This window comes from Lampetra planeri, chromosome 12 (genome assembly GCF_965212315.1).
Source record: "Lampetra planeri chromosome 12, kcLamPlan1.2.h2, whole genome shotgun sequence".
In the NCBI taxonomy this organism is placed as follows: Eukaryota; Metazoa; Chordata; class Hyperoartia; order Petromyzontiformes; family Petromyzontidae; genus Lampetra; species Lampetra planeri.
In genome coordinates this window covers 8,599,615-8,743,793 of record NC_136118.1, presented here as the reverse complement: position 1 = coordinate 8,743,793, position 144,179 = coordinate 8,599,615, and the positions used below count along the sequence as shown (strand labels likewise).

Here is a 144,179-nt window from a genome sequence, read left to right as displayed (position 1 = left end):
AAATTGCTGATTTTGCGCCACAACAAGACGCGATCCCTCTGCTAATAAGAGCGAGAGGGCGAGGCGCGCGCATCCTCGGCGAGCGACCGGGAAGATTTTTCATCGCGGAGGCGTAAAAATACCCCCGCACTTAGGCCACGCTAATGAGGAAGCTGACAATAATTAAGCACCATATTTCAAAACATTTTTTTTGTTACCCAACGCTTTCCACCGCCCCCTACCCACCCCCCTTTCTTTATTCCACCACCCCCTACCCCCGTCTCTCCCCTCCTTTCCGTTCGTCCCCCTCTTCTCATCCGCGCAAGCATCCCTCCTACCTCTGCACCGCACCCACTCTTATTTGCGTGAGTGTGGGTGGGTGAAGGTGTGTGTCTGTGTGTATGTGTGTGTGTGTCTGTGTGTTTGTCTGTGTCTGTGTGTGTCTGTCTGTGTGTGTCTGTGTGTGTATTTGTATGTGTCTAGGTGTCTGTCTATCTGTGTGTGTCTGTGTGTGCGCAGCAGTGTAGCGGTTAGCGCGCTGCGCTACGAACCAGGTGACACGAGTTTGATTCCCGCTCACGACCACCAACACCGGTGACGATTATCTGAACCGGTTCTGCGCCTCCCCTATGTTAACTCAGCCTCAAATTAGTACCTGGTGCGGTGTGTAAAACATCACCACTGGGGAGACAAAGGCGGCCGGGCGTGGTGCTTGTACGCCGTTCCGGCCTTCATAGGTGGTCGCTAACAGCACTTGTCCCAACAGTCGCTTAATGCTATTCGGGGGATATTTGTCTTTATCTTTGTGAGTGAGTGAGGGAGAGAGAGAAAGAGAGTGTGTGTGTTCAATACATAACAATCGAACGTAAATTTATGGCCAATAATGTGGCCCATATATACTGCATATTCATCCCACGTTATAATTAAGACGTCGTATAATGATAAAACAAAACTTCAAATAAATCTACATTGAGTCAACAATGTGTGTGTGCGTAATTGTGTGTGTGGGGAGCGGTAGTGTAGCGGTTAGCGCGCCACGCAACGACCCCGGCCAACCGAGTTCCATTCCCACTCACGGCCAACTCCAGTGACGATTATTTTAACCGGCCTCCCCTAAGTCGACTCAGCATCAAATGAGTACCTGGTGCGGTGTGTAAGCATCGCCACATGGGAGACAAAGGCGGCCGAGCGTGGTGCTGGCCACCCACCCCATCGTGTACCGTCCCGGCCTTTATAGGTGTTCGCTAACAGCACTTGCCCCAACAGTCTGTTAAGGCTACACGAGGACCTTTGTCTTTCAGTTTACTATGTACGCTTTCGCGACCAACATCAAATCTGGCTGTCGCCTGATGAAGCTGGTTGTAATTACTGGCGAAACGTCGTAACTCAGATTGTAAATGTTGTGGCTTTGCTCTCCAACACACCGGTGTGTTGTACTTGTAACGAATTGGCATGTTGTGTTTAATTGACAACCTTACTAATTGGCTGTGTCGGGTGGTGGCGGGTTTAACGGCACATTTATATATTTATGAGAGTGCGTGCGCGTTTGAGTATGTGTGCGTGGTCCTTGTTGCGTGAGTTGGACTGTGTGAATGTGGGGAGCGGTAGTGCCGCGTTCACTTTGATTCGATTTTCGCTCACGGTCACCTGTGGCGATTATGTCGGCTGGGCGTGGTGCTGGCCACCCAACATCCGCGTGTGCCGTTCCACATTTCATAGTTGTTCGCTCACGATGCTGTTGAACTTTCGGAAATGGGATGCATCAGTGCAATGCATTCAAAATAAAATAAAATAAATCTACGCTGTACATTACTTACGCTTGTTTTGTTTTGTTGCTGTGTGTGAATAATTAATGTAAAATGCAATACATAATTTTTTTTTAAAAAAATAATGTGTTATCCATTATGATATATGAGTAGAGGACTTGAATATAATTCCGTCAGATGAAATGCATTCCACCTAACACTTACTCAGTCTGTTTAACATGCGGCCTATTGTGAGCATCCTTCCACGGACACTTAATAACAGCACTGGCTCTGTTACGTATTTATGAAAACGTGAGTAGTTTCTATTAATTCACCGTGTTGGTCTCCGCGCGTGCACATCAACTCAAGCCTCGTGCGTGTGCCTCGTGTGAGTGGTGTGAGCAGCGGGGTAGCTACGCTGCGCTAGGAAACCCCTGGCCACCCGAGTTCGATTCCCGCTAACGGCCAAAGCCAGTGACCATTATTATTGATACCGATCCTGGGCCTCGTCGAAGGTCAAGTAAGTATCTGGTGCGATGTGTAAACATCGCCACTGGAGAGACAAAGGCGGCCCGGCGTTGTGCTGGCCAAGCACTCCCTCGTGTGCAGCGCCGACCTTCATAGGTGCTCGCTAACAGTACTTACCACACAAGTCGTCTTCGTGAGATGCCACGGGATACGACAATTGCATACACCATACATATAACAAATATATACTTGTGCTGGATTATTTGTCCATCTAAATGTATAGTATACTGTGTATGTATTTATGCGATAGGGTACAAGGGCAAAACTCATTTGGGGATATGTATACCTCGTGTTTCATTTCCATTGTGGGCACACGGACAGGTACACGTGTGGTTGTGTATTTTGCATGGGTGGTTATTTACACATCATATATAGTAATGCTTAAACCGAATTTAAATAACCACACAGCGGTGTCAATCGGCATATTAATCGGCCTGACGTAACAATGTTAACCGGCAGATGTTAAGGAAATTCTGATCAACCGGTTCAATCTTCTGGTTCTCATCATTAAGTGATGAGAACCAGGCATGTTAAACCAATGCTGCTGCTGTTGCCAAATATTCGTGGAAAGGGTATCCCCTCTAAGCTTCGGGACCCGTTCAGTCGCAACACAGCAGAATTGTCAACAATAAATAATTACGATCCGGAGAAATATATAACGTACACATAACTGTTAAATTACATGCTACTCCAATGCATATTTCATGGTACAAGAATACGAAATAGACTGTATGGCGACAGTATACATTCTATGAACATCTGAAATGCGTGGACACGCGGACGTGTGCGCACTTTGTACTATACAAAGACAAAGATCCCCCGTATAGTATTATCAGCTTTTTGGGGCAAGTTAGCGAGCACTTATGAAGGCCGGCACGGTACACGAGGGGGTGTGTGGCCAGCACCACGCCCGACCGCCTTGGTTTCCCCACTGGCAATAGTTTACACACCGCACCAGACACTCATTTGAGGCTGAGTCGACCTAGGGGAGGCCTGAGGCAGGTTCCAATAATCGTCACCGGTGTTGGCCGCGAGCGGGAATCGAACTCGGGTGGCCGAGTTCGTAGCGTGGCGTGCTAACCACTACACTACCGCTCCCCACAACAAACATGCACACATGCACGCACATAAGTGGCACATGACACCCATGGCAATGTTTTTAAATATATATACTGTATACAGGCCATTGTCAATCCACTGCAAGATGAAGCCCTTTGTATCCATGCCCTACCGGCAATGGGTGGTTGTTTGACCATACTTTGGTGAAGTATGGTCAAACAACACTGTGAAGTGGGGAGGACGTGGGAGTTTCGTCCAGGAAGTGGTCCACGTCACTCGCCGCTGATGTTATCCGTGGCCGGGATTCGAACTGGTGATTACATAGCGCAGTCAAATTGCGCTCCCATTGGTCTGACGTGACACAGCCCTAACACAGCAGGCCTTGTGCGTGCACATTATCCTGAAGTCAACTGATAGGTACACACACACACACATCCGTGCCATTAAAGAATGAATTTATATTGCATTTTATATGCGGCCGCAACTCAAGACGCTCCACGGAACCTGTGGGCGTATTTATTGTTCGGATATTGGCAGTCAGTCATTGGCAGAGGGCGGGATACAGGAAGGATGTATCTAGGGCCTTGAACATGGACAGGGACTCCACAGCACGGATGACTGGATGAAGGGGGGGGGGGGTACAGCAGATGGCAATGAAGTGACCCCCACGCTGAATGAACCTTGACACAGGGGCTCCCAGGCGAGAAAGTCAGGCAGAGTAAACAACAACAATAACAACAACAACAATAACAACAACATGAATGGAAATATTTGGGCCTTGACTGGAAGATGGTCAGCGAGTCGACAGCATTGACGGCTGTGGGGGAACAGACACCCAGACGACGAGACCAAGCAATGGCTATTGAGCGACTCCATACTGGAGCCAAGATTGACTGATCGTGGCGGGGGGTAGTGGCGGGGGTGGTGGTGGGGGGGTAATGGGGGGGGGGGGGGGTTGTATTGGGATACACGTGCACTTGCTTGCGGAATCGCTGCACGTATATGGAGGCAGGACGCGGCCGCTAGGCATCGGGGTGAAATGGGCCCGTATTAGAAGCTTAATTACTACAGCCAGAGCGAGCTCCCCTTTATATCACCCACGCTGTCCATTAGCTGCGGCGGAAACGGCAGTGGAAGGCTCATAGATTAGCCACAAGGGCGAGTTGCCAGCGGTTTCAAAAAAATGTATACTGTATAGCCAATTGTCTATCTCTCTCTCTCCTGCTCGGATATACAAAGACAAAGGCCCCCCGTATAGACTTAACAGACATTTTTGGGGCAAGTGCTGTTCGCGAGCGCCTACTAAGGCCGGCACGGCACACGAGGGGGTGGGTGGTTCAGCACCACGCCCGGCCGCCTTTGTCTCCCCAGTGGCGATGCTTACACGTCGACCCAGGTACTCATTTAAGGCTGATTCGACATCGGGGAGGCCCAGGACCGGTTCAAATATTCGTCACCGGTGTTGCTGGCCGTGAGCGGGAATCGAACGCGGGTCGCAGGGTTCGTAGCCCAGCGCGCTAACCACTGCACCACCGCCCCCCACACACGCGCGCGCACGCACGCGCACGCACGCGCACATCGCTAGCTGCGCGCCGAGTCGCTTTGCGTGAGGATTCCGTTGCGGTGCACCGATACATCACGACGCAACTTATTAAGTGTTTGGAATTTGCTTATTAGCAAAATCAATATCTATAATTTATTCCATTTAATCAACTCGCGAGCTCTCTGTTGACCAGAGCGGTGGCGGCGATGTGTGTGTGTATGTGTGCATAATAACCATAACAAATTAGTTTTGCGCCGTATTTATTTGCGCAGTAACGCGTCCTAATTATTAATGGGTTTTGTTTATCGCTGCGCGCTACCAATAACACATCCGAGACCCCCTAACCCACACTATAGATGTCCCTCCCGAACCCAAATGACAAATTACGCGAATGTATATATATATTTTTATTGTTGGTGTGTGCTTCGGTTTTGAACGCACGCACGGCACGCATTAAATAAAGCATGCTCACGTAATCACGGTTAACATTGTGCGCGCGTTGTACACAACCGTGGTGCATCGCCATGCGTACGCACGGCGCTGAGATAGCGAATTGCCTACCACGCAGAGCGGGGGGGGAGGGGGAACAGGATTTTGATCTACAATTAACGCAAACTCGCCTGTACGTACGTACGTTACAAGCACACAGACACGCACACCTATTGAAGCCCACGCACGTGCATGTGTACAGTCCGTTGTTGATCGTGTCGCCGAGATCGTGAGGGGTCGTAGGATTGCGGCTCGGGGAGGCCTTCATCCAGCAGTGGACTGATCACGGCTGATGACGATGATATTCTGTGCTATATTTACATATATGTGCATACACACCGTGGCGACCCATGTAAGCGCGCACACAAAGCTCCGATTTGAATTGCACAGCAAACCCCGCTGTGGACGTACACGGACACGTATGTTTTACACTCAAGCGCGCGCATACAGCAAATGCGTGCGCGCGCGAGTGTATACAGACCACAACATGCGTGTAACATACGTGTACGCACGTAACCGTGCACAGCGCATTACGTACGCGCGCGAAGACCACCAAATGTATAATTCACGTAAATAAACCCGTCAATGCGTAAACTATAACGCATTTTCCATGAATATGCTAAATTCCTCTTCATATGCACATTCTTTTTTGTTAAGGCGCTCTTCCACCTCCAACCCAGTTTATGTATAAGCTCCTAGCTTGGTAGTGTCTCATTCTTCACCTGAAGACGGCTGCTTGCGTTGCAGCCGAAACGTCGTGAGAATTATTTCATTTTATTATGTTTTATTTTTATTATTGTATTACTTCCCTTCTACGTGACTTTACCGAAAGAAGCAAGAAGATGTAAAGCAGTCGGTTCGTTCGCGGCACGCGTCGTCCCATCCGCCGTGAAGTATTCATAAACATGTGCCGCTCGAAGACAGCGGTAAGTGAAATAAATTCCATCCGCGGACTCGCGGAATACAAATCTAACGTACCAGCGACGTCCTCCTCGCCTCCCGCTCCTAGAGATATGTGTAATGGACACCAGAGACTCTTAAAGCCGAGGGGGGGCGGGAGAGAGAGGGGGGGGGGGCTGAGGCATGAGATGGACGGAGCGGGAGAGAAACAGAGAACGAGAGATAAATGTATTCCTGGATGATATTATTAATAATGGGCATGGCGTGTGTTTTTTTTTCTTGCTGTGTTACGAGATCACGGGATTTGTCTCCTCTGTGGACCATCGCACGCGTGTTCGTCCGCAGGATGGAGGAGGAGGGATGTTCTTGCGTGGCATCGCCTGAATTCTGAAATATTGAACGATTTTCTCTACCCTGCCGTTTCTATTCGCATGTCATTGTGTACGTATGTGTGTGTGTCCGCTCAGTCTCAAATGAGTACCTGGTGCGGTGTGTAAACATCGCCACCGGCGAGACAAAGGCTGTCGGCCGTGGTGCTAGCCACCCATTCCTTCGTGTACCGCCCCGGCCTTAATAGGTACCACTCGTTTCGAGCACTTGCCCCAACAGTCTGTTAAGGCTATACGGGATATCTTTATCTTTCTATGTCTGCGTATGGGGGACGATATCGTAGCGACCGGAGTTAGATTCCCCGCTCATGATAAAAACGTATATCTGAACAGGTGTAGGGTCTCCCCTAGGTCGACTCAGCCGTGGTGCAGTGTGTGGTGCAGGTTGTGTAAATATAAGTACCGCGAAGACAAAGGCGACCGGGCGCGGTGCTGGCCACTCATCCCATAATTTACTGTGTAAATATGCGGAGAGCGGTGGCGCAGTGGTTAGCGCACTGCGTTAAGCACCGAGCTACCTGGGTTAAAATCCCGGTCACGGCTATGATAAGTGGGCAGTCATATCTGAAACCCCGCCTGGGCCTCCCCAAGGTCAATTCAGCTCTAAATTAGTATCTGGTACCTAATGCAAAAATCAGCACTTGGGTGACAAAGGCCGTGGTGCTGGCCACATCATTATCCCGTCCCCGCCTTCATAGGTGCTCGCTTAACAGCACTTGCCCCAACAGCTTGAAAAGGCTGTAGTGGAGGGCCTGTCCGTGCGTCGACGTATCTATGCGCTTCAATGATTGTGTGCGCACGTGTGTATACATGCACGTGTGTGTGTACATGCACGTGTGTGTATACATGCACGTGTGCGCGTGGGTGTGCGACTCGATTCCCGCTCGCGGCCAACACCAGTGACGATTATTTAAACTGGTCCTGGGCCTCCCCTAGTTCGACTCAGCCTCAAATGAGTACCTGGTACGGTGTGTAAACGTAGCCACTTGGGGAAACAAAGGCGGTCGGGCGTGGCGATGGCTATCGACCCCCCCCCCCCTCAATGTGTACCGTTCCGGCCTGCATAGGTTCTCGCTAACAGCACTTTCACCAACTACACGGGGGGTAGGAGGGGAGGGAGTCTTTGTCTTTGTTTGTGGGACTGGCTAACAGTACTTGCCCGGACAGACTGTGGAGGCCTCGACGGGGAATTATTTGTCTTCGTGGGCCTCGTGGTCTCGAACCCCGTGGTCCCTGACAGGCGAGACGCCGCCCTCTTTAGCCCGATGTTCTGCAAGAGCATGGGAGCTCGCCAGCGGGGCGGATAATTTAGAAAAAATGATTTTGGCGAATTGCTACAACGTGGGGCGGCAGCAATGTGGAGGAGGAGGCGGTGGAGGAGAGGGGGGGGGGCGATGGTGGAGATGATGTTTGTTGGGAGTGGGAGGAGAGAAATGCTCGTTTGAGAATGAACCACGAGTGACGCGTTCGGCATCCACACCTGCACCACGTTGTGTACGTACACGCGCAGACTGTGTGTGTATATACACATATATATATAGACTGTGTATATACTAGATCACATTGGAATATCGGCAGGAATATTTGTACTTATGCGTTTTGTATTTATATACTTTTTTTTGGTATTTATGTTTAGTGACTTGCTTACCTTTTCTATATTTTGCACGACTATAGTTTTGTTGGTGCATTGTTGTTGTTGGAACTCGCTGACCCGCCCCTACTGAACGTATGTAACAAACATAGCGCCATGGCTTATCGGGATATATACAATTTCAGATTGTTATATACGGAGTGACGGGGATGGCTGAGGAGTGTTGGGCTATCTCGCAGCACGAGTTCGATTCCAGACCACGGGCTAACGACCAGTGGTGAGTAATATCTGAACGGGTTCTGGAACTCCACATTCACAAAGCCCGCATTGACCAGCTGTGGGTGAAGTGTGGTCAAACAACCTCAATGACTGACACGGCGTGGGGAGAGATGTCTTCATCCAGCAGTGGAGTGACAACCACAATCTGTTAATTATTATGGTTTGGATTATTATAATAACACCATATGTATGCGTGCGCATGTGTGCATCGCGTCGTCCGCGTATATAAGGTGGTACATATCGCAAATTAAACAATAAGCGTTGAACCGCGCTGTAGATTAACAGTGAAACTGATCGCCAAAACAAACCGCTACATTGCAGGCATCCAATGTGGTTCTCGCTGTAATCGACGCACCGATGCGCTCGGGAGCTTCCTTGCCGGGTTAGATGCGCGCTCCCCTCGATATAGTCCAGTGCTCTTAAATATAGCGCACTAATCACGTGATCGCGTTTCATCAACGCAATCGACGACAGAGAAATTTCAACATCACCGCATCAACTGCATTGGACCGTCTCTGACGCACAGGTGCATTACACTCAGGCGCTAATATTAAACACATATACAATACAGTACATACGCACACACTAATACGCATGCACGCGTACGCACGTGACGTGACATCACGATCATTGTCATCACCGTCACCGCCACCATCACGATCACGTGAGTTGGCGAATGGGGATTTCCAGGATCCGTTCAGATGATGATCATGATGATGATAATGATCATCATCATTACCGGCAACATCATCATCATGGTGATCACGTGGGTTGGTGAATGAGGATCCGATGATAATGATGATGATCACGCTGATGATGACGCTCATGATGGCCATAATGATGACGATGCTGCCGAGAATGACTATGATGATAATCATGATGATCATCATCACCGGCACCATCGTCATCATCACAACAACAACAACAACAACAACGACGACACACACGAACGACACAAACAATCAATGGCTTACATTTGAGCACTCACCACCGCGCGCGAGTCTCGTCTGCTCCGAGCCACGCAAAGCGAATCGCGCGTTCGTCGCAGCGCCCCTCGCTTCCGATCGGCCGGAGGCCTCCGCCGGACTGCTCGCAACGACAGCCACGATATGGCTGCGTTGCGGGGTGGGTTGTTTTTTTTCCTACTGTACGTGTCTGTGCGTGCGTACGTGCGTGCGTGCATCCTACTGCCGCATCCTATAATGCATCGAGCAGATGTTACAGCGCGACCAAAGGGTTCTTTCGCTCAGCGTCTGGTTACAGTCGAACCGCCGCTCGCTCTTGAATTTTCTGTGGTCACGCTTTCGTGATTTCTATTTTTTTTGGGGGGGGGTGGGAGTGGTGGTGGGTGGTGGTGGTGGTGGTGGGGGGAGATCCACTATTTTATTGCCGTTATTTATTTATTTTGTGTTGGTCTTCAGGTTAACAATCAGGTTGACTCGCCCAGGTAGAATGATTCGGCGCGGGTAAGCCGTATCAATGTCGCGCCCACAATCATCAAAGGCGCGGACGCCGCCGATTGCTTCCTTGCGTGCGTCCGTGCGTGCGGACAGAGCGCAGCGTTCCGGGTTTTATGATCAGGATGAACGCGATCAAAGACAACGACAAATATCCTCCTTGTAAACCTTACGCAGACTGTTAGGGGCAAGTGCTGCTAGCGAGCACCTATGAAGGCCACCACGGCACACGAGGGGGTGGGTGGCCAGCACCACGCGCGGCCGCCTTTGTCTCGCCAGTGGCGATGTTTACACATCACACCGAGGTACTCATTTGATGCTAAGTCGACCCAACGGGGGGCCCAGGACTGGTTCAGTTAATCGTGACTGATGTTGGCCCTGAGCGGGAATCGAACTCGTGTCGCCAGTTTTATAGCGCTGCACACACAAGCGCTTAAGTGCAGCTTGCATACAGAGACAAAGATCCCCCGTATAACCTTTAATAGACTGTTGGGGAAAGTGTTGTTATCGACCATCTATAATTTTAGGTCGGCACGACACGAAGTGTTGTGTGGGCAGTGCACACTGCACGCGCGCAAACAATGGTTTGGAGCTGTTCGCTACGTTGAAGTGTATATATATGTTTGTTAAAATGTATTTTGTTGTTGTTTTGCTATTTTGTTGTGCTGCTGAGATATTGTATTGTAATTGTGTTCGCGTGGCGTCGAAATGTCCCCGGCTGCTTGTGTATTCCACGGTGCGCCTCTTCACGCATAAATAACGCGAATCATCAAACATGAATTATGCCCGGACCCTCGCTCGCTGTGGAGGCTGGGTTGAACGAGGAGGGAAATAGGCTCATGCAAGACAGCGGTTGTATGGTATGGGTGCGTTATTATTAGTCATTTTAGCGTTGTACTTGTATAATTCATAATATGCATTTTAAAACCCAATGCATATTTTACTATATTATTATAATTAGCGTGATTGTTCGAAATAGATACTTACACTAGTATTATTATTATTATTATTAATTTTGTTCTTGAATTATTTAAGTGACTGCAGCCGATGATTTCAAATCTCCATATCGCCAAGATGGCTGTGCCCTCGGGGCACAGTTGGATGTCGCATGATTTCTTTATTTGTAGTTTATTTGTTATTTATGAGAACCTCTCTCTCTGCCTCCCATTGCAGTTAATTTGCCCGCTTCACAAATGTCCTGGAACCGGCGCCTTTCACGTGCGTGTGTCTGCGTCTTTGTGTGTGTGTGCTAACCACCGTCTCGTGTGCCTTGCCGGCCTTAATAGGTGCTCGCTAACAGCACTTGCCCAATAGTCTGTTAAAGGCCATACGGGGGGCGGGGACGGTGGGGGTCTCTGTCTTTGTGTCTCTTCGTCTTTGTAATTCACGCACGCGACGATTATCTAAACCGGTCCTGTGCCTCTCCTAGGTCGACTCAACCTCAAATGAGTACCTGGTGCGGTGTGTGAACAACGCCAGTGGGGGAGACAAAGACGGCCGGGCGTGGTGCTGGCCACCCGCACCCTCGTGTACCATCCGACCTTCATAGGTGCTCGCTAACAGCACTTGCCCCAATAGTCTGTTAAGGCTACACGGGGCATCTGTGTGCGTGTATGCCTCTCTATCTCCGTCTGGTAGCGTCAGTGCGCGTTATTGGTGAAGCGCTCCGAACATTGGCCCCTGAGTTCGCAACCCGACCACGGCTATCATCAGTGGCGAGTGACGTTTGACCCTGTCCTGGGCTGTCTGCGAGTCGAATGAGTGCCTGGTGCGGTGTATAAACAACGGCACTGGGGAGACAAAGGTGGCCGGACATGGTTCTGGCCCTACCACCCCCTCGTGCGCAGTTGCTGCCTTAATATATACTCGCTAACAGCGCGTATCCCCAAGTGTCCATGATGACTATGGAGTCGATAATTGTGTTTACTGTGTGTCTCTGTATATGTCTCCGCGTGTCTCCCTCTATAGTGACATCTTCACGTGCATATCCGAGTGCATCTTCGCGTGTGTGCATACCCGTGTGTGGTGGTGGTGGTGGGTGACGGCTGTGTTGTGTGTATGTCTAGGGTACATTATATCAAGTGGGGAGCGGTAGTGTGGCGGTTAGCGTAGCTTGTGCTACGAAGCAGTGTGACCCGAGTTCGATTCCGCTCACGACAAACACAAGCGACGGACTACCTGAGCCGTCCCCGTGCCTCGCCTAGGTCGACTCAGCATCGAATGAGTACCTGTTGTGGTGCGTAAAAAACATCGGCACTGGGGGAGACAAAGACGACCGGGCGTGGTGCTGACCACCCAACACCCCTCGTGCGCCGTGCCGTCCTTCGCCGGGTGCTTGCTACACGCTGACAGCACTTGGCTCAACGGATCGGCGAAGGCTTACTACGTGGGGTGATGTTTGTCTCTGTGGCGAGTGGCGGCTTGCGTTGTGGTGTATCCCACCTCGGGTGCGTTCAGGTGAAAGGAGGCGTGAAGTGACGCGGCGCACGAGGCACGAGGCCCCGCTAACGCGCTCCCGGAGACCGCTTTGACGCCGGGAAAAACGATTTCCTCGTTCACTGTGCGGGTTGTTTATCGCGCTGCTACTTTCGCTCGACTCGCTTCGAGAAGGCCGCCCGAGTCCTCGTGTTCTCACGTGCATGTGTGGCGCATGTGTGGCGCATGTGTGGTGCATGTGTGGTGCATGTGTAGTGCATGTACGCGTGTGCGTGCGGGGTGATATTGTAGATTGAAATGCGTGATTTCAGCCGCGACGGTCCGCTGTGAACGCTCTCCCGGGAACGATGCCAGCACGTCACATCTACCTCGCCTTGTTTTGCCTGTATTATCGGCGTAAGGCACTGCCACTACCACTAGAGTGGTAGTGCCTTGCGCCGATAATGCCCCAAGTCCACACCAGCAGAGCGTGCAGCTTTTCCGGAAAATATCGGATTGATAACGCAAGGCAAGTCTTGATTTTTCCATTACGTCGTGAGCATTAAGATAACATCTGGAGCACCCAATTGATGTGCCGCTACGAGTTCATTATTTAAAATGTAACGCGACCTTGCCGAGTGAAATGGACGCATGAGCGCCTGTCTTCGACGAACGTGCATGCACTGCGCACAGGTCGTTATTTCAGTTTAACACGTGGAAGGCTTTCGCGACCAATATTATTCATAATCAACGTTTTTGGGTTTAGATCGCGTTATTTATAAATGTGTCGTAACCCTCCACCACCCGACACGACCAATCAGTAAAAAAGTGTCACGTTGACAAAAGACAAATAGTTCACTGCTTTAGCCCACTGGTGTGTTGAAGTGTGAAACCACAACATAACAACTTTTGAGTAGTACGACGTTTCGCTGGTAATTGTATCCAGCAGAGCCTCACCATTCTGGCGAATTGCCCGATGATGCTGGATGCAATTACCAGCGAAACGTCGTACTCAAACATTGTAAATGTTGTGGTTTCACGATTCAACACACCGGTGGGCTAAAACAGTGAACTATTTGTCTTTTGTCAACGTGACACTTTTTTACTGATTGGCCGTGTCGGGTGGTGGAGGGTTACGACACATTTATAAATAACGCGATCTAAACGCAAAATCGTTGATTATGAAGGTCGTTATTTGTCGTCCAAGATTACATCACGGTGGTCTCTCCACGCCGTGTCAGTCACGACGCCCGTTTGACCATACTTCACCACGCTGGTCATTGCGGATTAGTGAAGCAAGCGATCCCAAATGTCACGCCCCCGTTGGAAACCGAACTCAGGTTCGCCGGGCTCATAGCGCGGTGCGCTAACCACAACGCCATCGCTCCAACCAATGCATGTTGAACTTCTTTCGCACCGTACGAAACCAACCATGCTAATCGGAGGTGCGGGGGAAGGGCAACAAACTAAACACACAAAAACAACTGTTCTAAAAAAATGTCAATGTAGATGAATTAAAAGTAAAATAGGAAGAGCGTTCCAGATTGCCGCATGAAGCGCATCTGAAAGCGCGCGATGCAGTGGCCGTCTTTGTTCGATGACCAGCCAAAAAGTCAATAATGAACTCAATTATAGACACACAAGTGAATGTGTAAATGTACGTATTAAATATGCAGACTATAAATGTTGATTCAATTACGGGCTGTCATCTGCTCCAAAAAAATATTCGCAATTATACAACGTATATAAATAAATGTTTGAAACGCAACGTGCTTCTTTGTTGACCAAAGTATTTGCATTCAACGTCACCCACGCGGTGTAAGACTGTCATGTGGGGAGACTGGCGGATTTTGCCGGCTGTTTAGTCCGTGTCGGCTCACACGCGCACGTGGTGAATGGCCCCTTGAGTGACGCCAATTAATGCTCGATGTTTCTAATTATCACCGCGTTAGTAAATAACACACACGCACACACACGTGCAGAAATTAATCAGATGGGCGGGACCGTGATGTGTGCATGTGTGTGCGTTGCTGGCTAACAGCACTTGCTCAAAAAAGTGCGTTAAGGCTATAGGGGGTATCATTGTGGGGAGCGGTTGTGCAGGGGTTAGCGCGCTGCGCTACGAACCCGGCAACACGAGTTCGATTCCCACTCACGAACAACACCAGTGACGATGATCTGACCCGGTCCTTGGCCTCCCCTAGGTCTACTCAGCCTCAAATGATGTGTAAACATCGTGGGTGGTGGCTGGCCACCCACCCCTTCGTGTGTCGTGCCGGCCTTCATAGGTGCTCGCTAACAGCACTTGCCCCAACAGTCTGTTAAGGCTATACGGGGGAACTTTGAATGCATATGTTTGTATGTATGAATGAGTGTTTTTATTTACCGTATATGTAGGTGTGCGTGTGTGTTTGCGTGTAAGTGCATGCATATATATATTTGGGTGTGTGTATTTGATTTTGTTTGAGTGTATGCATTTGTGTATGTATGCATGCGTAAATACGTATGTGTGTGTATATATATATGTACTTGTGTGAGCATATGCCCATGCTTGTTGGTGGTGTACTTGTGTGTAAGTGCATGTGTGTATGCACTTGCACATATGTGCGTGGATATCAGCACTTTCCCCAAAATGGTGTTGCGGCTACACGGGGGATCTTTGTCTTTTTAAGTGTGCGTGTGTGTGTGATTGTGTGGTCAGTGTATGTATTTGCGGGTGTGAGCACGGGTGGACGATTGTGTAATTAGTCGTAAAGAGTATATGCGCGTGATGGGGTGTGTTTGTGTGTGCGATCTTCAACGTGTGTGCGTGCAATAGTCTATGAAAACCATAAAGGAGACATCTTTGCCTTGCATTTTTTTAATGCCAGTTCGTGTATGTATTATGTATGTACGTGTACGTGCACGACGGTGCACGTGTGTGTCTGAAATTTACCGCAATTACCTTACGAATAAGTACCCTATGTATTGTATAAAATTATTATCCGAACATAACTTCAGATTTATTTCAGAACCCTGCTTAATAATTAATGCGGCGCAATTAGGAATCAGCGTGTGGGCGTGTGTGCGCGTGTGCGTGCATGTATGTGTGCATGTGTGTGCGCGCGCGTGTGTGTGTGCATGTGTGTGCACACCTGTGTATGTACATGTGTGTGCGTGTGTGCACACCTGTGTGTGTGTGTGTGCGCGCGTGTGTGTACATGTGTGCGTTCGTGTGTGCACACCTGTGTGTGTGCATGTGTGTGCGCGCGCGTGTGTGTGCATGTGTGTGCGTGTGTGCACACCTGTGTGTGTGCATGTGTGTGCGCACGTGTGTGCATGTGTCGAGTGTGTGTGTACATATGTGTTCGTGTGTGTACATATGTGCGTTCGTGTGCTCACACACAGGTGTGTGCGCACGTCACAACTATTTTACACCAAATTAATCGCGATTGCGTGTATGCATTTTTGGCTCGGTGCCGAATGTACAAATCTCTGCATCATAATAGCAATAATAATAATACAAACAATATGAATATTATTTTAACCAGACACGACATAGTCACGCGATATATATATAGATGGACCGACTGTGCAAACTACTATTTTGACATGGAATTTTGCAAGCGTGGTGTCCATTACTCCCAACGTACAAAATATAACTTGCAATGCGACGAAACGATGCAAACGAAAAGGATGCCATTAAATACCACGAACTCACGCGCGTGATCGGACGTCGACAAACCCACGAGAGATAATCTAACACTGTCGTGTGCGCGCGCGCGCGTGTCACGTGACGTGACTCACGTAGGTTCCCTCTCCTCGTCGTCATCGTCGTCGTCGTTGTGAACTCGGCCCAGAGAGCGAACGCAGCGCCAGAGGTTGGGGAGCCGTCCCGATTAAGACGCTGATGGAAACTCTCGTTCGCGACGCCTTCGGCCCCCCCCCCTTCTTCCTCCTCCTCCTTCTCTCTCTCTCTGCACTGCTTCCTCACATCAACACGGCATTTCATCAAGCGGACAAGACGAAATTAAAGCCACATTAACCCGCGGCGAGGAATGCGGTGCCCGGGAATTCTTTATAAATTTCATATCTTTGAGAAACTCATTTTTTGTGAAGTAAGCTTTAATTATCCCCCCTCCCCTCCTCCACCCCCCCCCCCCCTGTTCAACCACTTCTTACTTCTTAACATCCCATCCCCAAGTACACACCTCCCTTCTAACACCACACTTAACACCCCCCCCTCCTTCCTACACCGCCTCCCACCCCACCTCCTACCACGAACATCTTTTGCCACCATGTCGCTCCTAAACCTCGCAATGCCCCAAACAGACTGCCCCATCTCCACCCACATAACCCCCCCCCCTCCGCCACACACACACACACACCGCCACCACCACGCACTCCACAACTACTCCCAGACTCCACCCACACCCACCCACCCCACCGCTCCCCTCCCCTGTACCCCACCCTCCCCCTCGCCTCAATTAATTAATCTTCGCGCTGACTGGGGCCCCTCAGCATTGGAGGAAGGGCTGGCCGCGCATATGTGGCGGTCCCGATAATTGATTACCGACCAACCGACGGAAAACTTTTTTTTTTAGCAACGCGGGCGTCAACACGGCCGCTGCCTCGGCTCTTTTTAACTCCTCCACGGTCACTGCGCCTCCTTCATCTCTCCCGTCGGCATCCTTGGCCTGACACAGGCTGCTTTTGACCGCTCGCCTCCTCGCGTTGCTCACGCGTGCCGGAGCCCGGGCGTCTGCTTAGCGAGAAGAGACAGCTGAGGAGGGAGAGCGAGAGGGGCCGCGGCGGCGGAGCAGGAGAAGGAGGCAAGATCGTTCGGCTCACGGAACGCGACGCGGGTTGCCGACCCTGCTGCCACACTTCGACTGCCAGACGCAGCTTTTATTTTTTGTTTGCTGTTGACCGGACGCTGTGGCCGGGGAGTTTCTTAACGCCGTTGCTTCGCCTCCGGGGAGTACGGGGGGAGCGGCAGGGAGGAGGAGGTAGTAGAGGTGGTGGGGGGACGGCTGTGGTGGGGAGAGAGAGAGAGCGCGAAAGTGCTTCGGCTCCTTTTTACGCAGCTGAGTGTTTTTTGACGGCGCTCGGCTTGACTCGAAGGCGGCGTCGCGAGTGGCGGAAGACGCGGCGAGACCTCATCCCGAGCCGCCGTCTCGTGCCGCCGCCGCTGCTGCTGCTATCGCCGCCACAGCGAGCACGACCGTAGAGAAGCCGCGACGGAGGAGCGTCACGCGCCAAGCAAATGAGAGATTCGCGTCTGGATAAAAATAATGAAATAAGGCGGCGATCGTAAATAAAGACGAATCACAATAACAAGAAGCAGGAGAAGTAACCTCACCGAGGCACGAAGGTCGCTGCCGCACGTCGCGCTCCTGACATCGTCCCGCTTGCGTCGTGCGGAATTCGAAGTTTTTTTTTGTCGCGTCGCCACCAAGCGCGGCGGTAGATTTCGCGTCCATTATTTGATCTACTTCTATTCTGGCCGGGGCCCCGGGTGGAGGAGGAGGTGGGGGGGGTCATTCATTTTTGTTTTGCTTTGGAGAGACTCTCGCTGCGCGGCGCCCGCAGAACCGCGGCGACGATCACCGCGGTCACAGCCACCGCCGCCACCACCTCGACTACAGCCACGACCGCTACCATCACGGACCATCGATGACGACCGCCTTCCAGAAGCCGAAACCCAACCAGGGTCTCCCGCGCGCCATGGAGGAACGGGAGCGGGGCCGCTCACCGCTCGACCACCTCCCGCCGCCGGCCAACTCCAACAAGCCCCTGACTCCCTTCAGCATCGAGGACATCCTCAGCAAGCCATCTGTGCGGCGTCGCGGATTCGCCGTGTGCGCTGCCAGAGCTTCCGCTGCGGCTGCGGCGGCGGCGGCAGCGGCGGCGGCGCTGGGAGCCGAGAAGGGAGCGGGGCCTATGGTTGGGCACGGCGGTGGTGGTGGAGGAGGCGGTGGTGGTGGAGGAGGAGGAGGCGGTGGTGGTGGTGGAGGAGGAGGCGGTGGTGGTGGAGGCGGCGGAGGACACCACGCCGGTGGTCACGGAGCGACCCTAGTTCGACCGTGCACGGTGCAGGCCACGCAGTCGTCCCCGCTGTGCGCGCTGGAGGAGTTGGCGAGCAAAACGTTTAAGGGTCTCGAAGTGAGCGTCTTGCAGGCTGCTGAAGGTGCGCTGGGCTTGCCACGTGTGTATTTCATTACAAACCCCCCTCTCATCAATCTATTTGCTCATCGCTCTCGTTGATTGCTGCTGGTGGTGGTTGTTGTTGTTGTTGTTTTGTCGCTGCTGTCCGTTGGCATGGTTCGGTTTTTCCATGAGTCGCAGCTCGGCTCCGTGCTTTGTACCCTTGCAAGTGGTCGGAGTGTTGCCTGCGTTCGTTTGACGCACGTGGCCCCGTTGCGCCGCTCAAGGTGGCGGATTTAGCGAAACTTTGATAGCGAGGGGTGAGTAAGCAGACTTAATGGTCAGAGTGGCGGTGGCGTAGTGGTTAGCGCACCGCGCTATGAAACCGGCCGCAATAGTTCGGTTTCCCGGACGTATTAGCTCACAATCAGTGGCGAGTCAGATCTGAACTGGTCCTTGGCCCGTAACCACCACCCCCCCCCTATTCATCCACGCGCATTGCAAGAGTGTTGAAGTATGATCAAACAATCCCCATCCCCCTTATTGTAATTTAACGCCACTAAATAGCGTGACGATCGCTCACTTCAATGGTTGTTGCGCAATATCCTAGACAACTGTTATACGAGAGTCAATTTACTAATTAATATAAGCCGGTGATGTTTAAATGTTCGGAAAGGCCCATAACCCGTTGGATGAAATGTATGAATGTTCTCGTTTTGTGATGTTATATAACGTGATGTTGTTGTTGTAATTGTTGTGGGTAGCCTAGCATGTGAACAACTCGGTTAACGCACGTGCGTGTGCGTGTGTGTATGTGTGTGTGTTATGTAACTTCATTGGTGCTCGCTAACAGCACTTGCCCCAACAGTCTGTTGAGGCTATACGGGGGGGGGGGGTCTTTGTATTTGTCTGTGTGTGGTATGTAACTTCATAGGTGCTCGCTAACAGCACTTACCCCGACAGTATGTTAAGTCTACACGGTGGATCTTTGTCTTTTGTATGTAACTTCGATTCGTATTGAAGAAACAGCTATCCGACTGCGTTGTGTTTAAAAGACACAATGTCACGGGCATGTACTGTACACAGACGAGCGTTCTCTCGTTCTCTCCCCGCTTTGATTGAAGGGCGGGTTTTGTATTCATTGTATAGGACGGAGCGGTGGCGCAGTGGTTAGCGCTGATGTGCTTGTGAACCTGGCTGCCGAACCTGAGTTCGATTCCCCCCCAAGGAGACACATCAGTGGCGTCTCCCGCCCACAACTCTACTCCGTCTCAACAACCCGCAAATTGACGATCGCGGGGAAGTATGGTCAAACAAGCCACGTGAGTAAGGCGGCAGTGGGAGGCCTTCATCCAGCAGTGGATTGACAAAGCACTGCGAATTAAAATTGTAGGACTTTAGAAGCTTCCATTCACGTTCCCCAACGCATGCGTTGTGAAGGGTGGTAGAGAGTATTGGATTTAGCTACCCCCGCATGAATGTATATGTTGCCATGTGCAATATGTGTATCATATACTAACGTGAATATTTGTTTGGTATCTACCTTTTACCTGCCTATGTATACAGTTATATAACTCTTTCATTGTTTGTCAGTGACTATGTCAGAATATGCGTGTGTATGCATCCCATTGTAGATGTGTTTAATTATGTAAACTGTACACGTATGTATACGTTTATGTAAGCATGGATTTACATGTAACACATATGTGTATATATCACGTTGCGCACGTGATTGTGTATTGTTGTACAACGTTGCGATAGTATATATTCGTGTACATGCCAACGGTTGTGAATGCCCGTGTATGGATGATGCCGTATGTATCAAGCGTGCACGCACACACGACCGCATTCGAACGCAGCACGACACATCTTGCATTCCTTCACGCACCACCTCTTTCTCAATTCTTCTCGGATGCGTCTTCACGTATCAATCAACAAAGCACCCGCTCACTGTTTGTGCGTCCGTGCGTGTGTGTGTGCGTGTGCGCGTGCGTGTGTGTGTGTGCGTGTGTGTGCGTGCGCGTGCATGTGTGTGTGTGTGTGTGCGCGTGCGTGCGTGCGTGTGTGTGTGTGTGCGCGTGCGTGTGTGTGCGCGTGCGTGTGTGTGTGTGTGTGCGCGTGCGTGTGTGTGCGCGTGCGTGTGTGTGTGTGTGTGTGTGCGCGTGCGTGCGTGTGTGTGTGTGCGCGTGCATGTGTGTGTGTGTGTGTGCGCGTGCGTGCGTGTGCGCTTCCTTACGCGCACGCACCGCGGGCCCCGTCCACAGGTCGAGATGGACTCGCCATTTTCGGGCCTCGAACTGCGCCCAAGAAGCGCCGCAAGTCGCGCACGGCCTTCACGAACGCGCAGATCTACGAACTCGAGAAGCGCTTCCTCTACCAGAAGTACCTCTCGCCGGCCGATCGCGACCAGATCGCCCAGCAGCTGGGCCTCACCAACGCGCAGGTGATCACCTGGTTCCAGAACAGGCGCGCCAAGCTCAAGCGGGATCTGGAGGAGATGAAGGCCGACGTGGAGTCGACCAAGAAGATCGACTCGGTCGTCTCGGTGGCGGAGGGCGTGCTGCCGACGTCCCTAGTCGAGGCGATGTCGCCCGGCATGCGTGCCCTCGACAGGAACGACTCGCGCGGGGAGACGTGCACCTCGCCCTCCCCGCGCTCCGAGCATAGCCGGGACGACTTCAGCGGGGACGACGACGACGATGACGACGACGACGATATCGAGATCGACGTGGACGATTAGCGCTCCACCGCTTGTCCGTCCACCCTCGTCGCCCGCCAAGCCCTGCACATCCACCACCCCTACCGTGCCCGTGCCCTGACGACCGCATGCACGCGGCCCAGTCGCGCTGCGCGGACAGTCGGACAGACGACCCACGAAGACAACAAAGACAAAGATACTCCCAGAGCCTGAACGGACTGTTGGGGCGAGTGCTGTTAGCGAGCACCTCTGAGCGACACACAGACACAGACACACACACAGACACACACAGACACACAACCCACACGCTTACAGGCGGATGCGGAGAAAAAAAGAGAGACGTTCAGTATATTTTTTATTTTATTTGTATTACTATAAATATATGCTATATAAATAAAACCACACAAACTATTATTATTTCTTTGCTACTGGTAGCCCCCCCCCCCCCCGCGCCAACCTCCCTCCAGCCCTTTTTGCTATGATGAAGCCGAGGAGTGTGTGGTGGGGTGGGGGGGTGATAGAACGATGTCTGAGTCGGGAACGTTGCACGAAGACTCGGACCAGCGTCGAAGTACAAACAGAAAAAAGCGCACGAGCGATGTCAGCGGACCCGGGTGGCGACAAAACGAAGGGATGAAGGGGCAGGAGGGAGGTGATTGGGATGCCCCCCCCCCCTACACAAGCCCACCCGTGATGTGATTGCTGAGAGCAGCAGCAGCAGGAGGAGGAATTCGCGGATGATCTGGTGGCACGGAGTGGCTGAGCGAGGGGACAGCATGTCGCCGTGCTGGGATAGTTTCGGTCACCACCACCACCACCCACCACTCCTACCAGCAGCAGCTCACAATGAATGGGGGGAGAGGCGGTGAATTCGCTTTGGATGTTCCTTCACGTGGCATCGGCAAAGGGGAGATGAGACGCGTCTACCGTGTGTGTGTGTGAGGGAGAATGGTGTGTGTGTGTGTGAAGGAGTGTGAGTGAGAGTGTGTGTGAGAGAGAGTGTGTGTGTGAGAAAGGGAGTGTGTGTGTGTGTGTGTGGGAGAATGTGTGTGTGAGAAAGGGAGTGTATGTGTGAGAGGGAGAGTGTGAGAGGGAGGATATGCGTGTGTGTATGTGAAAGGGAGCGAGTTTGTAAGTGTGAGAGAAAGGGAGCATGTGTGAGAGGGAGTGTGTGTGAGCGAGAGAGTGTGTGTGAGCGAGAGAGTGTGTGAGTAAGGGAGTGTGGGAGAGAATGTGTCAGACAGTGAGTGTGTGAGAGAGAGAGTGTGTGTGAGAGTGTGTGTTAGTGTGTGATAGAGTCTGTGTGTGAGAGAGTGAGTGTGTGTGTGTGTGAGAGAGTGTGTGTGTGAGTGAGAGTGTGTGAGAGAGGGAGTGTGAGAGAGAGAGTGTGTGTGTGAGAGTGTGTGTTTGTGTGTGAGAGAGTATGTGTGAGTGTGTGTGTGAGAGAGAGTGTGTGTGAGTGAGTGTGTGAGAGAGGGAGTGTGAGAGAGAGTGTGTGTGTGAGTGAACCTGGCCTGGCACAAGCGCCGTGGTGACGTCGCCGCCACTGAGTGGCGACTGTTGTGTGTGTGAGAGGGAGTATGTGTGTGAAACAGGGACAGAGTATGTGTGAGGGTAGGGGTATGTGTGTGTGTGTGAGACAGTGTGTTTGTGTGTGAATGGGGAGCGGTAGTCCAGCAGTGAGCGCGCTGCGCTATGAACCCGGCGACCTGGGTTCGATTCCCGCTCACGGCCAACACCAGTGACGATTATCTGAACCGGTACTGGGCTTCCTCTAGGTTGACTCAGACTCAAATGAGTACCCGGTGCGATGTGTAAACATCGCCACTGGGGAGACAAAGGCGGTCGGGCGTGGTGCTGGCCACCCACCCCCTCGTGTACCGTTGCGGCCTTCTTTAGGTGCTCGCTAACAGCACTTGCCCCAAAGGTCTGTTAAGGCTATACGGGGGAACTTTGTGTTTGAAAGGGAGTATGTATGTGTGACAGAGGGATGGAGTATGTGTGTGTGTGAGTAGAGGGGTGTGTGTGTGTGTCTAAGTGAGGGAATGATGTGTTTGTGAGTGTGCGTGAGATAGGCAGTATGTCTGCGTGAGTGGGGCAGTGTGCGTGTAAGAGATAATGTATGTGTCTGTGTGGTTGTGTTAGGACTAGAGTACGTGTGTGATCTTGTGTGTGTGGCCTTTTGTTTTTCTGTGAAAGTGAAAGAGAGGGTGTACGTTTTGTGTGCGTTCGCGTGCGTGTGCGTGTGTCCAATAGCATTTGCGCATTCATCTGCGTGCGTGTGTGCGCGTGTAGGTGCGTGTGTGTCAGCGTGAGAGAGATTGCGTGTTGCCTCTTCGTATACTGCACGCGCACACTCCCCCTTCTCAAGACATTCAGAAACGCAACGAGGGCGAAAGCCATCGGTTGCCTTGCGCGCAATCCAATTCCTACAACGCTGCAATGGCTTTACATGCGTCACCGCTACGTGTATATATCTATTTGCCTTTTGCGCCGCGTGTTGCCTCGCGGCAGTTTGACCCGGAGAATACACTTCGATGTGTACTACACCAGGGTATGAGAAGCTCGTTAAAAATAAGACAAGGGACGGTGCAAATTGTTGTCAGTGGAACGCGACAAACCGCGTTGCAATAGCTGGCGTCGAGTTGTGTACGCGCATTACACGTGGTTTGGTGGTGGCAGTGGGTTGACTCGTGATTTCACACGGAGTTAGCCTCGGACGAGTGTGATCGTAGAGTGTGTTTGCCAGCGGTGTGTGTGTGTGTGAGAGCAACAAGAGTGTGTGGATGTGAGCGTGTGCACGTGAGTGGGGAGCGGTGGCGTCGCGGTTTTGCGCGCTGTGCTACGCAACGAACCCGGCGACTCGGAATTCGCTTCCCGCTCACAACCGATGACAGTGAATCATATCTGAACCGGTCCTGGGCATCCCGTGGGTCGCCTCGGCTTTAAATGAGTACCTGGGGCGGTACTTGTCAGAACTGGAGAGACAAAGGCGGCCGGGAGTGGTATTGAGCATCCACCCTTTGCTGTCTAACGGCGCCTCGCCTCAACAGTCTGTTAAAAGGCTGTGTGTGAGTGTGTGTGAGTGTGTGCGTGAGTGTGTGTGTGAGTGTGTGTGTGAGTGTGTGTGTGAGTGTGTGTGTGTGATTAGTGACTTTGAGCGTGTGTGTGTGTTTGGCGTGTGAGTGTGTGTATGGGTCTAAGTGTGAGTAAGTGTGAGTGGGGGGTGGAGGGGGGGGGAGAAGCAACGTGGACTCTTCTTCGTCTTCTTACTGCGCATTCTTCGCTTGACTGAACTCTTTTTGAAAAGGAGAGCGAGAGAGGGGAGAGGGGGAATCTCTCCTCCCGTCAAAGCTCCATTAGCGAAGCACGCAAGCATGTGTGTATAACTGTATATACATTTATTAAACATTGTATTTACCCTTTGCGAGTGTACGACGGCGTTTATTGGAAGTCGGTCCGTTTCATCAGCGGGTGCGGTCAAAGCGGCTCATTCGGGTCAAACGGAGCGGGGAAAGAAACTTGGAGGGGTTTGTCACGCAGATGTCTTCTTGTGATGTTCAGTGATGCTTTTGCTGCTCACACGCGTATTACACACAACACACACATGTGTGTGTGCGCGTTACACAACACACACACGTGTGTGTGTGTGCATTACACAACACACACGCATTACACAACACACACGCATACCCTACACACGTAAAAAAGCGTGTCCACGTACACACACATACATACACACACGTACACACGTGTTCGGGTAAACTACACACAAACACACACGCATATATACAGGCACACACGTGTCCACATACACACACGAGAACACACATATGCATTACATTAATGGACATGAAGGTACATGCGCATATGATAGATACACAGACAAATATACCCAGTATAGCCTTAATAGACTGTTGGGGCAAGTGCTGCCAGCAAGCACCTATAAAGGTGCCGAAACGGTACACGAGGGGGCGGGTGACAAGCACCACGCCCGACCGCCTTTGTCTCCCCATTAGCGATCTTTACATACCACACCAGGCACTCGTTTGAGGCCGAGTCGACCTACGTGAGGGCCAGGACCGGTTCACATAATCCTAACTTGTGTGTCCCCGTGTGCGGGAATCGAAGTCGTGTCGGTGGGTTCGTAGCGCAGCGCGCTAACCCCTACACTACCGCTCCCCGAGGACACCCGTACAAAGACGTACGTACGTACATACACGCATAAACACTCACATACACACGCACACGCGTGCATATACAAAGGACAAACCATCCCCCCACCATAGCCTGAACAGACTGTTGGGGCCAATGCTCATGAGCGGGCACCTATGAAGGCAAGCACGTGCATACACACACACACATTCGCGCACTGACGCACACACGCACTTACATAGACCCTCAATTGACGCTCTCGAGTCTAAACCGAGTTACAGACCCATTCACACGAGTGCTTTGATTCTATTGCCCGCACTGACCGTCTGGCTGAAAACACTGCTGCTCTATTGACTTACATTGGATAAAAGAGGAACAAGCCCCCTATCCCCCCCCCCCCCGGCCGCCCCCTCCAAGATTTTTTTTTTTGCCAAGAGACGTTGTTACATATTCAAATGCTTAATGAGCCACTTACTTCAGTGAAGAATGACCCATCCTTGTATTGAACGCGGACCCATGTCGAATAGGGAAGGTCCTTCCCTTGCCTTGCAAACATCTGGCAGTTCAGCGGCATTGGGACAGTTAAAGAGTCTGACTGCTGACGAGTAGCTGAACGTCGAAACCGGAACACGGCCTCGCTTGTACGACGACCAATGGTGCTGCAAACAGAACTAAGTCACACATAAGCTGTGCACGTGATGCGTGTGTGTATGTTGAACTTCTTGCGCACTGTACGTAGCCAACCGCGCTGATCGGGGGTGCGGGTGAAAGGATGGACAAACTAGACACGCACAGAAATAAATTAAATAATAGTAGTAATAGAATACGACGTTTCGATTGCGACACAAGCAACCAACATCAGGTACAAATGCATGAGAAAACAAACCGAGTAAACTTGGAAATATAATGCAACACAACACAGAGAGTCGGCCAACAAAACAGTCAACACCCCAACCTGGTTGATGACGTTCTTCCAAAGATTGCTACATTTTAGAGAGAGACGAAACAGAGACACGGAGACACACAGACAGACACACACACGCAGAGAGAGAGAGACTCACACAGAGACAAACACACGAAAGCTTCGATTCTAGCTTAGACACACACACACACACAAAGCAGCAAGTTGCGTGGCTGATGAGATGTGTGTAAAACTCAAAACAAAACGGTGCTTGTAGTTTTCTTGAGAAGGGACGGACGGATGTGAGAAAGGGGGCGAAGCGGCTGTCGACTGACCCACTGAGAACGGGGACATGTCCGTGTAACACCGAGTCAGCAGTCGGTGCATACGTACGAATAGCAACGCACCGCACGTTCAACAGAGCATTTGACAACAACACGCTGCCCTCAGAGGGACAAGAAATGCCCAACGACAGTCGACGTTTTGGGCAACGGTCCTTTTTATGCGTGTAATACTTGCAGCGCTGCGCTTGTGTGCGTCCGCGTGCGACGGAGTGAACGTGACGGGCGCCGTTCCCGTTTGGCGATGTCCCGCTTGGGTCAACTTTGGGTCCGGATTGACAGCTTCGATGGTCGTAACTTAAGATGGGGATGGGGATTCACTTCTCAAATCGAGTGTCACGCGCGCGGTGAGTGCCTCTACGAACAGTTTGGGGTGCTGATACGACGTGTCGGAGGTGGGCGTTCGTGTGCCTATATTTGATCGAGCGCGGTGGAGGAACCAAAGCTGGGAGGGTTTGGAACAACGCTACGGTGCGCGAAACGTGAAGAAGACGCGCGTTTTCACACACGCGCACTTGTGTGTGTGTGTGTTTTTAAATGGCCACGTTATTTTTCGATTTAAAGCTTTCGTGGCTGCAGGGATTCATCTTCTTGGTTCTTATTCTCTATTCTCTATTTCTCGATGTGTAGATAATGGGCCGGGATAGTTGATTACATTTTTGAAGGGAAAAAACATCTTTAGAACTGGTTTTTTTTTCGTGTTTAGATTGTCGTCCATTCACCCGCACCTCTGATTAGCTGGCTCGGCTACGTACGGTGCGAAAGAAGTTCAACATACATTTGTGGACGCGAATGTTAGTTCGCATCGTCTACGACGTCATTCCGTCCGTCTGTTCGCCGTTATTTGCACCAGAATAGGAACTACACGTGTGAGTGTATGTGTGTGTATGTATATTTATATGGGGAGCGGTAGTGTAGTGGATAGCGCGCTGCGCTACGAACCTGGCAACCCGGGTTCGATTTCCGCTTACGGCCATCACCAGTGACGATTATCTGAACCGGTCCTGGGCCTCCCCTAGGTCAACTCAGCCTCAAATGATTACATGGTGACATGTGTAAGCATCTCCACTGGGGAGACAAAGGCGGCCGGGCGTGGTGTTGGCCACCCACCCCCTCGTGTGCCGTGCCGGCCTTCATAGGTGCTCGCTAACAGCACTTGCCCCTACAGTCGGTTAAGCCTACACGGGGGATCTTTGTCTTTATATGTATTTATACCCACATACGTATTTTCATCTCTTTACCAATCCACCGCTGGATGAAAGCCACGCGGTGTCGGTGAAGGAGGTTGTTTAGCCATACTTCACCACGCCGGTTCGTGCGGGTTGGCGGAGACGAGGAGTGGCCCAGAATCGGTTCAGATACCAATCGCCACTGATGTTATCCGCGGCCCAAAATCAAACTCAGTTTGACTGGTTTATATCGCACCATGTGCTAGCCACTGCACCTCCCCTCCACCCTTGTATATAGGCACATGTATTTGTATACACGTGCAAAATCGGTACGTGACCACGCGTTGGTTACACAAGACAACAGCTAGAAGTTAACAACTCTCTCTTTCTGACCGTTATAAGTAACTGTAAACCACCCAGCACGAGGCTCACACCGCCTTCCTACTACACAAGGAACCTCTCTCTGTGAGATGTTAACTACCTCGCCTGGTATACAGGAGGTGGTGGGTTCGATCCCGACTCTGACGACGCCTCCATACGTGAGGTTTGCGTGTCTCTCTCTCCCCGTGGCCACGTGGATTTTAATCCGGGTTCAACATCACGCGTTCTGAGTATTTTGGCTGCGATACATTTCCACGTGATAAGCCACTTCGTCGGGCTATCATTTGTGGCCAGGTCGCTTCTAAAAAAAAGTGCTAAGTAGATCAGTGGGCCTTACCTCGTAGAAATAAAAATAAATATTTCAAATTTGAAAGTTGTTTAGTTTCATAAGGAGCCTCTCTGTGTGAGATGTTCGCACCATAAAACAAATGATCGGGCAATGACACTGCTGATACGTGTACATTGGTGCACAGGCGCGCGTAACAAACAACTTCACACATTCGTCAATAATACTATCGTCTTGAAAGATTAAACATATATATAACAAGCGACGTTTCGGGCAAGGGTCCTATTGTGCTATGAAGAAGGGCTATTGCCCGAAACGTCACCTATTATGTTTTTTTTTATTTTCTCTGTAAGGCCACAGCGTTGGTTTGTTTACATCGTTTGCTCCGTAACCTCGCAATGTGCGTTTCTGGGCACTCTTGGAATGATCGGGCGTCTGTTAAGCCACGTGCGTGTCTACATCATAAGTAAGAGGTCAAGTAAAACAAATGTTATCGTTGTTTATAGCTTTCAAATTCTTCTATTCAACGTTTAATGGTGCAACATCGCCGATGCTTCGACGAGTTGGTTGTAAATCTGTGTACCAACGTGTATGCGTGCGCACATATCACGCAAAGTGTACACACGTATCGGACAGCAATACCATTTTCAATCCACTGCTGGATGAGTGCCTTCCCACGCCGCGTAGGCCATGGGTGTTGTTTGACCATACTTTATACTTCACCACGCCGGTGAGTGTGGAGTTGCTTAAGGGGTTGCGGGGCAGGACTGGTTTAGATAGCTCTCGCCACTGATATTAGCCGTGGCCGGGAATCGTGTTGTGTCCGGAACCCGTGGAGCCGCGCGCTAACCACTACGCCACCGCTCCACCCAACAAAAAGCATACGGAGTGTGCACGTACGAGTTCACATGCGTCTACAAGTACACGCGTGAACAGAAGCTGTTGCCGTTTCACACACACACACAATCACTGCATGCTATTTATAGCATGAGAATGATCAGTCATTAGCTCTCCGCTGCTGGATGAAGGCCCCTTCCCGCAAGCTGCCACCACTTCTCACGACCCTGCGATGCAGTAATCCGCCTAGCACCTACGCGCGAACTCATTTCATTGCTCCATCTCCGCCGCGTTGGGTTCATCTCGGAAGAGCTTCCGCTCCTCCTGCTTTCGCGTTGAGCGTTTTAGAGAAACCTATTGGCCTAACGACAGAAACTGTTGAGACCACCACCACCACCAAGCACCACTACAACTACCACCATAACCACCACCACCACCACCACCACAATGCCACCGCCTTCGTGAACACCACAACCGGTGGCGACTTTGGCGCGTCCGCCTTGTCGCCTCCTTTCGGGGTAGCCGCGTCGCGAGTCGCGAGTCGCGTTCGGGGAGCGCTCGTTGCGGGGAAAAAGCCTCTGGTGAGGTGTTAAACTGAGGCCAAACTGAGGACAAATGATGCTTCTGAGCGGCAATGACTGCGCACAATGGGCGCTCCGTCTCCCGCTGCTTCGACGCAACAACTGCGCCGGGCTCCCGTTTGGAGGCCATATGGTTTGTGCATTTTCCCAACACTTTCCCGTCACTTTGATGGATTGGCGATCCCGCCCTCCGTACTTAAACAGCCTTTCGCTCCCCCTTCCTTCTCCATCCTCCTCCACCCCCACCACCACCGCCTCCTCCCCCCCCCCTCCCCAAAAAAAGAGGCCCATGCATACATGCGTTTTTTTTTTTAGAGGAGCATCTGTGCTTATTGCGTGGCGCTCAATGCGGGCGCTATGAATTTCAATGACGGGTCGCTCTGTTGAGGCGCAATGAATAAATCTAGGGGGCCGTGTTTATCGCGGCTGTTGTTGATTGCCGTGGCCAATCGGCGCCTTTGTGTTTGGCCAAAGGAGCGTGCGGGCGTGCTCCCTAGCCTCGAGGAGTTAACGAGCCTTCTTCCTCCTCCTCCTCCGCGCGTGCGTGAGTGTGTGTGTGTCTCTCTCTCTCATCGGCACCGATATTAAATAAGCCACACTCTTGAATACCAAGCGTCGGGTGGGTGGGGAGGGGTGAGAGATGGATGAAGGGAGAGAGAGAGAGGGAGGGTGTGGTATGGTGTAGTACTCTCTCCAGGCACACACGGAGATCTGTGCCCAGCGTCTAATGATCACGCGTTATCACTCTACCCGTTCCGCCCGCTTCTCCTTAACTCTCCCATCATCATCATCACCACCACCAACATCCTCATACCCACCCACAGCTATCCCACTCATCCTCCATTCTGCTCCCCCCCCCCCCCACCTCGCCCCTCTCTTCCCCATGCATTTACATAACTTGTTGGGTGGAAGTTTTAGCTGCCACAATGGACGCGAGCCGCTGTCTCGTTATGTGTGTGTGTCTCTCTCTCTCTGCTAGCCCTCTCGTGCACGCGTTATCGTCAGTCAGTGCTTGTCACACACAATCGTACACGTGCTTGCGTACGTGTGCGTCTCTGTGTTTGTCTGTATTGGAGCGGTAGTGACCATTATCTGAACCAGCCTTGGGCCTCCCCGAGGTCGAATCAGTCTCAGATGAGTACATGGTGCGGTGTGTAAAACATTGCCACTTGGGAGACAAAGGCGGCCGGGCGCGATTCTGGCAACACGCCCCCCTCCCCCCCACTTGTGTGCCGTGCCGGCCTTCGTAAGTGCTCGCTAACAGCACTTGACCCTACGGTCTGTTACAGACTATCTGGGGGATCTTTGTGTACGAGGCTGCATGCCAATGCGGGTGCCCAAGAGATAATCTGTCTGTGTGTGTGTCCCTTGTGTCTCTATACACATATGCACGGACATACATAGGGTGACCCGCGTACAAGACATGCACGTGTGCACATAACCCCCCCCCCACCATGTAAGTCCCCCACCCCTACTCCCACCACAACTCCTAACCAAGTTGTCTCCGCTTTCTCGAGGGGGCCCATTGAGAGTTTGAAATGTGCGTGGGGAGCGCACCGCGCTACGAACTCGTCGACCCGAGTTCGATTCCCGCTCACGGCCAACACCTCCGATCAGCACGGTTGGCTGCCTACGGTGCGAAATAAGTTCAACATACCGTATATACATAATCGGTTACCGGTCCTGGGACTCCCCTAGGTTGACTCCGCCTCAAATGAGTACTTTGTGCGGTGTGTAAACATCGCCACTGGGGAGACGCAGGCGATCGAGCGTTGGATTGGCCACCCCCCCCCCCCTCGTCTGCCGTGCCAGCGCTCGCGAACCGCACTTGCTCCAAGAGTTGGTTAAGGAGGTTACACGGGGAATCTTTGTCTTTGTATGTATACTCGCTCACAAAGCCGTGTCCCTCTTGCGGCCTGTACGGCGTTTTTGCGTGCGTTCGTATCAAGCGATTGAACCAAATCATACACGATATGATTGTATACTATATATTAAACTACATATTAACCGTTATATGTAGTTTAATAATCGTTTGCAGATTCACGCGAGGATTTGCTGATCCACGCGTCTACCACATTGGCTTCCATCAACATCACTGATGATGATGATGATGACATCATCATCATCATTAATATTGAAACTGGAACATGCTTGGATTACTACTGCCTCTATACACCAGATCGATACAGTCACTGGCTGCTTTAGAGACATTTAGATACAAAGTCATCGAAATGGCTTAAGCAGCACTTTATTCTCGGTAAAGGTGTTGATTTGTGGGCGTCGTGGTGGTGAGATGTTAACTATCTCGTCTGTTAGGCAGGATGTCGTGGGTTTGATCCCGTGCCTGACGAATGTATATTTGGAGTCTCCGTGTCCTCCGGTCTTATCCTTCACATTTAGAATCAGCACGCGTTTAGAGTATCTGGCTGCGTTACATTTCCACGTGATAAGCCACTTGGTTGAGCTATCATTTGTGTCCAGGTCACTTCTGAAAAAGAGCTACAGAGCTCAGATGGTCTTACCTCGTAAAATAAAAAGTTCAGTTTCGATTTAAAGCTTTCGTGACTGCAGGGATTAATCTTCTTGGTTCTTTCGGTAAAGTCACGTAGAAGGGAAGTAATAAAATAATAAAAATAAAACATAATAAATTAATTCTCACGACGTTTCGGCCACAACACAGACCTGTTCTTCACCTGAGGACGGCTGCTTGCGTTGTGGCCGAAACGTCGTGAGAATCATTTTATTATGTTTTATTTGTATTATTGTATTACTTCCCCTCTACGTGATTTTACCGAAAGAACCAAGAAGATAAAAAGTTCAGTTCAGTTGATTTACATTTGTCGCTCGCTCTCTCCGCGTGGCACGATGTCTTGTTCTGTCTCGTCCGTTCCATCGGAACGAGGTTCCCCTAGCATCTAGGGTGCATATCACCTGTGTACATCGTGAACAAAATCGTGAATAAGTATAACCAGTAAAAACACAGTTTGTCACTATAAATCCTTTATATGCGTGGCGGCTAGAGTCCTCTCGTCCTCTGGCTTGAGATGGCTGCCACCTATGGGTCAGATGATTGCATTGCACCATTAAGCAATTGGTAATTAAATATAATATTTTTGTCCTAAAAAGTGTAAAATTTTGGACAAAAATTTTCACGAACATTAATTGTCACGCACAACGAGTCTGTATGGAAAATGTCAGCTCGATTGGATCACGGGAAGTGGGTTAAAAAACGACCGAAAGATTTGCACGGTCCTAAGCAAGCAAGTGAACTTAATATAAAGGATTTTAAAAAATCCATTCTTGGGCTCACCATTCCATCGTAAGCATCGATTTTAATTCTACGAGTCGGTTAATCCTTCCGTGCCTAAAACGTACTATGCTGGTCACTGTCGCGTGCAGCACACGCAAGATCTGGATGAATGAAACCTCTCCGCGTTTGGTAGGTTGGTCAACAAAAAACACTCAAACAATACGATCAGAATGAAGGAAACAACTTCGTAATTTCATGCCAATTGTAAAAGCCCGTTCACTGTGTTGTAGACGTGTAATAGGAGTCTATATCTGTGCGTTATTGCAATCGCTCTCATTACGTTATTCAAGCTCCCCGTGTGTGTGTATATATGTGTATATTTATATCTGTTTCCTTCGCAGATCAGTGTGTTTGTAGCCTATATATAAACAATAAAAACTAATGTTTATGTTTCAAGAATTTACTGAAACAGAGCAGTTTGGGTGAAATAAAACAAAATAGTGTAATTCTCAAAGACCAAAATTTTTTATTCAGAAATGATTTAGCGTCAAATCGTCCCGCGCAAGTAAATAGGTGTATGATGTGTCGTACACCCTCCTCCACCCAAGCACATTCAGTTGATAAAGTTGCCACGTGAAAAAAAAACGTGGCAATGTTTTACTGCCCATTACTGGCACGTTTATTCACGTGCCAACTTTATTAAGAAGGTGGATGGCGTACGACACACATTTTACTTAAAATTATCTAACCCAAAAACATTTTATGAACCATACTATTGAAAACCTGCGAATTATTTGGTTCTTTAGGTAAAGTCACGTAGATAAAACAAAAGTTAATAAGAAAACTATATTTAAAAAAAATTATATAGACTGTAGCCTGGTTCTTAATCAGAGTGAGTGTACTGGCAGTCTATAATGTAAACTGTAGCCTGGTTATTAAGTTTGGTGAATGTACTGGCAGTCTATAATGTAGACTGTAGCCTAGTTCTTAACTTTGGTGAGCGTACTGGCAGTCTATAATGTAGACTTATTCTGGTTCTTTCAGTAATTAAAATAAAAACAAAAACCACGACATTTCGATCACAACACAAGCGGTCGCCATCAGGAAAAGGGGGGTTAGCCTCTAAAGACAAACTGTTTATAAAGGTTTAGAGATGGGTGTAGCCCAAGTGTGTCAGCAGCATGGGTGGGGCAGCTAATGTTAATGTAGGAGAAAACAACGACACCAGCAGTGGGTCTACACCAATCAAAGCATTGCACCTCGCTACACACCCCCACACTGTTGACGGTGGAGGTTGATAAGAAAACACAAATCAAGTCATGACCCAAAGTGGTTGATGACATCTTGCCAATGATTTCTGAGCTTATAACCATCCTCTAGGTTTAAGTTGTGTCTGTGTCTGTATATATGGATGGCTTCATGAACGAATCTTTGTTGATAGCCAGTAGGCTTGCAAAGTAACATCGTCTTAGAGAAATCAATTTCTTGTGAGCCAGCCGCATTAAAATAATGATCAGCCACGGCAGAAGTCTTGGTCCTACCGTGTTTAAAATCTGCCTTATGTTCACGAACACGGTCCGAGACATGTCGCTTAGTTTCCCCACTGTAACTACTGCCGCAGATACAACTTAGTTTGTACATATTGCATGTCATTCACAGATGGGATAAGATCACGGATTTTATGTACTGTGTTAAATCGGACATGGATATTGTGTTTGTTCATGACTTTGGAAATCTTTTTGGTTACCCCTGCTATGTATGGCAAGGTGATGGTTTTGATTGGATCCTCAGATGGCTCCTTCCTCACGGTTCGGGTGATGGCTTTGCGGATTGTGTAGTCAGAGTATCCATTCGCCTTGAGAGCTTGGTGTACGTGTTTGAGTTCACTGGTTATGTGTTCATGGTCGGAGATACATTGAGCTCTATGGTGTAGCGTTTTGATGAGGGCATTCTTCTGGGATGGATGGTGGTGGGAATCAGGTTTTAGGTAGGCGTCAGTATGGGTTACTTTCCTGTAGACAGAATGGCTCATTGAGCTTGGTCTCTACTGACACACTTGGGCTACGCCCATCTCTAAACCTTTATAATCAGTTTGCCTTTACAGGCGAGCCCCTCTTTTCCTGATGACGACCACTTGTGTTGCGATCGAAACGTCATGGTTTTTGTTTTTATATTACATTTTAATGACTGAAAGAACCAGAATAAGTCTACATTATAGACTGCCAGTACGCTCACTCAGGTTAAAAACCAGGTTACAGTCTACATTATATACTGCCAGAACGCCCACCGAGGTTAAGAACCAGGCTACAGTCTACATTATAGACTGCCAGTACACTCACCCAGGTTAATAACCATTGCTAGTCTACATTATAAACTGCCAGTACACTCACCAAACTTAATAACCAGGGTACAGTCTATATTCGTTTTTCGTCTTTTTTTTTATTCACTTTTTGTATTATTACCTTTCTATCTACGTGACTTTACCGAAAGAACCAATGAATATGAATTCCTGCAGTCACGAAAGTTTTAAGTCAGAAAACCTGTGTGTTAAGAAAATCACGTATGTATTCATGGTTATGTAGTGTATACAATTTTTATTATACTGGAGTAGTGACAGATTAAGATGCACGGACACGAAGTCAGAATGTGAGAGTAGTGTATAGTGTTTACTTGCGTGTAGTGACTTCTAAATGCGCATAAAGGACGCTCTGCGAAAGAGCAGATATGCTAATGCACACGCACTAATGTTACATGAGTGTGTGCAAAGACAAAGATCCCCAGTAAAGCCTTAACAGTCTATTGGGGTAAGCGCTGTTAGCGAGCACCTATGAAGGCCGACACGGCACACGAGGGGGTGGGTGGCCAGCACCACGACAGGCCGCCTTTGTCTCTCTAGTGGTGATGTTTACACACTGCATTAGGTACTCGTTTTAGGCTGAGTTTATGTAAGGGAGGCCCAGGACCGGTATACATCGTCATCGGTGTTGGCCGTGAGCAGGACTCGAACTCGTGTCGCCAGGTCCGTAGCGCAGCTACACTACCGATTGCCACACTACAAAGACAAAGAACCCCCGTATAGCCTTACCAGCCTATAGGGGCAAGTGCTGTTAGCGAGCACACACACACACATGCACACACACACGCGCGCGCGCGCGAACGCGTAATTGGATGATTACCGCTGAAGGTTTTGTGAATTGTGAATGGCCCCACGCGAGCCAGGCCCACACTCCGCGGTCGTTCTTCCGCTTTACCCACGTGCCTCGCTTTGTTCACGCGCCCATTTTTTAGTTTTTGCCCACGTGACCCGATTTACCCACGTGCCCATTTTGTTTTGCCCACGTGTCTTCATTTACCCACGTGCCCCGATTTACCCACGTGCCCATTTTGTTTTGCCCACGTGTCTCCATTAACCCACGTGCCCCGTTATGCCCACGTGCTCCTTTATTGCCATACGTGCCCCGATGTGCCCACGTGCAGTCGTAAAGCGTTGGGCAAATCGTGGTTCTGCGCCCCGCGCGCGCGCCATATGCTTTATGGGCGCAATCGAAAATTTCAATCTTCGTCTCGGGAAGAGAGAAAGAGACTTTGCGTGCGCGCGCGCGCGCGAGAGAGAAAGAGAGAGCGAGATCGAGGGAGAAGCAGAGGGAGAGAGATAGCGACACACGTACGTTTACGGGCAACAGATATTTCGGCAAAGTTAGAGCGCAATAAAATTAAGGGGGGGTTCCGCGTGTCACGAGAGGAGCGTTACGGGAGAGTGCCTCGTGGGAGACGGGGCAGGTATGGGGGGTCGGGTCCAGTGTGTGAGCGTGTGTCAGTATGTAGCCTGTGTTGGGGAGCGGTAATGTATAGTTGAGTGTACTGCGCTACGAACCCGGCGACCCGAGTTCGATTTCCGCTCACCAGCAATAACGGTGACGAATATTTGAACTGGTCCTGGGCCTTACCGAGGTCAACTTCAAATGAGTACCTCGTGCAGTTGTGCAAGCAGCAGCAGCGGGGGAGCCAAAGGCGGCCCGGTGTGGTGCTAAGACACCCACGCCCTCGTGTGCTGTGTTGGCCTAAATAGGTGCTCGCTAACAGTATTTGCTCCAAAAGTACTCGGTCCCTCTTGCAAAGAGATGACCCCGCTCTGTGGAGTGCTCACCTTGTTATACAAATAAACGTGGATGGTGTATATTGTTGACAACAGGTGATCTTTGTACGTGTCCTTATATAAGCAGTGTTTTGCTACTGTGATCATTATTGCATAAGGCCATATTCTCCACAAATCATCATCATCATCGTCGGCCATGTTCAACTCACCTCTGGATGAAGGTATATACCCTAGCCTGCCGCTACATGCGATGGTACAACAATCCACCCAGCACCCTGGCACATTGATCTGATCCCATCGCTCCATCTCCCTCGGAGCAACGAAATCAGTTCACGTGCGGGGGCAGTGTGCATTTGGTGCGCATAGGACACAGAACCACAAATGTGAGAAAAAGACCCCAAAAACCATACTAAAGCTTTACACATATAGAGGTGGGAATCTATAGAGCAGCGGTTCTTTTTAACCTTGGATGCACGCACCCCCTGTGGGTGCGAGATGCCCTTTCTGAGAACCAAAGTGATGCAGGCTGCAGTGAAGAACCACGGCTATCGAGAGTAAAAATTGCCCTCTAGATGGAGGCCTCGCAGCGTCTCCGGTATCGCAAAGCAGCACGCACGAATTGCGCTTAGAGCGCCACCTACTACAACAAATATATCCCAGCAGCAACGGCGGCAGTGTCCGTCGCATCTCCACCGATAACAATTCCCTTGATAGCGGAGTGTCCCCCCCCTTCTCCTCCTGATGTAATTAATCACCGATAGCCACGTGAAGTCGCCGGTGAAGCAGGGCTCTCATTTATTGGCTCCATAATATGATCATGGTGCGTCGTCGTCGCAGATATCAGCACCACCACCACCACCACCATCCCACAGACACAAAACAAATAATGTCACTGAAGCTCCTGTGGCGTTGGCAGTGGTTGCAAGTGCAGCATTAACAACGAAAACTCAACACACTCGTCAACGGGCACTGCCTTAGAAGGGACACAAGAACGCATTCCTCATGGTACATCATGTGCTCTGAAAGAAGGGACATTGCTACTCTTAGGTTTTTTCGGTAAAGTCACGAAGGTAAAAATATATTATAATAAAATAATAATAAATGAAAATAACTCAATTTATTATTCTTTTACTTTATTATTGTTCCGATTTAAAGCTTCCGTGACTGCAGGGATTCATACTCTTGGTTCTTTCGGTAAAGTTTTATTATTGTTATTTTTACCTACGTGACTTTACCGAAAAAACCCTAAGAGTATGAATCCTTGCAGTCACGAAAGCTTCAAATCTAGAAGGGACATTGCCCCAAAACGCCGCCTATTATATATATAGTACAGCATTTCCTTTAAAGGCGGTGCTATTGACGAATGTGTTGACAGTGCCGGCCCGAGCCTCTTGGGGGCCCTAAGCAGAATTTGATTTGGGGGCCCCCCTCCCACCATCATTTATTCATTCATTCATTAATTCATTAATTCATTTATATCACTTGGTGGCCAGGGGGCCCCAAGCAGCCGCTTAGTTCGCTTATGCCTCGGGCCGGCCCTGTGTGTTGAGGTGCTTTCTGAAACGCTTCAGGCCGTTTGCGGATAAATAAACGGCGGCGCGATGTTTAACGACCGCTCCTGGTATGGAGGAGGTCGCGAGTTCGATCCCGATCCTGATCCCGACCCCGGAGCCTGCTGTATATTTGGAGTTTGCGTGTCTCTCTCTTACCGTGGGCTCGTGGATTTTTCTCCGGGTCCCTCCGGCTTTTCCCCTTCAAATGTATAAACGCGCGTTTCGAGTATTTGGCTGCTGTACATTTCCACGCGATAAGCCGCTTCGTTGAGCTATCATTTGTGGGCACGTCGCTGCTTAAAAAAGTATAGCTCAGTCGGCCTTACCTGATAAAATACACGTTTAGTTTTATTTTGATTTAAAGCTTTTGTGACTGCAGGGATTCATATTCTTGGTTCTTTCGGTAAAGTCACGTAGAAGGGAAATAATAATGAAATAATATAAATATAAAACAATAAAAAGTCTCACGACGTTTCGACTGCAATATAAGCAATCATCATCAGGTGTGAAATCCATAGCAAACCGGACAAACCGCCACTTTTTTCAAATCTTCTTGCTGTGGATTTCACACCTGATGATGATTGCTTGTGTTGCAGTCGAAACGTCGTGAGAATTTTTATTGTTTCATATTTATATTATTTCATTATTATTTCCCTTCTACGTGACTTTACCGAAAGAACCAAGAATAAGTTTAGTTTACGTTTTAAATATTTCTACAATTGGGCCGGTAGGCCCATGAGGTAATGTCCTGAGTCTTTATATTTAAATTTCCGTTCTTTCATTTCCATGATCCGAGACAAACTCTTGGACATGTATTTATGGCTGTCAAATAAAGTCGGTGCGCGACCGCGATTTGATGCCTCGCTGATGAGCCGCTGAATATCGAATCGGGTCCACAGTTTGCTGATGATGGAAAAAAACCCCAATGCTGCTGAAATTACGCGCTCCCAGAATTCCGTGTGGCTGATGGAATGTGTAAAAAATTAAGCATTTTTTTAAATTGACGGACAGATATGGGAAGGAGCCGTATTGTATTTATTGTGTTATATTCTCTACTACAACGACGCGAATGATTATATTAACTTACACGTGGCCTCCAGTGAGTTCTGTGACATCGCAGTGTACACAACCCTGCATATATATATATACCATGACATGGAACATTTATTAATATCATTTATATTGATTACAAAACCATCTTACAACAGATGCATTGAATAGCGTGTGTACAATAATCGATGTTTGTTTTAATTGTATGTTGCCAGGCAGTGGCGACTATACCGCATGCCCGCCTGTAACCCAGCACTGTGAGGGCAGTGAGAGTGGGTGGATCATCGCACGAATATTGTGATTGTCGCTTCTCGTGAGCGGTGAGGAGGCGCCATGCCCTGGCTCGCCAGGAGAGGGCGGTACAACACATCGTGGACTAATCCCCATCTGTTCAATCTGCTTGGGGATCGAGTGTTGCTCCCTCGCGCGCGTGGGTTTTCACTGGGTGCTCCGTGCAGTTTCCTCCCACGCGTATAATTAACGCTCAGGAACTAATTGGCTGAAAATATATTTAAATATATAAACACTCTAAGCACCCACTTGTGTTGCGGATTGTGCAGCTCTGTGAGATTGCATGAATGACGCTGATCTATAAAAAAAAAGATTATGTAATACATACACCCCCCCCGCCACCAGCCCGTAGGGGCCGCTATCTTCATCACGGTGAACTTACACAATGAATAGTAGCCAGGCCCCACCACCAAACCTGCACTGACCAGCGTGGTGAAGTATGTTAAAGCAACCCTGATGATAAACACCGTGGCGTGAGACGGCCTTTGATCCATCAGCGGTTTGACACAAGTGCGCTACGAAGCCGGCGAACGGGGTTCGACTCCCGCTCACGGCCAACACCGGTGACGATTATCTGAGCCGGTCTTGGGCCTCCCCTAGGTCGACTCAGCCTCAAATAATAATAATAGTTCAATTTATAACGCGCGCAAATTTGCAGACGTAGTGGCCGCAACTCAGAGGCGCGGAGCCAAGCTCAGAGTCGCTCGAAAGCATGATTGTAGAGGTGAGTTTTTAAGTCTCTCTTGAAGGAGGCGATTGAGGTGATGCTGCGAATGTGCGGTGTGTAGTAAACATCGCCACTCGGGAGACAAAGGCGGCCGGGCGTGGTGTTGGCCACCCACCGCCTCGTGCGACGTGCCGACCTGCATTGGTAAGGCTATACGGGGGATCTTTGTCTTTGTGGCGACATGAGTTCGATTCCCGACCACGACTAACACCAGTGTCGAGTGATATCTCGACATGTCCTAGCCCTCGTTTACGTCGACTCAACATCAACTGAGTGCCGGGTGCGATGTGTGTGTGTACTCTATGTATATTCTTAGTTTTTTTCGGTAAAGTCACGTAGGTGAAAAATTAAAATTAATAAAAGTAAAATAAAAAATAAAATAAAATAAAAATCACGACGTTTCGGAGGCAACACAAGCCTCCGTCTTCAGGTGGAACCGTCACAGCACGATAGCTGTATCAAGTGATGTGACGGTTCCACCTGAAGACGGAGGCTTGTGTTGCCTCCGAAACGTCGTGATTTTTATTTTATTTTTTATTTTACTTTTATTAATTTTAATTTTTCACCTACGTGACTTTACCGAAAAAACCTAAGAATATGAATCCTTGCAGTCACGAAAGCTTTAAATCTACTCTATGTATATATGGCAGCACTGGGGAGACAAAGGCGGCCGCGCGTGGTGCTGGCTAATCTAACAATCCCCGGTGCGTCGTGCCGACCTTCTAAGCTGCGCTATAACAGGACTCCGCCCCCCATTGTCGATAAGACCACGCAGGGGAATCGTAGAGTCTTTGTGTGCACACCTGCGTGCACGTGGGTAAACGCGTGTGCGCATTTCATTCGCTGTTCATTCGTTGTGGTTTTTTGGGGCACTTTATGGGATGTTCTACGAAAAAATTATTACGACACGATTACCGATGAAGATAACGCAATCGTGCATGTTCTATATCTGTTGATCGTATACGCTCATCGTCACGACGAAGACAACTCAACACATCCGTTCATAATACTGCCATAAGAAAGAGCACAAACATAGAATCAGCGACGCTTCGAGCAATGGCCCTCCTTCACAGCGCATTGAGCCAAATCTACCTCTAGAGTTGCCTCTGTAGAGGTGACTTCAACGGAATAATAATACATTTAGCTCCGTTTCGTTCACGCGTGACACTTTTATTAATTGACGGTGTCGAGCGGAGGAGAGTTTATGGCGCATATTTTGTACACGATCCAACGCAAAGGAAACCGACGATGACGCATAATATTTGGTCTTGAAGCCTACATGTAATGCATTTTTTTTAGGTGTGTATGTTGAACTTCTTTCGCACCGTACATAACCAACCGTGTTCATGTAAAACGCATGCGTGGCTGAGATTGTAGCAAGCTCCTACTTGATTGTGCACATTTTGTATGGATTATATATATATAACTAGCAGGCTGAAAGTTATATATGACTGGACGTCCTTTGGACGTGACCGTTCGTCCGTCCCTCCCTCCCTCCAGCCAGCTAGCCAGCCAGCCAAACTTTGTATGTGATAAAATACGTATAGTGTGGCTATAGCTATGGTAATACGAAAACTCTACATTTACGCAATCTAACCCAGAAAAAAAACCTCTATATTATGGATAGTATTTGTCGGGAAAGCCTAAACGAATAGTCTCTTACAGAATCTCTCTATCTCGAGTCGACGCTCTGTCCGCCAGCAGTGACGTGAGCCACGATTGCACGGCTCTCGTCGTCCGAGTTTCAGGCCGACTGCACATCCGTGAAAAAAAACGACTGGACGTCTGTGCGAAAGAGCTTTACAGCTCATCAGATTCCTTGCAGCGTGAATAGATATTCCAATTCGTCGGTCCGAGAGGTAAGTGTATGTGTGTTGAGACGTGGCCGCGAGAAGGACTTTCCAACGTCACGGCGAGCAACACCTTTACCATTCCCCCATATATGTATAAATGTGTATATATATATGAACTGTAATGCTGTGCGGTTTCCACTTAGTTTCTCTTCGGCGTCCGAATATATCATTCTCCTCCCGGTGCCCGTCTATTCGCTCGCTCGCTCGCTCGCTCGGGACTGTCAATATTTCATCGCCTGCACGGCGTACGTTATTGGATTGGTGCTTAATTGGAGTCATTACCCGGCTAGGCGTTTCAATTGTGTCGGAAGTGGTTTGTCAAAGCGAGGTGACATCTGCCTCGCTTTATCCCTAACAGAGTCAGCGTGCGACTGGACGCACGCACACGCGGCCACTCTGGCCGTCCCAATGCGCGCGTTTGCGTTGACATGAATTCGCGATGGACTGCGTGGTTTGCATGTGACGATATATTACCACTCGGCTCAATGCCGAGGAATTACGATCCGGGGGTCAACGCATTCGTGGCTGGGATTGTAGCAAGCGCCTTATTTGACTGTGCATACTATGTATGGGTTATTTATTTGTTTTATAGATGGGAAATTATTTGACTCACCGCTGTGTGTGCGGAGGGTGTGTGTGTGTGTTTCTGTGCTTGTGCGCGTCAATGTGCGTGTGGTACAGCGTGTGTCTGCCGTGTGTGTGTGTTCCTTGTGTTTGTGTGTTCCAGCGTGTGTCTGTGTATAGGTCTTTGTGCGTGTAAAACGTGTGGGGAGCGGTGGCGCAGTGATTAACGCGCTGCGCTACGAACCTGGCGACCCGAGTTCGATTCCCGCTCATGGCCAACAACAGTGACGATTATCTCAACCGGTCCTGGGCCTCCTCTAGGTCGAATCAGCCTCAAATGAGTAGCTGGTGCGGTGTGTAAACATCGTAACTCGGGAGACAAAGGCGGCCGGGAGTGGTGTTGGCCACCCACCCCCTCGTGTACCGTGTAGCTTCTCGCTAACAGCACAACAGTCTATTGAGCCAAGACGGGGAATTTTTGTATTTGTTTTCGTGTCAAAATGTACCTAGCCTGGCACAAGCGCCGTGGTGACATTATTTGTCTGTCTGGGGAACGTTGGCGTACTTGTTAGCGCACTGCGTTACCAATCCAACGGCCCGAGCTAGATTAATTAATATCAGTGACGATTTGACGTTGGGCCTCCGTTAGGTCGATTCAGCCATAAATGGGTATAATACCTGGTACGGTGCGCAAACATCAGTATTGGTGGAATAAAGGCGGCCAGGTGTCGTTCTGGTCAAATCTCTCATTGCGCGTGCCGTGCCGGCCTTCATAGGCGCTCGCGAACAGCACTTGACCCAACAGCCGGTCTACGGCTATAGGGCGGTATTTGTTACATGTATACTGTATGTATACTGTATGTATGTGTGCACGCGTGTACTAATAGCGGGAATCGTCCAATTTATATCGACGTCAGTGTCACACTCTACGGGAGGCGAATTACTTGGTTCACTGATTATGGAGATCGTATATTGTGAGTGTGTGCTTAGCACGTGAGTCGGGATATTAGGCTGACCCTATTTTGCGAAGCAAGCGAATCAATCATCGGGCCCTCACATTTGAGGGCGCATTATCGAAATTACTGTCTTCCGATTTGGGGAGTGGCAGTGAAGTGAGTTTAACACGTATCAGGCTTTCGCGACCAATACCATCCATAATTTTTTTTTTGGGTTAGATCGCGTAAATATAAATGCGTCGTTAAACCCGCCACCACCCGACACAGCCAAATAGTAAAGTTTCTCACGCAAACAGAACAGAGCAAACCTTCTTGGTTCTTTCGGTAAAGTCACGTAGAAGGGAAGTAATAAAATAATAAAAATAAAACATAATAAAATAATTCTCACGACGTTTCGGCCACAACGCAAGAACAGAGCAAAGTCACAACATTTACAATCTGAGTACGACGTTTCGTTAGCAATTACTCAGATTGTAAACGTTGTGGCTTTGCTCTCCAACACACCGGTGTTGCTGTACTAGTGTAGTGTCCTAGGCCTCTTCTCCCTCTCTCTCCCTTCTCGATGCGTGTGTGTGCGTGCGGGTGGCGTGCGGCGCGCACACACTCAGTCGGAGACGAGGTAGTCGCAGGAGGCACCGTCTCCTTCGCTACGTTCACGCCACCAACTCCGGCCCACTCTCTCACGACCACGCTGCCCTACGGCCCGGACCGGACACGACCCTGCCCGCGTTGCTCCGACGGCGTCGACCGGGACAGCCGACAACTGTCCGGTCGCGTGATGATCGGGCGCGGGCAGCAGCGGCGACAGCGACGACGAGACGAGTTCACTCTCAGAACCGGCAGCCCGGAGCTCGCGCTCTCCGCTGCTTTTATTCTCTTCGGCGTGGCCAGGCTCCGCCCTAGCCGCGCCTCCCTTCTCGAACCCTCCAGAGGTCTACCGTGACCCTTGACCCAGTTCCTCCGCCCTGCCGGGCACACACAGCCGTGTACATGCTCAACGGCGTGTGCGCTAAGTGCCCACCTGCAGTTGCCGCTGCTGTACAGCATCAGCGCTGCGTCACTACGCTAGTGACGAATTGGCGTGTTCTGTTTACGTGACAACCCTTACTATTTGGCTGTGTCGGGTGGTGGTGAGTTGAACGACACATTTATATATTTACGCGATCTAACCCAAAAAAATAACCTGGATTATGGTCGCTGAAGTTATTGGCGCGTTGCTCTGATGAAAGTGGCGTTCGATTCCCGACCACGAATAACATCCACGGCGAGGACTGGCTCCCCTAGGTCGATTCAGCCTTAAAGGAGTACAATAGTCGTCGGGCATGCTTGTGGCTTTAATACGTGGTCGGTAACAGCACGTGTCCTAAGAGTCTGGCGAAGGCGATACGGGGGATCTTTGCACGTGGGCGTGTGATAGTGGCAGTAAAAGGTAGAAGGGGACATCCTGAGAGAGGACTACGTGGCGGTAGACATGAGTAAGCATCTATTCATGTAGACACCATCTATATATAGACATACACACAGCATCTAAGATACACATTCAGTGCATAACCTTACATAGGCTGTTGGGGCAAATGCTGTGAGCGAGCTGGTGGAGTGGTTAACACCAAGCCCGGACGCCTTTGTCTCTCCTGTGAAGATGTTTAAACAAAAAAAAAACAACAACCACAACACCAGGTACTAATTTAAGGATGAGTCAACGTAAGGGAAAGCTCAGGATCGGTTCGGATATTTCTTTGCTGATGTTGGCCGTGGACGGAAACGCGAACTCAGGTTGGCGAAGTTCATCGGCTTTGTGCACCATAAAAAGAAGACAAAGATCCCCTGTATAGCCTGAACATAATGTTGGGGCAAGTGCTGTTAGCGAGCACCTATGAAGGCCGGCACGGCACACAGCACCACGCCCGGTCGCCTTTGTCTCCCCCAGTGGCGATGTTTACACATCGCACCAGGTACTCATTTGAGGCTGAGTCGACCTAGGGGAGGCCCAGGACCGGTTCAGATAATCGTCACCGGTGTTGGCCGTGAGCGTGAATCGAACCCGGGTCGCCGGGTTCGTGGCGCAGCGTAGCGCTAACCGCTACACTACCTTCAAACACACACACACACATACACACTCCTGTACACACACACACACGCGCACACACACACATACACACTCACTCACACACTGCTCGCCTCTCCCCTGTTACCCCCCCCCCCTCTCCCCGCACGATGAATTAGAGACCAAAACCCGACAATGCATTAATATATTTAAACAAATAATAACAAATAATAAATAAAGACGGGAGAGGAAAATGATCATCCCTCCTCCTCCTCCTCCTGTGCGCGTGTGTGCGAGGGGAGTGGGGGGGGGGCGCTGCTTCTGCTGTTGTTGTTGTTGTGTGTAATCCGTGGCAGTGATTTGGAGCGCATTTTGCAAGATGTCATGAGAATGTCACTTGTGTTAGAGATAACGAATAAGGCAGCGGCCGCGGGTTTAGGGGCTATTCATTCGCCGCGCCGCGGACGCGTATAGATCGGAAGAAAAATTGCGCGTGCAATAGCCCGGAAAATAGAAGTTTGATGAATGGCTTCCCACTGCAAAGCAAAGGTCTTCCCTCATAATCAGGCGCATTAACTTGTGTTGGTCTATCTGTCTGCTCTAAATCATTCTGCTGCTGCTGATGTTGAGTGTGGTTGGGGAGGAGGGGGGATGGAGGGGAGGGGGGTGGTGGGTTGGGCGGGAGGGGGGTAGAAAGTGGGAGTGAGCGTGGGTGATTGCAGATGGGTGGAGCAAAGAGACAGCGCACGTGGATGTCGGAGGTGAGCACGTGTGTGCGTGTACACACACACGTGTATGTAGGAGGTGTGTGGGTGTGTGCGTGTACACACACGTGTATGTAGGAGGTGTGTGCGTGTACACACACGTGTATGTAGGAGGTGTGTGGGTGTGTGCGTGTACACACACACACGTGTATGTAGGAGGTGTGTGGGTGTGTGCCGAACTAATACGAGTCGATCTAACCCTAGGTCGACTCAGCCTTAAGTGAGTACCTGGTGCATATATAAAGACAAAGGCGGCCGGGCGTGGTGCTGGTTATCCACCCCCTCGTGTGCCGTACCGGTCTTCAAAGGTGTTCGCTAACAGCACTTGCCCCAACAGTCTGGTCAAGGCTATCGGGAGATCTTTGCCGTGGTATGCTTTGTATGTATGCACAGGTGTGTGGGTGTGTGTACCACGCGACACATAGATAGGCCAGCGATGTCGAGTGTCACGTAGAGGTAGAGTGACACATCGACACGTCAGAGAGGGAGAGTGACGCACACCTCCCTGGCCTATCTCATGTGCTGGGGTGGCACATAGACCCATGCACTCGTGCACACACGCACCTCTGTGGCCCGATCGATGTGACACTCTGCCGATATACATGCCGTGTGGCACGTGAACCAGCGCACGCACCATGTCGAGGGGCCTCTATCCATCCCGTGTGACACTTTACCTGGCTGGCCTCTTTCTCTCTCTGTGTGCCGTGAACAACAAAGGCCCGTTGCCTGAAACGTCGCCCTACAATAACACCTTCCGCGAACAAATTAAAAGCCGCACCCCGTCATTGCCGAATGTGTGGAATAACAAATTTAAGAAAAAAATATCACAGCCCACGCTGTACGGCTGGGGGGAAAAAGGCTGCCGCGTTTGATCTCCTCGCTCCCTTTCTCGCATCTCCTCCCGTCGCCGCGCGGCACGAGCTTGGTCGCTGGACGGAGAGCAATTGTGACGGCGGCGGTGGAACACTCCGTGAAAGCCATTAAACCGCGAGGACATGAGAATTTAAAGTCTGTCACATTCGCCGCGGCGCTTGCCGGCCGAAACGATACTTTGACACGCACCGAATAGAGGGTTGGAAGGTCAGGGGCGCGCGTGTGTGTGTTTGTGCGTGTCTGTGTGTGTGTGTGTGTGGGAGCGGTTAGCGCGCTGCGCTACGAACCCGGCGACCCGAGTTCGATTCCCGCTCACGGCCAACACCGGTGACGATTATCTGAACCGGTCCCGGGCTTCCCCTAGGTCGACTCAGCCTAAAATGAGTACCTGGTGCGGTGTGTAAACAGCGACACTGGGGAGACAAAGGCGGCCGGGCGTGGTGCTGGCCACCCACCCCATCGTGACTTTCATAGGTGCTCGCTAACATCACTTGCCCCTACATTCTGTTAAGGATATACGGGGGATCTTTGTCTTTTTATTTTGTGGAGCACAGTGGGTAGCGCACGGCGTGAAAAACCCGGCCACCCGAGTTCGATTCCCGCACACGGCTAAGAACAGTGGCGAATATTTGAACCAGTCCAGGGTTTCCCCCTGGTCGACTCGACCTCAAATGAGTACCTGGGCCGTACCGGCCATGGATATAGGTGCACCCTTGCCCCACCAACCTGTGACAGGCTATACGGGTGGGGTGGGGATCTTTGTCTTTTGTGTGTACAGCTCTGAGATTGTGACGTCAACACAAGCTGCTGCCTACCGAATTCAAAAGACGAAGTATCAAACCCAACACACGAACGATCGCCTCTGATCTCGTGCATGAGAGCCATGTATCTCAGCGTCGCGGCGACGGGCCACGGCTGTGGATGACCTGGCAAGGATTTGTAAAAGTCATTATCGAGGGCACAGTGGGTAGAACAAATACAAACGCGCAATTAACGAATCATAAGATTTTTCACTTGCAGACGAGAACTTCGCCCAAACGAACAACGACTCACAAGGGAGGAGGATTCCACGAGGAATACGAACATTAAATCAACAGACAGAAATAATCACCGATCCAGTCAGCTCATGTGCAGGAGACCAGCGGTTTGTTGCGTCGCAGAAGCATCGCGAGAGATGGAGATGGACCGTAGAGTTTTTCGACCAATCGTGGGTTTGCCATGACTAACGGTGATTCGTATTTTATTTTTTTATACCCAGAAAAGCCTCGCCGAGTCTCAATAAATATTCGTAGGACGGTCCTCATTCGGTAAGTTTGGCCATTTCTTGTTTTAAACCACGAGTCTCGCGACTTTTTTTTTTAGGGCAGTGCATTGAAATGTTTGGTCAATTAATTTTATTTACACAGGAGAGGGTTGTCTGAGCTAATCGTAGTTTAGGAGGGCCCCGTTATTGAAGCAATGTTTCTTGTGCGAATAAAAGGAAACTGGCCAAGGCAGAAGCAAAAAAAACCCAACCACGAAAACTCGGAGATAGAATTCAGACGAGTTCACAAACCCTCGATTTGCTGTCCTGCCATCTCGTGGTCACCACGCAGCACAGCGGAATTGTGAGTTCTACAAACATGGATATAATCCACCAACTCTCTACTCGGAAGGACTGCAATCTCAGGTGTGCTCCATCGAAATAAAATGTGGCATTTTTTTTATTTTTAAATCCGGATATCCGTCAATTAAATGTATACCATCACCACGGCTCTTAATCAGTATTGATATCTCACCGTCATCGTTCATTAGCTGCTGCGAGTTATTCACATCATGCACTGGGACGAATGTTTCCAACGCATTCCAATGGAATTCTTCTCAGTGGACGGACGGCATGGTGCTGCCCCCTACTGTGCGGGCCAAATATCACGTGACGAGAAATCAGAGGGAGCTCCGTGGTGTCCACTTCCGCGGACTGTTCGGCATCACGAAGCGTTGCAATGTTCTGCAAGCACCAACGGAATAGAATTGGGGAAAAGAGACAAAACAATAAACAGTCAAACTGTCTTGATGAACCTATGCTATTGTTTCAATCCCTCCAGGCGGTCAACATCGGACTGACAAACACCCACAGCCATCTGCCGCACAGGCTTGATACACATTGTAACAAAACAACTCACCACTGTGGCCTTAACAGAAAACAATGTATAATAGGCGACGTTCTGAGAAATGGCTCTCATTCATAGCACACAATTCGGACAATTGCCCTTGTGGATAGCACATGCTATAAAGAAGGGCCATTGCACGAAACGTCGGGCATTGCATATCCTAATAAAGGTTACGAGTAAAGGGCTGGCAGAAGGGCTCTACCCTCTGATGAGCACGGTTGGCTACGTACGGTGCGAAAGAAGTTCCACATACGTAGATTGCCTCTCCAGAATGTGCTGGCCTTCCCTTCCACGTTTGCCGGACGTCTTGAATGAGACGCTCCCGCACTTTGCCTCGCCACACGCGACCTGCCGATCGAATAAAACCATGGTGGTGCCAATGCTTCATAACACGTGCGAGCGAACAGAAGCGGCGGGCTTTATTCTACACACACACATATAGAACACCTTCACCGTTGCTTTCAACTGCCGCACGTGCCAGGGACTCGAATGGATTAGAACCGGCGACCATCCTCTGGATTGCGATCCCATCATGGGGCAGTGGTCGCAATGATAAACACCCGTTTGGCATCCCACGCGTTGAAGGAGCGTTCCTCCGGAATGCGTCAGGAAATAAATAACTAGCGCGCGATTAATGTGGCTTCGTTACAAACAACCCAGCCGCAGAGCGCGACCGCGCAGTAAAACAATAATGAGGGCGATTGCAGAGATGATTGTAATTGATGATATACGGCCCTGGCGGCGATCGAGTGGCGGCGATGATGCCGCTACTGATGATGATGATGGCGAAAGAAATCGCGGCTGTGAGTGAGCGAGTGCGCGCCGATAGGAAAAAATTAGCACGCGGCGGTGATGAATGGAGAGAGATGGATGGGTGAGTGAATGGGTGTGGACGGGTGAGTGAGCGTGTGCGCGTGCGTGCGTGTGCATTCGTGGGGAGGGGGTGTGAGTATTTACGTGTTTATATGTGTGTGTGTCTGTTTGTGTCTGTGCGTAGTGTACACGTAAATGTGTGTGTGTCTGTTTGTGTCTGTGTTTGTGCGTAGTGTACACGTAAATGTGTGTGTCTGGGGATGTGGGGAGCGGCATACCGCAGCAGTCAATGCTTTGCGCGACGAACCCGCCCACCAGAGTTCGACTCCCGCCCACGGCCAACGGTGACGATTATCTAGACCGGACCTGAGCCTGCCCTACGTCGACTCTGGTGCGGTGTGTTAACATCGCCACTGGGAAGACAAAGGCGGCCGGGCGTGGTTGCTGGCCACCCACACCCACTCGTGTGCCGCTCTGGCCGTCATAGGTACTCGCTAACAACACTTGCCCCAACAGTCTGTTCAGGCTATATGAGGATAGGGGTCTTCGTCGTTTTGAATGTACGTGTGGGAGCGGTGGCGTAGTGGTCAGCGCATTGCGATGTTGAACCTGGCCGGGCATGGTGAAGTATGGTTACACAACCCCCACGATAGACTCGGCACGGTGGGTGGGGAGGGTGGGGAGGATGGGGGGGGGCGGGATATTCATCCAGCAATAGATTGACATCGTCACAACCATCAGCCATGGTCAATCCACTGTTTGGATGAAGACCTGTAGAGGATGAATATCGGATGGTGATGACGATTTAGTGGATGACAATAATCGCATGCCCCCCCTCCCCAACACGAACTCCGACTTGACAACCGCGCATTTGTCGCCATCGCGTCGGCGTCATTCAAATCTCAGCCACGCGCTTGCTCGCCTTCGCCCCGTCTCTCAAATCCACGCAGGCCAATGTCCTGGGCGATAAACTACGGCGGCAGACGGTGACCCAACCATCCACCCATCCACCCATCCACCTCCTCCCGAACGCGCGCATCGATCGATCGAGCGGCGACCACGGATAAAAGAGTGCGGGGAGAAAGCGCTACCCTTTCAATCCGCAATTAATGCTCGACAAAAAAAAATCGAAGCGGTAACTTTAGTAGGGGGGGGGAGGGGGGGGAAAGGCATTTTAAGAAGGAGATTTATCGTGGCCCCGGTGTCTCTCTCGCTCGCACACCCTCTCTCTCTCTGAGAAGCTCGCAATTGCTCGAGAGGAGGTATAGACGGCTCAATCGTCTGGGGAGGGAATGATTGATTACTAAATAGCACTGATGTGGGGCTGTGTGGACGCGAGCCGTAGTACCCGCCCGTAATTCCTCAAACTTCAATTTTACGGGCGATTGAGCTAAGCATGTTCCTGACAAAGTTGATATATGTATTAATTTGCTTTATAAGGTGAGTAATTACCTCCCTGGAAACTGTTAGACATAGTATTGAGCGAATTTGCATATTAATCAAATTCTAGTTGGAAACGAAGGAGGTCGGTGGGCGCTCTCTCTCTCTGTGCTCGGTAAATCGTGGCCGCCCTCGATCTCGCCCCGGTAAAAGGGGTGGCGGTCCGGAGGGCCACGGCTCAGAGATGGCGAGACCCACGAATTGTTTTCTTTCTTCTACTTCTCGTGCGCACATCCCCCCCCCCCACCTTCGGTTTTATTTATCAACACCCCAAGATCAAATATGGCAGAGAAACATCGATAACCACGCTGCCGTGGTTATCATGCAGGTGATGAGCAACGCTGCTGCATGGACTTGTAATCCAGATGTCGCCGGCTCGATTCGATCTCCCGGCGCGGGAGTTGATCGGGCGCCACGGTGGCGAGATGTTAACTTCCTCGCCTGGTATACAGGAGGGTCGCGGGTTAGATTCCGACCCTGATGCATGCTGTATATTTGGAGGTCGCGTGTCTCTCTCCTCGTGGTGGCGTGGATTTTTCTCCGGGTCCTCCGGTTTTTTCCGCTCCGCGTTTTGAAACGTGCGCTGAGAGTATTTGGCTGCTATAAACGTCCACGTGAAAAGCAACTTCGTTGAGCTATCCTTTGTGTTCAGGTCGCTTCTTAAAAAGAGCTATATAGCTCAGTGGGCCTTACCTCGTAAAATAACAAATAGTTTAGTTTGATAAATATATATTTCACCCGCTCCTCACCCGCCCCTCACTCCACAACCACACAACGAGGAAGTTTATTAAATCTCACCCCGCCTCTATCCACCCAGCATCATATAAACGGTTCATCACGGTTAGCCGATAAGTGGTGGGGTACAGTGTGGGTACTTCCAAATCTTCCAAAACGCCTTTGCCAGCGTGGAAGCGTGACTCTTGAGAGCTCCCTCTGGTGAAAGCTCCTCCACCAGCAGTGGCACGAGCACGCAATTGCAAGGCTGCGTCTTTACCTTAAGAAAAATACACGTGGAATTTTACGGTTCATACTTGCCAGGCCATGGGCCTTTCTGAATGGTTTGCAACACGGCATTGCTTGAAGCAGGAAAAGCCTGCACTGTACTTGCCTCGTCTGAGTCTCATCAGTCGGCGGTGTTCTGTTAATGAGAATCAGTATTTATACAGGAGGAATCCGATGAGCCATGAAGCTTTTTTTATGGGCGGGGCAAACAAATGCCACGGGGCGCCACCGGTGCTTTACAGGCAATAAAGAACTCTCCACCAACAGTGCAGTCGAAAAACAATAGGCACTACGTGGGGGATTATGCGTAATCAATTAAGAGACAATTAACGACACAGGCCTATCCTGCCACCAAAAAAGGTAACATTACATACAATTAAATCAGGTTTATTTAGGTTAACCAACCTTTATAAGCCCCCCCCCTCCCCCCACTAGAATATTGTTTAAATTTGCTGATGCGACTCTGCAAGTCAAAACCGAAGCAGCGTGGTTGTTGCTTCTACCAATACCGCAGAGCAGCATTGTTCCAGGAGGTCGGGAAATGCGTCATTCACTACAGAACATTACAGAGTCATACCCCGCTCCCCGTCGGGGATGCGTTCCTGAAATGTGCGACGACGAATATCGAAGCGACGTTAAATCAAATAGATCTACAGGGCCAGTGGTGGGTGGCTGGCGGTGAAGAAGGTCGAGCGGCAACGGACACGAGAAAGAACGGACGATACCGTCGACGACGTAAGTGCGGGGTCGAGGCGACGCAAATCGGGTCGCGGTAATTCATAAAGCGACGGCGTATTAGCGAAACGACGTCAAAGGGTGAGACGTCAAAAATATACCGTATTCATCTTCTTGGTTCTTTCGGTAAAGTCACGTAGAAGGGAAATAATAAAATAACAAAAATAAAACATAATAAAATACAATTCTCACGACGTTTCGGCCACAACGCAAGCAGCCGTCCTCGGGTGAAGAACAGGTCTGTCGGAAAGACAGCGTCTGAATGTTTTTCCGACAGACCTGTGCTTCACCTGAGGACGGCTGCTTGCGTTGTGGCCGAAACGTCGTGAGAATTGTATTTTATTATGTTTTATTTTCATTATTTCCCTTCTACGTGACTTTACCGAAAGAACCAAGAAGATGAATCCCTGCAGTCACGAAAGCTTTAAAGCGAAAAATACCGTATTGTATTTCCTGATGGTAAACAGGCAACTGTGTGTTCGTTTCGATATCCATAATCTACCTCGACCGGACATAATACCATGTGTTTGATAATGTAGCTAACTTGGAATCAGCTGTGAAACCATACACACGGAGTCTAACGTATAAGAGTCTAACTCGATGGTGAAACCGCGTTCGTAGTGGCCACTCTACCCCTTTGGCCTCTCTGTAACGCTGTGAAGCAGGACCATTGCTCGAAACGTCGCCTATTTAATATTGTTTTCCTTTTTAATGCCACAATGTTATTGACGAATGTGTTGATGTGTGTGTGTATATACTATATGTGCACGTGCATGAATCGATATTTAATCGATTGTTATACATCAGAGATTGCCATAATACACATGCGCAGACTACGTGTGCGTGGTTATGCGAGTGTTTGTGCACTTGCACGTGCGTCTGCCTATGTGCACGCGTGTGCATTTATTGAGTGTGCGCATATAGTTGGGGGGGGGGTGGGCGGTCGTGTGGTGGTTAGCGCACTTCGCTGCGAACCCCGCCCACCCGAGTTCGATTCCGCGCTCACGGCCGATATCAGTGACGAATATTTGAACCGGTCCTGAGCCTCTCCTACTTGGTGTTGACCACCTCTCCCACCCCCCCTCCCCCCTCGTGTGCCGTGCCGGCCTTCATAGGCGCTCGCTATAATGGGGGGGGGGGACTTGCGTATTTTGTCTACGCGTGTGCGCGTGCACACATGATGTTGACATATATAACGTGCGAGTGTTAGGGTGTGTGCGAGTGTTAATGTGTTAATGTGTGTGTGTGCAAGTGTTAATGTGTGTGTGCGAGTGTTAATGTGTGTGCGAGTGTTAATGTGTGTGTGCGAGTGTTAATGTGTGTGTGCGAGTGTTAATGTGTGTGTGTGTGCGAGTGTTGATGTGTGTGCGAGTGTTAATGTGTGTGTATGTGCGAGTGTTAATGTGTTAATGTGTGTGTGTGCGTGTGTTAATGTGTGTGTGCGAGTGTTAATGTGTGTGTGCGAGTGTTAATGTGTGTGTGCGAGTGTTGATGTGTGCGAGTGTTAATGTGTGTGTGCGAGTGTTAATGTGTGTGTGCGAGTGTTAATGTGTGTGTGCGAGTGTTAATGTGTGTGTGTGCGAGTGTTAATGTGTGTGTGCGAGTGTTAATGTGTGTGTGCGAGTGTTGATGTGTGCGAGTGTTAATGTGTGTGTGCGAGTGTTAATGTGTGTGTGCGAGTGTTAATGTGTGTGTGCGAGTGTTGATGTGTGCGAGTGTTAATGTGTGTGTGCGAGTGTTAATGTGTGTGTGCGAGTGTTAATGTGTGTGTGCGAGTGTTAATGTGTGTGTGCGCGAGTGTTAATGTGTGTGTGTGCGAGTGTTAATGTGTGTGTGCGAGTGTTAATGTGTGTGTGCGAGTGTTGATGTGTGCGAGTGTTAATGTGTGTGTGCGAGTGTTAATGTGTGTGTGCGAGTGTTAATGTGTGTGTGCGAGTGTTAATGTGCTAATGTGTGTGTGTGCGTGTGTTAATGTGTGTGTGCGAGTGTTAATGTGTGTGTGTGCGAGTGTTAATGTGTGTGTGCGCGAGTGTTAATGTGTGTGTGTGCGAGTGTTAATGTGTGTGTGTGCGAGTGTTAATGTGTGTGTGTGCGAGTGTTAATGTGTGTGTGTGCGAGTGTTAATGTGAGCGCACATTTGCTGCCGCCGTAACCGCCCTAATAGGTACTCGTCAACATAATTTGCCCCTCTAACAGTCTTTATACTCTATGGGGGACCTTTGAATTTGCTTTTGTTCGTATGTGTGTATGTCCATATGCACGTCAGTGTATACCTGACGTGCAAATGTACGTGTGTGTGTGTGTTCATATGTATGAGGGTCTATGCGCACGTGTTTTAATGGGTTTATACGTGCACGTATTATGCACCCATAACAACCCACGCGTCCCTGCCCCACGCCGCTCTGAGTTAACTCGCTTAATCTTAACTGCAGCACTACACACGCACCACACACACACCACACACACACACACACCGCGCGCGTGCATGAAATCATCCAAATAGCAGAGAAGAGCCGTAATTGTGCAACCCTTCAAAGCGATTGGGTCCCATTCCCCCTGCGGAGCGCTCCCCAATCATTGGGATAATTGCACCCAAGCCGCGTTCACGAACCATCGCACGCAGCAACTACCCCGAGGCCCCCCTGCCTTGCAAAAGGGGGGGCCCGGGCAAAACAGCGGGGCCTGCTTCGCCACGTAAATAGAGATCCTTGTAATAGATAACAGGTGGGGGGGGGGGGGGGGTGGGAGCGGTGGCGCAGTCGTTAGCGCACCGCGCTGCTATAATCGGGGTCAACGTAAGTTCGTTCGATTCCCGAACGCGGCTCACGTCATCTGAGGCGAGCGGTGCAGTGAGCCAGCACCTCCTCCTCCTCACCAATCCGCACCACTGTCCGGCGTGGGAGGGGGGGGAAGCGATCATCCAGCAGTGGATTGACATAAAAGGGGCTTGTACCACGTACACTGCACGCAAGTTGTCATCACTCACAATTCACAAAATCCCACAGTGCGATAACGCCGCTCTTCTCCCCCCTCCTCCTTCTCCACTCCTGTGCACGCCCGAGATGCTCGTCTCAGTCAGGCGCGTTCATCCCTTATGTCGCCTCAATTCATAAGCACATGTTCGCCATCTGATCTCACGAGGGCTTTGTCTCCCCCCCCCCTCCCACCTCCGCGCCTCCTCCACCCACCGAGTTTTAATCATAAGCAAGAGCTGAAATCAAGTGGCCTGAATTACTGCACGACGCTGCAAGGTAATGGCTAATGCTATGTAATTGGCCGCGACCAGGAAAAAAAGGGACACAAATCCGCGTGCGGTGCGATGCGAGATTTGCAAACAATCTGAATTCACGTAGCGCCCAAAATAAGGAAAATTCACGGAAGGTTTTTACAGTGGCCCAAAAGTCAGGACGCATAGGGTTATTTAATTTATTTTAACAAATGCTCAAAAAAACTGCGGTTAACATAAATGTAGTGTCTTTGAGCTGTACGCCTTTTGGCGTCCTCTGGTCGAGCACCAATTGGGTCGAGGCTCAAAAGAAAGCCGTCCCTGGTGTGGACCAATCAGTTTCAAGGACAATGCCAATATATTATCAGTGTGTTTTGTTTGAATTTTTACTGCAAGTATTGCGGTTAATGCAGACATTAATCCTTGTAAAAAGGTTTCAGTTTTGTTGCCAGAAAAAAGGGGAAAACCCCTATTATTATGAATTTAGGGCTTTATATAAAAAACATAGATTACAGGTGTAATCAATTATGTTTTGTTTTCTCAATTTATTAGCAGGCTCCCTTTGGTCGAGTTTTATAAACGACGGATTTGAGGTGACCCACACGGAAAGTAAAATATTCATTGTGATAACAATTGATAAAAAAAAATGAACTTGTATGTATGTTGAACTTATTTAGGAACCTACGTAGCCAACCATGCAAATCGAATAAACAACTAAAATGTTTCATTGCCAGTGTTACAGTAAATTAAAATAACTCAAATGTTCCCTGCCTTTTGGGCCACCCTATATACACACGTCAACATATACAAACATATCCATACACTCATCTATACGAGTAATCGAGGGAATTCTACCGTGGTGTAATGCTTGCCTAGCCCACTGGACTTGCAATCCAGAGACTGGCCGGCACGATCCGATCTCCCGGTGTGGCAGTTGAAACTCTTGACAATTTCCGTAAATCTCGCAAGCACCACCACCACCACCACTCCCCGTCTCTGTCCACCCAACAACATGAATTGGTGCACCGCAGTTCGACGACGTGGAGTGGGGTAAAGTGGGGGTGATTTCCACCACTTCCAACGCGTTTGACCCGTGTGGGTAGAAGAGTAGGCCAAAATACCCCCCCCCCTCCCAGAGGCGTTTTCAAGAGGTACCTCGAATTATGGGAAGCCCTTTTCTGTCGGCAGTGGCGCGAGAGAGAAGAAAAGACATTGCAGGTCTGCGCCTTTTGCCTTCTGCTCGTTACCGGCAACAGGAGTAGTCCGCTTTTTATCGGCTTCAACGTCGCACTCCGCGGGAGGCCAATTACTTACATAGTGTATAGGTTCACTTTTCACGCATGATATTACACTTGTAAGTGTTCGACGCGACACTTGAAGCAATTCCGAATCGTACGCTGATTCTGGCCTATATGAGCGAAACTAATAAACCTACATGCCGTAAGTTTGGGAGTCCACAATAAGTAATTGTATATGTTGTAAGCATAGTCATGGATATGTGTACGTCAAATGTCATTTCTTTATCTTCTTAGGTTTTTTCCGGTAAAGTCACGTAGAAAGTAAAATAAAATAAAAACAAAAATCACGACGTTTCGGAGGCAACACAAGTCTCCGTCATCAGGTGGGACCGTCACAGCCAGATTAGCTGTATCGGAGACTTGTGTTGCCTCCGAAACGTCGTGATTTTTGTTTTTATTTTATTTTACTTTCTACGTGACTTTACCTAAAAAACCTAAGAAGATGATTCCTTGCAGTCACGAAAGCTTCAAATCTAGAGTCATTTCTTTAGTACTCCACTAGGACATCATGAGAATGTTAATCAACCGCTCGCTAACGATGTTCTACGTGAAAGATATGTGCAGTTATCGCGGTGCATATGCGTATTATGGTTGTTTTAATGTTTCCCCCACATATACACGAGGTTTCTCCAGGTACGCCAATCTCTTCCCTCACCATCAAAGTATATTTTTAAATGTGTTCCGCATTCATTACAGGCAAGACTCTGCCGATTAGAAGCCTTGAGACTGAGTTTAAATATATTTTTTTAAATCAATTATTTCCTGATTATTAGAACGAACATCACATTCATTTAAAACCAAGTACATGCATGTTTTTTCTTATCACTGCCAGAAAGAAGATAAACACTCAACACTTCGGCCGAGTGGCCTCATTGAGTAAATATTGATGACGACAGCAATATAGAGTCCTGAAAAATACAGGTTGTCCACGTTGCGGCGACAAATCACGCAACTAATACTACACCCAACGTGAACTAAACTTCTTAATAACACCGCGTTGACTAGAGGGGTAGACAGATGATTGAGATTTATTGTGGCCGAGGTAACATATTTATCAGTGGGGGGGGGGGCAGTGGTCTTTATTTCGGGGGAAGGGGGGCAGTGGGCCTTAGCAAAAGAAAAAACGCTGCCATAAAATCGGCAACGTGATTCATGCGAACGCCGACTGAGACCGCCCCGGCGCTCGAAGGGCTCACGTGGGCCAGCACACTCTGCTGTGCACATGCTGCGTTCCCGTGTGAGAACGTGACATGATGTGGACATGGCACGTTCACGATGGACACTCAAGAAAAGATGGACTTTGCGGCGTGCCAAAGTGGCTCACGGCTGCTCCGCGTTCCGGTCTGTCCCGGCTGGAGATTTGAACGAAACGAAACTTTTATTATAGCAGGTAAGGCCCACTGAGCTATATTAGCTCTTTTTCAGAAGCGACCTGGCCACAAATGATAGCTCAACGAAGTGGCTTATCGCGTGGAGATGTAAAGCGGTCAAATTATTCAAAACGCGCGTTCATTCTAAACGTGGAGGGGGGAAAAAAACCGGAGGACCCGGAGAAAAATGCACGTGGCCACGGCGAAGAACACGCAGAACGAACTCCGAATATACAACATGCGTCAGGGTCGCGATCGAACGACATTTACAGTTGGAGTACGACGTTTCGCTGCTGATTACACCCAGCTTAATCGGGCGATAGCCTCTCCCACGTGTACGTGTGCGGATATAACTGTGCCGTCCCGCGTGATTTAGAACGGACTGGCTCTTCTCTAGAGAGCTCCCTCCAGTCGAGACCCTTCCGCCCAGCAGCCGCGCGAGCAAGCGAGTGCAGGGCCTGCACCTTTACTTTACACCGCTGTAGGTACGGGGGGGGAGGGGGGCTGCTACGTCGTTCGGGATCGCGCACGCGTCTTAGTTACGCGAGGCAGTTGTCACATCCACGAATCGCCCACCCGCTCCGTCCTTGTTGTCATGGACTTTTAAAAAAAATCAAACGCGTTTTTATTTATACAAGCTCGCAGTACTTGTGTCTGCGGGATATTTATGGGACGCTGGGTGGGTGTGCGCGTGTGTGTGGGCGGGTGCTATGGAGGAGGCTCGTGAAGGACGCTCCTGGTCAGTTGGAGGCAGTCACCCTCCAACACCAACGGAGGGCAGAGGAGCGACGCCCACAACAACGAGCGGAGCGCCGGGCGACTAAAATGCAGCAAGTTGGCACAGTAGGGGGCACAGCTGGTGCATCTGCTAGTCATCTCAGTCAGTCAACCCATGGCACATGGGTCTGTCCCGTGACCTGTCAGCAAGCCTGCGAAACTTCACGTGGCCTCAAAGTGCACCTGGACTGGCACAGGCGCCCTGGTGACGTCACCGTCACTTAGTGGCGAATGGCGGGTATTGTCTTGTGTGGGGAGCGGTGGTGCAGCGGTTAGCGCGGTGCGTTACGAACCTGGCGCCTCGAGTTCGATTCCCGCTCAAGGCCAACACCAGTGACAATTATTTGAACCGGTTCTGGGCATCCCCTAGGTCGACTCAGCTTCAAATGAGTACCGGGTGCGGTGTGTAAACATCGCCACTCGGGAGACAAAGGCGGTCGGTCGTGGTACTGGCCACCCACCCCCTCGTGTACCGTTCCGGTCTTCATTGGTGCTCGCTAACAGCACTTGCCCCAACAGCCTGTTAAAGGCTATACGGGAGATCTTTGTCTGTGTGCGTGTGCGAGCGCCGTAATAGAATGACCGTGCGATGATGATATCAAGTCGCCCGCATGCCCCGCGAGTCTCATAAAGAATGATGACCTCTTCACTCGATGGGGCCTCCGTTTCCACTTACACGACTCTGTTTATTAAGGCGTCGTTGCACGCGTACTCATCGTTCGGTTTTGGCAGGTCAAACTCAAATTGCGGATGATATACTACACTCGTTAATGATTATTTTTTTTACGGGCACAATTTAATAGTTACTCAAATCAGTTCCACGTATTCCCGGCAAGCGAGCGAATTGGTTGGCGCCCAAGTGTTAATCTCGTCTTGCGGGCCAATCTGCGTCTTACCTGGTGCTTACCCAGGGGCATCGCGGTGGCAACGTCGGCTATTAGATATGTTTCGATTTGAGCCCACAATGTTATTGACGAATGGGTTAGTTTTTGTTTGTGTGTAGTTACACGTCCGTCAACATACATATACATCTTCTTGGTTCTTTCGGTAAAGTCACGTAGAAGGGAAGTAATAAAATGATAAAAATAAAACATAATAAAATTATTCTCACGACGTTTCGGCCACAACGCAAGCAGCCGTCGAGGCGACAGACTCTGTCGCTTCGACGGACCTGGTTTTCACCTGAGGACGGCTGCTTGCGTTGTGGCCGAAACGTCGTGAGAATAATTTTATTATGTTTTATTTTTATTATTTTTTTACTTCCCTTCTACGTGACTTTACCGAAAGAACCAAGAAGATGAATCCCTGCAGTCACGAAAGCTTTAAATCAAAATACATATACATCGTTACGCTCCGCACACGCCCGATGATTGCTAAACACGTCCTACGTGCGTGACGTAGATAGCGCGGATTCAAATGAAGATTTAAATGGTGTGCGCGTGTGTGCATAGGTGTAAGTGTGCTCGCTAACAGCACTTGGCCCAACAGTATGTTAAGGCTATAGGGGGGATCTTTGTCTTTTCTACGCGTGCGTTCACGTGACGCGGCCGTCACCAATTCAGTGTTGTACCACGTGATGTTTGGCTTCTGTTTGGAGGGATAGAGGGGTGCGGTACGGACTGGAGAGGAGATGGACTGATGCGGTACAGGAGGATGTGGAGCTGATTGGAATTCATCTTGATTTGAAGCTTTGGTGACTGAAGGAATCCATACTCTTTGGCTCTTTCGGTAAAGTCACGTAGGTAGAAAAATAAATACTATTTTTATTTGGTTTAATTTTTCTACCTACGTGACTTTACTGATTGGAATTGCAGTTGACCGGCACCAACGGTATCAAGATCGGCCTCTGTGGAGGAAACTCGCGATGGACGCTACTGGGCAGTTGGAGGCAAATAAGCGGACACTCACAACAACGAGCGGATCGCCGGGTGTCTAAAATTGGTCGAGCTGGCACAGCGTCTGCAAGTCATCCCAGTCAACAAACTCACAACATCTGCATTTATCCCGCGACCTCCAGCTAGCGAGCCCTTTCGACACTTCACGTGACCTCAACGTGCACCTAGTCTGGCACAAGCGCCGTGGTGACGTCACCGCCACTTCGCGGAGAACAGAGGCGACTATTGTTGTTGTTGTTGTTCTACGTGACGTGAATCGCAGGGTCACCTCTGGGACGCGTGGCAACTCAACCAGGCCGCGTTCGTGCAACGCGTGAATATTGTGCCACGTGTAGGAGGTGGCAGAGCCTTTGCCATTGCAGCACCAACGTTTTGGTACAACCGTGTTTCCTCCATTAAAATCATACATCTTCTGCTTCAAAAAATGTTTCGTGAAGCAGAACGTTCGTGCTGGATACAGCCACATTTCCATATGTGATTTGTAAATTTAATTCGGAACAATATATTGAGATAATAGGTTTTTCCCCTTTCATCTGGCAACAAAACAGGTGTTAAGTTAAATTTCGATTTAAAGCTTTCGTGACTGCAGGGATTCATCTTCTTGGTTCTTTCGGTAAAGTCACGTAGAATGGAAATAATAAAATAATAAAGATAAAACATAATAAAATAATAGAAGAGGTCTTAAGTTGTTAAAACACCAAACTGAAACCTTTTACAAGGAATCGTGTCCGCATTAACCACAATATTTGTAGTCAAAGTGCAAACAATATATTGAGAGTTACATTTTTTTTATTGAGGGACTGTGTGTTGTCATGGTGTGGTCGGGGACTGTTTTTGCTGTCGTTTTACTGCCCTTCCAAAGATTGGGAATTGATTATGCAATTGAAAGGCATATGCTTTATTTATTCATTTAAGGGGTGCCACGGTGGCGAGATGTTATCTATCTCGCCTGGTATGCAGGAGGTCGAGGGTTCGACCCTGACGCCCGCATATTTTGAGTTTGTGTGTTCTGCCCGTGATCGCGTGGATTTTTTTTTTCTCCGTGTCCTCCGGGTTTTCCCCTCCACATTTTGAAAGATGCATTGAGATTATTTAGAAAATTTTGGTGCTATAAATGTCCAAATGATGGCCCACTTTGTTGAGCTATCATTTGTGTGCCAGGTCGCTTCTGAAAAATAAATGAATACCTCATTGGGCTTTGCCTGGTAGGATGGGGATGGTTGAGTGTTTTATTTGTGTGTGTTTTGGTGATTTGTTTACCTATTCTTGTATTTTGCACTACTGCCTTGTTTTTGTACTGTTGTCGTAACGTTCTTACCCTCCCCTACTGGACATCTGTGAAAAAGCGCTTTATAGCTCATCGGATTCCTCCAGTATCAATAAATGTTCTAATTGAGTGAGATTATGTACTGTTCCACAGTTTTTCCGACTCCACCACGTGTGCGCGAATGTATAACCGTAGTCCCCAGATGATATGCATAATACGAACATGTATATATAGGCGACGTTTCGGGGAACGACCCTTCTTCACATACTTTACTTGTTCGGGCCTCTGTGCGTGCTGTGAAGAAGGGTCATTCCCCAAAACGTCGCCTATTATACATTGTTTTCGTTTGAAGGCAGTTTTTTTTTTACCAATGTGAGTTTTTGCTGTTGCATGCTTGCGCACCGCTCCCAACTCAATATCACCAAATACATCGTTTAATTCCGGATTATAAGACGCTCCTGAAAGTAAGACGCACCCTATACGTCTGCCTGGTGTCAAAATTATACAAAACTGGTAACACACACGCCTAACGGAGGCGGGGGGGGGGGGTGGAGAAGTGCGTCTTATAATCCAGATGAAATGATAACTTGACAGAGCGGTGGGGGGGGGTGGTGGTTTTTTTTGGCCTCAGACACGAGGGAGGAGTGCCACCACGTGGTCTCTCACGCGCATTGCCAAGTTCACTGGACACGTACGGCACGCGTGTGCCGATCCACTGCTGGGTGAGTGGCTCCCCCCCCCCACCTCATGGTGGTTGTTTTGACCAAACTTCACCACGTTGGTCAGTGTGGGTTGGTGTAAGTGGGGTCCATAACCGGTTCAGATATCACTCGCCACTGATGTGAGCCGTGGCCGGGAATCGAACTCGACTTGCCTGGGTTGGTAGTGCAGTACGCAAAGCACTGCAGCACCGCACCACGTCCAAAGTGCTGCATCACAAATAATAATAATAATAAAACATACACCCCCTCGATTCTTACACAACAAAGTGCAATTTAATGTGCGTGTCTTAAATTCAGGAGTGGACTTTACTCAGTAAATCAATGCATCATTATAATTGCAACATAAGCGCCTGATTTCATTGATATGAATTGCCATTGCAGTCAGGTTGGTTTGTGGACCGCCCGACTCAGTTCTCAATGTTTGTGCACGGATCACCGTCTTCTTTCGCACGGCGGGAAGTTGCTCAGTCACGTGCTTCACGTGTTCATACGGAGGTTGTTCGGTAAGCTAATTGGGAGCGGTCTTCAGGGGTAGCCTCCCTGGTGAATGAATCTCTGAAACGCTGCTGGAGAACGATGGAAGTGCGCAGTGGCGTTCCCACGTGATCTCGTGGAGGTCACCGTGAATGGAACAGTGTTTCCATCTAAAGTTTGTTCAGAACGGTCAGATAATCTGAGACTTATCCTGAAAGCAAACACGCGCAAAAATGAGATTTGCAATTTTAGTCAATGTGACCTTGACCGTGACCCTGGTCAAATGAGCATCGGTGGCGCGTGGCACAAATATTTGACCAATAAAGTAAATACGCATGCACACAAACAGCACTGTTATCAATCCACCATTGAATGAAGGCCTCCCCATGCCATGCAGGTCCTGCCGATGAGCAGACCTCTCCATGCTGGTCAGCGTGGTTTGGAAAAGATGAGGAACCACAGACGCGGGGGGTCATAGAAAGTACAATCCAACGATGGTTATTGCCACACTGTCCACAACGTCGCACTGCCCACAGCAGCAGACAACACTTGCTATATGCATCCAGTTCAGCGTTTCATGGGTGATAAGTGTCAAAACATAATGAAATTAATAACTGTTAGTACACTACCAAAACATGTTTGATGTTCAGATTTGAAGTTTTCGTGACTGCAGGGATCCATCCTCTTTGGTTAACAGACTGCGAGACAAGAAGGTTCAACTGATCGAGTCGCTAACCTTTCTCAAGAGATGCCGCGATAACAAGGTAATACCGATCGCATTTACACTCACATCTGCTGCTGTCACTTCTCCTAACGCTAAACGGATCTTGTTTAAGGCCAGCCTATCGCTAATCTCAGAGAGAACAAGATTGCTCCGATTTTGAACTTGATAATTTAGACAAGACTCTCTTACAATCACACTTAAAATTAACAGATAAAATATCCACCTCTGATTGGGACCATGTAGATAACATGACACCATCAGAATATGAGAGCTCGGGGTAAGCATTTACACCAACACCATGTGAGACTAGGCTCTAAAGAAAGCTGTCTCGGGTGTGGACCAATCAATTTCAAGGACAGTGCATACATTATCAGAGTTGTGTTTTTTTGTTTGCATTCTGACTGCAGGTATTGTGGTCAATGCAAACATGACTCCTTGTAAAAAAGGTGTCAGTTTTGTTGCCAGATAAAAGGGTAAAAAAACAATTATCAAACCGTGATAAAATTGGGGCAAATGACCAAATATATTTAAAAGATTTTGATAAAGGAAAATAGTGTTTACATCTGGAGCAGGTAATTTATATATTGCCAGTGGAGATACAACAACGATTGGACCAGTTTCAGGAATGAATTATTATATACACGTAGAAAATATATGGGGCATTAATGTCAGGCAAAGCGTTGTTAGATTATGAATACTCAAAATGTTATTGAATAAATAATGCGGTATTAAGTTTGATTTATGCCAGCATCTGATTATCACATTAGAGTAAAATTACATGGTTACGTGTTTGGCCGCAGTCGCATCGTTACTCACTCGTTCATTGCTGAAATTGCGATGTTAACCCTTTGATATTTTGACCAACACTTGCCTTAATCGGCACATTTAAAATGTACAGTATTCAAAGTTTTGTTGTATGGTCTCCCTAAAGTCGCGAGGATATAAAAGTGGATATAAATCTGAGGAGGGAGTGGTGGTGTCGTGGTTCGAGCCCAGTGCTATGAATCTGGCGACTTGAGTTTGATTCATGGCCACGACCAACATTAGTGGCTAGTGATATTTAAAGCGGTCCTGGGCCTCTCATTTCACCAACCCACAGTGACCAGCTTGGTGAAGTATGGCCAAACAACCCCCCCATGCATACAAAATGGAAAGGCTTTCATCCAGCAGTGGATTAACAAAGGGCTGAGGTTTACATACTAAATGTATATAATTGGATTTCGACCTGTGGTGAAAGTGTAAACGTTCAATCAAAGTGGGTCTCAGAACAAAGAAAGCACAACTCAAAATTATGCATAAGACATGTAAGGAAAATGACATACGTTATGTGTACAATTATGGGTGACGTATACACATTCTATCTGGATCACAAGGAAACACGGATGACGAAATCACTTCATCAGCTCCCGAATATAAGCAGGCTAAAGCCTCAATTAGGATTCATATGGATGATACTGGTAGGAACCACCTGGTTCCACCAGCCCACAGGGGATTATTGTGTCCGTTCGTCCGTCGTGCATCCAAAAATGGGAGGGGTCGGGCCGGGTGAAGAGGGGAGGGTGGGGAGGGGCTGGGTGGGGAGAGTGGGGCTGGGTGGGCTGGGTGGGAAGGGGCTGGTCACCCCGTGGTGCCCTTATAAAACTCAACGTTTAACCTACTCACGCCGGCTTGTGCCCGCCGTTGACCCTGGCCATTGACCGAGCAACCCAACGTTCCTACCAGCTCCCTCCGCAGGAATGTGTTTTCCATGCATAACATCTTACCATTGTGTTTATAAGCTGCGGGAATACGTTGCAGGCAGCAGGGTACAATCCATTGTTGTAGTATACCTCCATGCTCCCTTGGCTATGCTCCTTGCTCATCAATGACCCGCACGGTGAAGTACTGTGGGCCGCACGGCGTGGGCAGGCCCTCATCCAGCAGTGGATTTTATTTTTAGACGTGACTTAACCGAAAAGAACCAAAGAATAAGGGCTGTACACGCACATCGAGAGATAATTGTGATGATACTTCTAGTCCGTCAATATATTATTTACAGGATTTTATCTGTAAAACATTTTTGGAACTTGGTAGTTTGGACTGTTTTATCTTAACGAGTCAACAGAGTGTGACGTTAAATTATTAACGCCACACATTCTGTTTACCGTGGGCTAGACCGCATTTAAGTGTCAGATGTGTCAGTGATTTAGCGCATTGCCACTCTCTGCCAAAAGTTGTACTGTACTTGTTGTTGTGAAACGATTTAAAAACGCCAACACACGGGACTTTTATAAGTAAACAAAAGATGCTGAAACCAGAAAGAACTTTGCAACTGATTGCCAGCGAGCTGGGTCATACTTGGTAAAACAAACGAGTATGGCCAGTTTTCTGTCTGCGAGCTATGCGTTCTTGATTTGAAGCTTTCGTGACTGCAATGATTCATATACTTTTAGGTTTCTTTCGGTAAAGTGACTTTACCGAAAAAAACCTGAGACTATGTGTTGTTGTTTTTTTTACCAACACTTATGTAAACACGTTTGTAATCATCAGCCATGATCTATCCGCTGCTTCATTAAAGCATCACCTAGCCATAGCACATCTCTTACGGTCTCAAGATGCAACGATCCAGCTTCTCGTTCCATGCACTCTCGGTTGAATTCACAGATTTGGCTGTCATTCCGTCCTTAGTCTCTACCCTTGGCCATCATCCCTTTTGAGTAAAATGTATGCCCAGCTTTCCGTGAGTGACCACACGCCTTACGTCTCAAGACTATTCTGACAGGAAGATGGCTTTGGGAGGGGGCTTTGATTTTAAAAAATGAGCTCTTTTTCCCATCACAAGCTTCGCATGCCATTCTGAAAAGAGCTTTGCCACTGAATCTGTCTGAGAATACCGAAGTTACTTTTCTACGACTATGTATTTATAACCTACTGCTCGATGCTGGATGAACGCCACCCCACGCCTTTCTGTCAAAGGGGTTCCTTGGCCAAACTGCAACCACGCTGGTCCACGCTGGTAAGAGGGAAGGGTTAACACCGGTTTGTATATAACTCGCCACTGATGTGAGCCGTGGCTTGACATCGAACTCAGGTCACCGGGTTCATCACGTAGTGCCAGAGGTCGCAAACGGGTTTTGATTCCTTACCCGTACCCGTACCCGGCCGTACCAGGGTCGCAAACGGGTACCCGTACCCGTACCCGGCCGTACCCGTACCCGGCCGGGTACGGGTAGAGTACGGGTATCGGGTACCTGATTGCGATCTCTGGGGTGAAGCCATGTTGCAGACGCGGGTGGGTTGATTCTAGGAACTTGAAATGTGAGAAGAGACAAGATGTTGGGAAATGAGTGACAACAGTTACTCACCAGTGACTCACGGTCTACCCGTACCCGTTCCCGGCCGCACCAGGGTCGCAAACGGGTACCCGTACCCGGCCGGGAACGGGTAGCCGGGTATCGGATAGGGTACGGGTATCGGGTACCCGGTTGCGACCTCTACGAAGTGGACAAACCACCGTGTAAACTTAGTTTGTAGACTCCAGGATATTGCATGTCAGGAATGACATCCTTCACAGATGGGATTAGATCAGGGATTTTGTGTACTGTATTGAATCAGACCTGGATCTTGTGTTTGTTTAAAATTTTGGAAATCTTTTTCGTAACACCTGCTATGTATGGTAACGTGATGGTTTTGATCGGCATCTCAGGGGGTTGTTTCTCCATGGTTGGAGAAACAGCTTTGCGAATAATGCGGTCCGAGTACCCATTCATCTTGAGGGCCTTGTGTACATGTTCCAGTTCACTGGCTAGGTGGTGTTGGTCAGAAATGCAGTGGGACTTTCATCGACTGATGTTTACACGCGAATTCCTTACTCGCTAGTCTGGTCACCTTACGACAGCCTCGCACATTCTCCAATTACCATTTTAAATTATGCCATAACAGTCAAGTGTATTTAACGTGTGTTTTCCCCTCTTTTCATATTTTATGTGGAACTATGTACGTCCCCAAACTTCACAAATCTGTACTCTCCACTGTCAACCAACCTGCACTGACCAGCACAGTGAAGTATGGTCAAATAACCCCCGCGACCCGCCTAGTGTGGGAAGGCCCTCAAACATTGTTGATTTGACCACATTGTCGTATTGTACATAACACAATCCCCCAAAAAAGCGAATTTGGATCAAATATATTTTATTTTCCAGATAAGGCCTACGAAGCTATTCAGCTATTTTTCAAGCGACCTGGCCAAAAATCATAGCTCAACGAAGTGGCTTATCACGTGGAAATGTAAAACAGCCAAAAACTCTAAACGCACGTTTATGAATGTGGAGGGGGGAAACTGAAGGACAGGGAGAAAAATCCACACAACTGCGGGGAGAACATGCAAACTACAAATATACAGCAGGTGTCAAGGGTCGGGATCGAACCCACGACCTCCTGCGTACCAGGTGAGGCAGTTAAGATCTCGCCACCGTGGGGCCAATTAATCCGAGGTTGGCCTAAGATTGGTTCGCGATGCTAGTGGTAGGTAGGGTCACGCCTTGGTAGTGGATTAAGTTATGAATGAAGTAAAGGAATATGTATTATTTGGTTATTTCGGTAAAGTCACGTAGATAGAAAAAATAATAATGAAAATAAAGTGAATAAAAATATCACGACGTTTCGATCGCAACACAAGCGGTCGTCATCAGGCAAAGGAGTTAGCCTCTTAAGGCAAACTGTTTATAAAGGTTTGGAGATGGGCGTAGCTCAAGTGTATCAGCAGCACCAGGAGCATGGGCGGTGCAGCAATGCCAATGCAGCAACAATGGCAATGCAGCGGCAATGCCAATGCAGCAAAGGGCCGTCAAGAAATCCCTGCACCCCGCTCCACACACCACACTGCTGATGGTGGAGGTTGATTGGCAAGAAAACACAAGTCAAGTCATGACCCAAAGTGGATGATGACATCTTTCCAATGATTGCTGAGTCTATAACCTTCCTCTCGGTTGAAGTTGTGTCTGTGTCTGTATATATGGATGGCTTCATGAACGAATCTTTGTTGATAGCCAGTAGGCTTGCAAAGTACCATCGTCTTCGAGAAATCAATTTCGTGTGAGCCAGCCGCATTAAAATAATGATCAGCCACGGCAGAAGTATTGGTCCTTCCGTGTTTCAAATCTGCCTTATGTTCACGAACACGGTCCGAGACATGTCGCTTAGTTTCCTCAATATAACTGCTGCCGCAGATACAGCTTAGTTTGTAGATGCCGGGATATTGCATATCAGGAATCTTGTCCATCACAGATGGCATCATATCACGAATTTTATGTACTGCGTTAAATCGGACCTGGATCTTGTGTTTGTTCATGATTTTGGAAATCTGTTTTGGTTACCCCTGCTATGTATGGCAGTGTGATGGTTTTGATTGGATCCTCAGATGGCTCCTTCCTCACGGTTGGGGTGATGTCTTTGCGGATTGTGTCGTCAGAATATCCATTCGCCTTGAGAGCTTGGTGTACGTGTTTGAGTTCACTGGTTAGGTGTTCATGGTCGGAGATACATTGAGCTATATGGTGTCGCGTTTTTATGAAGGAATTCTTCTGGGATGGATGGTGGTGGGAATCAGGTTTTAGGTAGGCGTCAGTATGGGTTACTTTCCTGTAGGCAGAATGGCTCATTGAGCCATCTGGTCTCTTTTTGATTAGGACCTTTATGAACAGTTTGCCTTTAGAGGCTAGCTCCTTTGCCTGATGACGACCGCTTGTGTTGCGATAGAAACGTCGTGATATTTGTATTCACTTTATTATTATTATTTATATTTACGTGACTTTACCGGAAGAATCAAAGAATATGAAATCCTGCAGTCACGAAAGTTAAAAGTCAAAATTTAAGGAATATGTTCATTGTGATATACTGTAATCACAATGATCAAACATTGGTTATTTGTCAATGTAGTTAAATGAAGCCAACATGAGTCATATAAACAAAAAAATATTCCTATAAATGTTGGTTATCGGGTTTTGTCAAACCGCCTGCACTTCACTGAATGGGTTCCCGCGTGGTTGACTGAATGGGTGCTCAAGATCCTCCAGCTGACAGTAGATTATTAAGGGAAGGGTCCCTCGGGGGGTCACTAACGTCTTAAGACACATTGCCAAAACCATTGTGCTTACAATTTATCTAAACACTTTACGTCTCAATTTTACATCAGAGGACTTTACTACGCTGCAATACACGTTGAATTTATTTAATAATAAAAAAAATATTGCACCATATCTTGCATATAGAGTGTCCTATCAGTGGGCCACGTCTCTGGCGAAGGTCATCGCGGCCGTCGTGATCCCCCCTCGGGGACCCCCACGACCTTCACGTGGGCGCCCACCCACACTGCGGCCCTTGCGGCCGGTGAAGCCCGCCTTTTAAAATCGTACAACTAAAGCGCAACCCGCGCTCTCCTTATTGGCCAACGTCTCGTTCACGTGACCCCCCGCCCCACCACTCGGGCCCGCCCTTCGCCATTGGCCAATCGTGGCTCGAGGCGACACCCCTATGCGGTGTACGATTTGTAACGGGAGGCGGACCGAGCCTCTCTCTCTGCTCGCCATGGCGCAGCGCGCCTCTGCCACCGCCGCCGCCTCCTCCACGTGCCGCTGACCTCCTCAGCCCTCGCTGCCGCTTCGTCGCTCCCTCCTGCTTAACCCCCTGCAACATCCCGCAACAGGGTGGGGTACCCCATGATGGCGGCGGAAACGGTGGTGGCTGCGGCCACTGTGATGACTAATGGGGGAGGCCTGCACCACGGGCCCACGCTGCTGGCTTCTTCATCGCCGCCTCCTCCTCCGGCGGGGGCCTCGCTGATGAGCTCTCCTCCGACGGGGGTCTCTGTGTCGGGGTCTTCTCTCGCGGGCTCCTCGCTGATGGGCTCTGCTCTGTCGGGGTCCCTCCTGTCGGGACATGCTTTCCCGGGGCCCCCTATCGCCGGCCACTCTTTGTCCGGCTCCGCTCTCACGCCGCCCTCAAAATATGTGCCCACCTCATCAGGAGCTTCTCTGCCGGGCCTCTCCAAATGTGCAACCGCTCTGTCTGGCTCCTCGGCGGTTCCCTCCGGCTCCCACCAGCCCATCGGCCCCAAGTCCGCCGGCGTCGCCGCTGCAGCGCCGCCCTCGTCTCTGCGCGGCCCGCCTCGGCCGCCGGCTCCCGGCTTCTCGGTCCCTCGGCACGGCAAGCAGGCGAGCAACGGGTGGGTGAGCCCGCCAGGACTTGCTGCCCCTCCTCATCCTCCTGCTCATCCTTCTGCTCATCCTCCTGGTGCTGCTCCTCCTGCTGCCGATGCCAACGCGAACCCGGTGGGTGAACCATTTCAGCCACCGCCCAATGCAAAAACAAATTCCGGTCGGCCAGGAAATTAATGAGAAGATGTGGTCTTTTCAGTGATTAATAGATGCATATCCTATGTCGGGGGGAGGGGGGGGTGCTGGTAATTCCTGTGGTTAGTGTAATGTGCTACGAAACCTGTGATCCGAGTTCGATTTCCGACCACTGCCTTCATTCACCAACCCAGCACTCACCGGCGTGGCCAAGAAGAGCTAAAGATGCTCCTGATTCACACTGCGTGGGGAGGCCCTCATCCAGCAGTGGATTGAAAAAGAGACATTCACTTATGAACCTGCAGGGTCCGTCTGTGTCAATTCGCACGTGATACTGATAGCGTATTAGGGTAACCCTAACCAGTGTAGGACTATTATTGGCTCAGCTGGCCCAATTTGCCTTGTTATAACTGATAATTGATCCTCCAGAACAATTGCAGTGATTTAACAATACAATTTTGGAGTTGAGAGAACGTGCAAATGCATCTGCATCTAAAGACGTGCTCGATCGTAGCGGTTAAAGCCCTGCTGATCGAAATGGGAATTGGCACTGTCGCAGCTAAATCAACTTTTGTCAACATTGGACGTCATCAGCGACCTGGTCAATCATTTTCAGAATGAACAGGAATTCAATTTCCAACCTAGAACGGAGTGCAAGGCAAGCGATTCATTTCGCTCGCTGGTGGTTTTAGGAAGCCCTGTGGTGAGCAAGTTTGTACGAGGCCTTGATGTGAACCGTTCCCAACTAAAGGAGGATAAGGGGGGGGGTGTGGACGTTTGCACCAAGTATGTGGCAGACGTGGTGAGCAAGTGACACAGTGGTTCGTGGTTCAATTCCTAGTCAAGACTAACATCAGTGGCGAGTGATATCTGAACTGCTCCTGGGGTTTAACCTCCCGTTCGCCAAACCACACAAAGTGGCATGGTGAAGTATGGTCAACCAGCCCCCATTGATCAACACTGCCTGAGGAGGACTTAGTTCACCCAGCAATGGGTTGACAGAGGGCTGTAAAAGAAGTGATTTTTAAATATGACATTGAAGACGGGGCATGTGTTTGTTGGACTTCGTTCACATCGTACATAGCTAATTGCGCTAATCAGAGGTGGGACTCTAAAAAAGAAAATACTTTCAGAAAATTATGTTTAATTTATATATTTTTCTGGAATTGTTGCAGGTCACCAGCCAGCTGTCTTTCTTCAAGAAATCTCCCTATCACATCGAGACCTTCCTGGGCAGCGTGAGGCCATTTCTTGGAAGGAGCTGTGGTATCTGCACTCCCAGAAGCAGGGTAACTTCGCCCACACGGGATATTTCATTCAGAACACTTCTCTCTTCCACTTGGATTTACACCTCTGTCTCGGACAAAAGGATAATGCACTAATTTTAAGCGACACTGCATGCATGATTTATACATTCAGAAGTACACACACATGGTTTCATAATACTGGCAAGGCTTCCCCTTGCATATATATAAATGAAGATTGAACATGTACACACGGCACATTTCAAACACCGTGTGTTTGTGAGTATGCTGACAAGGAGCGGTGGTACTTCAGGTTAGCACACTGCAGTTTGACCCTGACGACTTGAGTTGTTTGATTCCTCCCTCCTCACCTGCACCGACCAGCGTGCTGTAGTTGTCAAACAGCTGCCATGAACAACACGGCATGGGGAAGGATGCCACAGTTTGTATTTCCGAATATGGGGCATACACGTGCTGGCTTCCATGCACGTATTCCTAAGGGAACCACGTGTGTGCACCTGGCGAATGAGTCAAGAATAGGCTGGTGCGCCTACAGAACCGCCTCAACTGGATCATCATCTCCGACCGATGATGCCATTAGTCCACGGTGGTGCTGTTCAGATTCTGTTTGGCATAGCATCATTGCATTAATTGCTACAATCCCACGCGTGCTCAAAATCCTTTTCTACAACAGTAACAAAAGGCTTTTAGTTCGCCCCCTAAATAAATTAATCTTGGCTCGCTCTCTGGAAAGTTTTATCAGCTTACTGCTGGTGAATGTGAAGTTCATTAATGTGAATGCTCCAGTGAGATTTCCTTCGTGCGCAATTTGTGTGGAGCGGTGGTTGGATTGTTAATGCACTACGCTTTGAACCCAGCCAGCTACCCGGGTTTGATTCCCGGCCCCGGCTAACATCGGTGGCGAGTGGTTTGAACTGGTCCTGGGTCATTCTCCCTTCTCCTCCGGTTCTCTAAGACATACTAAGCAGAGTGGCGTAATATGCTGAAGCAATCGTCCGTGACTCGGAATATTTATTTATCAGAATCTTTATTTAGACTGGAGGAGGAATCCGATGAGCTATGAAGCTCTTTTCCACGGATGTCCAGACTGACTTGGCGTAAAGAGGCCTTCATATCCAGCAGGGGTTTCATGAAGGTCTAAATGTTACTTGCTGAGCGCAATGGTACCTTATACCATGCACTATGTATATAAACTTCCAAGCATGTAACTATTAACTCCTGGATTAAACTTAATTATCATGCTGACAATACAAGCATCACATTTCTGTAAATATGTCACGCTTCATAATTTGTCAGTTACATGCAAATTATTAGACTAACGTTACGTTTAGACTAATAGAACGAATAAAAGTGTACAAACAAGACGTAGCAAACGATACATAAACTCTATACTTCCATTTACGCGTGGCCCCGAATTATGACAATTGAATCGATTAGCCCTGTGGGGGGGGGGGGTCCTTTGAAGGACTGCCTATAGTGGTTGAGTTGCTCGCAGCTGAGTTTGGTGTGGAGTTTGAAACTAACCCGTTGATTTGGCGTCTTGCTGCAGTGTATAAATAGCTTTGATTTCCCTCGCTTTTAATCTGTGAAGTACATGGGCTTAACAGCTGTGATACAGTTTCCCAGATGCTACCTTTCAATTTTAATAATAACCCAGCCGCATGTCACAAGACTGCTGTTAAGTACAGTAGGGCAAGTCCTCGCTTAACGCATTTTCGCTGTAATAACACGGGTTCTTCTACTCGAACATTTTTCGCGCAACGCAGAACGCGCACCGTTATAACGCAGAATGCGCACCGTTATAACGTATTTTCTGAGCGTTTGGCGATGGGCTACTTTCTTGAGCTACGCGACTCAGCGGTATGATACAGTATGCAGCGTACCGTCATCTCAGTTCTGTCCCACCATGGGATAACTGCAGGCTGATTTTTTTCGTGCAAATATGATTCAGTAGCAGTAATTGCCCACTTAATGCATCACTTTTCACGAAAGCATCTACCATGTGAAATGAGGAATGTGTGTAATAGTTTTATGCATTGCGGTAAAATTATTTTTAATAATAATTTACATCCTTTTGTCAAACCATTGCTGGATGAAGACCTACCACATTCAGTCATGACAGTTGTTTGACCATATTTCGCCAGCGTAAGTTGGTGATGGGGGTTCGCAAAGATATCACTCGCCACTGAGCTGAACTCAGCTCGCAGGGTTCATTCGTGCAGTACGCTTGCTATTGCGCCACTGCTCGTCCTGTGCATTGCAATACAGTTGCAGGAAAAATACTTCTCGATTATTTAACACAGCTATTGATTAAGGGCTGAAGGCGGATATTTGTGCTGCCGTCGACAAACCCCCCCCCCCCCCACTTGTTACGATGTATATTTAATGCTTATTGAATTGTAAATATGTTAAATGGTGCAGAGAGTTGAATTTTGTTCTCGGGCTCATACATTTTTCAAAAGCACTGCGTTGCTTTCAAGTCAATGTAACGTGGGCAGCGGGAGCTTTGGCGATAGCAATTTACCATCAGATGGCCTCGCACTGCCAAGTAGAAGGAACAAGTCGTAGAGGCAAGAGGTGGATCGTAGAGAAATAATGTCGCTGTGCAGGAAGCAAATCGCCATGACTGGAGAACCGACGGAGTTGTGGACGTTAGTCCAGCCTCATCGTTCGTTGCCATCTTACGACCGACGAAAGAATGGGGAGAGACGCGAGTGGTAGATAATCTTTGTTGAGTCTGTCTGCCAGGTGTTGGCCATAGGGTTAACAGGAGATGAAAATACTGTTATAGATTATTTCATCTATCTGTGCGGAGCTTTGAGTGTCACCCCCTCTGATGTGTGGTTAGTCCAGTTTCCAGCCACATGTCAAACACTCACTTAGGGAATGGTCCAAACATCCCATTGCAAGAGTCGTGAGACAGGGTGAGGTTTTCCAGGATGAAGGCCATTATTATTATTTTTATTCAAGTATGTCATAACAGAATTAAGGCAACAACTTTGCAAATAAGCTTCTGGCACTTAGCTAATCAGCTTTTGGCATGGAATTTGATACTTGTGCTATTGTACCTTCATGAACATTAATCTACTGGGTCTTAACATTCTTCTGTGAATTATGTTAAGGGCTTGCAATGGAGTTCGAGCCTTTTATTTTTATTAATAAAAGTAACATTCTATTGTGCAAGTTTGTAAGTGGTAAAGCTCCCGTCTAGTAAGTATGCATGTGACAGGAATGGCTCAATGTCGATCAAACTTTGTTTAATTCATTCCTGATGGGATTGATAGTGATGCACACACGTGTATAGGCTTTTTTATTCCCCTATATTCAATGTACAACTCATTTTGTCAATGTGCTGGACAAGGGCCCCTCGATACAGTGCAAGTTGTATGGGCTATTTGACCATGCCTCGTCGGCTGGTCATCGTGGGTCGGTGAACCCGCACACTGGTCGTTGCGCGCTGGTGAAGGCGGAGAGCATACATGTCGGAACATTGTACAATGCAACATTGGTTATCGCAGTATGCACATGAGGCATGTAGTTATTGACCCCACCAAAGGCGATGATTAGTTGTCATGAATCGGTCAAGAATCAATTATTTCTAGATTTGAAGCTTTCGTGACTGCAAGGATTCATATTCTTAGGTTTTTTCGGTAAAGTCACGTAGGTAAAAAATTAAAATTAAGTTCCATTCATTGGCTACCACATTCTGATAAGCTCCCCCCCTCCTCCCCCTTGCCCTCCCCCCTCCTCCCCCTTGTATTTAAGAATTTGCATCTTGGAATCCCTGCCTCACTTGATACAGCAAATCTAGCTGTGACGGTCCCACCTGATGACGGAGACTTGTGTTGCCTCCGAAACGTCGTGATTTTTATTTTATTTGTATTTTACTTTTATTAATTTTAATTTTTTACCTATGTGACTTTACCGAAAAAACCTAAGAAAATCAATTCTTTGTTTAGTTTGCAGTGTCTTGCATGTACTGTCCATTGCATTTGTGTAATCTCTCACGTTATGCCTCACGTGTTTATCCTAAACGTTAAACAAGCATAGTAGCACATCGCTTTGTCAAGCGACTGCTGGATGAAGGTCCTCCCCATGCCATGTGGGTCATGAGCGATATGTGCCCCACCCATCATAAGCTCCTCCTAATTATATCTACATCAGAATTAGAATATTTGATCACAATCCTAAATTAGACTGGAGGAATCTGACGAGCGATGATGCTTCCTTTTACTACATCCAGTAGGAGCAGGTCAGCTGTTTACAACAACAAACCATTTCCTTCTCGAGGCATTCTATTCTGGCCTTTTTGTAATGCGTATAAATTCCAAATTGATTCATAGGTGCATGATTTGATGAATGTCTCTTGAATGTAAGAATTCTTATTGAATCGATGAATCGTGAAATGTCCCGTGAAAATTAGCAGCAAGATAAATGTTTTTTGTTGTATGACTGTCTTCCTCAGTAATTCACCAGGTTGTGTTGGAACCTTGTATTTGATCTGCATAGGATCCACTCGGGATGAAGCTGTTGAAAGGCGGCACTACTGTATTAGTGTTTGGATGATGACGATGATTGTGGCGAAATATGTACATTCTCCCATCAACGGCTATGACCAAATTTACCCGGACTGCACTCGATCTCCACAGATCCTGGGAGCTAAGCAGGCTTGAGCCTGGTTGATGCTTGATTTGGTGCCCACAAAATGCACAAAACGGGTTGTCATAGGGCAGCAGGTGCTATGTCGTGAGCAGTGGAGTGTAGCGCAGAAAAAAAAATCACTGCTGTACTGTACTCCTTGGTCTATTATCCCCACCGTGACCGGCACGTGCCGAATTATGGTCAGATGAAGACCCCCCCCCCCACGCAATGCGGGTTCGTGGGGAGGCCCTCGTCCAGTAGTGGATTGACAAAAGGGCTGTACACGTGTACGGCAGGATTTTGTACTGATAGTCTGCGTGCGTCTGGTTTTATTTGTTCGTTTTAGGAGATGTATTTCACGTCTTCCATCCCTGAGTTGGGTTTAAGAAACGTCATCTTTGTGAATGAGACTCACACCAGGTAAACAAAGCACACACTCCTCATCCCTTGCGAATGAGTCTCTAATGCCTGGCGGAGGAATGCAGCGACCCTAGCTGGGCCGGTGATGACAAACTCTTTCAACCACAGGAATTTATTTAAAAGAAAAACCGTTAAATTACTTTTTTTAATCGAGTGTGGTGTTGTGCTCAGGACAGACCTGCCATCTCTTTATAAGTAACCAATTACTGAATTCACATTATATTTTTACATTCCATATCTGAAAACGATGGTCAGAAATCTATTTTATATGATTATTCAGTGTATAATGTGATTTATTGAGCTTCATCTAAAAAGGCTTTTCAATAAAAAAATTACGCTTTGCAAATTAGTTTGAAAGCGTTCATCCATTGGCTCTTTCTATTTGTCCATATACAGTGGGATTTAGGAGATAACTGCTGGAGGGTTCATGAGATAACGCTCAGAAAAATGGTTCAATATGAACTGTAGTCTCTCCCTAAGCTCTCTCGCGGCTAGCAGACCTCGACTTTGGCATTCAGTTCTTGAGCATATCGCCATACTCGAATAGAATACCAACTAAACATTAGTATAAAGTTGCGTTGCTATTCGAGAGAAAACTGGCGAAATTTATGAAGGGTTTTCCCAAACCTTGGCGATGAAAAAGCCCAACGATTAATTTATTCGCCCAGCGCCAAGGCCCACGACAATCTGACTATGTGTCGTATCATATCGCGGCATCCCGTTGCGAACTCCTTGCAACTTCTTGCTGTTCTTGCTAATTGAACACTTGCGGGCACAAACATGTGTGCGAGAAAGCGTCCTGGAAATCACTCGCGGGCATTGCATGTATTGTTCTTCCCTCGCTTCTTTACAGGCACCGAGGGTGGCTTGCCAGACGCCTGAGCTATTTGCTGTTTGTCACCGAGAGGGACGCTCATAAGGAGCGAGCCCCGAAGAACGTCACGGAGCTCGTCTTGAACCACACAAGGTGCTCTGGGGGAAACCTGCATGCCCAGTGCCGGACTGTGTGGGCGGCAGCCTCAAGTAGATCGTCGGGAGATGTCTCTGGGAGGCTGTCGTGATGCTAGCGGCACCTCTCCAATGTGGCCAAATAAAGGGCAATGCTAATTGCAGGAAAAACCAAAGATGGCCTAAAATATGCAAAGTCAGAAACGTATTTGTGTGTATATTTGCAAATGGTAGTGCATGCTTGTAATTCAGAATTGATAACCGATTACATCAACAAGTATCAATCATTGACCCATGTTTGATGGCTTCTCTTGACATTGGCGTAGATCCCATGGATCTGTAAGGTTAGAAGTTGGCAGGTCATGTGAATTTGTCAAGTTCCCGAACCGGCGGAGCTGTGAGATGGCTGTTCCGACGGTTAATTTCTGAAACTGCCTGTGCGGCCCCTTTGAGTGTTATCCCCTTTTGTCTGCATGATGGATTTTTCCCAGGTACTCCACTTTCCTTTTGCATGCAAAACTCTAGTTAATAATGGAATTGGCCAATCATTCCAATGCAAGACCCTATGCAATCAATATCCCACATTGCAAGCATGCATCTCTGCATGCTTCTTTGCGCACTTTTCAGATTTGTATTATATTCTCCTGTCAATGTCCACGTTTCTGATTAAATGTATAGAATGCATCATTTGCTGTTATTTTCAGTTGTAGGGACGACCGCCGCCACCGTCTGAGTTGCCTCTGTCTCACGTGCGAATGTTTCCTCTTTTGATATCCATGGCCCCAGGGTGCGGCAAGCGATCAGCGAGACGTCGGCATGCTCGGATCCCAAGGCAGAGGCGCAGCAGCGCAAGAAGGCACAGGGTGTCCTGAAGCGAATGACTGCCACCGTGTCCCCCGTCATCCTGAGGTGCGTGCGAGTGAGCAGCGCTGAGAGGGCACGATGGGATCCGGATGACCTACACACTTAGAACTAAACCTAGCTCTAAGTTGAACCTTAAATCTAACCCTCAGCCTTTTTCGAAACTTCATTCTAACCCAAATCTTAAACCTACCCCATATACCTAACCCTAAACCCGAACCAACCCTACACCTATTGCGAAGTTTTATCTTCATCCTAATTCTAAGGCTAGGCGTAACCCTAGGCCTTAACCTAACACTAACCCAAGGTCTAATTTCATACCTAGCCCTAACCCATCACCTTGAGGTGCATTCACTGCCGAGATTGGAATGAGGCACGCGATGAGAAGCCGAGGCACCGACAGGCACTCTGGGCTAGGGCCCATGCCTCCCCCTCCCCCCCTGCTTTTATACAGTGACAGTTTCATGATTTTAGATGTAAATTTGAGACACTCTAACGATGCGGGGCAATCGCTAGCATGACGATGATAAAGTGGTTTGTGGACTATCCAGTTTCTCCAAATTGTATTAACTTTTAGGATTTTTATTTATTTTCCAAATATATTCCAATTGTGCTATTTTTGTCATTAAACAGCTACCAGTGCACGACATTGTGTCAACGAACTGTCCCAGAAGATGATGTCACACAACTATCTCGGAATTTGTTTTAGTAGGCCTTTATCCACACTAGGTGCAGACATTTTAATGCCCTTTAAAGTTTGATTAATTATCCCTATGTTATACAATTTTTGTTCATGGGTAGTAAGTGTTATTTCGTAATTGCTTATGCCTAAAAAGTATAGAAAATGGCTATTATTCCCCACAAACTTTGCTTTGGTGACCAAGGGCTGATGTGTTGGGTTAACCCCTCGACTCTGAAAGCAGTGGTTCACCACCCCTCCCACCAGCATGCATCTCTCCATACTACTTTGCACACTTTTCAGATTTTGTTCCATTTTAATTCCGGAGCCCACATTTAATCTGGTGGTCGTTTTGTGCAGTCGCTGGTGACAGAGGCCGTCAGCTAACTACACTCAACTTAATCATGGGGGGGGCGGCTGTATTTGAACCCAGGATCATAGCATTGCCAGCTCAGTCTTCTGATATCACATTGGCCCTCTGAGCCACCAAAGCACTGCCAGTTTCAAAAAAACATTTACTTACCCTTCTGTTTGTTGGAATGTCAATAGGTCAACTGTTATGGCCTTGCTTAGTTTGAACTTCAGCCTCTCGATTCTTTGTTTAATTACAACCTTGGCATCCAGTTCATGTGGGGCAGGGTCTATCAATACAAGCTCACCATCCTAAACAACAGCCCTTTTGACAAACCACCGTCGTTAGATTTATTATTTTATTTTATTATGGTTTATTTTTATTATTTTATTACTTCCCTTCTACGTGACTTTACCGAAAGAACCAAGAAGATGAACACCGTCGTTAGATGAAGGTCTCTACACCCTGTCGGCCATGAAGGTTGTTTGACACTACTTCAGCTTGCTGTGAACAGCACAGTTTGGTAAAAGGACCGGTCCAGAGCGAACTGATGTTAACACAGCAGACAAGTATCGAACCCAGATCGCCAGTTTCATAGCTTGGTGCACGAACTGCTTCACCCCTACTCTACCCCACGACCCAACGTCAAGAGTACAAACAGGCCATTGTCTGCGCATCTAGAAGAGTGTCTGCAATTACAAAGAACGCATTAAACGAATCTGATAGTCTCAATGATCGTGGGCAGCCGGGGTATTTTATATTCGCTGATGTTGAACTAAGCAGATGGGTGAAGCGTCCCGCCCTGTGGATGGGGTGATGCGATGACTTCTCGCGTGTGAACAACTTGCGCCTGCAGGCTCGCCGGCTGGGTGCTCCTCCGACTCTTCAACAGCTTCTTCCGCAGTGTGCTGGTGCACCGCGGCCAGCTGGAGATGGTGCGCCAGGCGGCTGCCGAGGTAACCGCTCGCTCGTTCTGTCGCCGCGCTCGCTCGCTTTGCCAATGCCTCCTTTCACCCCTCTCAGTTTTGTATCCCGCGGCACAGCGGAGAGAGTAGCCTGGGGGAATGCCAACGTCTCTAACAAACACTTAATCCCCCGACGCCACAAAAGAACCTCCCAGTTTCATTTTACCCCGCAAACAGTGGCCGACATTGAAATGCGTCGGAACGTTGCACGGCAGACGCGGATGACTCTTCCGTGAATGGACAATTAAGAAATGGCCCGCAGAGCAACGCCGTTCACCAATCTCAAACCGTGGACCACCTCGTAAACGCCACTGCCCACTTAGGTTGTTCGTTCGACAGCATTTCAGATATTCACCAGGCTGCTCCGGGCTCCCAAATTTGGCAAATATCGACAACTAAAAATATCACGTTTTTATTTTACCAGCTATGGCCCACTAAGCTGTACAGCGCTCTTTCAGAAACGACCTGGCCACAAATGATAGCCCGGTGAAGTGGCTTATGTGGATATTTATAGCAGCCAAATATTACCTGCAAATTAACCAATTGGGTCTATACATAGCAATAGTCGCTCGCTACTCGCAAACGAATGCCTCATTTCACCCATGTAAATGAAACTATCCTGGGCCATTGAGTTGTCACCTGGTTAAACAAATATAAAGTTGAAACTTTATTCCTGAATCCCTCCTGGTTCACTCTTCAACCTCCGTATGAACACACAAACGTGACTAACTGACTCCCTAGCGCGAGGTGCCAATGAGAGGAAGCCACCCTGGAGTTGTTCCGACTGTTCCTGACTATATATGCACCTGAGGACGGTACGCTCCCACGGACTGTACATGCCTGCTACGGTGGCTGGGAGTTCTTGTTGTGGCCGTATTACGGGCACGTCACGATGACTGGACGAAATGTGAAACTTTGATGGGTGTTTTTTTTCTCCCTCGGAATATAAACAATCGTACAAGCTCCAGCACAAGATAGTGCTGGCTTTGTGTGTTTGTACATTTGTTGATTTAAGCTTGTTATGAAATAATAATGATGATTATGATTAATATTATCATAAGCCATGATTTATTCACTGCGGTCGCCATCCCTCGCGATGCAGAGGTACAACGATGCATCTCGCAGCTGACCATGAGCTGAATTCACCATTGTGGATGGAAATGATGTTCATTTCAGATTTTGCTGATAATGATGGTGTCTTTAGTCGTAACTATAAATGGATATGAACTAAATTAACTCTCCAGAATAGCTTCATGAATAAGGCTGCAAAGCGAGGCTCAGGATAAATATAAGCCAAAGCAAAAGTCACGAAATAATTGATCCAGGAAAGCCTCGCTGACAATACAGATGCTGTTTCAGTATGGTCTCGCAACAGCATGCTGGGATTAGCTCTATTTGAAGGAATGTATTGCTTTGTACAGAAGGAGACTCGATTACTGAGTGAAAACTCTCTACAAAAAACGAGGAGATAATACTCCAGATGTTCCTGAACCCACGTTTTCCGTACTGCTATTTTATTACCACATTGCATCCCCCATGCATGTTTGGTAGTTATAACAGTCCGTGATATCCACCAACTCTTGCCTCTATAGTGCTGAATCACAGTTGTGTGCACCTACAGTTATAAATCGGTGTGGCTCAATTCCCACTGAGGGGGGGAGGGGTAAATAAAGTCGGTACCATTTTGTAGTAAATAAACAGTGGTGTGCCTTGTGGATAGACTGTCCCCCACCATAGTAATGTGGAATTTCCACCACTAGGCTTCCACAGAAGTGTTGGTCGATATTCATTTTGCGCAGGAAACCACTTTTGTTATCTTTCGGAAACAAAACCAAAATGAAGTAAAACCTCTCAAAGCTGGACTCATCGGGTGTTGCCAGAAAGCAAAACGAATGTTTAGGTTAAAACACTTAATCCGGAACACTTTTTACGAGTTAGAGACAATAAAATACCAAAAACGACAGATTTCAAGATGGTTTGCCCAAAACACAAAAAATTGGCTGTAAAGAATAATTCGAAATAATAGGTTATTTGTCTCTTGTGTTTGTTAAACAGGGACGTGTGCCTCTGGTCTTCCTACCCGTGCACAAGTCTCACGTGGACTACCTACTCCTCACCTTCATCCTCTTCTGCCACGACCTGCAGGCGCCCTACATCGTGTCCGGAGACAACCTCAACCTGCCCATCGTCGGGTGGGTGGGGTGGGTGCGGTGGGTTGGTGGGATAGGGTACAGTGGGGTGGATGGGGGTGGGTAGGTCGGGTACGATGGGTGGCGTGGGGTCGGTGGGGTGGGTGAGCTGAAAAATAGCTTCAAAGCTCTTCAGATTCCTCCAGTATAAATAATTATTCTGGGTGGGGTGCAGGCGTACGACAATGTCACTAGAAGGGATGATGGCCGGTGGTCGAGATCAATAACGGGATGGCAGCCACAGGAGGGTACTCTCCCTGAGGAATTTCACCATGGAGATGAAGCAATGACATGAACTCGTGTGTGGCAGCGAGATAGACTGTGGCGTCGAAGCACTGCGAGAGATGGCATTGGGATTAGGGCAGCCTTCATCCAGCAATGGATCCAACCGTGGCTGATGATAGTGATTGTGCTGCGCAAACTTCTGACATTAAAAACAAGACACGCTGGTTTCATTGGGGCTTCCGAAATCCGGTTGCACCACGTGCTCAATCACGTTGTGCGGCGGTCCTTCTGTCTCAGGCGTCTCATCCGAAACCTGGGTGGGTTTTTCATCAAGAGGAGGATGGATGAAGAGGCCGGCCGCAAAGACCTCCTCTACCGTTCCCTCCTGCACACGGTACGTCCTCTCTCCTGAAGGCCACAGGAATCAATCTCACTGCAGAAATCCCTTGTGGCAGTACGGCAACGGATTCTCGAATACGTCGGTGTACAGCTTTGTTTTGCCCGACTTTTTTTCAGTTTTGTTAGTTTTGTTGATTTGTTTATTTGCCTTTTTCCACAATTAAGACATGTTTTTCCAAATTGAAACAAAAAAATATCCATGTACTCGCCTAGAACCACGGAACCCTTCGTGTTAGAGAGCGGCCGCAGAAGCGGATATCGCAGAGCGGCCGCAGAAGCGGATATCGCAGAACTATCTCCGACTCCTTCGTGTGATTTCTTGTACACACAATACGAGGCGGCGCATTTCTGCCTGCCCTAATACGGTGAGTAGTGTGGCTCGTCGCATGAGGTGGAATTTACCTCCATTACGTTAAGAACCCATTCAAATGCGATGATGTAAATGTGTTTATGGTGTGTAATCATTGATGACAAGGCTGATATAATCTGTTCACAAAGCTTGAGAACCCAGCTCAATCACAGGCGACTGCATGAATTCAAACCCCAGGATCTCTACGCCGCTAGCTCAGTGGCCCGACTTCTGCGCCACCTTGACCACCTCTCGTTCATCACAGCTTTAAGCGGCAGCGACCGTGCGGCTAACGTGACCTCACAACGTCACGCTGTTCCGCCCCGTGTGCATTTGTCCGTCCGTTCACCCGGACGTTCGGGTCATAGTTTCGATTATTTAGATGAATTGGCTACGAAAATTTCCACGTGATAAGCCGATTCGTGGAGCTATCATTTGTGCTCAGGTCACTTCTAAAAACGAAGCGAATAGCTCGGTGGACTTAACCTAGTAATTCGTTTTATTTGTATATTTTTGTTAGTGATTTGCTTACCTTTCCTATACTTTTCACTCCATCCAACCGTGTTTGTATGAGTTATACTCTTTGGTTCTTTCGGTAAAGTCACGTAGGTATAAAATAAATTAAATCACGACGTTTCGGGCGCAACACAAGCGTCTGTCATCAGGTGGGACAACCCCAGCAAGAAACAATTGCTGAAGTGGGCAAAAGGGCTGCTGTAACAAGAGGCTATATAGACGAGAGAGATTTGTATAAGTTGTTACATTCTTGCCCACCGATTGGACGTCTGTGAAAAAAGACCTCCACGGTTCATCCGGATTCCTCCAGTCGCCTAAATGTATATTCCCGATTCTGACGATTCTGACGCCGGTCGTGTCCCCAGTACGTGGAGGAGCTGGTGCGGCAGGGCCAGTGGCTGGAGGTGTTTGTGGAGGGCACGAGGTCGCGCAGTGGCCGGGCGGGCACGGCGCGCTCCGGGCTGCTCTCCGTGCTGGTGGACGCGGTGAACGAGGGCGCCGTGCCGGACGCGCTCATCGTCCCGGTCGGCATCGCCTACGACCGCGCCCTCGAGGGCAACTTCAACCGCGAGCAGCTGGTACAAAAGACAAAGTTCCCCCCCCCCCCCCACCACCGTGTAGCCTTTAATGGACTCGGGGCAAGTGCCGTTAGCGAGCACCAAAAAAATGCCGGTGCGGCACACAAGGGGGGTGGGTGGGTGGCCAGCACCACGCCTGGCCGCCTTTGTCTCCCGACTGGCGACGTTTACGCACAGTGCCACATACTCATTTGAGGGTGAGACGACTTAGGGGATGCTCAGGACCGGTTCACGGTGTTGGCCGTGAGCGGGAATCGAACGCTCGCATCCACAGTGCTGGAATGCAGACCACGTGCATAGCCACGGCTTTACACTCAGCTGCACAGAACCAGAGCGCGACAGTGGTGTTTGACGTGTGTTTTGTTGTTGTTTCCGTGCCCTCAGGGCCAGCCCAAGAAGAGCGAGAGTTTGCTGGGCATCTTGGGTGGAGCCCTGCGCATGCTGTGGAAGAACTACGGCTACGTGCGCGTGGACTTTGCGCAGCCCTACTCGCTCAAGGTGTGTGGCTCTTGCGGTGCTCGGCGGTAATCCAACAGTGGCACCGGTGTTGGGGCGAGCGAGTCTCACTAACCACGTCCCAGGATCACTATGCGACGTTTGGAATTGTGTGTGATTCCTTAACGGTACGTGTGCTACTCATGCCACACAAATTTTTTTTTTATATATATAAGGTCACGGGCAACCAATGGAAGCCTCCGTAACACGTAATGGCATTTCATTATGTTTGTCGTTATCGTTATAATCATCGTGACGCGGCACGGCGGTGAAGCGCGGTTGTCGCTTGTTGCAGAGGTTCAGCGTTGGGATCCATCGGCCGCCCGAATTAATATTTGCGAGTGTATTAACCGTACAAATGCTAATCGCCGTATGCTTCGCAGCGGACGTACAAGATCCCTTGATGTCACTCGTAAGAGAGTCGGCCATTGTGTAACAGCGTCAAGGGTCCGAATTTTTGTCAAATTGGAAACTCTTCCCGCAGATTTACTCCGTTGGAATCTCCACAACATTTTTCGCTCCCAACTGAGCATTATTTGGCAGGATCCTTCTGAATGAGAGTCATGAGACTCACTGTGGCTTTCCTGGGTCAACAAACAATACAAAAGGTTTTCTACATCTATAGTATCATTGATAATCTAATTGTACCACGTAATTGATGCATTGTTTTGTGTTTTTCCTCTAGGAGTACATGCAGACGATCAACTCGATTGATATCGCTGCATCTCGGCCTCACAAGCTGCTGCCATCCATCCTCAACAACAGGTGCAGTTTATTTACCTAAGCTGTAGTCATGGAAGTATTGCTCACTGGCCAGGTTACCATGTGGCTCTTACACGAGGCACCACGTTGGACAGTCAACTCTGTTATCAGGGGTAGACCGGAGAAAACAAAAAGCACTGATAATGTGAAACGTACGTAAATTAGACTTCATAACCATACTTCAGTTTTCAAGTTCTTTTAGGTTTAACCAGGTGTGACATCTCAAAAGACCAGGATAGAGTCTCAATTGCCATAGTAACTTGGGGCAATTAGTCTGCCAGCAGAGGGTGATAGTTGCTCTGTATGAACCCAAACAAGTAATTTGCGGGTAGTTTTTGAACGTACATTTCAACCTCCGCTGCGTTTCGTTTTGCTCTCTCTCCTTGTTGGACGCAGTTCCTCGGGCGTGCGCGGTTCACCGTTTTCCACGTCGCCTCCCCGACGCCCCGCTCCGGACGTCAACGCCGTGCACAGAGCAAACGTCGCCAACCTTGCGAGCCACGCCCTCTACAGTGAGTGGGATCCCGCACGCTTGCGAGGAACGCGCACGGACACGCGCGCAAATCCATGTTGTTGTTCATCCAACGCTTACCGCCGCACGAGAGCCGTAATGAGTCGTGTTGCGCATTTCATAAACTGTTGGTGAAAGCGGGGAGCCATCGCGACATTGCCACTCAGGAAAGTACGACAATGGATTCTGCTGCACTGCCCTCTGCTGCGAAGGTTGCCCTGCAGCAGCAGCCTACAGCGCCTGTTTCTGTGTCCTGGTGGTCGTCTGTCAAAGCACTAATCCAGGCTCCCAAACTGGCTTATCTTCCGAGATGTGGCGGAGATCAAGGTGCATTCTGGCCCATGTGGTCACATGGGTTTAAAAAGAAGTGTGAATCCCAAACAACACAAATATGTTTTCTTGTCGAATGGCAACGCGTAAAGAGTTGATGCATGAGCCCAATTCGTCTGCCTGAATTGTAGACGGTGTGACTCGTAACAGCACTGTGAATCGAGTTATGTTGGTGTTCGTGACAGGGTGAAGGCCCCCCTCTCTCGTTTTACCCCCTGTTAATCGTGTCTCGAGGTGCCTCTTCAAAAGCATGAAACAGATTTGGTTGCATGTGGATGCTCTATAAATTCAAAGCGTAATGGAATTGTGTTGGCAAAGGGACTTTATTCTGGTTGCTCGCAAGTCTCTCCGACCATGGAATCACTTTGCGGTACTGTACTTGGGAGGAAAAAAATCAAATGTCGGTTCTCCGGGAGGAAAAACATTGACGGCAGAGCTTGCCCAAGTTTTACCGAGCCCTATTAGCCAACAAACTGCTCTAGTTTTGTGTGTAAGCCCGTCGTGATTGCCTTAAATCTGCTTACCAGCTTGCGAGGTTGGGCAGAAGTTCATCACAGGAATTAACGTTAACCCCGTGTCCTTGCTCGCGTTATATCGCGTGTTCCTTCTCAGCTGCTGTGCGATGCTCCGCCATCATGTCCACGAACATCGTGGCGTGCCTGCTCCTGTACAAGCACAGGCAGGTGAGCGAACATTTGCTGGTCCTGTCAACGTTGCTTGTGTGTGTTTCGCACCAGGCATCTTTTTTGTTGTTGTTATGAACCATTTAAAAAAATTCAAACATGGTCATTAATGGAAAAAAATTGGAACATAGGTTTTACGAAGAAATGTGTGAAGATGCATCCTTGGCATTACATGGAGAGAGGGTGGGAATGCATGGATTACACATGCAGGCGAAAATGACATTATTCCAATGATGTTTTGTTTTAAGCTAGTGGGCTTGGGCAGGACACGTGATATGGCTCTGGCGGCCGAGACTAAGGGCAGAGCGGCAGGCAAACGAGGGTTGGGATGCACCCAAGAGGATGTCCACTGTGAAGACGAAGCAAAGCGAGGTGCATCAGAATCTTTAATTTGACTGAAGGAGGAATCCGATGAGCCATGAAGCTGTCTTTTACAGATGTCCAGTGGGCAGGTCAGCAAGCATGAGAGGCCTTTGTCTAGCAGTGGAATGATCATTGCTGACTATTAATTCATTAATAAATGTTATTTAAATTATATTACAAACACTTAATTTCTTAAACTGAAAATTTGCAGAAGTTTATTTCCCCCCAAAAATAGATGAATAATGCCTAATAAATAGACAATTTATTTATGCATTCAACCGTGGCAGCAGTGCTATAGTGGTTCGTCCAGTGCTTCAGGGCTATTTGCCATCGGCTTCCAAAGACAAACGTACGTTGGAAGAAAGCGTGACATGTTTTTTTTCTTAACACAAACCAATGAAGGCTGGCACGCACACCACGAGGGTGGGTGGCCAACATCCACATCGGCCGCCTTTGTCTCCCGGGATGCCTCTCAGGGCGTGAGCCAGGCCTGCCTGGTGGAGGACTTCTCCTGGCTAAAGGAGCTCGTCCTGTCGCGCCACTACGACATCGGCTTCTCGGGCCGCTCGGAGGACGCGGTGACGCACGCCCTGGGCCTGCTGAGCGACGGCGTCACGAGGGCGAGCGAGCCGGGCGCCGGCGGCGCTGAGCGCGATGACGCCGACAGGGCCGCGCTGCCCGTCCGCCCGCTGACGCACGTGCCCGCCGTCTTCGAGATGTCCTACTACGCCAGCGGGCTGCTGCCCGTCTTCGGCCCGGAGGCCGTCGTAGGTACGGATCCCACACGCACACGGGGGACTAAACTCAACTATAAACGATGTTTTATTTTACCAGATAAGGCCCCGCTGAGCTATATAGCTTTTTTTGTCAGAAACGACCTGGCCACAAATGATAGCCCCACGAAGTGGATTGTTACGTGGTACTTTATAGCAGCCGGATACTCTAAACGCATGTTAATTCTAAACGTGGAGCGTAAAACACGAGGACCCGGAGAACAATCCACGCGACCACGGGGAGAATATGCAAACGCCAAATAAACTGGCGTCGGGGTCAGGATCAAACTCACGACCTCCTGTATACCGGGCGAGGTAGTTAACATCTCGCCACCAGGGCGGGGCACACGATGACAAACGGGGACACCACGTTCGCAAGCTTGGGCTGTGTACGAGCGCTGCACTCGCACGCAAACAGCGTTTGACGTTTATGGGAGGCTAGGTTGTGAGTGGCTTGTGGTGGCGGGGTGTGGCGTGGGGTCGGTGTCAGAGTGAGCTTGCACTGCCGAGTTTCTTGGTTTGATTGCACGAATTCGGGTAGCCAATCGGGGTTAAACCGTTCCCAAATTCCTGCACCGCCAGCTGGTCTGCTACTTAAACTCCACCTTGGCGATGAACGGTGGAACGAACTCATCAGCATGAAGAGACGATCGTCATGTTTTTAGTGAGAATGAACGTTGGCAAATGCATGAACAGCTCCTATACAAGTCCTTTACACGAAGAAAGATGACCAGATAACAATGGAAATGCCCCCTCCCGCCATCCCTTAAATGTGAGAGTAAAGCAACAAAACAGAACAAATCCAATCGGCCTCATTGTCCCGCTACCCTGCCCCACCTTGCACCCCATCCCACCCACCCGGGCTGCTGCTCACTCGGAGCGCAGGTGAGAGAGATGGCCTCAGCGCCCCAATTCATCATCACGCCTGATGGCGAGCCGGAGCCACACACAGACACTGCTCAGCGGGGGACGGGGGCTCCAGAGGCCTTGCTCCTCGACGTAGTGCCACCCAGAAAGGTGCCCCCCCCCACCCACCATATCTTTAAGTTACTTGATCCAGGGCTCCCCCCCCCCCCCCCCGTGCAACAACTGCCCCCTCCCCCCACTTTAAGATGGCAGTGGGGCATGTGCGTGAGTGCACGTGCGGTAGCGTGGGTGGTCGGTGCACTTTGCAACGAACCTGACGTCCCAAGTTCCAATCCTGGCCACAGCTAACATCAATGGTGGTATCTGCACCAGTCCAGAGCCTTCTGTAGGTCAACTCGGCCATAAATTAGTACTTGGTACAGTGTCTCAAACATCAGCACTGGGGGAGACGAAGGTGGTAGGGCGTGGTGCTGACCACACCATCCTCTTGTACTCCGTGCTATCCTTTGACACCGCAGCTGTCTACGTACGATGCAAAAGAAGTTCAACATACATACGTGTGGTTGCGGGGGGGGATTGTTGTGTTTGCGTGCAGCGTGCGCTATGAACGCCGCGGCCCAGCTGAGGCTGGCGGACGTGGCAATGGGCCACACGCCGAGCGAGGTGAGCGTGGACCACGGCGCCCTGCTGCTCAAGACCACGCAGCTCGCCTCGCTGCTGCTGCTCGAGCTCAACCTCTTGCCGGTAGGATGATCGTAGTGGTGGCGGTGGTGTATGGGGAGCGTCGGCGGCGAATCGGGATCGGTGGCATATGGGGGACGGTGTTGGTGGGGAGCGGTAGTGTAGCGGTTAGCGTGCTGCGCTACGAGCCTCACGACCCGAGTTCGACTCCCGCTCACGGCCAACACCAGTGACGATTATCTGAACCGGTCCTGGGCCTCCCCGAGGTCGACTGAGCCTGGTGTGGTGCTTAACAACATCACCACTACGGATACAAAGGCGGCTAGGCATAGTGCTGGCTAACAGCACTTGCCCCAACAGTCTGTTGAGTCTATACGGAGGATCTTTGTCTCTGGTAGAGTTATTAGAGGCGGTGATGAAGGTGGTGAATATTGTTTAAAACGTGGTTTTGCAATTTGTGAAGGTGACGTAGGTCGTAAAAGCATCTGTGGTGGTGAAATGTCGTGGATTTGGTTGTGGCAGTGAACGTAGTGATGGGATTTGTGAAGGTATTGGAGGTTGTACAGGTGGTGGATTTCAGTTGTGAAGATTTGATGGTTGAAAAAGGTGATGGTGGAGGTTTTGAAGGAAGTGGCTGTGTTTGGTGAAGTTAGCGGAAGGTGAACATTTGTATAAATAATTTTAAATGGCATTTCTCATCTTTTACAGCCCTGCCACAGTGTGGAGCAGACTTGCTTCGAGACCGTTCAGAAGTTTATTGACCGCGGGAAGTTCACGTGTACCGAGGTGGGTCCTGCCCAGCTCCTCTTCGCTGGACCCGCGCTCCAACAAACCCCTCCGCTACCCGTGAACCCCATGCGTGGGCTACTGTGCTGCGGGAGGAGCTGCCACAAAGACTATATCATAGCCAACTCAGAACTTTAAAACTCCACCTACAAAGTAAATTTCAAAAGCTTATCGGAAAATAAATCAAAGACAACACCAGTAAGTTTGTTCGGGACAATTAAAGTTCCGTTTAAAACCTTTATTTAAAATACTTCAAGGATACATTTTCGAGATATAATTTCAGTACAATTTTGCAGCCTTCATAGGTGGCCTTCGCTCACAGCACTTGCCCCAAAAGATCTGTTCAAGCCAATGGGGGGATCTTTGTTGTGTGCCAATATGTGCGTGCGCGTGCGTGCCCCGGCGGGATCGGCACCATCGCAGGACGACGAGGACGAGGTGGCAGGCAAGCAGCCGAAGCGGTGCCACCGTGCGTCGGGAGGCATGTCACCCACGCTGGCGCCGTGGAGCAGCGACCAGGGCAGCGACGGCAACGGCGAGGAGGGCTCCGTGTGCGGCCGCCAGCTCAAGGTGCAAGAACGCTGCCAACGCAGCATCCTCCAACAGCAGTGGTTCTAAATTATTGTTTGGCTACTGTACTTAAGTTGAATTTTGTTTCAGCCAAGTTACTCCCGTCTATAATTGAGGGGTTTTTTTTTTTGGGGTTAGATCTCGTAAATATATAAATATGTCGTTAAACCCGCCACCACCCGACACAGCCAATTAGTAAGGTTTGTCACGTGAACAGAACGGAATTATAAATCGTGTTAATTGGCACTGTGCTCAATGCGCTGGTTGACCATTACGCACGTGTCTGTATTGAAGGTTTCCCAGAATTGGGCACAGAACCACACGCTCTGTACACTGTTGTATTGTCGGTCTCCAAGTTGCTCTCCCCTTCCCGTGGCAGCGCAGGATCAGGTTTCGACTCCCGGCCTCGGCTAACATCGCTGCCAAATGTGAACTGGTCCCGAGTCTCCGCTAGATTGACTGCCTTAATTCAGTACCAAATGCAGTGTGTAAATATGGACACTGCGAAGACAAACTGAGGCCGGGCATAGTTCTGGCCACACCACCTCCTCGTACCACCATGGTGGCCTTAATAGGTACTCGTTCAAAGCACTTGCCCCAACAGCCAATGTAGGCTAAACGGGGAATCTTTGTCTTTGCAGCTTCTGGTGCCTTCGGAGACGCTCGACTGGATGATTTTCTTGCAGCGAATCCTTGGCCCTGTCATCGAGGCCTACAGCTCGGTGGCCATTTTCCTGCACGGCCTGACAGAGCCCCTACCCGGTACTGTTGTCTTCATAATCCCTCACTGTGCTGATTTGACCATCGTCATCATCGGCACCAGTCCATTCCATCCGTCATCATCATCATCAACAAATAGAACTTGCTGTCATATAGATTTCTATAACGCCTTAGTCCAAGGCACTTTACAATAAGTATAACATCGTACGTGAAGATAGTGGTTAGAATAAAGAGTGGGGGAATTAAAAGTGGTGTTGTAGTTATGGTAACAGAAGGACAACTGGAAGTGGTTAAGGAGGGGGTAGGCCTGGTCCTAGCTAGCGGGCAGAGAGTCGCAGTAGGATGGGCAAGGGAGAATAGAGGGGTTGGCGTAAGGGGGGGGGACAGAAGCGGATGAGGTGAAGATGATTTGTTTTATGTGCAGTGGGAGTTTGCTCCAGTGAAGGGGGGCACGAAGGGATTGGCACCTCGCTGTGGGGGGGAGCACCAGTCGTGCTTTTGGGAAACGTCTCTCGCCACCACTTGAGGTCTCTTGCGATCCGCATTCTCTGCTGCCGAGGGATCTCCCTGTTCAAAACACTGCATTTGTCGTCCAGCTGTTCATTTGCAACAATTTACCAAGTACCCAGATTTTACGTAGTCGAGCGAGAGATTACCGCATATTTTTCCTCCGCTGACGATATCTCTCACGACGGCTGCCGATGCCGATAATAATTTACACTTCTGTAGCGCCTTTCACCCCGATGTCAGAAAGCACCGTAACAAAACACATGCACACACATGCAGGCCTAAAAGCCCACCAACAAAATATTTTCTTTGTTCGCCAGAGAGCGAGCTCATGAAGAAGGCTCACCGCCACCTCCTGGACCGCACAGAGCGGCACGTGGCCGGGTTCGGTGAGTCTCCATCCCTCGGCACGGTTTTGTTGTCGGCGAGGATTCCCGTTCACCGTGAGTGTGCGTCCCCGACTCGCGTAACGCCCTCTCTCTCTCCCCCCACCCCATGTCGTTGCGTTTCAGATGAGAGCGCAACCATGAGTTTGGCAAGGAATGCCGTGACCACGTTCAAGGAGATCGGAGTAAGTGCTTACTGATTACATTGTGTGCCTACATACACGGGGCACGGGAGGAGTTGGCAACCAAAAATAACAAAAAAAGGAATTTTTTTCGAATTCGGTCAAAAAAACTCTCATTTCAAGAGCCGCAACGCATGTGTGAATATGAGACGGTGATCATTAATAGATAACGTCACGAAGCAGTCCTGAAAAAGCCGCAGGTTGCCGACCCCTGTGCATACATCTACAGCCTTTATGTCAATCCAGTGTTACATCGGGGCCTCCTCACTGTGACGTAAAAACGTTAGAACGCGTTCCCGGAAATCACTGTCGTCGTAAATCGGATCGCCGTTAATCGGCACCCTATTTCCCCCCAGGCAGTACAAACATTGCTGGCCGATGTGCTTTTCCTGTTTATTAGCCACATTTAACGGGATTTGATAGGTACAAAAAAAATCCACGAAAACACTCGAGTAACAAAAAGCTCCGCGCAAAGCCACTTCGAAAACCAGACCGACTCGGTTCAAATGTGTTCGGGGTCGTGTCGAAAGATGCGCGTCGTAAATCGAGTTCCTGCGTCGCAAATCGATCCGTGATGGCATCGTTTAAATGTCGTAAATGTGGATCGGTCTTTCGTAAACCGGAACGCCACCTGTACAGTACAGCAATTGCTTTGTCTGCAGTGCCTTTCACTGACCACCACAGCCCCATGAGCACCTGTATGTCTGTGGTTGTCGTCATCCAAGCACTGTCTAGGCTCTAACCTTGCTTGAGCTGTCGAGATCTGATCACATCAGCACATTCCAGGCGATTTGGTCGTAAGCTCTGATTATACAGTCTACACCCCTCCCCGGTGATTCTTGTAAATTGAACGGCGCCCTAAAAAAAGTTAATAAGCAAGATTTTTACTAATAGCCCATGATGGCTTCCTTGGAACACTCCTCCGCCTCTGATCTCTGCACCTGATTGGGTTCCGTGATGACGTTGTCCTGCTGCACTATTTAAGGCTGGACGCAGGTGGATTGCTTCACTCTTCTGACAAATCGTCCGATGATGCTGGATTTAATTACCAGCGAAACGTTGTACTCAAATTGTAAATTTTGTGGATTTACTCTGCAACACACCGGTGGGCTGAAGTAGTAACTAATTGGCGTTTGTTTACGAGACAAATCCCTTACTAATTGGCTGTGTTGGGTGTTGGAGGGTTACGACACGCAATCTAACCCAAAAACCTTTATTATGAATAATATTGGTCGCGAAAGCCTACGTGTTAAACTTCCTTGGAACATTGCAATCCGCGAGTGTACCGTCTACCTGCAGAGGGCCGCACAAAGAACATTACTAGTTCACTCCAGCTTAGTCCACGTAATTGGTCCGTCAACAAAAGCCCGCTTTCTGAACCATAAGATGTTGATGCTTGTTAAGATCCTTTCCCATAACACCCATTTGTCACAATTCATCTTGAAATACAAGAATCGTATTTTTCCAATTGTTGCGATTTTACTTTCATTTGTTCTACATCTCTTGTTGTGATAGTTTCATGCAGTTAAACACAACATTGGCGTGTAATTTCCGTACAATTTGCATAACCTCTCTCTGACCCACGCATGTGATTTGACGCACGCATTGCGAGCTCAGGAATCGCTCATCATCCAACGCGTCGTTTACATGCAACTGCGACACGCCTATTCATTTTATATTTCGCTCTGCGGCAATCGCGAACCAGGTGCTCACCGAGGTGCAGGAGGAGAGCCGAACCTTGCTGAACGTGGCCGAGGGAGTGCGCGCGGGAGCCGGCATGCAGAGGCTGGCCGAGTTCGTGCTGCAGTTCACGCCATGACAGCGCTCGTCAAAGCCCCCGGCCCCCGTTGAGCCAAGCGCCATCGTCTTCTACGGCGCTCCGTCCTCCGCGTCGCTGGCGCGGACGCTCCGCGGCGATGCAAACGTCCCCCCCCCCCCCCCCACTTGCGACGGAGCGACGGTCGATCGCTCGCTGCCGCTCTGGCGTCGCGAGCTGTGGCCACGGACGCGTACGCCGCCGCTCGTCTGCCTTTAATAACAACAAAATAATAATGATAATTCGAGAGAGAGAGGCCACCTTGAGCAGTGAGAGGGGGGGCGCGGGGGTCGAGGTATATAACACCTTGGTCAAAACAGGCAATCTCTCGATTGTAGTTGCTGCCGGCTGCGGCGGTTTCCGAGCGACGGGTGTCTCGGACCAGGTTCCAAGTTTTCGTCGGCGGTATTTGGGTAAATGCAGAAGTGCTTTAATTAATATGCGTTTGCACATCTTCGGCCGTTTTCTTTTGGTTTTTGATAGTGGCTTCCAGACGTGAATGCAATACGCTGTCGAAGATACAATTTGCACTGCTCAGCCACACACGCACAGTAACCGGCGCACCGACACATCGATCCAGCCCACCCTGGCAATTGTGCCTCTCCTCCAAAAGCCATTCAACCAGTTGCAGACAACTTGCCATTACCAACACTGTGTAGGGTACGACCGGGGCTTAATTTCTCGACGAATATTTTTTTTAAGGTTGTTGGTAAATGGGAGCATAGGCCTAGAGACAGAGACGGGACCATAGTCGAGGTTTGACTGGTTTAGGAAGTCAGCTACACACGCTTCATGTGGTCAATCACAGCAGTGACTTGGCGCCATAAGTATGCGTTGTGTATACTTGACGTGATATGCCGGGCGCAGAATTTTTTGTTCGCATCGCCAACCTGGACCGACCTTGTCTGAAATTAAGCCCAGCGTATGACGTGAGTGGTGGGTTTTTGGTTGTGAGATAGGAAGGCAGGTTGTTGGTCAGATAATGTCTGGGGGGGGCCAGGTTCCTCTGTAATATCACTTGGTTCGGCAGTAGTACATGCGTGCCGAACTTTTCCATCACTGCACAGGGCATCTCATGGGAACTGCCGCTCACTTAATCCATAGAATGCCTTCTATTTGAATCGACAGCTATTAAAACAAATCTGCATAGTATTGCAAAGCAATGCACTTCGTGCTGTATGGTGTGGTCGTGTCGTCTCGTTGGAGACCAACACAAACTTGCTTTGTAGCGTGTGTCAAAAAATGCGATCCAACGGTCACCGACGCGTTTTCAAGACGTCGAGGGATGAAGTTAGTGTGTGTACTGTCTTTTGCGTTTAACAGCACATTCTTATTTAGCGATAATTATAACTTTTAATGTTTACAAGTTTTTATTTCTAAAAACACTAAGTTGTAGGTCTTCCAAAGACTTGTCACCGATTGTGATCAATAACCACTTTTGTGTTGAAGCTGCTGCTAAAACTGCCTGGGTTGTTGGTGCTTGCTCTGTGACACGATGGCCTTGTCATTTCTGTGACGCGACTACAAAAAAAATTGCGTTTGATGCATGCGACAGAATAGCATGCTCTGCGAAAATAATATGTAACACTGAGCCCTAACCATAGCATCATAAGTTACAATTATTAACGATACTAACTAATACAAAAATTATCCTCGTAAACCAATAACCAAGTAGGTGTGAATACGAAGTTAATATTTTTGTTTCCTTGTAGGGGAAACAATTGCAGAATTAAAAAAAAAAATAACGTCACTTACAAACAGTGCTTGATGTGGTGTTTGTATGTATGTATGTTGAACTTCTTTCGCACCGTACGTAGCTAAACATGTTCATCGGAGGTGCGGGCGGAGGACAACAAACTAAACACGAAAAGCAGTTCTCAAGAAAGCAGTTTCCAATCTCGATTTAAAAGAGTGCATGGCCCCAGTGGCTTCCTAATATCGGAAGGAAGAGTTGTTGAGCAGCTCGTGTAAGATCGGAGCAACGCTGCCTTAAAGCAGTGTAAACATGCACGTGGTGCTGAAAGTGAAAGAAGTCTCATTTTCTCCAGGGCTTTTAAGAGAAACCCCGTTCCGAGATCACGTTGATGTCTCAATGTGAATTTTTGTTCTTGGAATTTGGTTTATTTTGATTGATCACACGAGGAAAAGCGAGTGGCCAAGTGTGAAGTTGATCGTTGAGCAATAAAGTCAACTACTTTTTTTTACTTTTTATTTTACCAACTAAGGCCCACTGAGCTGTATAACAATTTTTTTCAGTATCAACCTGGCCACAAATAATAGCTCAACGACGAAGTGGCTTATCGTGTGGTAATTTATAGCGGCAAAATGCTCTAAACGCGTGATGTTGATTCTAAATGTGGGGGGGGGGGAAACCGGAGGGGCCGGAGAAAAATCCACGTGACCACGGGGAGTACATGCAACCCACGAACCTCCTGCATGCCAGGCGAGGTAATTAACATCTCACCACCTTGGCCACAGTGTGAAGCCACGAGAAACATCCTGCCACTGATAAAAGTGTATGCATATAGTGGTCCACATTCTTGCCACTCGTATCCGGGAATGCTCATTAATAATGTCTGCAACGTATGATAAAGGATTATAATTGTCCATGAATGTGAAAAAGTTAAGGTCATGTCTATACCCCTTTTGTGTAAATATAGAACGTACATTTTGTGGCACGTTTTTGAAGTGTATTGTATAAAGTGCACGTTTTTTGTGTTGCAGTGTTTCAAATTTGGACGTTTTATTAAGGGCAGTAATCTGCATAATACTTCCCCGCTTTAGACGTTGTCCTTTTATTTTTAATCGTCTCAAACATGAGCCTGAGCGTGTACGCCACCTTACATGTGCATTTAAAAGAACGGGCCACCAAATTAACTACTTCAGATATGCTACTTGTAAAAGCCACTGGACAGTTACGCTGCAAGTTCCTGTGCATGGATTAACCCAGGTGGAGCTCAGCGGCCGTGACACGAATTCATATCTTTGTCCACTTGGTGTGGCGATGTATTTTTTTTTTTATCGAGTGGGGAATGATATAAAGTAGATTTTTTTTTTGAGAGTCTGTGAAGATGAATCTTTCCAAGTTGGTTTCAGATTCTTTCGCAAGATGTCAATATAAGGGGTCCGTTTGTAGGGGGGGGGGGAAGCAGTGATGTTTTTTTGTTTGTTTATGTACGTTTAACTGAAATGCGTGCATTTTTGCGTAAATGTATCGTCGATGGCGCACAACTGTATGATGTCCGACTTGAATACAACAACGATGGTAGTTACAGCAGGCTCGCCTTGCATCGGCAATTAACTCATTTGGTTTGTTCGACTTGTCACAAACTTGCGTGCGGTGTCATCGGCTGGGTGATGCCCCAAAACCGATTCTCTTGAAGTTTGTCGACATAAATAAGCAATGGCAATTGCAGTACTGAACGCGTTCACATGCCTGCTTTTGCGTTTGATAACATACTATACAACTATCAATACAAATAAAGGGCTTGCAGATTCGTAATAAAAAACACATGTTACTCAAGTCAAGTCTCGTGCGTGGATGTGTGCGAATGCCATCGCTGTCCGAATTGTTGATGTTTAACAGTGACGGACATCCAGCCGCATAGACGTGACAACAATGTCATCATCGTCAGCCGTGATCGATCCACATCTGGATGAAGGGCCTCCCTTTGCCACCCTCGTACGCACGGTCCTGCGATGTGATGATCCAAATAGTACCTGCACAGGGGCTGATTTTATCGCTCGCTCTCTCAGGGGTGGATATCCCTTTGGGCACGATCGCTCTTTTGGCTGCCACTACATCAGTCGTCTTGACCACCAGCCATCCCTTCTACCAACTCAACTTGCCCTGCCCGAACCAATTTTCCTTAACGGTTTAGAATGCCTTGAACCGGAATGTTCTCTCATCCACGTGTTGCTCGCACGCGAACTCTGTTTTATCCTCGCAGCAGCGGCTTTTGGCTGGCCATCGAACAAAGACGGTCACTCCATTGGGCGCTTTCAGATGCGCTTCTGCTGTCGTCTGGAACACTCTTCCGATATTAGGAAGCCACTGGAGCTATGCACGATTAAATCTAGACTTAAAACTCAATTATTTTTAGAACTGCTTTTTGGTGTTTAGTTTGTCCTTCCCCCACACCTCTGATTAGCACGGTGGTTGGCTACGGACGGTGCAAAATAATTTCAACATCTGTGTGAATTTCCAAGCACGCACGTGAAATAATTACGTGAGAAACCCGCACGGAGTCTTGTGATTTCTTTGAGCAAGTTGAAAAATTAGCTGAGCTTGGTGGCAATCTGCCGTGATCCAGCATACTGGAGGTCAGGTTTGGTGGATTACATGCAGATTTGAGTAACTCCCAAACCGGCTTGGCAGAAAGGTGGTTACCGTTGCATCATGTGGGTTCGTGAGACCATCTGATATACCCCCCCCCCCCCCACCGTGGGTACTGTAAATAACTCGTTAAGAATACATGGGGGGAAATATTTCAATGCAATGAGCAGGATATGGTAGTGCAGCAATATTCTTGAACAAGGTTAAATGAAACCGTGAGCATAGACCAGATTTTCACTTTCTCCCGAGATGGCATTACTTGAGCGTTTTCAATGTTCGTATGTGGCCGATAACGGTGAATTACGTAAACACCGTTTGAAATGAGTGGGATTCTTAATCGCTCATTCGCCGTATAAAGCGGTACTACTAAAGTTTAATCCGCCTTAGTTGCTACCATTGTCTGCTCTGGCCCATGGGCAAAATGTACTCGCGCATGGAAAAGGAGCACACTGAGAAATGTCTGGCTGAGGCAGTGGGTGGCGGTCGTGCTTCGTGCCTTACGGTAAGTACACAGCAGCCGGGAAGCGGCAGATCTCGGAAGCCAAGCAGGCGTTGAGCCTGCATAACGCTCGAATGGGGGCGGGCAGTGCTGCATTGGGGCAGTGCAACATCCACCGCTGAATAGTCACCGCTTCCCTGCCGCGTCTGTGCTCCCCGCTATTACCACGCACAGAACCGCCCTGGTGAAGGACGACTTAGGGGCCGTCCATAAATGACGTCACGCACCTAGGGGGGGGGGGGTGGTTGAGAAATGTGAAGTCACAAAAATGCGCAACTTTAAATAAATATAGACAACACGTTCTACTTAATTAAATATACTTTTTAATGTTTTCTCCTACAACATCAGAGTGCAGCGCCACATTAAATACGCACTACAATGACAATAGTTTAAAGCGATTTTAAGCATGTTTTATTTATTGTGAGGGGGGGGGGGCAGAGCTTTGTGACGTCATATTTGAAGGGGGGGGGGTCTGACTTTTTGTGACGCCGTGTGACGAAGGGGGGGGGGGGAATAAAAAATCGTCCAAAATCGCGTGACGTCATTTATGGACGGCCCCTTACAACACCGCCGCCGTTCTCCACGTACGGTGGCGTCACCACGGCGCACAGTCCTCACGATGAACCCACGTGTCGGGACCAGGGGTCGTCAACCTGCGGCTCTTTAACGACTGCCCCCTGACGTCATTTGTGAAGGAGCCGCCATCTTGTATTCGCACGGCACTGCGGCTCTTGAGATATTGAGCGTTGACCGAATTCGAAATAAAAAAAGTTTCGTTATTTTGTTTTTTTTCTTCTTGGTTCTTTCGGTAAAGTCACGTAGAATGGAAATAATAAAATAATAAAAATAAAACAATGAAATAATTCTCACGACGTTTCGGCCACAACGCAAGCAGCCGTCCTCAGGTGGAGAACAGGTTATTTTGGTTGCCGACCCCTGCTCTAAACTTGCATAGCCATATTTGTCAGAAGCAATACTGACGGTGGGGGCGGGCTACGTGGATATACATCGAGGATATGCCTGAACGTTCAAACGCGACTGTGCCTTGTGGTGGGAGAGTCACCGTGAGCAGCGGCTGCGCGTTGGCGTAATTGCCACGTGTTCGGTTCACAACGGAGCGCTCGTTCACAGTATGTGCTCGTGCCGATGCTAATTGACGTAGCGACGCACCCGTCAGCATCATCCCGAGCCTGCCTGACATCTCACAAAGACGGGAGCTGTTCAATAAAACCTCGTGGGTGGTGGTGGGGGAGGGCGTGCCCAGAATACTTGCTCCCACGTGACGAGTTAATGTTATTGATGTCACTGTTGTTATCACCGCTGCTGCGGCGCAATAATAATAATAACAATGGAACGAATGAGTGGCGAGAATGAATGTGGGATGAGAAAAATGCGAGTCCCGGCGGGGAGAATCCGTGCCGACGACTATTTATACCGCGGGCATTCCGCCTGCCGCGCACGTGAGCTGTGACCTTCATAGCTGGCACAAAGGCACGGGTTGTGTTGTTTGGGGGGCGGGGGGGGGGGTCTGGTGTGGGGGGGGCACGGATATTGCGTGCGGGGCGTTGTATTCTTTGGGTCTTTCGGTAAAGTCGCGTAGATAGTTCCTGGGAGTTGGGGTGTTTGGTGCAGTGTGTTGGATGTTGGTACCGCGTGCTGGGAGCTTGCACACTGGGGTATTGTGTCAATTGCTGGGTAGTTGAGTATTCGGTTTTTGAGTGTGTTTTATGTGCTGGGTACTAGGAGTTGAAGCTGAGTGACCTGGGTGGTTGTGTGCAGGGTGCTATCGGTATGTACATGTGTGTGTGTGTGTGCGTTAGACGCCACATGGTTTTTGTACCATGTGCTGGACACTGCGTACCGCGTACTTGATGATGGAGGCTCGGTGCTGTACGTGTGCTGGGTGGCTGTGTGCTGGACGTTATACTTGCGCGTGGTGCTACGTGTGTGTTCGAATCCACTGGGTATTTGTACAATGTCCTGGGCACTGCTACCACATGCTGGGTGTCTGTGTGTGTGTGTTCCATATATGCAGGGTGCTGTGGACGTACGTAATGGGTTAAGAACGGCACTGTGTGTGTGTGTGTTGGAGTGAATGCAGCAGCAGCAGCAGCTGTTGGCGAGTCGCCCCAACTGCTCCCAGGGAACAATGCGGCTCTGTCCAGCAGCGGGCCAGGTGCGCGTGCGTCGGGGGCGGGCGAGCGCTGCGTCGATTGCGAGTCGCGATCGCCACTGCGTCGCTGTCGACTGCGCGAAAATTGTCGTCATCGCACCCCGACATTGCGATGACCGAGCTCGTGTTAATCGCATTTTTTTTAAACACCACGATTTTGGTGTCGCGATGGAAACCGCCAGAGTATTGTCCATAATAAGTGATTTTTTTTTGCACGTATCTCCATCACTTTTAAGAATACTAACTTTAATATTCTTGGTTCTTTCGGTAAAGTCACGTAGAAGGGAAATCGAAACATCGTGAGAATTTAATTGTTTATTTTTTATTATTTTATTATTTCCCTTCTACGTGACTTTACCGAAAGAACCAAGAATATGAATCCCTGCAATCACGAAAGCTTTACATCGAAACTAACTTTAATGCTTGTAATAACAAAATAACTACTTAAAGGTTAGCTTCTTCATTGGAATTGTTTTACGGTTATCGTTATTACTATTGGATACGATAGCATTATATACTCAAGTATGCTGGATAAAAAAAACGGTCCGTGGGTTTACTTTCAAAAGACACGCCATGTATTGTTACACGTGACACAAGCATATCTGCAATTGCTGAATAATTCAGAGTTCCCTTATCAATTCATACCCTTTTACCCAAGAAAGATGAGTCTCAAGACACATTTTCAGGAGGGCCCTCTGCTATTGCGATGTTTTGGCCAGATTTGTCATGCATTTGGTAAATTGGCTTCGTGTTGGAGGAAATCTCAAAAAGTCCCGGAAGAAAAACCCAGCCCTGCCTTTCTCTCCTGGTCACACCTCACAGACCTGTGCCGGTTTACCTCGAACACCTGAAGCCGACCTCACCCGACATTGACTCTGAACAAAGCATTTACATGCGTCTCGTCTTCAGCCGTCCTCGATCCGAGGGTTGGCCGCACCATGGGCACATCCTTCGCCACTGACTTCTGTCTTCGCCATCCTCACTGTCTGTTCCAGCGTGAGTCTCGCCCACGCTTTGCTGTTATCCATCCGTGTCGAACCCTGGTCTTCCTCGCGCACGTGAACCGGGCATTGTGCCTTTTCACAATCTGCTTTTACAAATAACTTCAATCTTTCGCATGGCATGTCCAATGCGGGCGAGCTTTCTTGATTGCATCGCCTCTAACAGTTGACCTGCCTTGGATCAATTTCTTCACCATCGTAAGTGCTGCGATAACAATGCAATTACGAGTCATTGACCTTGCGTGCAAAACGCTATGCTCAGTTGTGCCGCCAGGGGTCGCCGCAGACGGACAGATGGAGACGAGCAGTAGCCGAGTTGATCTACAGTGATCGACTCCCCAAGCAGTGATTGACAATAGACTCCGCAGTGATCATCGACTCCCCAGTGAGCATTGAATCCACGTTAGTCTTTGAGAACAATTGTAATCGTTCACCATTCGTCGTCCTCGTGATTATTGGGCCTCACAATCGTGAGTGCAGCAAACACAAAAAGAAAGATCTCCCGTTATTACCTTAACAGACTGTTGGGGCAAGTGCGGTTAGCGAGTAGAACACAACAGCCGCAATGACGCACGTGGGATTGTGATAAACTGGCGCGGTTGTTCACGCACACCGCGCTATAAACCTGCCCCGTGCTAGGTTCGATTCCTGGCAAAAGGCTAATTTTAGGTGATTTCCGAAGTGGTCTTGGGTCTCCCTTCAATATCCCGCATTGACCCAGGCTGGTGAAGTATGGACCAACCGATTCCCGTGATCGACACAGTACGCGGGAGGCTGCAATACAGCATTGTATTGACACCGGGTTAAAATGTCTGATTTTATACAACTAAATGAAATATATTTCAGGCCCTGTTTTTTTTGTATATAAATGAGTATTACCATGTCGACGAATCTCGACGATTGAGTAGGTCTCACTTGACGTCTCCGTTTTGAACAATTTGGGCCAAATCGCGTCTACTTTGTTCCTCGATTCCGATTGGCTTTCAATCGGCAGCAGCCCCCGACCGATCCACTGCTGGATGAATGCCTCGGCCACAAGCCGTCGCCACGTCACACGATCCTGTGATGAAGATACATTCGCTCTCGGTTGCCTTTTAAAAAGCAAGCGACGCAGCTTAAAGTATGAGAATACCGGAAGAGATCGATACGCTGTTATACAATCCGTTCCTTTTCAGTAACTTAAAACGGGGCTGGCTGTACGTATGCTGAACTTCTTTCGCACCGTACGTAGCCAATCGTGTTGATCGTAAATTGCGGAAGAATGACGACACAACAAACACACAGCAAGGCTGCTGTGCTGGCGGGGTTGTCCGAGATGTCCCGTGGTGAGTGGCGTCCAACCCGGCGCTTGGGCCCCACCGGACCGTGAGGCCCGCCGCTACGCAGTTGCACCGCCTGCACACTGGCTAGCTACTACCCCCCACCACCCACCCCACCGCGCACTGCATTGCGGCTTGCGCACAACTCAACAGACCCAAACACCGAGGAGCGGTCGTCGGTGATAGCGATGGGCTTGCACTTTGCACGTGGCGCGCTGTGTGGAATTGCGTTAAACCATTAATGACTGAGCCATCGCTGTGGTGAGTAACGCCACACCTGTGCTGTGGGGGCTATGCCGAAGCCGGTGGGGGGGGGGGATGGAATTTGTCGGGGTGGGGCGGAGTGGGGGTTCAATTTAATGTGGGTCTCGTACCAAGGGACCGTCTCCTTTGTGTCGTTTACAGCCTCATAAGGAATTCAAATGCCAGGCACACTGAGTGCTAAATTAAGTCTAAATGCAAACGCAGTCTTGTGCGCTTTTTTGTGCATGTGTGTCTGTGCGTGCGTGTCTTGTGTGTGCGTGCGATGCGGGTAAATTAATATGCGAGGGCTTAAACGCGTGCTAATTTGCAAAGCGAGCACCGTTATTACTACATGTCTGGATTTAGTTCGCTGTGAAGTGACGGCACGTGCTGTACGGCGGCTATCCGTTTATAGATACCCCGCTCAAATAACCATGCGCGGGCATAGATCATTAATTCGAGAGAAAACGGCATTTTTTATTTCAAAGCCTCTCCACGCGTCTCCCCGCCAATCTCGGTGCACGGTAATACACCTATTTGAAACACGCTCCTCTTGTAAGATGCGGGCCTTCTCGCTAACCATGCCGGCCTTCAGAGGCGCTTCTCGCTCACAGTCACAGCGCTCGCACCAACCGCCTGTTGGTGGCTATACGGGGAGGCGGGCGGGGGGGGTCTTTGTCTTTGTGGTTGCACAAAAGTGAAGGTGAATGGAGTGTCACGCAGACAACTGTCAATGACCGCTCCCCCCCACCCCACTCTACACCGCGTGGTTATTTTAAATGCCCGCTGCCTGGACGGTTTAACGGGTATCCGGTCACGAGCGCTCCCCTAGGTGCCAAAAACAAAGGCAAAGATACTCCCCCCCCCCCCGTATAGCCTGTAACAGATTGTTGGGGCAAGTGCTGTTAGCGAGCACCTATGAAGGCCGGAACGGCACACGAGGGGAGTAGGTGGCCAACACCACGTCCGGCCGCCGCCTTTCTGTGCTCAGTGGCGATGATGTTTACACACCGACATCGGGGAGGCCCAGGACCGGTTCAGATAATCGTCACTGGTGTTGGTGGCTGTGAGCGAGAATCGAACTTCGGGTCGCTGGGTTCGTAGCGCAGCGCGCTAACCGCTACGTGCTAACCGCTACACCACCGATCCCCACTCCCCTAGGTACAAAGATCAAAGATCCCCCATATATCCTGAACAGACTGTAGGGGCAAGTGCTGTTAGCGAGCACCTATGAAGGCCGGAACGGTACACGAGGGGGTGGGTGGGCCAGCACCACGCCCGACCGCCTTTGTCTCCCTAGTGGCAATGTTTACACACCTCACCAGGTACTCATTTGAGGCTGAGTCGACCTAGGGGAGGCCCGGGACCGGTTCAGATAATCGTCACCGGTGTTGGCCGTGAGCGAGAATCGAACTCGTGTCGCCGGGTTCATAGCGCAGCGCGCTAACCGCTACACCACCGATCCCCACTCGCCTAGGTGCATACACTCACACACACACACCGCCTTGCGACAGGCACAATCGCATCTGTGTCTCGCGTTTGGAAGGCAGGGTTCGGGGATTAGCCATTGATGCAGTCATCACGTTCGCGAGACACAAGATTACAAGTTTTTTTTTTATCTGCCTGCAAAAAAACAAAACCCTCAACATTATTTGGCCAATTGAGGTCGAATGGGATCAGTGGTCAGAGCACTGATCCTGGGTCCATATCTGGACGTTCGTCACTTGGTTAAGAAGCCCCTAACAATGCCATGGGACTTGGGTATTGGTGGTGGTGCATGGCGGGGCTGTCCTGGTTGCCTCGGTTGTTATTTGTGTTGCCATTCTTGTTGGTGTTGGGCCCCAGTGGCTCTGTCCTGGGCTGTGCCGCGGTGTTGCTCCCTCAACTCTGCCCGCGTTTCTCCGCCGGACTTCTTCTCTACGAACGTACCTTTTAATTTGTATTGTCTCGAGATGCGATTGCATTTCGATGCGAGAAAAAATAATTTGTTGTGCTTTGTCTTGGATACGATGCAAATGACATAATTGGAATAATACGGTTTTTATGTCTAAATAATAATAAAAAACAAACATATCACCATTATTTTTTTTCCTGGGTTTACAGCAACATTTTCCTCTTGCGAGGAAAATTACTCAAAAAGGATTGTGCTAAAAATCCTAAGCAGGTGACCCCTCTTAAAAACGGGTCTTGAAACTCATTCGAGGCTTTCCTGGGTAAATAACGAATTAAATATGTTTTGTCTTAATACAAATCCACGTTCACCGCCGGGACTTGCCGTCGAGCTAATGCCGGACATCTCAATTTCATCGCTTGCCCCGGCCTTCCTGACCCCGGTTCGTGCAATTGTTTTTTTTTCTAATTTTATTCCGCTAACCGTAATTGGAAAATGATTGCGCGGCTTACATCTCTAACCTGATAATCCTCATCCTCCCTCGAATGGCAGCGAGGGGCAATGAAGTTCACCCATTTTTTTTCTTTCTCGAGTTCCCCCACTCCCCCCCCCCCCCCTTCGAGCAGACCGCCAGCCCCCCCACCATCTCCATCTCCTTTGCTCCCGTCCTGCACCGACCGTATGTGTATCGTGCCGGACACGCAGCGTCCTGGATTATGAGCTTAACCATTCCTCTCTGCCCTTTCTGCCGGCGAAACCGCGGCGAGCAATCCCAACCACCGTCCCACCACCACCACCATCAACCACCAACCACCATCAACCACCAACCACCACCACCAACACAAGAACCCCCCCCCCACCCCCGCCCTCCACCCACAGCAACCACCGACAGACCTCCTCTGCGTCGCGTTAGCGGCAGGAGACGATCGCAAAGCAGCTGCGCGCGAGCGGAGTGCATAGGCGCAAGATGCTGCATTAGCAGCACGCGCGCTTTACACACACATACACATATATACACACACACACACACGTGATAACGTTAAGCTCTTTGGCAAATCCACTGCTAGCTTGAATGCCTCCCCATGCGATATTGGTCTTGGGAGTTGTTTTATGATACTTCGCTGGTTATTGCCCGTTGTGTAATGACTGTGCTCATGGTGGTAATGCAATTTATATATCGTTGTGTACTTTTTTTAAAAACGTCTTTATCATGTTTCGTATTATTATTATTCTTTTGCATGCGCACACGTGTTTCGTGCAATGTCCCATCACGTGTAGGCGCATTGCGATGCCGCATTACACCTCCACGTGGCTATGCGCGCATGATATTTGCATGGATATTGCTCTTTGCGTGGGGTCCGTGTTTGCCCTAGATTAGGCGATGCCCCAAGTCAAGTCCAATGCAATGGCAATAAGACCCTGCAGACTCGCGTTTGGTTACGCTGGGTCAGGAGACCTAACCTCTCTGTGCCTCATGCGCTCCGTCATTTATTTAGAGTTTAACGAAATTTCTCCTTCTCACGCCAGCATCGCGTCGCGCGTACGTGTTGCGTTATATATATATATGTGGGGCGCAGCGGTTTGGCGCACTGCGCTATGAACCCAGTGACCCGAGCGAAATTCCCGAACTTGGGTGTCCTCTGAGTGAGCTGGGTCCCACCCTTCCACAGATCCACCCGGCGTTTGTGCGCCGTGCAGGTCTCGATAGGACCTCGCTAACAGCAGCGGTCAGCACGCTGCGCCGTGAACCCCGGCCACCTGAGCTCGCTTCCCAGCCACGGCTAACATCAACAGCGACAACCAACCGTGGCCGCCGTCCAACTGCACCGAGCTGCACTGACCAGAGTGGTGAAGTATGGTCAAACAACCCTCCCCATGACCAACATATCGTGGCAGAAGGTCTTCAGCAATATTACACTGACGAAGGGCGCACCTCCGATTCGCACGGTTGGCTACGTACGGCGCGAAAGAAGTTCAACAAAAAGTGCCAATTGCAGGCGACGGTGAAACGCGTGAAACGGGATTTTTCAAAACTATCCGTACCGCGTCGAGACTCCCTCCACGGTCGAGACCCCCTTATACTCTTAGGTGTTTTCGGTAAAGTCACGTAGGTAAAATAATAATAATAATAAAATAAAATAATAATAAATGAAAATAACTCAATTAAATCACGACGTTTCGGAGGCAACACAAGTCTCCGTCTTCAGGTGGGACCGTCACAGCTAAATTTACTGATACAGTAAATCAGAAAAATTGGGCTGTGACGAACCCACCTGAAGACGGAGACTTGTGTTGCCTCCGAAACGTCGTGATTTAATTGAGTTATTTTCATTTATTATCATTTTATTTTATTATTATTTTTTTTGCTACGTGACTTTACCGAAGCAACCTAAGAGTATGAATCCTTGCAGTCACGAAAGCTTCAAATCTAGAACGAGACCCCCCCTTCTTCGCCGTCTTACTGAGCGCCTTCGCCGTTGCGCTCATCATCGCGCTCGTTGCCACGTCTAATCTCCTGACCCCCCCCCCCCCTCAATGTGTGTGTGGTGGGGGGCCTGGTGGGGGCGGGGGGGGGGGGCGGGGGGGGGCTATGGGGTGGGTAGGGGAGTCCTCATTGTCGGAGCCGCAGACACAATGGGCCGTGCATGTCTTTGCAAGCCACGCTGGGAATTTGTCCGGCTGCTTTGGTGTGCGCGGGGCCGCATTGTGGGGCGATCTTTTCCACGTCTCCACTAATTCCCTGCAGCCGTCGTCCGCGGGTGAAAGCGCGCCGATTTTAAGCCGGGTCGCCGTTAAATGGGGCTGCCTCCCCTCCACTGGAGGGACAAACATTCGGTAAACAGACAAATGGGCGTAAGAATTAGCCATTTAACTCGAATGTTTGAGATGGAATGATTTTGAACTGCAGTGCTCAATGGGGGAGAGCACTGAGGACTTAGAAAATTGAATAAATACGATCCGGGGGTATAATTGAAGCGAGTGGTGCTTTTGACCAAAACGCAACCCCCCCCACCCACCCCCGCTAGCACGGTTGGCTACGTACGGTGCGAAAGAAGTTCAACGTACACCACATACCCCGGGGCCCCGTGTCGCCCAATCCAGTCTCGTCTGCGAGGCGAAGCGTGGCTGAGCCTGGTTAGTTACACGGTAGGGACACCACACCAGGGAATGGCAGGTGTTACTGTCGGTTTTGTCTGTGAGACGGACACAATATTTCAGTACTGTGATGGATTATTATCGAGAGGGAACCTGGGGTCAATGAAAACAAAATGTTGTCATCGTCGTTCGTGACGAATTGCAATCGTCGTGTAATTGAATTGGTCATTTCAGCTGAAACAATACCGCTGCGACGCTAATTATATTCAGATGACCCTTGACCTGATGTGCACACGCGACCTTTGAGTGACACCTTCTCACAATGCCCGATGGGCTCTCTCTGGAGGTTCTTCAGAGTTTCCTCCCACAAAGTGGTGTTCAAAGGCACGAGTTGGGGCCCCCCATGAGAACAACCATGAGATATGTTTTAAACATACGTATAAAAAAAACCGTATTTAAAACTCGGTTTAAATTTATTTTTACGAAAATAATTTCATTCACGTTTCACGTTTAATTTTAATTTAATCAGAGCAATAACGTAATATCATAAAGAGGCACCACGGATCTGTCGTGGCTGCATTTTGCGAAGATAGAGCGCCTCTACAGCGTTCAATGTTCGAGACCGTGAGCATAGCGATTTGACTAGGCAACAGCAGCCGCGATATATAGCCGAGGTGCGACTGTGCAAAACCAATTAAATATTGGTGCCCCACCTGACCGATTGCCGCACCCCCTGAGCTGATAATGTAGTTACTACGCCACTGATAATGTAGTTACTACGCCACTGATAATGTAGTTACTACACCACTGATAATGTAGTTACTACGCCACTGATAATGTAGTCACTACGCCACTGATAATGTAGTCACTACGCCACTGATAATGTAGTTACTACGCCACTGATAATGTAGTTACTACGCCACTGATAATGTAGTCACTACGCCACTGATAATGTAGTTACTACGCCACTGATAATGTAGTTACTACCCCACTGATAATGTAGTTACTACGCCACTGATCTTGTAGTTACTACACCACTGATAATGTAGTTACTACGCCACTGATAATGTAGTTACTACGCCACTGATAATGTAGTTACTACGCCACTGATAATGTAGTCACTACGCCACTGATAATGTAGTTACTACCCCACTGATAATGTAGTTACTACGCCACTGATAATGTAGTTACTACGCCACTGATCATGTAGTTACTACGCCACTGATAATGTAGTTACTACGCCACTGATAATGTAGTTACTACGCCACTGATAATGTAGTTACTACGCCACTGATCATGTAGTTACTACACCACTGATAATGTAGTTACTACGCCACTGATAATGTAGTTACTACCCCACTGATAATGTAGTTACTACGCCACTGATCTTGTAGTTACTACACCACTGATAATGTAGTTACTACGCCACTGATAATGTAGTTACTACGCCACTGATAATGTAGTCACTACGCCACTGCTCCCACGTGAAGCTAAACACTCATTACAGAAATTGTCCAAGCATCCAAGTAATGTGGAAGCCTCCTAAAAACAAGTATTGAGACTCAGTAAAGTTTCCTGGATAAAGTGGCATTATTAGTAGTATTAGAGACAGGCAGTGGAACGCATTGAGTAGAGATCATTACGCAAGTTACAGGCATCATATTGACTGATGAGAAAAGTCAGCAGGCTTGAGCAGAACGTGTGATGAAGAGTGGTCGAGACCAACGACGGAGCGGCAGCAGAAGGAGGGAAACACCTCCGAGAGGACGTCCACGACGGAGACGGAGCGAGGACATGAGCTCGTCGGCACGAACCGTGTGGATGGATGCACTGCAAGACCACGAGGAAATGGCGACAGCTTGCATGCTGCAGTTGATATATAAGCACAGTATAGTTTCTTTTGTATTTCAGTAGACAGCCCAGCTCAATGTAATTACGGTAATAGACTTATAATTTTCGTGTAATTTTGATAAATGGATAAGATATCGGACTTTGGTGGCACTGGTCCAACGCTGCCTCTGATTTCTGATGCCTGTGGTCATCTCTGTGCCATGTTGTGCGCTGGTGGGAGGAGACCCACGAACAAGGCAAATGTCCCCCGTACAGCCTCAACAGAACTTTGGGGCAAGTGCTATTAACAAGCTCCTATGAAGGCCGGCACAGCACACGGATAGGTGGGTGGCCAGCACCACGGCCGGCCGCCTTTATCTCTCAAGGGTTAGGGTTACTCATCGCACCAGGAACTTATTTGAGACTGAGTCGACCTCGGGGAGGCCCAGGACCGGTTGAGATAATCGTCAGCGCAGCGCTCTAACCGCTGCGCCACCGCTCACGGCAAACATACACACACACGCACAGACACACACACGGGCACGGACGCACGCACGCCCCACGCACAGACAGAGAGGGCTTTTCATAGCCACATCGTGCACCGTAGCTTGGTCGAAACTCGTCATGCGCAGTGAGGAATCACGGGAGCACGTGGCGACATGGGTACGTCTTGTTTTGCTTTAGGATTTTTTTTGTTAAACTTTTTTGTGTCGTTTTCTCCCCCCCACCCCCCAACCACCCCACCGGCCCCGTTCTCTACGGTCAGGCAGTCGTATTAAGGCTATAATTACTTAAAAGCATTTTTGCAGGTTGCGCCAGATATTTTCCGTGAAGGGCTGAGTAATGTATTTTAATCGCTCGTTTAAGGAGCGCATTATAAACAGTTCCGCGACCCGCAGCGTTGCATTACCGTCCCATTAGCTGCCCGCCGAGCGAGCGAGCGTGCGTGCGGGCGCGCGCCCCGTTGCGCGCGCGCGGACCCGCGCACGACAACAGTTGTTTCACTTACATCGTTCCCTTTATAGATCCTCTTCCATTGTCCTGCACACCCACCCACCCCCGCGCCCCACGCGACCCGAGCTCTAGAGAATCGTTTCTGTCGCGCGGCAAAGGGGTTGGAGGGGGGGGCAAGCGCAGTTGGTAATGCTTGTGTCTAGCAGCAAGGAGGGGTTCCTGGGTTCGATTCCCGAGTCTGGCGGCTGTGTGTGTGTGTTTGTATGTTCTCCCCTCTGTTCTGCATGGGGGTTGTTTTGGCTTTTTTCTTCGCATAGCTACACAAACACACACATAGGTACACACAAGTATTGGCCACGCTGTAAAAATGACCTGCAAATCATACTCAAATTTGAGATTGCACGTGGTAATGTGGCCCCATGCGTGTGAAGACTGGGCACGACAATCTTGAAAAGGGTCTTGAGACTCGGTAGGGCTTTCATCATAATAATAAAGATTACCATTAGTTTTCTATGTGTGCGTGTGAGCGAGCTTGGGTCTAACTTTTGTACCCCTCCCCCCCACCCCTTTTGAAAAAAACACATCCTGATTCAATTGTGCCACCAGTATCGTGGAAATGAAGGAGCTCGAGTATGAATAGCTTGTTTTACTTTCACCGAAAGAGGGCACATTCCCGAGAGGGTGTGCCCACGGCGGAGATGGAGCCATGAAATCGGAACTTGTGCAGGAGCAAGTTGGATCTTTGTATCGTGGGACCACGAGTAATGGTGAAGGCATGGGAATGACTTCATCTGGCACGGGATTGATCTTGGCCGATGATCACAGTACTTGCACATAATCAAATGTTACCCACTATCCAGCAGTCCTGAGTATGTATATTAGTACAATGTTAGGGCACTTCCAACAGGTGCCGAATAATAATAGCAATAGCCCAAACCTGGACAATGTTATCTCAACTGCGACACGTGGGAATCCTGTATGGCTACTTCCAAACACGTCACAGGCAGAGGTCACGTGACAACCCGAGGTCACGTGCTGTGTGGACCAAGCAATGATCGTTCATCAAACACCGATTTCAAACGAATTCTGTTTTCGATTTGCAAATCACAACTCCGTCTCTCTGTAGCATTCGCGTACCAAGTCGCCACGGTTTCGCTGGTCGCGAGTACGTTGGTGGTGACAGTTTCCGTCAACATTCACCCGAAAATGATCCCCATTCATCCTCGTGCACTTGAGCTCAAAATTGCCCACGAACAATGCACGCGCACGGACGAGCAAAAAGAGTTGACGGAGCGTCGTGGAAAGTTGTATTACTCGGTGGGAGTCAGGCGTGGTTTTGGATAACGATTTTGGTTTAATTTTTTATTATTATTATTTTTATCATAACGCATCGCGAAAGCAAAGAAAAAAAATATTTGCACGCGCCTAGAAAAATTGACACCGGCGGATAAAGTTCACAATGATGGTGACGGCTGCTGAAATGAATAAATAGCCAGCTCCAGTAGCGCCGATAATTAAGCCCACGGAAAATTCCATCCTATTATTGTTGGTGGGCCAAGCCCCCTAAATATTCGGCGGCTCATTAGTGAGGGGGCCCTCGGATGCATGGGGGGGGGGGGGGCGTGCGGTGGAGACAATTTACATCGCGGCACCGCCACTCTCAGCTGCCAGCCGGGGGCCCGCGCTGAGTGACGCTTTTGTTGGAGCTGTCGGGAGAAAATTGTATAAATATATGTGTGTGTGTGTGCGTGCGTGCGTGTATTGTGTGTGTGTGTGTCTGTTGTGGCCAGGTCACTTCTGAAAAAAGAGCTACATAGCTCAGTGGGCCTTACCTGGTAAAATAATTAACAAAAAATTGGTTCGTTTTAGTGTTGTAGTGGTAAACGCACTTTGCTACAAACCCCTAAGTTGTATTCCTGACCGGGGCTTACAGCAGTGGCATGCATAGACGACGACGTTGTCCAACAACCACCGCGACCGGCACAGCGTCATCATCCTTCGACTCGAGAATCGGTTTTGTTTTCATCCATAGCGGTGCATGTAGCGGCCTCTTGTGTCTGATGATGCTGGCGTCACAACAACCAAATTATATGCAACATATACGAATCGAAACTAATCGATACGCTTTCCATAAATGTATACCTTTATGACCACGTGTATTATTGACGGGGGGGGGGTCACACTAAACACTGCCATCACCAGTATCGCAGCCCCACACCCACAACACCTGGCAAGCCCTGGTGGTCACCTCTCCAAGCACGAACCAGCCTCAGATCGCCTTGGACTTTGAGATCTGTCAAGACTAGGACACACATTGACCGTGATTAGGTCCTAGACACACACCGGAAATTCATCGTGAACCGCCACCACGGTTCCCATTGAAACAAAAAAACATCCCCCTAATGTGTGAGCACAGATTGTCAAAAATGTGAAGGTGCGGCCCTGCGATTTGCCGGCTAACGCCACACGCAAACTCCAAATATGCAGGTGTCCGAGTTGGGATCGAACCCACGACCTCCTGCGTACCGGTAGAGGGAGTCAACATCACGCTAACGCGGCGATTCGATTCAATCCAAAGATTCCGTCCAGTGCGCTAACCGTTAAGCCACGATGAGCGGGAGTAATTCAATTAAAATCTCTCCGCAATGACAAATTTTGCCACACCTATCTGCGGTCTGGGCAATAAATTAATAGGGGGATTTAAGTAAATTGCCATGGCCTTGAAAAAAAAAAATTTTGTTGCGAAAAAAAACACAGTCACATACGTACGCAGCAACAGCAGCAGCAAATCACTTACGGAGGCGAGGGGGCATTTAAAAACAATGGGAGTCCAAATGTCTCTGTACTCTTTTGTGTGTTCGGCTGCGCTATTCGTAGCGCTCGTCGTGGGACGTCAACGCCGGCGTCCATCAGCAGCCATTGTCTGGGCGCGCTCGAGAGAATGCGGCCAAGCAGCTGTGGTGGCAGTGGAAAAGTTAATTAAACGATGAGGGACGTATTGGGCTTCCTAATGAAGCGCGTGAACACCCTCGCTTCCTCCACCTCCTCCTGCTCAGCCACCGCCGCCGCCGTCACCGCCGTCGCGCTGATTGCGGCTGCAGTCGTTAACGCCGGGGAGCGGAGAGAGCCGGACCACGTACCATGCCTTCTACGGCCGCTCATCGCCAGCGGTGGCCCCGTTAATATTTCTGGCCTTTTCGAGTATTATTAGATTTCCTTATTATGAATACTGCTAACCTTTGCGCGCGTGTGTGCATGTGTGTGTGCATGTGTGTGTGCATGCGTGTGTGTGCATGTGTGCATGTGTGTGTGTGGCCGGTTGGAAACATTTAGGCTGGCCTGCCTACGATCCATACTGGGTTTAACCAGGCTGGATTGTGTGAGGAGCTCACAAGTCCTTGAAAGATCTGGGCAAAGTCCCATCAGTGAGCTCCTCCGGCAGGCAAGGCTGCGTTGGCTGGGTCATGTAGCCCGCATGCCCAGCCACCGCATGCCTAAACAGCTTTTGTTCGGCCGGATCCAGGGGGCTAAACGGGCGCGGCACGGGCTAGAGAAGAGATGGAGTGATGTGGTACAGGAGGACGTGGAGCTGAGTGGACTTGCCGATGACTGGTACCAGCGGTGTCAAGATCGGCCTCAGTGGAGGAGGCTCGTGAAGGACGCTACTGGGCAGTTGGAGGCAGTCGCCCTCCAACAACAACGGAGGGCGGAGGAGCGACGCTCACAACAACGAGCGGAGCGCCGGGTGGCTAAAGCACAGCAAGTCGGCACAGTAGGGGGCACAGGTGGTGCATCAGCCAGTCATCTAGGTCATGTCAGTCAGTCGACCCGTGGCACCTGGGTCTGCCCCGTGACCTCCTGCCAGCGGGCGTTCGACACTTCACGTGGCCTCAGGGTGCACATGGCCTGGCACAAGCGTCGTGGTGACGTCACCGCCACTTAGTGGCGAATGGCGGTTGTTGTTGTGTGGCCGGGCGTAGTGCTGGTCACCCACCCCCTCGTGGTGCGTGCCGGCCTTCATAGGTGCTACTCGCTAACAGCACTTGCACCAGCGGTCTGTGAAGGCTACAAGGGTGATCTTTGTCTCTGCGGGGAACTGTGGCGTAATGGTTTAGTGCACTGCCCTACAAGCCCGGTGAATCGAGTTCGATCCCGGTTCACGGCCAACATCGATGACGAATATGTAAATCGGTATTCGGGCTCGACTCGGCCTTAAATGAGTACCTCGTGCCGTCTGTAAACAATCAGCATTGGGGAGACAAAGGCGGACGGGTGTGGCGCTGGACAACCCCCGTCTTGTGTGCCGTGCCGGCCTTCGCTAACAGCACTTGCCCCAACGGTTTGCCGGGCGTAGTGCTGGTCACCCACCCCCTCGTGGTGCCGTGCCGGCCTTCATAGGTGCTACTCGCTAACAGCACTTGCACCAGCAGTCTGTTAAGGCTACACGGGGGAACTTTTTCTTTGTGCTCGTGTGTGGGGGGGGGGCAGTGATAGTGTGGTGGTTAGCGCACTGCACTGCGCGCACTCGTGACAATCGAGATCAGGGTTGACATCAACAACAACAACAACAAACAAGAATAACCATTTTATTGCAAACTAACAAGGGAAGTCGCAATGCGTGTGAGTCACGTCACGAAGCAGCCCTTAAAGAGCCGCAGGTTGCCGGCTCCTGCCCATGGTGTACGGGACTTCCATGGTGTACGGGACTTCCATGGTGAACTGGACTTCCATGGTGAACTGGACTTCCATGGTGAACTGGACTTCCATGGTGAACTGAACTTCCATGGTGTACAGGACTTCCATGGTAATCTGGACTTCCGTGGTAAACTTGACTTCCATGGTGAACTGGACTTCCATGGTGAACTGGACTTCCATGGTGAACTGGACTTCCATGGTGAACTGAACTTCCATGGTGTACAGGACTTCCATGGTAATCTGGACTACCGTGGTAAACTTGACTTCCATGGTGAACTGGACTTCCATGGTGAACTTGACTTCCATGGTGAACTGGACTTCCATGGTAAACGACCTTCATATGTGTTCGCTCACAGCACTTGCCCCCCTCGCCCCCCAACAGTCTACGAGGCTATACGGTGATATTAGTCTATATATTTGTGCGCGGCAATTGACGATCGCAGCTTCCTCGTGCACGATCACAAATCCCTTCTCTCCAAACTTCATGGAATCCAAAATGCCACTGCCAGACTTCTCACCCACTGCTGCCGTTGCTGCTACGGCTGCAGTCACCACTCAGCGTGTCTCCCCCCCCCCCCTCCCACAGACCTGCACACCCTCCGCTCCGGTCACGGGGGGCCGCTGGTCGGCCCGGCACGGCGATGAGGTGGGGGGTGGGCACCGCGTGGGCCGGATGCATCCCACAACTTTATTTCAGCGTCCGACGTAATTTGTGTTGAACTTCCTTCGCACCGTACGTAGCCAGCCGTGCTAATTGAAGGTGCGGGGAAAGGACACCAAACACAAAAATCAGTTCTACAGACACGAGTATTCAATCGGAATTATTTCAAAGTGCATAGCTCTCAGTGGCTTCCTGATATCGGATGGAAGAGCGTTCCAGACGGCCGCAGAAGCGCATCTGAAAGCTCGCGATGCAGTGACCGTCTTTGCGAGAGGTCAGCTCATTTTCCTCTGCCGCTCCCCAATGTATACAACTCCCCCAGACACCCGTGCTCTTGACTCCTTGCCCTTGTTCAAGTCCAAACTTAAGACCTTCCTCTTTTCTTCTGCCTATGACTGACTTCCGCTGTAAAATAATTATGAAATTTTCATCTACGGCGTCTTATATATGGTCTCATTTGCATTCTATGTAAACCCCACATCGTACTGTCCTGTATTGTATTGAGAGGTTTCTGCTCTCAGATGGGTTCGCAGTGACCTGGTTTGATTCGTCACGATATAGACACGAGTGCAAACTGGAATATGAATTCTATACCGGGCCTTTTTTTTACACGTAGACAGAAAACGGAGTTCCTTGAGAAACCCCACAGATGCAAGAGGCTAACACTAAAACGGTGGCGAGATGGTAACGATCTCGCCTGGTATACAGGAGGCTGTGGGATCGATCTCGACCCTGACGCTTGTATATTTGGAGTTTGCATGTTCTCCCCATGGTCGTGTGGATTTTTCTCCGGGTCCTCCGGTTTTTCCTTCCACATTTAGAAACATGCGTTTAGTAGTGGTTGGCTGCGATGAATTTCTACACGATAAGCTACTTCGTTGAGCTATCATTTGTGGCCAGGTTTCTTATTTTTAAAAAGAACCACATAGCTTAGTGGGCCTTACCTGCTAAAATAAAAACAGTGAATAGTTAGTTAAACCTATGCACAGATAGGCCAACGACCTACTTTCTGTACCATCTCGTGCAGGCACCAAATGATTCTGCAAGTGCGGGTCTCACTCAGGCATCAGCCACCAACCCCAAATCGAAATCACAAGGTTAATTGTGTGCACCACCATTCACAACCGCCGACATTTTCACACCTTTCGTTTACATACATCACAGCCACCATCATCATCAGCCACGATCTCTCCACTGCCTACAGAGAGGGCCTCCCCAAGTCATCACCATCCCTCGCGGACTTGCCGCAATCTAACTAGCGCCTACACGTGAGCTGATTTGCATCGCTCCATCTCCGCGTGTGAATGTCCTCACTGGGTGCCTTCCTTCCTGCGGCTGCCAGGGAGCGGTTCGGATATCACTCGCCCACGGGGGGGTTGGCAATGGACACGGAGCACGAGATGGTGGCGGTGAGGGTGGCATCGTGCACACCGCCGAGCAATGTTCGTTGACTCACCAAGTGCTGGTGTCTACCCACTGCATCAGGCACACGAGAGAAGCCCAGAACCGGTTCAGATAATCACTCCCCACTGAATTTATCACCGTGGCCTAGAATCGAACTCGGGTTGCCCCGGTGCATCGTGTGGCTCTCATACCCGCTGTATCACCACACACCCCATCACGCCACCATCTCAAAATAAAGATACACAACGAGCAAAACAAAGTGATAATTGTCGGAAGAAAATTAATAGAGAGGTGGCAGGCCTCACCCCCCCCCGCTCCCCCCCCCCGGCCCCCCGGCCTGCGATGAGAGAGAAGCAGTGGAGTGAGCAGGGAACTCCGCCTTATTAGCGCTTCCTGAATGACAATTTGCCCTCCTGATTTAATCATTTCTTTGTTTGTTTAGCTACAATGGGCAGATTAAGGGGAGGTCTTCCTCTGCGCACATGATAGAGCAAACTTTAACGGGATTACGCGGCGCGGAGGGGTTTGTGTGTGTGTGCCTGTGTGTGTGTGTGCCTGTGTGTGTGTGTGCCTGTGTGTGTGTGTGTCTGTGTGTGTGTATGTGTGCCCGTGTGTGTGCCCGTGTGTGTGTGTGCTGCATAATGCATTCCGGGCGCGGAGCCGGGGCACTCTCTCGACGAGGGCAGCGCGCGGTGCTGGGGCCCGAGTCAATACCCGCCGCGGTTTGACCTTCAACAATTCCATCCTCGCCGCCGATGTCGCTCATTCCTCCAAATCGCCTCTCCGTTTACCCTTCTTAAGCTGTCGCTTTGTTTCTTCCCTCCGTCTCTCTCTCTGCCCCCCCCCCCTCTGCTGCAACCTCCCCCCCCCCCACATCTCCTCCCACCCACTCACAAACACCTCCTACCACTCAACAGCCTCCCAGACCCCGCTGCCTGCCCGCCAACCCCTAAGCAGAAGCGTTGTCACTGCTACGTGTTTGTGGCGATCTGTCGCCACAAACACGTGGAGGAACTGTTGGGAATGTTGGGAATGATTGCGTGCAAAAAACACAAATAACCATCCAATTGCTGTTGATGTATGTAATACAACTAATTTTCATTTTGCTAAAACCCGAAGACCAACAGCCCAGTAAACACGGACCAACGTTGGGCCAACGGTCCTAACCGCATGCCAAACGCTGCGCCAACGTTGTTTTCATGTTTACTGGGACAAGGTTATTCGTACACAAATTGGTGCGCGTGATCTGACCTTGGTGAGCGGGGTTCGAAAGCAACTCACGCTGCGGTTTGGTTGGATGCGTCTGCTCGTCAGAGACACACACATTGCATCGCAATCTTTCTTGCTTCCAAGTAAACATCATCATCATCATCATCAGGCTACGATTGACGTTTTGCTTCTCACAGGAGCATATCCTAGCGCCGACGAAAAGGTGTGCGCACGAATGAGAGTCCGTGCGCATGTGTCCGCCAAGCCGACTCGTAGCGAGGCACGAGGGCGAGGCACCCACACATCTCAGGGCAGGGCCCTCCCAGGGCAGGAACGGTGTCTTGGGACTCGTCTGGGCATCGCCGGGTAAATAAACAACGCTTTATTTGGCGACGCGGCGCTTGGCCGCGGGTGCGCGAGCATGATTAACACACAAAGATATCCAGCTCATGTGTGCTGTGAAGAAGGGCCATTGCCCGAAACGTTGCCGATTAGATATTGTTTCATTCCACAGTGTTAGTGACAAATGTATTGCATTTTTTTAACGGACGAATAACGGCCTGTATTGTCATGAGTAGTGTTTAAAATGTAAACGTAATGATGACTGTGTTAAGTGACGTGTAATTCGCCTACCTGCGATACTACAGCGCTCATTCCCCGTCTCATTTGTTTAAACAAGACCGTGCTCTTTGGACCGGTCCGATGTTACGAGCGGAGACCGTTGGTGCAAAGCCTGCAGTTTGATCAATCGGGTCATGAATCTAAAGCCGGCGAGCAAAAGCCTCCAATTGGTAACGCTGCCGAGAGGAGAGCGAGAGAGCGAGATCTTAATTGAATGGGATAAGACTGGCACAGACAAAGGTCCCCCCCCCCCGCCGCGCAGAGCCTCGTAGACTCTGGGGCAAGTGCTGTTAGCGAGCACTTACGGAGGCCGGGCACGACACACGAGAAGGTGCTGCGGTCAGCGCCACGCACAGAGCCGCCACTAACCGCCCCAAGTGATAAGGATGTTGTTTACGCACTGCGCCGCGGACCAGAGGAGCGATTCGTTCGATTCAAGAATCAAATTGGCACGTTCGTTGTTTGACCTTATGTCGCGCGAAGCAGTTACTTTTGCGATAACAAGTCGCCGTTAAACAATAACAACGACGTTTCATCTCACCGGGGCTCTGCCTTGGTTTTAAATAAATGACGAAAATAATTCACACAGCGACACATTCAGAAACGTAACCAAGCGAGTTAAGTTCGTTGAGTTTATTCAGCTGCCCAGGATTGGGCAAAACTTCGCCAACTTTTCACCCGGGCAGCTGGATAAATGTTTTTAACATTATAATTATTATTATTTAACCTAATCAATAACGTATTTAAGAATCGCAGTTATGAGACAAACAACATTTACACTATTAAAATAAATAAATACCTTTTTTTCATTTGTTAAGAGACATAATGTTGAATGTTAAGAAAAACGATTAACTTTTTTTATTTGACCAGGTAAAGCCCACTGAGCTATGTAGCTATTTTTCAGAAGAGACCTGGCCACAAATGATAGCTCATCGAATTGGCTTATCACGTGATAATGTATAGCAGCCAAATACTCTAAACGCATCTTTATAAATGTGGAGGAAAAAAAAACGGAGGACCCGGAGAAAAATCCACGCGACGACGTGGAGAGAGAGACACCGCAAACTTCAAATATACAGCAGGCGTCAGGGTCGGGATCGATCCCACGACCTCCTGCATACCAGGCGATGGTAGTTAACATATCTCGCCCCAAAAAGTAGGGGGGCCTGGGCAGGCCACGCCATGGCTGGATACGAGGCGATGGTGGGTGACGGCAGACTTCCGAATGAGTGGCAGCCAAGAGAGGCACAGCATGCCCAGGGAGCTACGTTCACGACGGAGACGGAGCGATTAAATGTGCCAGTGTCCCACAGCGCTGCAGATTCATGATAATAGCAACCACGAGCGAAGGCGACTGCTTTGGAGGAGGGGGGGTGAGAGGCCTTTGTGCAGCATTGGATCGATGACGTCCGGCAATGATTACGGTGAGACGACACCCATTGACAAAAACACGTCACTTCTATAAAGGGGGACTGCGCTCAAAACTAAAGATGAATATAAATGCCACCTCCTCCTTTGTAGGCTGCTGCTGGGCAAAGTGCTCTCACAAGGCACCTACGAAAAGCAGGCAGCGCACCCACGGAGGCAGCGGTGAACAGCACAACAACAAAGACAAAGATAAACAAAGATCCCCCATATAGTCTTAACAGACTGTAGGGGCAAGTGCTGTTAGCGAGCACCTATGAAGGCCGGAACTGTACACGAGTGGGTGGGTGGCCAACAACCACGCCCGACCGCCTTTGTCTCCCTGGTGACAATGTTTACACACTACACCAGGTACTCATTTTAGGCTGAGTCGACCTAGGGGAGGCCCGGGACCGGTTCAGATAATCGTCACCGGTGTTGGCCGTGAGCGGGAATCGAACCCATGTCGCCGGGTTCATAGCGCAGCGCGCTAACCGCTACACTACCGCTCCCCCACGAACAGCACAACAGCACGCACCCCGGCACGCACACATCACAACGGTGAACCTGCAGCGAAATCTAAAAGCGCATTTAGGCTTTGTGTGCATCCTGTGACTTCGCTAATTAAAGAGGTTCGCACCCGCCCCCCCACCTCGCCTCGAGGTCGGGGCTATCAGCAGTTCCTCCACACAAACACAAACGGCCCCGGAGCGTTGAGTAGCCAGAAGGGAACTCCTTACAGCGTCATTAGCGGCAGCGTCAATCACCCCCGAGCCGGCCTGCCCAGTCACGCATGCCATTTGTTTGTTTGTTTACTCAATCGCCCTTGCGTGTGCACGTGTGTGTGTGCGCGCGTCTGTGTATTGCGTTGCAAGGAGGGTGCACTTAGGAATGATTACCGCTCGAGGACCTTTCGGTGGTAGTTCTATGATATCCGCCTCCGTGGGGGCGCGTTCTCTCACGCGATGGAGCTTGCGCTGACAGCGATCCGCAGGGACTCTCCTCCGTCTCGCTACGTGGGCGACGCCGAGAGTGCGATCGCGATGGCATTGCGGGGTGGAGGTGTAAATACAAGAAAGAAAGTATTTGTGCTAATTATGTGAATATTAAAAACCAAATAGGAATTATTTCGCCTGGTATAACGGAGATCGTGGGTTTCATCCCGACCCTGACGCCTGCTGTATATTTCCAGTTTGCATCATCTCCCCGTGGTCGCGTGGGTTTTTCTCCGGGTCATCCAGTTCCCCCATCCCCACATAAAACCAGGTCACTGGGGAGTCAGTCATGTTTGTGTGTTCATGCGGAGGTTGGAGAGTGAACCAGAGAGGCTTCAGGAATAAAGTTTCAAGTTAATTTTTTGTTTAACCAGGTGACAACTCAATGGACCAAGATAGTCTCATTTACAAGAGTGAAATGAGGCATTAGTCTGCGAGTAGCGGATCATTATTGCTATGTATAGACCCAATTGGTTAATTTGCGGGTAATATTTTAGAGTATTTGGCTGCTATACATTTCCACACGATAAGCCACTTCGTTGAGCTATCATTTGTGGCCAGGTCGCTTCTGAAAAAGAAGCGAATCGCTCAGTGGGGCCTTACTCGGTAAAATAAAATAAAAAAAACATTGTCTCGTTTAATAGTTTAGTTTTCAGAGAGAATTTACACAAAGCGTGATGAACGGCTTGATCTATATCGCTACTCGTGACTCACCTGTAGCGCAATGATTGATCCCCGGCACCTTCCACTACAACTGCGCTCAGGTTAGATCCCAGCTTCTCTACCCAGAGGGGCCCACTTCTAGATCCACTCAGTCTGAAGTGGGCGGCACCCCACTGACTAATCGCTCTCTCTATCTCGCTCTCTCGTGACGTTGATCTCAGAGTGCCGTGGGTGCTTAAATGGATTTATTGCCTGCAAAAAAAATATATCCGTTTGCAAAAGAGACTCTTGATCTCAGTGAGCTTTGCCGTTCTTCTGAATACACAACAACAACAACGATGATGATGGTGATTGTCCACTTGCTTTGATCCATTGGTCAGTGGGGTGGCTGGGGGTTAGAGACACTGAGCCACCTCCGACGTGAACCTGGGTTTGAATCCGGGTTTCAGCTACTCGTGATGTACCGGGTTTCTCGAGTGTCGTGCGTTGATGGTCACTGCCTGGTCAGCGCTGTCACTGCAAAGACAAAGGTAAAGATCCACCTCATAGCCTCAGAGAAAGTATGGGGCGAGTGCTGTTAGCGAGCTCCTATGAAGGCTGGACCGGCACACGAGGGGGTGGGTGGCCAGCACCACGCCCGGCCGCCTTTGTCTCCCCAGTGGCGACGTTTACAGACCGCGCACCAGCTACACAATTGAGGCTGAGTCGACCTGGGAGAGGCCCAGGACCGGTTCAGATAATCGTCACTGGTCACCGGGTTCGTAGCGCAGCACGCTAACCACTACACTGCACGCACACGCACACACAGAACACACCCCAAATTAGATTTAGTTACGTGCTGAATTCTGGTGCAATTTCTTCTTTGAGAGACAATAAAAAAACATGGGACTGACATGAGGTGGGAAATTACGCATCGTAGCACAAGGTCACTGGAGCGGCTTCTGCAGGCCTGTTCTCTAGCACAATCGCGTCGCGCGCCTCTGCAAGAGTTTCGATGTACAGCCCTACGATTGGACAATTGCATTGTATTGGGGGGATTAATTATATGATAATGGACCGTCCATATGCAAAGTTCCGCTCACGGCCATCATCAGTGACAATTACCTGAAACGGTCATGGGCCTCCCCTGGGTCGACTCATCCTAAATGAGTACCTGGCGAGTAAACATCGCCGCTAAGGAGACAAAGGCGGCCGGGCGTGGTGCTAGCCACCCTCCTCCATCATGGCTGTTCTGCTAACAGCACTTGCCGCACTAGTCGGGGGCAGCTTTGTCTTTGTACGTCTCCGCGTGCTGGTATGCCTTGCCCCGCGTGTAACGATGTTAACTCCGGACGCCTCGGGGCGCTGTCACCTGTGCGCGCGCGTGCACGTGTGATGTGGTGTGTGTGCCGTGGTTATCACCCGCGGCACACACACTCACACACACAGCATTCTCTTTCAACGCCGTCTTTGTCTTCGCGCGCAGCTGGCTCGCCCCCCCCCCCGCTGCTGTGACCACTAATGCGACTGTTTAGCCCTCCGCCGCGCATTGTTTGGTGATGGTTATTTACTATTTGAAAGGATTTGTGTGCGAGTTGTGGGGACCGGCGGCGGAGCGGGGGAGGGGGGGGGCCTTGGTTGTGGCCGAAGAACGAGACGGGAAAGGTGGGCAGTAGGGGGTGGGGGGCTGGTGGGGAGGGGAGGGGTGGGGAGGCCAGGTTTTTTGTGGCTGGTGGGGGAGTTGACATTTGGGAAGGATAATGGCTGCTTTAAAAAAAAAATCTACAACAGGAGAAGCATTTTTTGCACGAGGGTAACTCATCGCGTGCCGCTGGGCACTGATAGTGCCCCCACAACCGGAAGGAGCCCCCCCCCCCACACACAGCTCCCCCACCCCGCACCCACTCAGTCGAATTCCTGGTGTCGCACACATGTCTGGTGGGAGTGGTTCGTGGTGGCTTTAATTCTTAACGTCTTTTTTTATTGCTCGCAAACAAAATAAGGCGGTGCTCATGTCTTCTCTAATTACTTGAAGTGACGAAGCTTATGTGATCCTTAAACGTGATTTTTCAATATTTGTGAACGGGACAATATGATATTGGCAGCAGCAAGAATGTTAAATGTAATATTCAGGGTTAGTATCCAGGCACCACGTTGGTATTGAGGTACAATCATCAATATATATATAAAGACTCACGACATCTTTCATTATGACAGCGTTATTAAAAAACAATCTATAACAAGGTTGACGTTTCATGTAATGGCCCTTCTTCAGAGCCGTTTCCGAAAGCATTACCCTATTAAATGATCGTTTTCAATACAGACACGACAGCCAAAAAAATATACTTTTAATTCCAATGGCAGCAGTTCAGCCAAATAAAACTCAAACACCGAATGTAATAGAATGTTTTTTTTTTACGCGTAATAATTTGGTGACCGAGCTGAGACGATCATCTTCACCACTCCTGTCACTCTGGCCACGGTGGCGATACATGAACTACCTCGCCTTGTATAGAGGAGGTCGTGGATTCGATCTCGACCCTGACGCTTGCTGTATACTTGAAGTGTGTGCGTTATCCCCGTGGTCGCGTGGATTTTTCTCCGGGTCCTCCAGTTTTTCCCTCCACATTTAGAATCAACATTACGCGTTCAGAGGATTTGGCTGCTATACATTGCCACGTGATCAGCCACTTTGTTGAGCCATCGTTTGTGACCTGGTTACTTCGAAAAAAAAGAGCTATATAGCTCAGTGGGCCACACCTGGTAAAATAAAATAAAAAATAAAAGTAGTTGAGTTTACTTTACGCTCCGGTTTAAACACGGGGCGGCTTATATCCGAATCCAAACTCAGGCTCTCAGCGGCTCAGAGTCTCTATCACCCCCATTAGCCACCAGGCCAGATTTACAGGGGAGGGATGGGGGGGGTGGGGGGCACCTGTCCGGCCTCCAATAGACACTTCTAGGAGCAGGGACCTCTGAAGGCGCCCGCGGCGCTGTGTGTTTGTGGGTGGCTCCGGCTCCCCATTAGGCGTGATGATGAATTGGAGCGTTGAGGCGATCGCTCTCACCTGCGCTCCGAGTGAGCAGCAGCCCCGGGGGGGCAGGATGGGGGACGTGGGGCGCGGGGTAGGGGGCAAGGTGGGGGAGCGGGACAATTAGGTTGTTTGGGTTTGTTGAGTGTTGTTGTTTTTATCTCATTTTCGCGTAGGGAGGGGTTTTCCTTATCTCTTCGTGCCCGTCTTTTTCATCTTTCTCTCGAAACGCCGCTTCGTAACTCAGGTTGGAAGCGTTAAGACATTAGCTCTGTCTGTCCGTCTGTAACGTGGGGGGGAGGGGGGGGGGCGGTCGTGCTGGTAGGCGCGGTAACTGTCGTAATGATCATCGGCGGTGAATGCAACATCAGTTATAACGTCGTGTTGCTATTCGGGCAGGGCCCTGGGGAAACCCGGCCGAATTGACCAAAGCGTTGACGAAATCTGGAGACGCAAACACGCGCGCGCCGGAAGGCGTTACAAGAATCCGTGCCGAATATCCATGATTTGTTTTCTTCCTACTGCCTTGATTTTCTGAAGCTCATTGTGTGCCGGAGCTGCTCATGCGATTTGGTAAAAATTACGAACCACATCCAGTATGCCTCTCGCTATGGCTGTGGCTACTCCGAGGTCGTGTGCCACTCGCTGCGGAAAATATTCAGTGAGAAATTGAGGCCCCGGTTCAACGCCACGCCGTCTCGATTTGGCTGAGTTACATTAAACCTGCGAGGCTCAGTCAATAATTAATAGTGCCCTGTCTGGCTTCCAGTGCTTACCGCGAAGTCTGACGTGTTCTTGGAATGTTCTACATGTCGCATTAATGGTTGAACACGCACACACACACACCTGCAATCGATAAATTAACTGGGCCGCGCAGTATAAGTGGCTCACCGTTTAAGAAGTCACATTTCAGAGCTGGACCAGGTCAGAGTCCTATTGAGATCAAACATCTCTGTTTCGAGAGAGATCTGGCTCACCAAGCGATGCTGTTAAACACGCACACTCATGGCCAAACACCTGGCATCACGCCTTGTAACAAGTCACCTCCCTGGCCACTTGATGAAGTGTGTGTGTGTGTGTTTCAGGGCCACAATTCTAGTTACATTTTTAGTTTTTTTTGCTTCGTAATATTAATAAGAATGACACCGAGTTTTTTTTTTAAAAGAGTTTTATAGCGCATCGGATTCCTCCAGTATAAATAACTATGCCGATTCTGATTCTCATCTTAAACATTTTAATTGGCACTCCCAGTGGCAGCTGGGAGTGCCAGCGACACAAGGTGACTTGGCACCTGGCCTGCAAACGGGCATTAGTCTGCCACTAAGGATGCGATGATTGCTGCAATGCGTCATCCCAATCGAGTAATTGGTCTTGACATTTTTATATGTTTCAACCTGTTACAGCTTTGATCCCTTTATCATCCCAAAACTTGCCATTAGCATCTCACTAGCGCGTAATTAGCACGCATCCAAAAACATCGATTCTCACACACGCGCCCGCTGTTCGCTGCCACGCATCACGACCTGCACACATTTGACAACACAATTGATTCAGCATCAACAGCTAAACACAACACACTGCCGTGTGTCTCCCGATATAAATAAACATCCGATTGTGGTCGCCCATCAGCAGATTGGCTTTAGACCCCTTCGGTTTCAAAGCAAGCAAACTTTGAACGGGCTTCGACCTTCTGGGTCTCATCATCAAGCCAAGGTGGTTAAACATCACCAGGTTTGACACCAGCAGAGGGCAGCGTACGCCCGCCAACACCTGTCGCCGACTCGTTCGTCCTCGCGGTGAGAAGGCACCAAGCTACGCCCTGGGCGCAGTGGAGTCGTGGGGGTGGGGTGGGACTCAGCATTTACCGCTCATGCCGAGGGTGTCACTTTCAAGGCTCATATCAATTACTCCAGGTGTAGCGGGGGTGGCTAGTGGGAGGGGAGGAGGGGCAGGGTGGGAGTGAGGCCCGGTGGGGGAGCGGGTGGGGGGACGCGTTCCCTCACACGGCCATCCTCACCCCCCACCTCCTTCATCAGTCGTCGCTTGTGAGAGGTGACGGTTTGGTGGAGATGGGAGATGGGGCGGGCAAGGGGTGGCTGGCTCACGCATTCCAACAGACACTGCCGCTCTGCCTCCCTCCCCCCTTCCTCCCTTACCTTTCTCTCTCTCTCTCTCCTTTGCGTCTTCTGCACAGGTGTGAGCGGAGGCGGTGGTGGTGGGGAGGGATCTGTAAACAGCCCCGGCCCATGTCCTCTCACAGGCCCCCTTAATGGGGCAGCGCGTTCTTTGTCTCGGGGCGGCCTCAACGACGCAGAGGACGCAGAACAATGCGAGCGGCGCGGGGAGGCAAATGTCACCCGTGTCACTCGTTTCTTGCGTGGTGTCGTGTCGTGTGAGTGTGTGTGGGTGAGAGTGAGAGTGTGTGTGTGAGTGTGGGTGAGTGTGAGTGTGTGTGAGAATGTGTGTGTGAGTGTGGGTGAGTGTGTGTGTGAATGTGGGTGAGTGTGAGTGTGTGAGTGAGTGTGTGAGTGTATGAGTGAGTGTGTGTGAGTGTGGGTGTGTGGGTGAGAGTGTCTGTGTGAGTATGTGAGTGAGTGTGTGTGAGAGTGTGAGTGTGTGTGAGTGTAGGTGAGAGTGTGTGAGTGTCTGTGTGAGTATGTGAGTGTCTGTGTGAGTATGAGTGTGTGTGTGAGTATGTGTGAGTGTGTGTGAGTATGTGTGTGAGTGTGGGTGAGAGTTTGGGTGAGAGTGTGATTGTGTGTGTGAGTGTGGGTGAGAGTGTGTGAGTGTGTGAGTATGTGTGTGTGTGTGAGTGTGGGTGTGTGGGTGAGAGTGTCTGTGTATGTGAGTGAGTGTAGGTAAGAGTGTGTGAGTGTGTGTGAGTGTAGGTAAGAGTGTGTGAGTGTCTGTGTGAGTGTGTGAGTGTCTGTGTGAGTATGTGAGTGTCTGTGTGAGTATGTGAGTGTCTGTGTGAGTGTGTGTGAGTGTGTGTGAGTGTCTGTGTGAGTATGTGAGTGTCTGTGTGAGTGTGTGTGAGTGTGTGTGAGTGTGTGTGAGTGTGTGTGTGAGTGTGTGAGTGTGGGTGTGAGTGTGTGTGAGTGTGTGTGTGAGTATGTGTGTGAGTGTGGGTGTGAGTGTGTGTGAGTGTGTGTGTGAGTGTGTGTGTGAGTGTGTGTGAGTGTGTGTGAGTATGTGTGAGTGTGTGTGTGAGTGTGGGTGAGAGTTTGGGTGAGAGTGTGAGTGTGTGTGAGTGTGTGAGTGTGGGTGAGTGTGTGTGAGTGTGTGTGTGAGTGTGGGTGAGAGTTTGGGTGAGAGTGTGAGTATGTGAGTGTCTGTGTGAGTGTGTGTGAGTGTGTGAGTGTGGGTGAGTGTGTGTGAGTGTGTGTGTGAGTGTGTGTGCCCATGAGAGAGTGGGGAGCGGTAGTGGAGCGCTAAGCGCCGCGGCGCTCCGAACCCGGCGAGCCAAGATTGCCGCTCAAAGCCGCCAACTCTGGTGACGATTATCTGAAGCAGTCCTGGGCCTCCCCTAGGTCGACTCAGCCTCAAATGAGTTCCTGGTACTCTCTGTAACCCTGACCCTTGGGAGACAAAGGCGGACGGCCGTGGTGCTGGTCACCCACTCCACCGTGTGCTGTGCCGGCCTTCATAGGTGCTCGCTAACAGCACTTGCCCCAAAGTTCTGTTGAGGCTCTGCGGGGGATCTTTGTCTTGTTCGTGTGTTTCCTCCCGCCAGCGCATAACATGGCAAAGAGTTGACCACAGGTATCATAATGTAGACCCCCTTGGTCGACTCAGCCTCAAATGAGTACCTGCTGGGGTGTGTAAGCATCGCTACTGGGGAGACAAAGGCGTCCGGGCGTGTGCCGTGCCGGCCTTCATTGGTGTTTGCTAGCCGCACTTGCCCCAACAGTCTGTTAAGGCTATACGGGGGATCTTTGTCTTTTTTATTATCTTGTATTTGTTTAACACGTAGGCTTTTGCGACCAATATTATTGGTAATACACTTTTTGGGTCAGATCGCGTTATTTATAAATGTGTCGTAACCCTCCACCACCCGACACGGCCAATCAGTAAAAAAAGTGTCACGTTGACAAAAGACAAATAAATTTCGATTTAAAGCTTTCGTGACTGCAGGGATTCATATTCTTGGTTCTTTCGGTAAAGTCACGTAGAAGGGAAATAATAAAATAATACTAATATAAAACAATAAAAAACAATAAAAATTATTGTTTTATATTTGTATTACTTTATTATTTCCCTTCTACGTGACTTTATCGAAAGAACCAAGAATATAAGAGACAAACAGTTCACTACTTTAGCCCACCGGTGTGTTGACGAGGGAATCCACAACATTGACAATTTCATCATCTTGTATTTGGTGTCAACGTGAACGTTGGTGTCGCAAGCCATGGGGGGATGCATCAGTCCCAGGGGTCGGCAAGTAGCTGCCTCGTGGCGGTTGTTGATTAAGGAACCGCCGTCTCGTATTCACGTACAATGCGGCTCTTGCAATGTTGAGGTTTCTTTGTTGCTTCCGAATTCCAAAAAAGCAATGGCTCTTTTCTTGCTGTGTCGCTTGCCGATCCCTGCATTAGATAATGGAGCTGCTGTAATTTAAATTGCGTAATGATGATGAATGTGGCGGTTAATTTGAGTTAAATAGACCGCTCGCTTTCCCTGCGTGCCCCGTGTCCTTTCTCAAAGACGTGGGCTATCATAGCCGTCTGTCATTTAGCTCTGCACAGACAGGCGTTGTAACGTTACGCACGGCGGGCGTGTGAGCACGCTGGTGCTTGGAGATGGAACAATGAACGAACGGATTCGGATTTCTTCCGACACATGCATTAATAATAATAATTGTTCAATTTATAACGCGCGCAAATTTGCAGACGTAGTGGCCGCAACTCAGAGGCGCGTGGGAATCCGTGTAATTCTAGATTTGAAGCTTTCGTGACTGCAAGGATTCATACTCTTAGGTTTTTTCGGTAAAGTCACGTAGGTAAAAAATAAAATGTAAATTAATAGAAGTAATAATAATCACGACGTTTCGGAGGCAACACAAGTCTCCGTCATCAGGTGGGACCGTCACAGCTAAATGTGCCTGCATGTAATGGGTTCGGGTAACCTGTACAGCCATTTGAGGCCGCTACATCCACCAGGATGTAAACACAAAATATACAAAACTGACTCTTCAGAACTAGCATATGTAATTATACTGGAGCAAATCCGATGAGCTCTGAAGCTCTTTCTCACAGATGTTCAGTGGCGGATCAGAACGTTACAATAGCAAACAATACAAAAACACGACATGAGTGCAGATTGCAGGAAAGGTAACAGATCACTGAACAAAATATGCAAACATTTTTTTTATATTACCACGTAGAACCCCACTGAGCTATTAACGCGTTTGTCAGAAGCGACCTGGCCACAAATGATAGCTCAACAAAGTGGTTTTTCGCGTGGACATTTATAGCAGCAAAATCATCTAAATGCATGTTTTTAAACGTGGAGGGAAAACCTGAAGGACCCCACTCTCTCATGGGCACACACACTCACACACACACTCACACACACTCACCCACACTCACACACTCACACAGACACTCACATACTCACACTCTCACCCAAACTCTCACCCACACTCACACACACACTCACACACACACTCACACACACTCACCCACACTCACACACTCACACACACTCACACTCTCACCCAAACTCTCACCCACACTCACACACACACTCACACATACTCACACACACTCACACACACTCACACACACACTCACACACACACTCACACACACTCACACCCACACTCACACACATACTCACACACACACTCACACACACTCACACCCACACTCACACACTCACACACACACTCACACACACTCACACAGACACTCACATACTCACACAGACACTCACATACTCACACAGACACTCACACACACTCACACACACTCACACAGACACTCACATAAACACAAAATATACACAACTGACTCTTCACAACTAGCATATGTAATTATACTGGAGCAAATCCGATGAGCTCTGAAGCTCTTTCTCACAGATGTTCAGTGGCGGATCAGAACGTTACAATAGCAAACAATACAAAAACACGACATGAGTGCAGATTGCAGGAAAGGTAACAGATCACTGAACAAAATATGCAAACATTTTTTTTATATTACCACGTAGAACCCCACTGAGCTATTAACGCGTTTGTCAGAAGCGACCTGGCCACAAATGATAGCTCAACAAAGTGGTTTTTCGCGTGGACATTTATAGCAGCAAAATCATCTAAATGCATGTTTTTAAACGTGGAGGGAAAACCTGAAGGACCCAGATAATGTAAATATACAAATCGAGAGAGGAGTCAGCCAAGGAGGTATGCCTTCACCAAGGAGGTATGCCCTCACCAAGGAGGTATGCCCTCACCAAGGAGGTATGCCCTCACCAAGGAGGTATGCCCTCACCAAGGAGGTATGCCCTCACCAAGGAGGTATGCCCTCACCAAGGAGGTATGCCCTCACCAAGGAGGTATGCCTTCACCAAGGAGGTATGCCCTCACCAAGGAGATATGCCCTCGCCAAGGCTGTCCACAGCAACATATTCAACTATATCCAGAAAATATGTGAAAGAAAGCAAATCCTAACCATTGGCATCTGAATATGCCACGGCGGTGTGATGCTCAGCGCATTGAACTTGCAAACCAAAGGTCACCGGCTCAAGTCGATCTTAAACCAATGAATGAATGAAACAAGTTTCGATTTAAAGCTTTCGTGACTGCAGGGATTCATCTTCTTGGTTCTTTCGGTAAAGTCACGTAGAATGTAAATAATAAAATAATAAAAATAAAACATAAGAAAAATAAAACATAATAAAAATAATTTTATAATGTTCAATTTTTTTTATTTTATTATTTACATTCTACTTGACTTTACCGAAAGAACCAAGAAGATGAATGAAACAAGGTTACGCCACCGATTGTCGATCGGCAGGTCGCGTTTGGTGGCGATGGTGTGACTACCGCCACCTCTTCCAAGACGAATGGCCAGCGTGGAAAAGTAGGCCAATGTACCTTCTAGAGGGGCTCCCTGGAGCTTCCTATAGTGAAGGCCACTTCCGCCAGCAGTGGCATGAGCGAGCGGTTTCAGGGCTGCGCCTTAAAATGTTAGCTTACTCCTACTTATGATGCCAGGGTGGCGAGATGTTAACTACCTCGCCTGGTATACAGCTGTTATAAATGTCCACATAATGATAATCCACTTCGCTCAGCTATCATTTACGGCCAAGTCGCTTCTGAAAAAGAGCTATGATGTAGCTCAGTGGCCCCGACCTGGTAAAATAAACAGTTTACTTTTAGTAATAAAAAAAAACCTTCCCGCTGCGCACGTGCATTTACGGAACGCGGCTCCGTCTGCGAGGAATCTTGGAAGATTTCTGGCGAATGCCCTCTGCGCGCTCGCAGGCAACACATGCGGCCTGTGATCCTTGGCGCCTCACTTTGATATCGAGCCACTGGCCTGGCCGCGGTAGGCGCGCACGTGTCGGTACCTGCCAAGCCGGGAGCACGTGGCACAGTGGCGAAGGAGTCGAGTGGCCTTCCTGGGGGTATTTTCGCCCTCCCATTTTTCAACATTCGCTCAAATTTACAGCCAAGCAACTTTCATTTTTCACCGCGATATCTTTCCCAGCTGTGTGCGCTCGCAATCGGCCCTTGCACCACTTGAGGAGTTTTTTTTCTGTTCCCTTCTTAACTTCAGTTTTTACGCTAAAAACTTGCAGACTTTACTTTTCGTTTTTTTTTGGGTCTTCCAACATCTGCGGCAATAAGACATTTTTATAAAGGGATAAATTAAAATTCGTGAAATGCTGCAGCGGTAAATTATAATGTTCACTTGTGCGCATTTTTATAAATGTTTTAGGCCGATACAAATTTGCTTTGTGAGAAGACGTCCCCCCACTCTCCACCATCAAAACTTAACACGTAGCAAGCTTTCGCGACCAATATTATCCACAATACCGGGTTTTCTTAGTTAGATCGCGCAAATATATAAATGTGTCGTTAAACCCGCCACCATCCGATACAGCCAAATAGTAAAGTTTGTCACGTAAACAGAACGTGCCAATTCGTTACTAGTACAGCACACCGGTGTGTTGGAGAGCCAAGCCACATAATTTACAATCTGTGTACGACGTTTCGCCACTAATTACAACTAGCTTCATCAGGCGACAGCCAGAAATCTGGCCAGATATCCAACACACCGGTGTGCTGTACTAGTCACGAATTTGCACATTCTGTTCACGTGACAAACCTTACTAGTTGGCTGTGTCGGGTGGTGGCGGGTTTTACGACACATTTATCGATTTACACGATCTAACCCCAAAAAACCCTCTATTATGGACAAAATGAGAAAATTGCACGGATCAGTCAAAATAAATTTGACCCAGTCAAATCTTTCTGACCTGCCTAGTAACACCCCTTCAAATTACTTAAACCAACATCTCTATGCAGAACCCTCGTAAAGTATTCTTAAACTCGCTTGTGAATGTCGGATAAATTAGTTACATTATTAATATTCACACTACTTCGTCCAGAGGGGTGTTTGACCATACTTCACCACGCCAGTCAGTTGCACGTTGGCGAAGGAAGAGGACGGGCAGTCTCAGGAGCAGTTGAAAAATCACTCCCCACTGATGGCAACCAGCACTCCGAATTGAACTCAGTGCTACCGGGTTAAATACCTCCGCATCAACTACTGCACCGCACTAACTACTGCGCCGCTGCCAGTCAAAGCCATCTGACCTGGCCAGTAACACCCCTTAAAATGGAAATGACTTCAACAAACATCTCTAGGCAAACCCCCTACCTCCCCTCCCCCCATCCGATGATTTTCAGTATTCGTGTTAATTTCCAAACATGCGCTGAGAGCGTACGCCGGGAAATAGCAGCACGTGGATCGGAGAAACGAATGGAAATCGGAGCAGAGCGATGGTGACTGACCGCTTAGAAAGGTAAGTGGCGGTTTGGGGGAGGAAGCATCGACAGATGGCCGGGCGGTCGAGACTGCTGATGGAATTACAGCCAAAGGATGCAGACGCGCTCGAGAGGACGTCTGCTCTAGAGATGAGATGGAGCCAATAGATCGGCTCATTTTGCAGGAGTGTGGTGGATTGTGGCTTTGCAGGTCCGTGAGGGATGTTAGGAGGTCCTTCGTATCAGAAGTTGAATGACAATGGTTGATTGATGATGATGGTGGTAGTGGTGACGGTAGTGATTCTGATTACATTATCCATTGTAAACGAAGTCCCTTCCAGTGCAGAGTTACTGTAGTGGCATCTCACGAAGAGCCAGGGGCATTAGAAGCTTTGCAGAATTGGCAGGGGTTAAGCCACACATTCTTTCATTCATCAAACATAACAGGTGTTCGGGTACCGACACGAATAATGCGTTCAGCATAAACTGAGTGAGTTTCAAACATTAATCGTACTAAACACACACGGTTTCATTGATGCGACTGGTAGATAATGTTCTGTAATTGCCTCCGGAAAATGACATGTAACGTATATTCCGGATTATAAGACGCACTTTTCCCCCATGTATTTCGGAGCAAAAGATGAGCTCGCGTCTGATAATCATCCGGTTCGCGTGCGCGCGTGGATGTGGGAGACTTGAGTTGTATAACTTGATTGACAGCGGGCACGATTTTGGCATGCGTCTTACTTTCGGGAATGTATTATAATCCAGGGAATACGCGATGTACATATTTGGTTTAAACAGAATTACACAAGAGTCAATGTTCATATAAGTGCCTAATTCACGCAAATTGCATCTGACAACGCTGCGCGATCCGCAGCGCGTGGAGGTGGTACGTAGATTCAGATGAACAAAAATGCAGCCAATTCACGATCAGAGCACCCGGAGGAAACCCCACGCGCGCGAGGGGGAAACGCTCTATCCCCGCACTGATGGAACGGAAGGATATCAGTCCACACGTTTCATTTGCCGCCTTCGACTGGTGCGAGCTAGGGCACGGCACTAACCACCTCGACTCCCACGGCGAAAAGATTTCGCAACATCATCTGTGCGGTGATCCCCCCCCCCTCGCTGCTGCTGCTGCTACTGCTGCTGCTACTCCTGCTGCTGCTGCTACTGCTGCTGCTACTGCTGCTGCTGCTACTGCTGCTGCTACTGCTACTGCTGCTGCTGCTACTGCTGCTGCTGCTACTGCTGCTGCTACTCCTGCTGCTGCTGCTGCTACTGCTGCTGCTACTGCTGCTGCTGCTACTGCTGCTGCCGCTGCTGCTGCTACTGCTGCTGCTACTGCTGCTGCTGCCTCCACAGTGCTGGATCTCAGCCCTGTGGAGGCACCACCGCCCAACAAGGCAACCCACCGCCCCCCTCCGCCGGGCTGACAGTTTTGCGCAAACACCTGCGCTGGCTGTTAACACGTCGCAATTAGGGGGCTTTTGTGGAGGGGGAACGAGCCGGCGAATTGATGGAGCCGGATGGACGACACCGACAGCTTTGCGTCCTGGGGGCAGTGGCTGGGCTCTTCCCTGCGCACGTGCTCGCTAACAAATCGCCCGATCACAACGCCCACCAGTCCCCCCCCCCCCTCCTACACCTCCCTCCTCCCCCGCCCCCCTTCCCCTCGCAATTGCTGGCTCGGTTTCGCCAAGTAAACACGCACAGCAGGAGAGGTAAAGGCAGTGATCATAGGAGGTTGTTTGACCATACTTCACCGCGCCGGTCAATGGCGGTTGGTGAAGGGGGTGCTCCTGGACCGGTTCGAACGATCGTCGTGGCCAGCGGTCGAACTCGGGTCGCCAGGGTTCAAGAGTGCAGCGCGCTCCTCTCCGTGCCACCGAATTTAGCTTTTTAAATCCTTTATATTAAGTTCACTTGCTTGCTTGCTTGCGCGCTTACGACCGTGCAAATCTTTCGGTCGTTTTTTTAACCCACATCCCGTGATCCAATCGAGCTGACATTTTGCACACAGACTCGTTGTGCGTGACAATTTATTTTCGTGAAAATTTTTTTCCATAACTTTACACTTTTTAGTAAAAATATATATATATTTAATTACCAATTGCTTAATGGTGGCAGGCAATCATCTGACCCATAGGTGGCAGCCATCTCAAGCCAGAGGACGAGAGTAGTCTAGCCGCCACGCATATAAAGGATTTATGGTGAAAAACTTTGTTTTTACGGGTTAATTTTTGCTGAGTTGGCTCCGCTGTAATGTGAACCCGTGCAGAGTCGGAGGCGGCCAATTGTATGACGTCGCACAATCGCGCGTCCCCGCTCAGCGAACAAATGTTGCTCGCTGGTGTCGCGTTCGAGACGGGCGCGGTGCTGTTGGTGGTGGTACTGATTGCAACATTGCGAAATTTTACCACCACCACCATCACCACCACGACCACCAACAGACAAAGATCCCCCGTATAGTCTAAAGTGATGTTCGCGAGCACCTACGAAGGCCGACAATCCATGCAGTGCATGCACACGAGCCGAAGCTTTCACTCCATCTTTACGGGCACGGTTCCTGCATTGGCTGCCACGCAATCATTAGTCTCGACCACGGGCTATTATACCTTGGAATGACATGCCTCGCTTGAGCCCCCTCACTTCTCCCAGCAGTCAAGATGACGCCTCGAACTGGCTTATTCCCTCTAAGCCACGTGTTCGTCTCTCTGTCTCTCAGTCTAATTCCAAGCGCACATCCCTCCGCGCCTTCCTTTGTCAGCTCACGCTCAATATTTGTTGCATCGCAGACCGCAGATTTTTTTTGGGTTTTACACCGCGAGAGATGGCCACGGTTCGATGCCTGAATCGAACATCGATCAGCATCGCGGCAGACGATGATGACGACCACGGAGATGGTGATGACGCCCACTATATTTTGATGTTTGGAAACACACACACACACACAGAGAGAGAGAGAGAGAAAGCAGAGTTTTGCTTTTATTCGCATTGACTCCAAGACGGCTCATTAAACTTTAAGGAATCTCTCTCAAGGCCGCCGCTGCACATTATCTCTATCGGATTGATTGGCGGCGAGCGCGCGCCCACGCGCACAATGAGGGCTTAGAGGGGTCGCTCCCCTCTCCCAGTGGCGACTCCAAGGCCATTGTTTGCCCAAGGCAAAGGTCTTGCATCCAGACGTCATTGATTTCCCCCATCGCAGCGGCGGGAGTTTAAATGTAAATGCGAGCGTGCTCCCCGCCTGCCCTCGCCCCCCAACCCACCCCCACCGCGTGTCTTCTGCCGCGCTGCTACAGTCTCAGCGAAAGACGCAAACAAAAAATAAACCCAGCTCACGGTCAGGGGCAAGGGGTCAGGGTTCACGCTGGACGTGACCCATCTCCACCGTCGAAATCTTTTTTTGCTCCTCGACCCAACTCCATGCCCCCTCCACCACCCCCACCGTCTCACCCAATCATCCCCTTCGCACCCCTTCCACTTCCACCCCACTCCCCCCCCCCCCCACCTCTGCATCGCCGCCAAACCCTCTCAATTGGACTTCACATCTCGGGGATTTGCGAACGCAAAAGCTGCGACTTGCACGGCCAGACCACACGCCGGGCTAATCCCCGCCGCTTAATGAGACAAAGGCGCGATGAGAATATAAACTGTTCCCTTTGTGGGGGGCCCGGCCGAGATCCCACCGCTAATCCGGCGAAGCGCAAATGTGCGGCACCTGGACCCCCCCCCCCCCCTTCCAACCAAAAAAAAAGTTCAGGCTCTGTGTTGCTACATTTCTCTCAGCGGCTGCCATCATCAGCAGCGTCATCATTAGTCATGGTCAATCCACTGCTGGATGAAGGCCTCCCCCCGAAGCCGGCCCCGCCGCCACTTCTCACGATCCTGCGACGCGATAATCTACCAGGCTCCGTGCGCAAGAATTTTATTCCATCGTTCCGTCTCCGAGGTGGAAGTTACTTCTCGATACATTCGTTATCATTGGTCGCCGCCTTTGGAATTTAACAGAAGATGGACAGAGATGGGGCGGAGGGAGCGGTGGTGCAGGGGGGATTGGGGGAGGGGCACGAGGTGTGTAGATTTACTGATTTAATGGCGAAGTTATTTTTTATTAAAAATCTGAGCCACCGCAGCCCCCGTTCAAAGAGTTACATAGCAGAGTGAATCAACAAACTCGTTGCGGTTGCGAGAGCGATGCACTTTTTTTTATCTGCTCACTCCTTGCGAGTTATTATTTAAGTACTGTTTTAAATCAGTTACATTTAATTGACGTATTTTGAGAATCTAGAGTATTGACAAAATTACGTCGGTCCTTCTACCAAACGTATTCTTCTCTTGAATGGATGGGGTCAAATGCGTATGTAATTGTTATTTTTTTTAAATATATTAAAACATTCAGATTAGATTTGGTTCACTCGGGTAAAAAGTAAAACATTCATTCGTCCGCTGATTTATAAGAATGACCCGCCGGATGGGACCTTGGTACAGAAAACGAAAGCTTCTCGTCACAGCCATATCTTGGACACACTTAAGCGGTTGTGCTTTCGCTACGTTGTCCCCACCTGAAGAAGGGCGCTTGTGTTGCTCCCAAAACGTCGTGATTTTATTTAGTTGTTTTCATTTATTTTATTTTTACCCACGTGACTTTACCGGAAAAAAACAAAGAGTATGAAAGCTTCTGCCACTAAATCATAAACATTGCAGACACTGAGTAGCAAGCACATTGGAGGAATGCCGTGAATGAGTTTTAAGTCAAAATAATCGACGAGTGACAAATTCCTTACAATCACAGACAGCTATAATTATGAGATTACGGTAAAAATAACATGAAACTAAAAGCACTGAATGCCAAATGTACTCACGTACTTTGTCTATTGTATTTCCCCCATAATGTGAGTGTTGGTGCAGTGGCTGGCACACTGCACTATGAATCCAGCCCACGTGAGTTCAATTTTCACGAGTTTAATTCCCACCCACGGCTACCATCAGTGGTGATGTGATATCTGGACCGGTACAATCCGCTTCTGCTCTCTGGCTACAATTCGTCAATGAAGTATGGAACCCTCATGGACACCCTGGGATGCTTTGGAGACACGACCGTCGTTTCTCATCGGAGACAGGGCCAGACGCATTGGCGCAGCAATTCGGTGTGCAGGCGGTGCAACTGCGCTCGGGGGCTCGGATTTCGGGCTGCGAAGAGGGAGGTAATGAAATGTAATCGTGGGCCCTCGTTTGCATCCGTTGCGCCAGTGCCCAAGCCAACAAC

General features: G+C 49.3%; 2 protein-coding genes and 1 long non-coding RNA gene across 3 annotated transcripts; 2 read left to right on the top strand and 1 right to left on the bottom strand.

The window, feature by feature from the left end:
* The first annotated feature begins 17,408 nt into the window (after positions 1–17,408).
* Positions 17,409–21,824, top strand: LOC144721627 (transcription factor LBX1-like). Its single transcript, XM_078599418.1, has 3 exons — positions 17,409–18,299; positions 18,462–18,543; positions 20,765–21,824. Exons 1-3 carry the CDS (start codon positions 18,030–18,032, stop codon positions 21,238–21,240), a joined length of 828 nt encoding a protein of 275 aa, XP_078455544.1. The 5' UTR covers positions 17,409–18,029; the 3' UTR covers positions 21,241–21,824.
* Positions 21,825–48,927: 27,103 nt separating this feature from the next.
* Positions 48,928–50,599, bottom strand: LOC144721829 (uncharacterized). Its single transcript, XR_013585983.1, has 3 exons — positions 50,468–50,599; positions 50,274–50,368; positions 48,928–49,857 (listed from the first exon to the last, which is right to left on the bottom strand). It is a non-coding gene; the product is annotated as an uncharacterized LOC144721829 (long non-coding RNA).
* A 21,677-nt stretch (positions 50,600–72,276) lies between these two features.
* On the top strand, positions 72,277–101,433 carry GPAM (glycerol-3-phosphate acyltransferase, mitochondrial). Its single transcript, XM_078599416.1, has 21 exons — positions 72,277–73,070; positions 74,267–74,380; positions 79,344–79,417; positions 80,271–80,384; positions 81,152–81,274; positions 83,114–83,213; positions 85,278–85,414; positions 85,934–86,030; positions 87,266–87,478; positions 87,863–87,976; positions 88,659–88,738; positions 89,132–89,247; positions 90,189–90,259; positions 91,099–91,393; positions 92,858–93,006; positions 93,652–93,729; positions 94,153–94,299; positions 94,941–95,061; positions 95,847–95,915; positions 96,039–96,097; positions 97,800–101,433. The coding sequence occupies exons 1-21, from the start codon at positions 72,459–72,461 to the stop codon at positions 97,911–97,913; spliced, it is 2,997 nt and encodes a 998-aa protein (XP_078455542.1). The 5' UTR covers positions 72,277–72,458; the 3' UTR covers positions 97,914–101,433.
* Positions 101,434–144,179: the final 42,746 nt, after the last annotated feature.

What these genes read in the sequence shown, in the direction of transcription:
- GPAM (XM_078599416.1), top strand. Translation starts at nt 72,459, where the DNA reads ATGATGGCGGCGGAAACGGTGGTGGCTGCGGCCACTGTGATGACTAAT. An exon ending in CCGATGCCAACGCGAACCCG is followed by an intron (nt 73,071 to 74,266) that starts GTGGGTGAACCA and finishes GAATTGTTGCAG; the next exon opens with GTCACCAGCCAGCTGTCTTT. An exon ending in GTGAATGAGACTCACACCAG is followed by an intron (nt 79,418 to 80,270) that starts GTAAACAAAGCA and finishes GCTTCTTTACAG; the next exon opens with GCACCGAGGGTGGCTTGCCA.
- LOC144721627 (XM_078599418.1), top strand. Translation starts at nt 18,030, where the DNA reads ATGACGACCGCCTTCCAGAAGCCGAAACCCAACCAGGGTCTCCCGCGC. An exon ending in AGAAGGGAGCGGGGCCTATG is followed by an intron (nt 18,300 to 18,461) that starts GTTGGGCACGGC and finishes CAGGCCACGCAG; the next exon opens with TCGTCCCCGCTGTGCGCGCT. An exon ending in CGTCTTGCAGGCTGCTGAAG is followed by an intron (nt 18,544 to 20,764) that starts GTGCGCTGGGCT and finishes CCCCGTCCACAG; the next exon opens with GTCGAGATGGACTCGCCATT.